The sequence below is a fragment of the Lithobates pipiens genome, unplaced genomic scaffold (genome assembly GCF_037356315.1).
Source record: "Lithobates pipiens isolate NorthernLeopardFrog02 unplaced genomic scaffold, aLitPip1_a1.2 Scaffold_30, whole genome shotgun sequence".
NCBI lineage: Eukaryota > Metazoa > Chordata > Amphibia > Anura > Ranidae > Lithobates > Lithobates pipiens.
Window position 1 is genome coordinate 11,823,891 of NW_027507791.1, and position 144,179 is coordinate 11,968,069.

At 45.0% G+C, this 144,179-nt stretch overlaps 2 protein-coding genes and 1 long non-coding RNA gene across 5 annotated transcripts in view; 1 reads left to right on the forward strand and 2 right to left on the reverse strand.

Annotated features, from left to right (window-relative positions):
* Nucleotides 1-3,462: 3,462 nt before the first annotated feature.
* On the forward strand, nucleotides 3,463-97,694 carry AMN (amnion associated transmembrane protein). Of its 2 annotated transcripts, XM_077463710.1 has the most exons (12): nucleotides 3,463-3,585; nucleotides 17,852-17,973; nucleotides 22,309-22,353; nucleotides 51,614-51,698; nucleotides 63,849-64,081; nucleotides 75,450-75,587; nucleotides 75,707-75,815; nucleotides 79,732-79,814; nucleotides 85,237-85,423; nucleotides 91,495-91,666; nucleotides 93,046-93,163; nucleotides 96,767-97,694. In XM_077463710.1, exons 1-12 carry the CDS (start codon nucleotides 3,546-3,548, stop codon nucleotides 96,860-96,862), a joined length of 1,428 nt encoding a protein of 475 aa, XP_077319836.1. In that variant the 5' UTR covers nucleotides 3,463-3,545; the 3' UTR covers nucleotides 96,863-97,694. The 2 variants fall into 2 exon arrangements, with proteins under 2 accessions (XP_077319836.1, XP_077319837.1); XM_077463711.1 differs by lacking the exons at nucleotides 79,732-79,814; nucleotides 85,237-85,423.
* LOC143942421 (uncharacterized) lies at nucleotides 29,934-34,707 on the reverse strand. The gene is made up of 2 exons (XR_013264770.1): nucleotides 34,428-34,707; nucleotides 29,934-31,073 (listed from the first exon to the last, which is right to left on the reverse strand). It is a non-coding gene; the product is annotated as an uncharacterized LOC143942421 (long non-coding RNA).
* A 6,889-nt stretch (nucleotides 97,695-104,583) lies between the features above and the next one.
* CDC42BPB (CDC42 binding protein kinase beta) overlaps nucleotides 104,584-144,179 on the reverse strand; it is a 188,209-nt gene continuing 148,613 nt past the window's right edge. For both annotated transcript variants that reach the window (XM_077463713.1, XM_077463712.1), the window contains 14 exons: nucleotides 141,919-142,024; nucleotides 139,315-139,451; nucleotides 137,462-137,601; nucleotides 137,260-137,341; nucleotides 136,015-136,234; nucleotides 135,612-135,674; nucleotides 131,028-131,624; nucleotides 124,656-124,753; nucleotides 124,484-124,568; nucleotides 121,591-121,711; nucleotides 119,546-119,663; nucleotides 117,908-118,025; nucleotides 113,837-113,892; nucleotides 104,584-112,368 (listed from right to left, as the gene is read on the reverse strand). In XM_077463713.1, coding sequence (XP_077319839.1) covers nucleotides 112,237-112,368; nucleotides 113,837-113,892; nucleotides 117,908-118,025; nucleotides 119,546-119,663; nucleotides 121,591-121,711; nucleotides 124,484-124,568; nucleotides 124,656-124,753; nucleotides 131,028-131,624; nucleotides 135,612-135,674; nucleotides 136,015-136,234; nucleotides 137,260-137,341; nucleotides 137,462-137,601; nucleotides 139,315-139,451; nucleotides 141,919-142,024 — 2,073 coding nt within the window. In that variant the 3' untranslated portion in view covers nucleotides 104,584-112,236. The remainder of the gene's footprint in view (nucleotides 112,369-113,836; nucleotides 113,893-117,907; nucleotides 118,026-119,545; nucleotides 119,664-121,590; nucleotides 121,712-124,483; nucleotides 124,569-124,655; nucleotides 124,754-131,027; nucleotides 131,625-135,611; nucleotides 135,675-136,014; nucleotides 136,235-137,259; nucleotides 137,342-137,461; nucleotides 137,602-139,314; nucleotides 139,452-141,918; nucleotides 142,025-144,179) is intronic.

Here is a 144,179-nt window from a genome sequence, read left to right on the forward strand (position 1 = left end):
ACCACCAGAGAGAGCCACACTGTACCCGCACCACCATAGAGAGCCACGCTGTACCCGCACCACCATAGAGAGCCACGCTGTACCCGCACCACCATAGAGAGCCACACTGTACCCGCACCACCAGAGAGAGCCACACTGTACCCGCACCACCAGAGAGAGCCACACTGTACCCGCACCACCATAGAGAGCCACACTGTACCCGCACCACCATAGAGAGCCACACTGTACCCGCACCACCATAGAGAGCCACACTGTACCCGCACCACCAGAGAGAGCCACACTGTACCCGCACCACCAGAGAGAGCCACACTGTACCCGCACCACCAGAGAGAGCCACACTGTACCCGCACCACCAGAGAGAGCCACACTGTACCCGCACCACCAGAGACAGCCACACTGTACCCGCACCACCAGAGACAGCCACACTGTACCCGCACCACCAGAGAGAGAGCCACGCTGTACCCGAATCACCAGAGAGAGAGTCACGCTGTATCTGCACCACCAAAGAGAGCCACGCTTTACCTGCACCACCAGAAAGAGAGCCACGCTGTACCTGCACCACCACAGAGCCACACTGTACCCGCACCACCAGAGAGAGAGCCACACTGTACCCACACCACCAGAGAGAGAGCCACGCTATACCCGCACCACCAGAGAGAGCCACACTGTACCTGCACCATCAGAGAGAGCCATGCTGTACCTGTACCACCAGAGAGAGAGACACGCTGTATCCGCACCACCAGAGAGAGCCACGCTGTATCCGCACCACCAGACAGAGCCATGCTGTACCGGCACCACCAGTGAGAGCTACCCTGTACCGGCACCACCAGTGAGAGCCATGCTGTACCCACCCACCAGAGAGAGAGAGCCACGCTGTACCCGCACCACCAGAGAGAGCCATGCTCTCCAGCACCACCAGAGAGAGAGTGCCATGCTGTCCAGCACCACCAGAGAGAAAGGTCAGTGTCACTGGGCAATGTGGGCACAATAGGAGACAGACAGTACAAGCATTGTATGGCCACAATAGGAATGGGACATCGTAAAATAAAAGGGGACTGCGTTGTAATCATTGCAATGCCCCTTTACAGTGCAGTCCCCTTTATATCACAGTGTTCTTGCACATTACAGGTGGAGGAACAATACCAGCCACCCTGCGAATGTCTACTGACGTCCAAACCCCACCCAGTCTCTCTGGGGAAGTTGGCTGCTCAACGTAAAATGCCCGGGCCTATTTTTTGTCCCAGTCCGGGCCTGTGGGTCACCGTCAGAGATCACCAGACCGGGCATGTTAGCTATATGCTATTTCGTTACCAGATGTGTGTTATTGGTTCATTGGTTATTGGTTATATGTTTATGTTTATAAGTATATTTTATATTGTACATTCTTTCGGTTATATATATATATTTATGGAGATATATATTTATATATTTTTGGTTGGAGTATTTTGAGGATTGTAATAAAGGCTGTTATGGCCATTTTACTCCAAAGCAAGGTGTGGTCTCTTACTTATGGGTAAAACATGGGGGGTGGAGGTTGGAGTGTAATGGGTAACAGGTAATAGTGGGGGCCTTTAGACTACCCTGGTCAAGTAGAGAGCAAAACGGGGAGACCATTCAAAATTCACAGAAGGTCATGCTTGCTCTACCAGATTTCCTCCTCAGTAGGTGGAAAACCCCTTAAATGTCACTTATCTGCTCTTCTCTTATCTCGTCTTTTTTGTAATGACTCTGCAGAGGAAATAAGATATGAGACTGAATGAAGAGTATCAGTTGGGGACTAACCAAAGATATTATTAGCTCAGCTGACATTTTCAGTCTTCTCAAGGGGGTTGGTGGTAGTTTTAAGCCCCTTCCACACCTTTACCATAATGTGCATCTATACAGTAGAACTACAGGAAGATCTAATGCCCTTTGTTTAATTGAAACAGTTTAATCAAATTTAAATCCCATCCCATCAACAAATCCCATCTGCCAATCCATCCTCCCTATAGCAGAGGAACCCCATAACCTAAGCCTGACCCGCCGTACAGACCTGGGGCTGGGGTTATAGTGGTTCTAAAGTCTAAAGTTTTTTGTTGTTTTTTTTTTTTTACCCTAACCTAAAATTCTCCCTAGCTGGTCCCCCCATCCCTAAACACTTACCCCCCTCCTCTTACCAGTCCAGCCCTGTCCTAGCTGCAGCACCGCTCCTCCTCTCCTGGAGAGCTTCTTCTTCTCCTGGAGATGTGATTTGGGGCCGTCCTGCGTGGGGGGGATGTGGGGGCAAAGGTATACGCAGCCTATTGCATTAGGTTGTGCATTTGGAAGCTCAAAATACATGCATATGTATAATACTGTATACTAATGGTGTTAGTAGTTTAGATTTTTATTATTTTATTTTTTTATTTTTACAATTTAATTTATTTTACAAACATTTTTTAGGAGACGTTGAGTAGCTTTGCTGAAAATATCAGGGATAATCTTCACCACACAGGGTGATTAGGGTGTGCCAGGCACACCTGACACACCCTGTGCACACACCTATGAGTGGGGGCCATAGGTCCTGGCTTTTTTCAGTCAAATTCTGTGAGGAGGGAATGGGGGCAGGGGGCTTACCGGTACTGTGTATGTCTGTGGGCGCACACAGCCCATCTCGGCAACAGGTTCCCCCCCCCCGGTAGCGCACAGCTTGTTAAGTGGACAGTGCTAACCGGGGGAAGGTGGTAAGGTGACACTCTGTACAATATTGCTGCACAGAGCAGGTAGTGTAAGTATAACATCTTTTTTTAATTAATTAAAATTTTTATGTAAAATGTAATTATTTCTAGAAGCCTTTCCTCCCAGCAGCAGCGTTTTGGCGGTTAAAAAAAAAAATCTCAACGCTTGTAAAAGTGTCTAAAGATTTCACAAGAGCTTGAGTGTTAATTTGTTTCAACGGCCAGAATAATAATTTATATTAATAAATATTAATAAAAAGTAAATAATAATGACAATTATAAAATAATAATTTATAATAAATAAATATAATTTATAATTAATAATAATAATAAATAATAATAAAAATAATGAATTATAAAATAATTTAGAATAATAAATAATATAATAATAAATTATAAAATAACTTGGAATAATAATAAAAAAATAATTATAAAAAGAAATAATAATGAATTATAAAATACTAATAATTTATTCTGACCATTGAAATGAATTTGCGCTCAAGTGCTAAATGCGTCAAGCATTTTTTCCGCCAAAACTCTACTCCTCCTGGACGCACTGGCAGCGTTTTTAATTTTTTTTCCTGCCACTGATCATGGGCACAATGCTCTGCAGGCCTGAATGCAAAAATGGAACAAATGCACATTTTTTTTACTTTACCATTGTTGGCGCATTTATTTGCGTTTTTTCCAAAAGGCTGGATGGACTGTGCCTTTAAAATAACATTGCAGGGCAATCAGACCGTTAAAAACCAAAGGAAACGGCGACTTGTGCTTAAGCAGCAGAATTCTTGGCTGTTCAGTTGTCTTGTCACCTGGGTGAAGGTCAAAGTGCGAGACACCGATTGAAGAATGAACACCATGCAAATGTTGCTTTTGGTTCTTTTCCTCAGTAAGTAGAGTTTTTTTTTTTATATACTGAATATATATATATATATATCGATCAACCACTTTATTAGGTACACCTTGCTAGTACCGGGTTGGACCCCCTTTTGCCTTCATTCTTCATGGCGGAGGTTCAACAAGGTGTTGGAAATGTTCCTCAGAGATTTTGCTCCATAGTGATATGATAACATCACGCAGTTGTTGCAGATTTGTCAGCTGCACATCCATGATGCCAATCTCCCATTCCACCACATCCCAAAGGTGGTCTATTGGGTGAGATGTGGTGAGCGTGGAGGCCATTGGAGGACAGGGACCTCATTGTCCAGTGGTGAGATGATTGGAGCTTTGTGACATGGTGCATTATCCTGCTGGAAGGAGCCATCAGAAGATGGGGACACTGTAGTCATAAAGGGATGGACATGGTCAGCAACAATACTCAGGTAGGCCATGGGGTTTAAACGATGCTCAATTGGTACTAAGGGGCCCAAAGTGTGCCAAGAAAATACCCCCCACACCATTTTATCACCTCCACCAGCCTGAACCGGTGATACGAGGCAGGATGGATCCATTTCATGTTTAAGCCAAATTATGACCCGACCATCTGAATGTTGCAGCTGAAATCCAGACTCCTCAGACCAGGCAACGTTTTTCCAATCTTCTATTGTCCAATTTTGGTGGTCCTGTGTGAATTGTAGCCTCAGTTTCCTGTTCTTAGCTGACAGGATTGGCACCCGGTGTGGTCTTCTGCTGCTGTAGCCCATCTGCTTTAAGGTTGGATATGTTTAGCATTCAGAGATGATATTCCGCATACCTTGTATGTAGCAAGTGGTTATTTGAGTTATTGTAACCTTTCTATCATCTGGAACCAGTCTGTCCATTCTCCTCTGACATTAACAAGGCATTTTCCTCCACACAACTGCCGCTCACTGGACATTTTCTCTTTTCCCCACCATTCTCTGTAAACCCAAGAGATGGTTGTGTGTGAAAATCCCAGTAGATCAGCCGCTGTGGAAATGCTCAGACCAGCCCGTCTGGCACCAACAACCATGCCACGTTCAAATTCACTTAAATCCCCTTTCTTCCCCATTCTGATGCTCGGTTTGAACTTCAGCAAGTCGTCTTCACCACGTCTAGATGCCTAAATGCATTGAGTTGCTGCAATGTGATTGGCGGAGAAGCAATTTGTGTTACCAAGCAATTGAACAGGTGCACCTAATAAAGTGGCTGGTGTGTGTGTGTGTGTGTGTGTGTGTATATATATATATATATATATATATATATATATATATATATATATATATATATATATGATTATAAAGATTCTGTAGACAGAGATAAGATCTGTCCGCATTCCGTCCTGATGCCAATCGTACATAATGTATGTGCGCCTGTCATGAGAAAATTTCTGTGGCTGGTTTTCTACTGTGATGGTCATTTGGCTGGGTCTGCTTTCATTACAAGCATGCAGCAAGTGAAAGTTGGAGAAATGTCCATGTACTTTATACTTGTTCCAGGCCAAGGACTCAAAGCATCAATCTGAAAGCCAGGAAAATGGCATTTTCAGAAGGAGAGTTCAGCAACGGCAGTTGGATATTTTTTTTTTTTTTTTTTTTTTTTAGTTGGAGGACTCCTTTTTGCAATGTATCAGATTATCATAGGAAAAGGGGCACTATGCCCAAACTGAGTATGAGGGATGCTGCCTGTTTAAATTATTTTTTTTTTAACATCTTCAGCCTCGGAAGTTTTTACCCCCTTCCTGACCAGAGCACTTTTTGCGATTCGGCACTGCGTCGCTTTAACTGACAATTGCGTGGTTGTGCGACGTGACTACCAAACAAAAGTGACGTCCTTTTTTTCCCACAAATAGAGCTTTCTTTTGGTGGTATTTGATCACCTCTGCAGTTTTTATTTTTTGCGCTATAAACAAAAAAAGACCGACAATTTTGAAAAAAAAGCATTATTTTTTACTATATTAAATATCCCTCAAAAATATCTAAAAAAAAACGTTTTTTCCCCTCAGTTTAGGCCGATACGTATTCTTCTACATATTTTTGGTAATAAAAATTGCAATAAGCGTTTATTAATTGGTTTGTGTAAAAGTTATAGCGTCTACAAAATAGGAGATAGTTTTATGGCATTTTTATTATTAGTATTTCTTTATTAGTAATGGCGGCGGTCTGCGATTTTTATTATGATTGCGACATTATGGTGGACAGATCGGACACTTTTGACACGTTTTTGGGACCATTGGCATTTATACAGTGATCAGTGCTATAAAAACGCACTGATTACTGTGTAAATGACACTGGCAGGGAAGGATTTAAACACTAGGGGGGGATCAAGAGGCTAAGTGTGTCCTAGGGAGTGATTCTAACTGCGTGAGGGATGGGCTTCCACTCACATGACAGTGATCACTGCTCCCGATGACAGGGAGCGGTGATCTCTGTCATGTCACAAGGCAGAACGGGGGAAATGCCTTGTTTACATAGGCCTCTCCCCTGTTCTGCCACTCCGTGACACGATCGCGGGACACTGGCGGACATCGAGTCTGTGGGTCCCACGGGCACTGTTGCGCTGTACGCGGCGCGCATGCGCGCTCGCTAGCCCCGCCAGTTAAAGAGGGTGTACAGGTACGCCCATTTGCCCACCGCTGCCATTGTGCCAACATATATTGGCGTGCAGCGGTCGGCAAGTGATTAAAAAAGGACTGTGGAATTTTTAGGACCAATTCACACCATTGAAACTCATCACCATGCATTGCCTTAAGGCAGCCTATTCACTATTCACCTTGTTCTGTTTCAAATGCTGCTTTTTGCATTGACATACCTCCTTAGACCTGGTCTGTTCAGAGAGTGTGGTCACCTGCTGACTTGGCATCACCCACAGGCAGCTTAACTCTTGACTATGACATTATTTCTCTTCACTCTGCTGTAAAAAAAAAAGCCACCGGCGGCTGAGAGAGGGACATCAGTCCTGATCGTGGTGAGCCTCTGCAGAGGCTTCTGTGCCACCTACCAGTGCCCACCAGCGCCACCTACCAGTGCCCACAGTACCACCCATCAGTGACCACAGTGTCAGCTATCTGCCCACAGTGCCACCTATAAATTTCACCAATCAGTGCCTCATCTAGGGTTGCCACTTGTCCAGGATTCACCCGGACAGTCCTGGTTTTGAATCATGTGTCAGGGTTTCGGACAGACTGATACCCGGACACAATATTCAGACTGGACTGTGGAGCTGCGGGGTGGCTGTCTGGGGGTAGGTTCGACATCGCTTGGGGCAAGGTGATGATGTCGGCAAGAACTATTTGGCCACACCCACTGTTCGCTGCGGGGCTCTATGTGCACCCCATTACTACTCTCCTAGGGGTGTCCCAGGCCGCTAAAGTGTTCGGGTTTGGCTTGTGAAAAAGGTGGCAACCCTAGTCTCTTCACCAGTGCTGCCCATCAGTGACATGGATCAGTGCCCATCAGTGACATCGATCAGTTCCCATCAGTGAAATCTATCAGTGCCCAACCTCACCTTCTATGTAACTATGTAACCCTACCTTGGGCTATAAAGGTCAACAGCAGGAAATGTCATATGGAAGCCTGGGGCACGGAGTGGGCACGGAGTGGGCACGGAGTGGGCACAATGTGGCGGTGGGTTTCAGCCTCAGCAGGAGGGACGGCGTTCTAGCATAGGTTTCTGCCCAGCTCCTGACTTTGCTAGAACACCATCCCTCCTGCTGAGGCTGAAACCCACCACCACATTGTGCCCACTCCGTGCTCTTGGCGCCAATTCTAGCCAATCATAAAGCCCCCTTACACGTTTGCTTATGTCTGTTACCTCTACAGCACATCACACTATGGATATCCGCGTACAACGTATGCAAATACTGACTTGGCACCAAAGTCAGAGGTCAGGCTCCTCCCACAGAGTATTACACACTCCTTTCTGACAGCGGCCATTCGCCTCCCTTCCACATCAGGGAAGCAGTTACTATGGCAACAAGAACACTTCCCTTTTAGACTGCTTTTCCCGCATGGGACCCTCTACGACAGATTTCAGAGGGGACTACATAATGTGAGCATTTAAGATTTCAGGGGTTCCGGACCGCGTACCACACATTTCCAGAGCGGATGGTTAACCGAAGTGAAGAGCCATATCATTCCAATCATCTAAAATATGCAGCCATTCAATTTCTATTAATAAAAAGAAAAAAAGCTCCCCCCCTCCCCCCCTCGTCCTTTTCAATGAATGAAATTTCCATCTGAAAATAGCTACGAAGCTACGGGAAGGGAAATCGTACCGCAGCACATTGTATTGTCAGCGGCCAAATATAGAAACACTTACTGCTGCGAGACGACAGAATACAAGTTCTTTCCTGCAGCACTCGACCATTTACAACATTGGATCTCTGAAAACTATTTTCTATGTACTGGCTATATATATATATATATATAATTATATATTATTTTATTATTATTTTTTCCCCTTGTTCATCAGTTTAGGGGTGTATTTGGGAAAAAAAATAAAAATTGGCATTCATTCTGTGCAAATTGGGGCAAAATTGAATGTCATTAGGCTCTTTTCTTTCCAGGTTGGATGTTGCAATTCATAAAGAATTGAGTGAATCAGGAAAATGTCTCGTTATGGCCACTGGATGGAGCTGACGATCATGGAAAAAATACGTATTTCCGATGATATTCATCTCCATCTAGTGGCCATAATGTATTTTTTATTTTTTTTTCCTCTATCACAATATTATGTACAAGAGGAAAAAAAAAAAGTCAGCCGGCAGAGAAAATAGCCCAGATGACATTTAGTTTTGGCAATTTGGCACAGAACCAATGCTAGATGTAGTTTCATTGGGAGGAATAGCTCTGCAAAAAATGTTTTACACCTTAAAAGTTGTATCAGACACAAAAACGTGTCTTTAACCCTTTCTCTGCCAGAGCCTTTTTTTTAAAAAAATTTTTTTTATTTTTTTAGAGCAATGTTAAAATTCACTTTTTTTTTTTTTTTACATAATAAGGTGCTTAACCACTTACCTACAGGGCACTTACGCCCCCTTCCTGCCCAGGCCATTTTTCAGCTTTCAGCGCTGTCACATTTTGAATGACAATTGCGCGGTCATGCTACACTGTTCCCAAACTATTTTTTTTTATCATTTTCTTCACACAAATATAGCTTTCTTTAGGTGGTATTTAATCACTGCTGGCATTTTATTTTTTACAAAAAAAATAAAAAATTAAAAACAAAAAAATTTTGAAAATGTTTTTTACTTTTTCTGTCCATACATTTTTGTAACTAAGTAATTTTTCTCCTTCAGTGATGTGCACTGATGAGGCGGCATTGATGGGCACTAATAGGCTGAACTGGTGGGCATTGATGAGTGGCACTTATGGGCATTGATTAGGTGGCACTGATGAGGAGGCACTGATATGGGGCACTGTTAGGTGGCACTGATAGGTGGCACTGGTGGGCACTGATAGACGGTACTGATGAGCATTGAGTGACAGCAGTAATGGCCAGCACAGATAGGCAGCACTGATAGCCAGCACTGACTGGCATCGCTAATGGGCACTGATTGTTGGCACTTTTGGATAGTGGTGGGCAAAAAAACAAGTTTGGTTAAACCCACAAGTGTTTTTTTTTTTTTTTACCACTGCTATTCCTTTATATTGGCTTTTGGAATTTACAAATGCAGCAATTTAGAAATCAGATGAAAGGTTTAGTGCTGGAAAACGCTTTTTGATAGATAAAAAGTGCATTTTATATACAACTATATATATCAGACCAAAATGAGGGACAGAGGGACATGTAATCAGTGCATTTTTATAGCACTGATCGCTGTATAAATGTCAATGGTCCCAAAAAAAATTCAAAATTTGTCAGATCTGTCCACCGCAATGTCAGTCCCACTAAGAATCGCAGATCGCCGCCATTACTAGTAAAAAAATAAAATTATATTAAAAAATGTCATAAATCTACCCCCTATTTTGTAGACCCTATAACTTTTGCGCAAACCAATCCAATATACGCTTATTGCGATTTTTTTTTTTTTACCAAAAATATGTAGAAGAATATATGGCGGCCTAAACTGATGAAGAAATTTAATTTCTTTTTCAAATTTATTTGGATATTTATTATAGCAAAAAGTAAAAAATATTTTTTCAAAATTGTCGCTCCTTTTTTTTTTTTTTTTTTTATAGCACAAAAAATAAAAACCGCAGAGATGATCAAAAACCACCAAAATAAAACTCTATTTGTGGGGGGGAAAAAAATAAGTCAATTTTGTTTGGGTACAGCATCGCAAAAAATGGCCTGGTCATTCAGGGGGGAAAATCCTCCGGTCTTTAAGTGGTTAATCGGCCACAGAACCTGTGTAAGTCATATGTGTTTGAGTTTAAAGGGATGAGGTGGCAACCTCATGTGGCAGTGATGTGTAAATTGCAAAACCGGCCACCCAGAATAACAAAACTAATTTTAGTAGGCAAAGCCATAAATGTGAGATGCTTGACGGATCTGCTCAGCCCTTGCCTGTTCAGAGCACATTTCATGATGTCTTCCAATTGTACTGAGCTGGGTTTTAAAAGGCCTTGTGATTGGCTGTAATAGACAACGAGACATTTCCGCACTCATCGTATATGATATACGCCTCTGTGTTTAGGAACATGCAAAATGCTCAAGTCTTAACCTAGTCTGATCCTGGTGCACAGTGCAGCTCACAGTGGATTCAGAGAGGCCGGGGCTGCATTGATCTTTTTTGAAACCCGATGAGAGGAATTCTAGATAGAGAATACTAGAAGGACTGTGTAATCCTTTGGTATGTAATGGTGGAATTTCATTCTGCAGCGAGTTCCCATCTGAATGCCGGAATAGTTTTGTAAAGGAAGCTGGACAGTGCGGGCCTGTGTGTGATTCATGCATTGTTCTGTGCGGGGAAGTGACTGTATGAAATAATTGTTAGTACAGTAAGAATCAAAAGAGTCGGTCATGTGAGTCACATTGTATCCTGCACAGTCATATCTGAACACATCGATTCCTTTATTGGCAATGCGGATTTCCTAACTGCCCTCTGCCTCTAGGGCCCTGTGCATTACTTTGTTATACCCCATCAATATAGCATTAGTATGGATGGTAGTAAGGGCTTTTTTTCTCAGAAAATAAGTGCAGGAACTTCCCCTGAATATACCCTTGTCTCCGCCCCCTACCGACCTCCGAGAATCGTTCCTTGGTTCCACCCCCTACCCACCTCCGAGAATCATTCCTTGGTTCCACCCCCCACCCACCTCTGAGAATCGTTCCTTGGATCCACCCCCTACCCTCTTCCGAGAATCCTTCCTTGGTTCCACCCCCTACCCACCTCTGAGAATCCTTCCTTGGTTCCAACCCCTACCCACCTCCGAGAATCCTTCCTTGGTTCCACCCCCTACCCACCTCCGAGAATCTTTCCTTGGTTCCACCCCCTAGCCACCTCCGAGAATCCTTCCTTGGTTCCACCCCCCTTCCCACCTCTGAGAATCCTTCCTTGGTTCCAACCCCTACCCACCTCCGAGAATCCTTCCTTGGTTCCACCCCCTACCCACCTCCGAGAATCCTTCCTTGGTTCCACCCCCTACCCACCTCCGAGAATCCTTCCTTGGTTCCACCCCCTACCCACCTCCGAGAATCCTTCCTTGGTTCCACCCCCTAGCCACCTCCGAGAATCCTTCCTTGGTTCCACCCCCTAGCCACCTCCGAGAATCCTTCCTTGGTTCCACCCCCTACCCTCCTCCGAGAATCCTTCCTTGGTTCCACCCCCTACCCTCCTCCGAGAATCCTTCCTTGGTTCCACCCCCTAGCCACCTCCGAGAATCCTTCCTTGGTTCCACCCCCTTCCCACCTCAGAGAATCCTTCCTTGGTTCCACCCCCTACCCACCTCAGAGAATCCTTCCTTGGTTCCACCCCCTACCCACTTCCATTTGTGGTATTAAGTAATTTGTATGGAATTTTTAACTGCTTCAGCCCCCCGGAAGAATTTACCCCCTTCCTGACCAGAGCACTTTTTGCGATTCGGCACTGCGTCGCTTTAACTGACAATTGCGCAGTGGTGTGACGCTGTACCCGAATAAAACTGACGTCCTTTTTTTCCCACAATTAGAGATTCCTTTTAGTGGTATTTGATCGCCTCTGCGGTTTTTATTTTTTTGTACTATAAACAAAAAAAAGAGCGTCAATTTTGAAAATGCTATGATAAATATCCCCCAAAAATATATAAAAAACAACTCAGTTTAGGCCGATATGTATTCTTCTACATATTTTTAGTAAAAAAAATAAAATAAGCATATCTGGATTGGTTTGCGCAAAAACTTATAGCGTCTACAAAAAAGGGGATAGTTTTATGGCTTTTTTATATTTCATTTTTTTAGTAATGGTGGCGGTCTGCGATTTTTTTTTTTTTTATCGGGACTGCGACATTATGGCAGACACATCGGACACTTTTGACACTATTTTGGGACCATTGTCATTTATACAGCGATCAGTGCTATAAAAATGCACTGCTTACTGTGTAAATGACACTGGCAGGGAAGGAGTTAACCACTAGGGGGGCGACCAAGGGATTAAATGTGTCCTAGGGAGTGATTCTAACTGGGGGGAAGGGGGGTGTGTTACACTTCACATGACAGCGATCACTGCTCATGATGACATGGAGCAGTGATCTCTGTCATGACACTAGGCAGAATGGGGAAATGCTTTGTTTACAAAAGCATCTCCCCATTCTACTTCTCTGTAACATGATCGCGGGCACCCGGCCGACATAGAGTCCCCGGGACCCACGGTCATGGAGACCGTGGCAGGCATGCACAGGCACCAGCAGCACCGCTTCTTAAAGGGGATGTACCTGTACGCCCTTTTGCCCACCAGTGCCATTCTGCCAACGTAAATCGGCGAGTGCTGGTCGGCAAGCGGTTAATGATCGATAACAAAAAAAGCAGTAAAATGGATCACCCCAGAAACAATTGTTGCCGTGGGAAACTATGGACCACCTGAATTCGCTATTGTCACACAATTGGCTTGGAGTGCAGTGCTCTGCGCCCTCAGACCACCCTTTGTTGAAGCCTATTTCAGCCTCTGACTCTAATCACGTGCTTAATCCCCCCACCCACCCCCATTGGTATCCATGTATCCGGCGCCCTGTATGTAGATTAGGGGGGCGTCCAGATGCATGTATTGGGGGCAGCCAGGGCAGGACTTAGGGTGGTCGGGGCCCCTGGGCTTGAGTCACTTTCGGGCCCTACCTTCTATACATTACCGTATAACACGCGTCGGCGTATAACACGCATCCAAAGTTTAGGTGGGAAGTTTGAGGAAAAAAAACCTTTACATTTAAATGCCCATCAATGCAGCCTTGTCAGTGTCATTTGCAGCCTTGTTGTCATTGCAGTCTTGAAGTTTAAAAATGGCACCGCAGAGATAGAGTCCTGTGTATCTTTGCGGCTCTCGGGTCTGCTCGCAGTCTCACAGACATCCCAACTAGGGATGAGCTCAAGCGTATTCGCACACTCCACGTGCAGAGCCCGCCAGGAAGTCGGCGCAGCGCTGCGCGAATCACAGGCAGTGAGACATTGCCTCGATGCGTGCTACGTTGCGCTGACTTCCTGGTGGGCTCTGCACATAGAGTGTGTGAACACGCCGGAGCTCATCCCTAATTCCAACCTGCAAAAACTAATTTCAGGGTGGTGACGCAACAAGACCCCCCACATGACACATTAATATATGTGTAAACATTTTCTGTGTATGTGTGTATAATGTCACTCATATGCAGCCTATATCACATATATACCGTACACCTCATATCACTCACATACAGCCTATGTAGGCTGTGTGTGTGAGTGATGCGAGTTGTATATGTGTAAGACACGGTACAAGAGAGGATCAGAGACTGCAGACACGGTACAAGAGAGGGTCAGAGACTGCAGACACGGTACAAGAGAGGATCAGAGACTGCAGACACGGTACAAGAGAGGGTCAGAGATTGCAGACACGGTACAAGAGATGGTCAGAGACTGCAGACAGGGTACAAGAGAGGGTCAGAGACTGCAGACACGGTACAAGAGAGGGTCAGAGACTGCAGACACGGTACAAGAGAGGGTCAGAGACTGCAGACACGGTACAAGAGAGGGTCAGAGGCTGCAGACACAGTGCATGGGATGGTCAGAGACTGCAGACACGGTACATGGGATGGTCAGAGACTGCAGACACGGTACATGGGATGGTCAGAGACTGCAGACACGGTACATGGGATGGTCAGAGACTGCAGACACGGTACATGGGATGGTCAGAGACTGCAGACACGGTACAAGGGATGGTCAGAGACTGCAGACACGGTACAAGGGATGGTCAGAGACTGCAGACACGGTACAAGGGATGGTCAGAGACTGCAGACACGGTACAAGGGATGGTCAGAGATTGCAGACACTGTACATGGGATGGTCAGAGACTGCAGACACGGTACAAGGGATGGCCAGAGACTTCAGACACGGTACATTGGATGGCCAGAGACTGCAGACACTGTACATGGGATGGTCAGAGACTGCAGACACTGTACAAGGGATGGTCAGAGACTTCAGACATGGTACAAGGGATGGTCAGAGACTTCAGACACGGTACAAGGGATGGTCAGAGACTTCAGACACGGTACAAGGGATGGTCAGAGACTTCAGACACGGTACAAGGGATGGTTAGAGACTTCAGACACGGTACAAGGGATGGTCAGAGACTTCAGACACGGTACAAGAGATGGTCAGAGACTGCAGACACGGTACAAGGGATGGCCAGAGACTTCAGACACGGTACAAGGGATGGTCAGAGACTGCAGACACGGTACAAGAGATGGTCAGAGACTGCAGACACGGTACAAGGGATGGCCAGAGACTTCAGCCACGGTACATTGGATGGCCAGAGACTGCAGACACTGTACATGGGATGGTCAGAGACTGCAGACACTGTACAAGGGATGGTCAGAGACTTCAGACACGGTACAAGGGATGGTCAGAGACTTCAGACACTGTACAAGGGATGGTCAGAGACTTCAGACACGGTACAAGGGATGGTCAGAGACTTCAGACACGGTACAAGGGATGGTCAGAGACTGCAGACACGGTACAAGGGATGGTCAGAGACTTCAGACACGGTACAAGGGATGGTCAGAGACTGCAGATATGGTTGAACTCAGTGTATATATATATCGTATTGCAGGACTGTGACACTCTATTTAAACTGGTTCTGCAAGATCAAGTCAGTAATTCTTCTTTGAAAAGTGCAACCACGTGACAAGACAGCAGCACATTTAATTTCCAAAATAACATTTTTCTTACAAACAGTGATCTGGTCAGGGTTAGTGGAGGACAGTAAACAGTTAATGGGTCTGTGAAACTTCTAGCCTGAATCAGCAGGAAATCCTTCACAAAAACATCAAACTGCAGCACACACAGAGCTCTGGCTAAATAGCTGAGCTGAAATGGTTAACAATCAACCAAGTGTGACCTCACTGGACACAGAATGCTGGGGGGCTGCCTGTCCTCCAGAGATCTGATCACAGTGCAGCTATAAAGAAAAAACAAAGATTACAGAGGGAGGAGGGGGAGGCTGATCAGTAACTTTGCACTATCTAAAGACACATTTCTGGACACTGACCAGCCAGTATTACATGTGCCTGTGCAGGGCTCCCCATCATCTTCTTCCCATTCAGCCAGAATGCTGTGTGTGCTCAGTGCTGCAGGGATCTTCCCATAGTCATACCTTCCTCTGCTATATCCTCCTGGGGCTTCAGGTACAGTGCATCTCCCTCCCAGCTCCCCCATTCACCACCTGTGTAGTCCAATGTGGCGGGCTGAAGAGGGGGAGGGGAGTTACACTCTGCTGCAAAATACACTGACTTGCTCCTCCAGCCCTCGCTGTTTTCCTCAGCCCCGCCCACTGTTCACAGCACAGCCCCGCCCCCGCTTCTCTCGCTGTTCCAAATCTCCTAGGCTAGCAGCTGACAGTGTCCCTCTGAGTGACAGGTTCAGCTATGTATCTTGGCAGGGCTGCGGGGCCCCCTATTGGGCGGGGCCCCTGGGCTTGAGCCCAGTCAAGCCCAATAGTAAGTCCGGCCCTGGGGGCAGCGCCCCTAATGGAAGCGCCACCGCTGGCTGATCTGTATACTTGAGGGAACTTAGGCAATCCCCAGGCAAAATGTCCTGGCAGTGTGGCTCTTAAGCAAGCAAGGGAGCCATGCTAGCAAGGGGAGTCTGGTGGAAGATTGAGTGCTGAGGAGACTGTTATGTTTCGTTTCCATTGAGGATTGATTTGGTTCGGTACGGTGCGCTATTTTGAGTGTTTCCATTATGAAAGTGGCCCATACAACCGAACCATACCACACCATTCAGGGTCCTGCTTAAGATGTGGGGCCATAGAAAATGGTACGGTACTGTTAGGGCGGAGCTACTGGCATCCACTGATTGGCGGACAGAAAAAACGTCAGTGCTCACGTCTAAGGCATTTTTTCTATACCCTGTATGGCCCCTGGTGGTCCGACTTGCAGTGGAAATGCTCAGCTGAATAGACCGGACCATTCCAACACTTCCAAACTGTACTGACCTGAACCGATCCGCTCAGTGGAAACGAGGCATTAGTGACCCAGGTGTGGACTGACCATTGGGCCACTCGGGCACATGCCACTAGGGGGTCCAGCCTCAGTAAACCAGGGACAGTATGTAAAAAATTGTGTTTTTTTTGTTTTGTTTTTACATCTGTCTCTGAAATCATTTTGGTCTAAAAATCCTGAGATTATAGCTGCCCCACCTCTCCAGTACCTTCTCAGCCAATAGAAACATGTCTGTGTATACTGTGTGATTGTATACTGTGTGTGTTTGTGTATACTGTGTGGCCCCATAATCTCTGATTTCCTGGGGGCCCCATAATCTCCTATTGCCCAGGGGCCCCATGAGTTGTCAGTCCACCCCTGCCCAGGAGGGATCCCTGGGTTAGGGGAGGGGGGGCTCTGCCTCCAGGCTGGAGCCTGGGCAGGCTTGGGAAGATGGTGGTATATTTCTTGAGGCAGAAGACCAGGGCTTTTTTTCAGCGGGAACATGGGGGAACGCAGTTCCGGCACCTCTTGGACTGACTGTATATAATGGCAAAGGGTGCTGGGGTGTGCTGCAGGGTATTGATGCTCACTGCTGGGGGTCTATTTTTGCAAGGGGAGTCTATAGTTGCTGGGGGGGACCTATTGTTGCTGGGGGAGTCAGTTGCTGAAAGATCTACTGTTGTGGGAGGTGTCTATTGTTGATGACAGACTATTAATGCTGGCTGTGCATAGATCTGTTGATGCTGCAGGGAGTCTATTGTTGCTGGTGGGGAAATTTTGTTGTGGTTGGTCCATTGTTGTTAGGGGGATCTATTGTTCCTGGTGGCGGGGGATCTATTTTACTGCTTTTCTTGATTTCATTACCAAATTCCATACAAATTACTTGGCACCTCAAAATGATACTTGGTTCTATATTGTCTAAAAGGGACAGTACTGGGAGGTGGGTTTGGGGTGGAGAAAAGGGGTGACTCGGGAAAAGGGGAGTTGTCTGAAAAAAAAAGCTCTGCAGAAGATAAACCAAGTCCCCACAGCCCCCCTCCCCCAGTCAGTTGGGTCACCCGCCCCTGGCGCTAATCATGTGCTTCGTTAAAAAAAGCCCATTGGAATCCATGCGTCCGGCACCCTGCATGTAGATTAGGGGGCTGGACGCATGGATAGGGGGGCGCCCTTCATTACCAGCCACCACTGGTGGCAAGACTTGAAAATTGCTGTTCACAGACGCTCTCCATCTAATCTGACAGAGCTTGAGATATTTTACAAAGAAGAATGGGCAAAAATGTCTCTAGATGTGCAAAGCTGGTAGAGACATCCCCAAAAAGACTTGCAGCTTTAATTGCAGTGAAAGGCAGTTCTACAAAGTATTGACTCCGGGGGGCGCCATACAAATGTACCCCACACTTTTCACATATTTATTTGTAAAAAAAATCTAGAATATCATTTTCCTTCCACTTCACAATTGTGTGCCACTTTGTGTTGGTCTATCACATAAAATCCCAATAAAATACATTTACATTTTTTTTGGTTGTAACATGACAAAATATGGAAAATCCCAAGAGGTATGAATACTTTTTCAAGGCACTGTGCGTGGTATACTATTATATATAGTAGGTGTTCAATCCTCCTCCTGACTTGTTCTGGGTCACAGAAGTTTATTAGGCACTTTGTCTTTTCCAGGCGGGTGGGTGGATGCCATCTACAAGCGCTGGATCCCCAACACAAATTTTGAGAACGCTTCAAACTGGGCTGAACAGAGGCTCCCCTGCTCTCAGGATAAAGCCGTATTTGCAAGTAAAAAGGTAAATGATCCTTTTCTTTTTCTTTCCGGAGGTGCACTGATGATGGAACAATCGGGTTAATGGATGCAAGAAATATGCTGAATGTGATTTATTATAACAACTCGCTGTGAGCTCAAGTTAAGATGGGCAGACAATATAGGCCATGCCCCATTTTCTATGAAGGTTGAACAAGCTTACAGTTCTACTTCACAAATTCCCCTGGCTGCATGCTTGTTTCAGGTTTGTAACATACTAGACCAGTAATGGTGAACCTTGGCACCCCGGATGTTTTGGAACTACATTTCACATGATGCTCGACTACACTGCAGAGTACATGAGCATCATGGGAAATGTAGTTCCAAAACATCTGGGGTGCCAAGGTTCGCCATCACTGTACTAGATAGTGAAACTGGGATCAGGATGGCAGCCCTGGAGCATGCACCTTTACAACCAAGTCAGCAGTGGCAGCCCCCATGTTACTGTCCTTGGGTATTTCCTTAAGTATTGTGCTTGCTCCTAGTGAATTGATTGGGTAAATAGAGGATAGACTACACCTGTGAGCGGGAACGCCCTCAATTCTTACCATAAATGGGCGAAGTTGGGAACTCCAGTACAGCGATTGTGTCCACAGAGTCCCCAGAATATATATATATATATATATATATATATATATATATATATATATATATATATATATATATATATTACAGGGCTTTTTTTCAGGGGGAACGCAGTTTCGGCACCTCCAGCACTGAATGTATGTAATAGCATGGAGTGTGGGGTGTGCTGGAGGGTCTATTGATGTTGGCTGCTGGGGGATCTGTTGTCACTGGTGGGGATCCGATTTTGTGTGAGGGTCTATTGTTGCAGGAAGGGATCTACTGTTGAGGGAGAGGTTTACTGGCTGATGGAGGATCTATTGATGCTGTCTGCTGGGAGATCTGTTGTTGCTGCTGGGGGGGGGGGTCTTCTAACGTTGCTTGCATGGATATTTTGTTACTGGGTGTGTTATTTTGTTGTGGGTGGTTCACTGTTGCTGCAGGGAATCTATTGTTGTTGGGAGGGGGGGGGGGGGGGGAGAGTCCATTGTTGCTGGGGGAGTCTATTGTTGTTTGGGGATCTATTGCTGGGATTCTATTGTTGCTGGCTGCAGGGGATCTATTTTACTGCTTTTCTTCTTTATCATTAACATGTTCCATACACGTGATTTAGCACCACAACATTTTATATATATATATATATATATATATATATATATATATATGTATGTATGTATGTATGTATATATGTATATATATATATATATATATATATATATATATATATATATATATATATATATATATATATATATAAAGGGCCGCTGATAGGCCAAAGTGCAAAGATAGCCAGAACTGCAAAGTAAATTTTTATGTATAAAAAAGAAAAAAAAAAGATTCTCCTCCACCGATCATCGTATGCCATCATCATTTACCGTTCTGTAAAGTTTTTTTTTTTTTTTAAAGATGTGCTTTAATCGTTTCAGGATGCGGCTGCAGGGGAGGGACTATTTGCTGTATTTCGGGCGCGGAAGAATATGTCTTCTGCACCCGCTCCTAATGCTCCGCACACCGCACAAGTCCCGGCCAGCATATCATATTATGGTGTTGCGGAGTGATATTCCTCTCTCTCTCCGCATGGTAAGAAAGAGCAGAGTGAGAGGCGAGCAGAGAGAGCAGGGGGCGGGCGATCGAGATATTGTGGACAATTACACAGGTGAGGTGTATGCTTGTTGGGGTGGGGGGGGGGCAGGGGGGGCTTGAAGTTCAACATCTGCAATACATACTCTGCAATATATACCCTGCCAATACTCTGCAATACTTACCCTGCCAATACCCTGCAATACTTACCCTGCCAATACCCTGCAATACTTACCCTGCCAATACTCTGCAATAAATACCCTGCCAATACTCTGCAATACATACCCCGCCAATACTCTGCAATACATACCCCGCCAATACTCTGCAATACATACCCCGCCAATACTCTGCAATACATACCCCGCCAATACTCTGCAATACTTACCCCGCCAATACCCTGCCAATACTCTGCAATACTTACCAATTAATGGCACGCGTGGCCTAGGACGTGCACCTCATATTGGTATACAAGCAGCAACGCTGGCGCAGTTACCATTAAGGCGATCTGTTTTTACTGGATATTGTGAGTAACCTGATTTTTAAACAAATAAATCGTTCAAAAACAGTATTGCACTATGGTTGTACTTCTGTTTCCTCCTATGTGTATTTGCTAAACGGACTATTTGTGGAAGGAAAAGTGCAAAGCATTCCCCCAGCATAGCAGAAGCAGAGCCCAAGGAAAGCTGCACAGTGGCTCATACTGTGACTGCTCGGTTAACCCATTGAGGGTTTTTGGTCTGGTGAGCGCATATATATATCTTTTTCCTAACACAGAGTGGCGCACCGGAGAGGAATGACTTTAACCCTTCTGCACTAGTCACCTTGCTCTATCCCCCTCACTTGACAAAAATTCCATGCGTTTTTCAGCAACTGAATGATGCGACTTTGAAAAAATTTCCGTTGGACATTGAAAGATTTTTTTGTTATTTTTTCTTGGTACTTTTACAAACGCTTTGGACTGTCATTTTTGAGGATTCTGAACATAGAGCATAATTTATAGATATTGGTTTATGGATTGCATATGATTTCTTTACTAAGCACATATGTATTATTATTTTTAATTATTTATTTTCATGCGATTTATTCACTATTTTCTTGCAACACATGTGCATTTCTGAGTTGCAAGTCAACAGACACACATTTTTTTTTAATTTTCCCTTTTTTTCCTTTCTCAATTTTATTTTAATATCCACTTAGATATACCAACACGTATTTTGGTAGATATCACGTATATAGTGGATTTTAGGAGATTTCCACATTAGTTCACATCAATTGTTTAGATCATCAGCAGAGATAATAGATCACCACACACATATACATAATTTTGGCACCCACAGTGCACGTTAAAAAAGGTTTTAGCGCCATAGCTTAATTTACACTTCAGATTTCTGGCCTACTCCTATATTTAGGGGCAGGTTTCAAGCACAGGCAGCTTCAACCTCTGGAGTTCATCTCACCATTATTAGTTTCATTCACTTGATTTCACTTGATTTTATAGTTTTTTTCTTGACCCGTGTAGTGAATAGGTAGAAGTTGTCCATAGCGCAATCTTATTTATTTTATTATTATTAATATTCTGCAATACCCTAAAAACTATCTACAGTAAACTATCTTTAACGAGACCTGGCTTATTGTTTTTTTCAACCTTTGTCATTTGTTTAATCTCCTTAATTTTTTCAAAATACCATTTTATTTATTCATTAATGGTTTGTATTACATATAGATATTAACGAGGTCTGTTCTCATCTGAAAACAGTATTTCTTTTGGATAATCAAACCTATAACTGGCTGGAGAAAAACAAATATCACTTGTAGACAAACCTACACTTTGTTTCAAGGCGGGGTCTGGGGAGGGGCAATGGGTGGGGCCAGGTGTGGGGCTGAAGAAGGGACTAGGGGCGGGGCCAGGGTGGAGCTGAAGGGGGCCCATCAGGTAGGCTGTACGGGGCCCCATGATTTCTATCAGCAGCCCTGTATATATAGATAGATAGATAGATATACACACACACAAAAATGGGATGACCCTGTGTGACATCTCTGTCCTAACAAACAAGTGCAATGCTCCCATTGGGTTGGCACCTTATAAAGAAACATATTACTTCCTAATTGGCCCATGCACTTCAGAGGAGGATTTCTGCTCCATAACGTCCCATAATATTGAAAAGGTGTTGTGCCGTTTGCAATATGCTGAGAGACCTGCAGGGGCTGGGCGAGTGTAAGGGGTCCTTTAAAACTATTGGATTTGATTGAAAACCAACAGGATTTGTTCATCCCTAGTAGTACACATCAACCAATCAGCACAGAATCCTGACCTCAACCCGATAGAACACCGTTGGGATGAATTCATCAGTGCCTGACCACGCAAATGCACTTCTGGAAGAATGGTCAAACATATAGACACACTCCTAAACCTTGTGGACGGCCTTTTCAGAAGAGTTGAAGCTGTTATAGCTGCAAAGGGTGGACAACTCAATATTGAACCCTACGGACTAAGACTGGGATGTCATTAAATTTAATGTGCGTGTAAAGGCAGGTGTCCCAATACTTTTGACAACACATGCACTTTTTTTTTTTTGCTGTGATGAATCTCTAGCCCAGGTTTCATCTCTGATGTAGTGAGATGCTGAGTTTCTCCATTTACTGTTTAAATAGTAACCTGATCTTTGTCTCTTTGCAGAAAGTCTCGGTCTTTGTTCAGTCGGCGCACTCCCTGAAGAGTCTGGTAAGAAACCGAACCTGGAAAATGTATTACTTGGGCCACATACACACGCACAGTGGATCGCTTTTCAGAGGTAGCTTAGAGCTGATTTACTTGTGCAGGGCTTTTTTTTATAGAGCATAAGTACAGGAACTCTTTTAAGCCACCCCTTGTCTCTGCCCCTACCCACCTCCGAGTACTGTCTCTTGGTTCTACCTGCTATCCACCCATCAATAACACCCCTTTTAGAGAATACAGAACCTAGTGCTATATTCTGATGTTAGGTAATTACAAAGTATCTTGTATGCAATTTGTTAATGATAACGAAAAAAGCAGTAAAATTGATCTCCTGCAGCCAGCAATAATAGATCCCCATTCCAGGCAAACTAGATCCCCCCCAGCAATAATAGATCCACCCAGCAATAATAGATCCTGCCCAGCAATAATAGATCCTGCCCAGCAATAATAGATCCCCCGGCAATAATAGATCCCCCAGCAATAATAGATCCACCCAGCAATAATAGATCCCCACCCCAGGCAAAATAGATCCCCCAGCAATAATAGATCTACCCAGCAATAATAGATCCTCCCCACCAATAACAGATCCTCCCCAGCAATAATAGATCCTCCCCAGCAATAATAGATCCTCCCCAGCAATAATAGGTCCCACAGCAATAATAGATCCCACAGCAATAATAGATCCACCCAGCAATAATAGATCCACCCAGCAATAATAGATCCCCCCAGCAATAACAGATCCCCAGCAATAATAGACCCCCCCAGCAACAATATATCCCCCCAGCAATATTAGATCCCCCCCCAACAACATTATACCCCCCCCAGCAGCCAGCATCACAGACCCTCCAGCACCCCTTTCCAATACATACACTCAGTGCTGGAGGTGCCGGAAATGCATTCCCCCTGAACAAAAGCCCTGTGTTCGGGAGTCTCTTTTTTTTTTTGCAGAGCCCAAATGGATTTAGAATTGCTATACCATGGCCCAAACACGTGGCACACACTTATGGCACAGTCTCTTTTGACTTTACATACTTTTTGCTACAGGTAAGCCTATAATAAGGCTTACCTGTAGCTACCCCGGATATCTCCTAAACCTCCATGGCTTAGGAGATATCCCTGTATTTGTGCGTGCCAATGTCATCAGCGCATGCGCACTGAAGCAATGGCACGTACTTGCCGTTGCTTCAGTCAGACTGTGCCATTACCGGTGGCTCCCGCACGCATGCGTGGGAGTGACGTCATCGCAGCTCCGGCCAATCACAGCGCCGGAGCCCGCAACACCCGGAAGTAACTCTGGGAGCGATGTCGCCGGCTGGAGCGGTGAACGAAGGTTGCTGCGGGGGCTTCGATCTCAGGTAAGTAATACATAATGAGCTAGTATGCTATTCATACTAGCTCATTATGCCTTTGTCTTGCACGTTTTTTATTTTTTATTTTTTACTTGGCACCTTTAACATTGGCAGAAAAAAATGCTGCTTTTAGATGCATCTTCCATTTATGCCTCTGAATGCATTTCTATTTCAGCCGATGTGTCCCTGCACATTGTGGCGTTTTAGATTTGTATTTTAGAGCATAAAAAAATGCTTCAAACCTGCGTTCAGAGAGGCCCAGACTATACCATAATGTATGCATATACGGGCATAAAGGTGCCTAAATTAATTACAGAAAAATAAAAGAATATTCTAGCCAAGAGAATTCGTTTACACGCACACATACTTTTTAAACGCCATAAAACACCCGTAAACGCACAGAATTTAGCTCTAAAATTAGCATTTTTTTATTTTTCTGCCAGCTCCTGTATACAAACATCATGGCTGAGGCAGTATAGACAGAGCTGAGCGGCTGGCATTTTACTTTTTAGGTGGGTGGTAAAATTGCAGATGAACCGCCAATTTTTAGCACCCCTTTGCGGCCTGCGTTAACTTATCTTATAGCTTAAGGCCAGATTCACTCCTTGTTGTTTTTGTATTGAATCAATGGAAAGGAATCAAATGCATAAGAATGGACAATGTATTAGATGTCAACTGAGGTGAACATATCATGATGCACATTACGCAATGGTAATGTGTGTACAATAGACATGCATTATAGCAAACAATGCTGGGGGGTTGGCGCTGCGTAACTCCCCTCCCCCCCTTGCTAACTAATAAGAGGCTAAGCATGTTGGGAGAATTTTTTTTTTTAACACTTTTTCTTGAGACATCAAAGCTCACTGGGGGTTGCATAGCTTTAAATACTACCTGTTGAATACTCTCTCCCTTCAAATAAATGCCTCCGACAATCTGCGCATGCGCTGTGTTGATGCCACGCCAACTGGTCAACATATCAGCTGGAGTGACGTTTGGTACTGCGCATGCGCAGATCCATCGGGGGGGGGCATTTTTCAGCGGAGGGCATTTCTCGAAAAGAAGACCGGTACAACTGTGCAAGACTGAAAGGAAGGCTAGAGTTCTGCTTTAACATGATAAATATGTCTGATCGGCATGTGATGTCACATGCCAAGCCACGCCCCCCACAGTAAAAAAAAAAAACACTCACACTTAACTCCTACACTGCCCCCTAGTGGTTAACCCCTTCACTGCCAGTGCCATTTTTACAGTAATCAGTGCATTTTTAATCGCACTGATCGCTGTATTAATGCCAGTGGTCCCAAAAATGTGTCAAAATTGTCCGACGTGTCCGCCATAATGTCACAGTCACAATAAAAATCGCTGATCGCCGCCATTATTAGTCAAAAAAAAAAATATTAATAAAAATGCCATAAAACTATCCTCTATTTTGTAGACACTATAACTTTTGCGCAAACCAATCAATAAACGCTTATTGCGTTTTTTTTTACCAAAAATATGTAAAAGAATACGTATCGGCCTAAACTGAGGGGAAAAAATTTTTTTATATATTTTTTGGGGGATATTTATTATGGCAAAAAGTAAAAAAATGCATTGTTTCAAAATTGTCGCTCTATTTTTGTTAATAGCGCAAAAAAAAAAAAAAAAAAAAAAAAAAGTGATCAAATACCACCAAAAGAAAGCTCTATTTGTGGGAAAAAAAAGGATGCCAAGAATCGCAAAAAGGGGCCTGGTCCTTTAGCTGGAAAATGGACCGGGGCTTAAAGTGGTTGTATGCTCAATTTTTAAACTTTTACCTACAGGAAAGCTTATAATAAGGCTTACCTGTAGGTAAAAAAAATATCTCCTAAACCTGTACGGTTTAGGAGATATTCCCCTCGATATGCGCCGCTGACTGCAGCGGCGCATGCGCACAGGGGGGTTCTCGCCGTGAAAATCCGTCAGCGGCCGACCGGCCGGACTGAAATCTCCGGCGCGCATGCGCGGGAGTGACGATATCGCGGCTCCGGCCACTCACAGCGCCGGAGCCGCAATACCCAGAAGAAACGCCGAGGGAGCATGTCAGCTCCCTCGGCGTGGATCGGGCCAGATGTCGGGGCCTCGTTCTAAGGTAAGTATTTCATAATGAGCTAGTATGCGGTGCATACTAGCTCATTATGCCTTTTGCTTTGCAGGTTTAAAAAATAAAAATAAAAAATTTGCAGGTTTACTACCGCTTTAAGTGGATAATGTGAAAAAACTTCTGTTCTGCAGCTGCCCACCAGAGCCCCCTTTTTCTTACCTGAACCCGATCGCTCCAGCAACGAGCACGAGCCCAGGTCCTCATTGGACAGATTGACAGCAGCGATAGCCATTTGCTTTTGCTGCTGTCAATCAAATCCAGTGACACGGGAGCCCAGGGGCGGGTCCGAGTCCTGCTGTCTGTCAATGGATGTAGCAGCAGGACTCGGGACCACACCCACATGGGTTCCCCCTTGGAAATTAGCTCTCCGAGGGGGAACTCGTGGAAGAGGAGGAGCCAGGAGCGCCACAAAACCCTTGCACAGAGGAGGTAAGTATAACATATTTTTTTTATATATCAAACCTTTACAATGACTTTAAGGAACCAACTGTTGTTAAGGATGTGAACTACTGCTTGTACATAACCGCCCCCTATGGGAGCCCAGACAGGGGTCCAGAGGTATGGACTTATGCTTTGGACCTAAGGACCAAAAGGGACTTTCTCAACTGTTTAAAAGTGAATTTAATCAGCGCTGCCTATCAGTGCCCAGCATTGTACTGTTGGAAGGAGATATCCTAACCAATTATGTAACATAGAAACCTGGCGTTTTTAAAGCTTACTGCTGGTGAGTGGGGACCCAGGTGGGGAGCACAGAGTGGCACTGGAATCCTCACAAGCAGGAATTGAACATGTGTTGGCATTTTATTTCCATGGATGGACTTTATCTTTGTTTGCACTTTTTGAATTATATGTTTGCACTGCACTTTAATTCATTCACATTTATTTATTTATTGATTATTTATGGCAGGGATCTGCAATTAGTGGACCTCCAGGTGTTGCAAAACTACAAGTCCCATCATGCTTCTGCCTCTGGGTGTCATGCTTGTGGCTGTCAGTGTCTTGCTATGCCTCATGGGACTTGTAGTTCTGCAACAGCTGGAGGTCCGCTAATTGAATATCCCTGATTTATGGTATTGGAGCAGCGCTAAGTATAGTTTTTTTTTTACCTTACATGATAGCAGCAGCTCGTTGATTCAATTGAATCTATTATTTGTACACACCATAGAGAGTATTTATATCGGTTTTATTCATCATTGCCACCAATCAGTGCTGCATATAAGTGCAGCCTCATGAGTGCCCATGAGTACCGCCTATCAGTGCAGCCTATCTGTGCCACGTACCAGTGCAGCCTAATCCATGCCCAACACTGCAGCCTAATCCCTGTCTATCAGTGCAGTCTAACCCCTGCCTATTAGTGCAGTCTAACCACTGCCTATCAGTGCAGCCTAATCTGTGCCCATCAGTGCAGCCTAATCTGTGCCCATCAGTGCAGCCTAATCTGTGCCCATCAGTGTTGCTTCATCAGTGCCCATCAGTGTTGCCTCATCTGTGCCCATCAGTGCTGCAAATCAGTGCCCATCAGTGAAGGAGAAAACACTTGTAACAGAAACTAAGGAAAACTTTTATTTGTTTTTCAAAATTTTCAGTCTTTTTTCCTTTGTTCAGCAAAAAAGAAAAAACCCAGTAGCAACTAAATACCACCAAAAGAAAGCTCTGTCTCAAAAAAAAAAATGATAAAAATGTCATATGGGTACAGTGTTCCATGACCACACAATTGTCAAAGTGCGACATAGCTGAAAGCTGAAAATTGGCCTGGGCAGAAAGGGGGTGAATGTGCCCAGTAGGCAAGTGGTTAACGCCAACATTGCATTTAAATGGCAGCCTCATCCCACCTTTTGGGGGGGCCCTAGCGATTGCTCTCTTCGGATCCCCAGTTGGGTGCAGTAAGCCCCGCCCACATGTCAGCAGACCAGAGAAGCACAGGATTGTAAATCCTCATAGCTTCGAAACGTCTTTCTAAATAGGCAAGAATGATTCACGAGCGCGTCCCGTGCCAGGCCCCCCCTGCAAGGCCCAAGTCTCTAAGTTTAGAGCGAGTTTCACTAAATAAAGTTGGATGAGGTTTGCTGGAGACGGCTGGGAGACCACAAAGCATGCACTTGTTCCCCGTCATTTTGTGGGCAGGGATTTCCCTAGGATTCTAAGCATGTGCGGCTTATAAACGGGCGCTGTGCTCACAGCCATATCGCATTTCATACCAGAGGAGTCAAAACAAGGCAATGAACTTCAAAAAAATCTGGAAAACCCCTTTCCAAAAACAGGATGAAAAAAAAAAATCCAGATTGTGTATAGTCAAAAGAGGAAAACATCTGTGAGGGCGGCGTTCCAACGCCGCAACGCCGCCATAAATAACGTGCAATTTTAAAGAGCAGCCAGACCAAGCCAAATGTGACCATGTAAAGAAGCCCACAATACTGATGTCTAATCTGTTTATATTTAGCTTTTCCTAGTTCTTCCCTCCCCAGTCAATATGCTAATGCAGGCACCTCATTGCTGGTGGCAGGGCTGGTGGAAGGATTTTTGACACCCTAGGCGAAACCTCATTTTGCCACCCCCAATTGGCTCCACCCCCTTGTGACGGGAGGTGGCGCTATACAGGAAGCATCGTCTCTGCTTCCTCTAGCGCTGGCTTCAGTGCTGCGCTGCGCCTCTAATTGCACTACCGGTCCGACGGAGCAGCTGCCTCAGACTGAGTTAGTTTCATGCTGCAGCCATGGAGGGAAACCAGTGGCACGGGCGCCCCTAGGCAGCTGTGCACCCTAGGCGGTTGCCTAGATTGCCTAGTGGTAGCACCGACCCTGGCTGGTGGGAGGTGACAGTGTTCTGTCGATTACAGATTGTCGGATAATGCCTCGAGTGATCTGCACATGTGCAGTAGTGACATCACGCCAGCTGATCGAGCCCACATCATGGCTTCCTTCGAAGAACGCATGGCTTTTTTTTTTCTCTGAGGATAAGTGCAGGAACTCGCTTCTTGTCCCTGCCCGGTACTCACCTCTGAGCACCGTTCCTTGGTTCCACCTCCACCCCACCCCCCAGTACCGCCCATTTTAGAGAATACAGAGCCAAGAATCATTTTGTGGTGCTAAGTTACATAGTAAGGTTGAATAAAGACACCAGTCCATCCAGTTCAACCTGAGCGAGTGTGGGTGCATGTCTACAATTATCCCTATTTATTTAAGGTACCCATATGGCACTGTCAATTTATGCAACGCTCCACATATACATCGCACACTCACATTGGTCCTCACCCTCAAGGAGTCCACAATCCGAGGTCCCCAACTCACATTCATATACTAGGGTCAATTTAGACAGAAGCCAATTAACCTACCAGCATGTCTTTGGAGTGTGGGAGGAAACCGGAGTACCCGGAGGAAACCCACGCAGGCACAGGGAGAACATGCAAACTCCAGGCAGGTAGTGTAATGGTTGGGATTCGAACCAGCAAACCTTTTTACTGCTAAACGAGAGTGCTAACCACTACACCACTGTGCCACCCGTAAGTAATTTGTTAATGACAGTAAGAAAGACCGTAAAATAGATTCCCTGTAGCCAGCAACAATGGACCTTCCAGCTACAATAGATCCTACCCTAGCAATGTTAGACTCCCAACAGCCAGCAACAATAGACCCCCGTCTCAACAGTAGATACCTCCCAGCAACGACTAACTGCCCCCAGCAAAATAAGACCCACCCCAGCAGCAATAGATCCTTCCCCAGCAACAATAGACCCCCCTCCCCCCACCTGCAAATAAATATCCTGCAGCAACAATTGGTTCCCCAGCAGCGAGCATCAATAGGCACACCCCCAGCACCACTTGCCATTACATACATTCAGTGCTGGAGGTGCGTTCCCCCGCTGAAAAAAAAGCCTCTGCCAAGAGGCTTTGCAGGACTTTCAACTGTCCGCAATGCAAAGGTGTCCTCTTCTGATATAGATCTGTATTAACCAATATAGTCTTTGAATACGTCGATTTTGGTCATAGCTGCCAGAAAACACCCATATACAATAGGCACCTCATCCCAGTTACAAAGTTAATTTATAAATGGAGAGAACAAAGATGGGATTTTTGCGGTGCTTATATGCGATTGATACAAAAAAGAATATATAAAGAATATAATAAAAACACTTGTGTGTTATTTTAATTGTATTTAAATAAACAATTAGTGCATTGTCAGACAGTATATTTGAACAATGTACACATGTTTAGGGGTCCTGTAGGCAGAAAATTGGGGTACTTGCAACAATTCATCCCGACATGTTTCGCAATAGCTTCTTCAGGGGATGTACAAGCCCCTGCCAGATCAACCCTCAAATGCACGGGACATCAGCCTCAGTGTGTTGGAAAGTGTGTATGACCTTGCACCCAACGCCGGCCGCTCAACCTAGGGGGGCACAGATGGAGGTAAGTTAATAGACAGCGTTGTATCAAACTGAACTGTAGCAAAAGATGTTGAAAGCAGTTAGAGCGCTTTTTCAACTGATCTATAGATGTACTGCTCAAGGAATCAGTGTCTCCACCAGTGAACCAGAGACACATTCAACATTCACCAAGATCCGCTCTGCCGCCAAGTATACACACAATCCCTCCGTATCGGTATACAGAGGGATTGTGTGATTGTGTGTAAATAGTCTTTGAATACATTTGGATCCTCCTTCCTTCAGAGTAAATAACTGATGAAAGCCCAACATCTCTTGACTATCTTCACTTTTGGGTTATCCTTCACACATCTGACTTCCCATTCGGTAATCCAATGGATGGGCACTGCAGGTTGGGTGACCTCTCTGGCTGATGGCATGAAGCAGCAGACTCTTGAGTTGGGCTTTGAAGATCTATTCTACGCTTCAACTTGGGGATTTCCTAGCATGGGAAAGTAAAATAGTCTATGGAAGGGTTAGAAATATTGAAGCCATTTCCTCTTATGTGTTTACTGGCAGGAAACGAATACCTGGAGCTCACATCATGGTTTCCAAGTACGGATCTGCCAGGAGGCTGTGCAGGACTTTCAACTGTCTGCAATGCAAACGTGTCCTTTTCTGATATACTGTATACAGGAGATCTGTATTGCACAATGTCGTTTTTGCATAAATATGGTTCCTCCATCCTTCGGAGTGAATAATCAACAAAAGCCCAACATCTCTTGACGATCTCCCTTTTTGGGTTATCCTTCACACATCTGACTTCCCATTCGATAATCCCATGGATGGGCACTGCTGGCTGGTACTAAAATAATTGCATTTCCATCTTCTTTGTACTGTGGGAGACAAGATATAGTGAATGCTGAATCCTGGGTTTAGTAACACTTTAAGCCTAGGCAGCTTAGATCACATGGTCTCTGACTACCCTTGTGGGCATTGCACTTTATTAGAGACTGTAAAGTCTTCCCTTTTTTCTTTTAGTTAGATACTTTGTTCTGCTATTAAAGCAAACAGAACCCCAAAGTAATTTCAGTCGACTTGCTACCATGTAACAGCCCTGGTGCTGCTCAGAAACCCAGCGCTGTCACATGGGGGAGGGGAGAAGTTCTTAACCACTTGACAACTGGGCACTTAAACATCCCTCGTGACCAGACCAATTTTCAGCTTTCGGTGCTCTCACACTTTGAATGACAATTACTCAGTCATGCAACACTGTACCCAAATGAATTTTTTGTAATTTTTTCCCCACAAATAGAGCTTTCTTTTGGTGGTATTTGATCACCTCTGGGTTTTTTATTTTTTTGCGCTATAAATGAAAAAATACAGATTTAAAAAAACAAAAAAAAAACGCATTTTCTTTGTTTCTGTGATAAAATTTAGCAAATTATTTTTATTTTTTCATAAATTTTGGCCACAATTTATACTGCTACATATCTTTGGTAAAAAATAACCCAAATTAGTGGATATTATTTGGTCATTGTGAAAGTTAGAGAGTCTACAAGCTGTGGTGCGAATCGCACAAAATTGATCACATCTGATGTACTGGTGGCCTATCTCATTTCTTGTGACCCGAACAAGTCAGGAAAGTACAAATACCACCCAAATTACCCCTTTTTGGAAAGTAGACATTCCAAGGTATTTAGTGAGAGGAATGATGAGCTTTTTGGTGTTGTCATTTCTTTCCCACAATTCTTTGCAAAATGAAGATTTTATTTTTATTTTTTTATTTTTCACAAAATTGTCATTGTAATAGGTTATTTCTCTCACATGGCATGTGTATACCACAGATGACACCCCAAAATAAATTCTGCTACTTCCCCTGAGTATTACGATACCACATGTGTGGGACTTTTCCACAGCCTAGCCACATAGAGAGGCCCAACATGCAGGGAGCGCCATCACGTGTTCTAGGAGCATAAATTACACATCTAACTTGTTGACTACCTATTACACTTTTGAAGGCCCAGGAGCACCAGGACAATGACACGTGACACTGACATGGCACTGATGACAGATGCCACTAATACATGGCACTGATGACACGTGACACTGATGACACGTGGCACTAATATGTGGCACTGACAGATGGCACTAATACGTGGCACTGATGACAGATGGCACTAATACGTTGCACTGATGACAGATGGCACTAATATGTGGCACTGACAAGTGACACTGATGACAGATAGCACTGATGCGTGGCATTGATGACACGTGACACTGATAACAGATGGCACGTGACACTGACAGGTGGCACTGATGACAGATGGCACTGATACATGGCACTGATGACAGATGGCACTAATATGTGGCACTGATGACAGTGATTTGGCACTGATGACAGATGGCACTATGGGGCACTGATGACGCGTGGCACTGATGTGGCACTGATCACAGATGGCATTATACGTGGCACTGATGACAGATGGCACTTATATGTGGCACTGGGGACAGGTGGCACTGACAGGTGGCATTGGGGCAAATGGCACTGAGGCAAATGGAACTGGGGACAGATGGCACTGACAGGTGGCACACTGGGGACAGATGGCACTGACAGGTGGCACACTGGGGACAGATTGCACTGACAGGTGGCACACTTGGGACAGGTGACACACTGGGGACATATTACGTACGGTCGCTGCAGCCGCTAATCTCTCCCTCCTCACACACTGTCTGTGTGAGGAGGGAGAGCCGGTGATGAGAGATGATCTCATATGTTTACATATGAGATCATCTCTCATTGGGCACGCCGATCGCGCTGTAAATGGCCGCTGTGATTGGCCGTTTACAGCGATCTGTGACTGGCTGTGTCCGGGAGAGACATGGCCAGCACAGAACTTCCCTGATGCGCGCTCGCGGGAGCGCGCGTTGCAGAAGTAAACAGGAGGACGTCCAGGGACGGCCTCCCAGCAATTGGCGTCCGCTCTGCAGCCGTCTTTTGGCTATAGAGCGGACGCCTAGTGGTTAAAGTGATTGTAAAGGATCGCCCCATTCAGTTTACAATAGAAATGAAAGGAAAAACATGTTCGTATAGATAAAAAAAAAACATTATAAATACCTTCCCCCCCCCCCCTTTTTTTTATAAGTAATCACATTCCCACTGTTCTCAGCTGTATAAGAGCTGGGGGAGGAAAAGCAGCAGCACACTGAGCTGCCCAGTGAATGGCTCTGCAAAGGGGGGGGGGGGGTTGTCAGGACAAATCCGATCACTGGAGGAGAGCAGGCTGTGCTCCCAGCATAACTAGAGAACTGACCACAGTGTGCTCTCCTGCTTAATGTGGTCAGTTTTTAATGGGAATGCAAGGGGACTGGCAAGAACCCCCTGGGGATTTCAAACAAAGGAAGCAATATAAAGAGAACTTGAGACTTTCTCATACAAGTACATGGTACGGCAGACGCATATCAGGAATAGGAAGTGTTGGGGTAAAAAACATTTTAAACCCTGCATAAGCCCTAAGGGCACAGTTACACCTTTCCAGCGTGTTGCATTAATGCATTAATTTTGAGTGGCCCCTGAACACACAAAAACAATGCTGCTGCAACGCACTTGTGTTGCCCGTCATGCACCATTGTGCGTTATAGTGTGCATTGCCAAAAATGGTGCATGTTTATTTATTGGACATTTCAATGCATTACCCACCAATTCATTTAATGCCACACATGTCAATACATGAAAAAAAATAAAAAAATAAAAGCACACACATTAATGCATCGTGCCAGGACACCAAAGTCTGAATGAGCCCTGGTTGTGACCACACACAGTGTCTACACAAATAAATCCCTGACAGGTCACAATATACAGCCTGAGCCTCAGATTCAGAATTATCATTGAAGAGTCATCCTTTAGCTTCAGTCTGGGGACTCTTGCCTAGGCTCAGATGATGTCATCAGTCTGCAGTAGGCAGGAAGACGTATTTCCTTCGTCTCCTCCCCCTCACTGATCAGACTGCAGCATTGCAACTTTGTAGCAAGTCCCAGGGTGAGGGGCTGATTTGTGTCAGACATCTTTGTCCTCCCAAAGGATGGAAGAGAGGACCCCCAAAAGCACGGCAGGCTCCTTTCACAGCCAATGAGGAGACAGGTGACACAAGATGCGTCAGATCTGCAGTCAGATAAATCGTGATCGCCCCTGCTGGCATTGCATGGTGTGTGGCCTGTGAGTCACCGGTTATTAAATCTTACAGATTCACCTGTATTTGTGTTGCTTTTTCTCTCGATGAGAAGTACAGAAACGTTCTGTGCCATCAGGGAAGATAGTGACAGGCACATGGAATTCCCTGACCCAGAAAAGTGAAACACGAGACCGCACGAGGTGGAGATGAGTGGTAGGTACTTGTCTCAGCCTGTGTGCCACCAGCGATGACAGGCCGTGCTCGTCTCCCAAATTTCCAATATGGTGAAAAGGGCTTCGCCTGAGGCAAGAGAATTGTGCAACATTCCGGGCCGTCTGCCATCAAATCATTCGAAATACAACCGACAGACAACAACAGTGTGTTCATGTCCAAGGAAGTCGAGGGAATAAATCAGAGTCTCTACAGTTCCCCGTCCCTTCCTTCACCTTCTCCGAATAGGATTCTCATACACTTCTAAAAAAGCTGGAGGATCTCCACATATAACATTCCATCTTTAGATAGGAAAATCCACCCAGCAAATGAGTTACAAATAAATACCACCAATGTAAGCCCCTGTACACACGGTCGGACATTCTGCCAACCAAATCCGTTGGATTTTGTCCGACGGATTGTGTGCCAAACTGTTGCATACACACGGTCGGACTAAGTTGTCGGAAAATCCGATCATTCGGAACGTGATGACGTTATTTCGTTACGACGGGACTACGTTCAGGCTAGTAGCCAATAGCTTTGGTGTAGGAATTTGATCTGAGCATGCGTGGTACTTTGTCCAATCGGAATTCTCTACACATGATCGGAGTATGTCCTATCGGACCAGTTTGTCGGAAAATATTTCCAACAAGTTGGAAAATTGGGTCCGACGAATATTCCAACGGAATCAGTCCGATGCATACCACACGCAGTCGGATTATCCGACGACACGGTCCGATAGGACACATTCCGACGGATTCTCCGACCGTGTGTACAAGGGCTAAGAGACATTCTTCCCACTGATCACCAATGTAAGAGACATTCTTCCCATTGACCACCAATGTAAGGAGCATTCTTCCCACTGACCGCCAATGTAAGGAGCATTCTTCCCACTGACCACCAATGTAAGAGACATTCTTCCCACTGACCACCAATGTAAGGAGCATTCTTTCCCCTGACCACCAATGTAAGGAGCATTCTTCTCACTGACCACCAATGTAAGGAGCATTCTTCCCACTGACCACCAATATAAGTAGCATTCTACCCACTGACCAGCAATGTAAGAGACATTCTTCCCACTGACCGCCAATGTAAGGAGCATTCTACCCACTGACCAGCAATGTAAGAGACATTCTTCCCATTGACCACCAATGTAAGGAGCATTCTTCCCACTGACCGGCAATGTAAGGAGCATTCTTCCCACTGACCGCCAATGTAAGGAGCATTCTTCCCACTGACCACCAATGTAAGAGACATTCTTCCCACTGACCACCAATGTAAGGAACATTCTTCCCACTGACCACCAATGTAAGAGACATTCTTCCCACTGACCACCAATGTAAGAGGCATTCTTCTCACTGACCACCAATGTAGGAGACATTATTCCCATTGACCACCAATGTAAGGACCATTCTTCCCACTGACCCCCAATGTAAGGACCATTCTTCCCACTGACCACCAATGTAAGGACCATTCTTCCCACTGACCACCAATGTAAGGACCATTCTTCCCACTGACCACCAATGTAAGGACCATTCTTCCCTATGATCACCAATGTAAGGGACATTCTTCTCACTGACCACCAATGTAAGGAGCATTTTTCCCACTGATCACTACAGGTGAAAGCTTTTAGGAGGAGTTTTCATTCTACTCTGGCTGTTCTATGAGGCAGCAAGACCCCTGACCCTCTGTCTGGATGGTGCTGATTGGCCCTGTGCTGATCACATGCACCCTCCCCCCTCCTCTAAAATAAAAACCTCTCTAGCAATACACACCAAACTGAGCATGTGCAGCCTGACTCCATAGACTGTGTGTTATCCGGAAATGTTAGGGGACAGTAGAAGAAGGGGAGGATCAGAGAAGACTGGATCAAACTGCCTTTTTACACAATGCTTTAGGTTGCACAGGGAGTGTAACAAGCACGCTTTACTGTATATACAGAATGATTTTACTGTTGTGGGTTTAGTAACACTTTAAGTCACATGATGGATGGTTGGGAGAAGTGTTTTTTCTTTTTTTGTCATGGCAAGCAAAATATGTGACAAGAGCGTTCATATGAAATGGGAGTTGCGATGTAGTCTGGTATGATGATGACGCCGCCACGCGAACAAACAACTGTTTGGTCAGCGAATCATTGGCAGAAGATGGATCCCTCATCCCGCCGCCGATACATTGAGCCTTTGTGGTTGCTGCGCAGATCCGCCATGTATCACCCCGACGTCTCCGCTCGGAGGAGCCGCGCTCGCTGAAATGTGGAAAGCGTCTCATTAACTTGTACCGGCTGCAGACGCATCTGCAAATCACGGCTGTCTGCTGACACAAGCACTGCGTTTCCGTGGCAACCGTCACCTTGAAATTCCATCTTCCTTTAGATCGGTATCAGCCTTTTAAACAGCTCCTGTACAGAAGGGCGCAAACTTCACTCGCCGCCTCCGTGGCGGCCTCCGCCTGGCCGCAGAATGATTTATTCAGGCAGCAGCAGGAGCTGGGAAATAATTGGGGGAAAAAAATTAATAGGTAGGCCTGCGCGGGCAACTTCGCGATTTAAAAAAAAAAAAAGATGTCCTCAAAGGAACTCGTGGAGGGAATCGCACAAGGTTCACTTTAATGGCAGCCTGCGTACTCGCCTTCCATTTCTACCACTTTGTTCAGCCATGGCAGGGTAGAGACCCTCTGATTCATGATGTGGGCTCCATTAGGACTGTGGCATCCTGGTACGTTGCATTAACGCAAGTTTTTTCTTTTTTCTTTTTTTTTCACGCGTTAATGTGTGTAGCATTAAATGAAGGAGCAATGCAATGCACCGAAATGTCCAATAAACAATATTGTGTATAAAATAAACATAAAAGTGCTGCGCTAAATAATCCATACAATAGGTGGTGATTCCATAAATACATCAAAAACAACATGAAAAAAGTAGAATAAAGCCCCATACACACTATCAGATTATCTGCTGAGTTTTTCCTTCAGATTTACCAAAACCATATAGTAGAAGGGCCTGCCTGATTGCATACACATTGAAACTCCTAAGGTTTGTCCTCATATTATATGGTTTTGGTAAATCTAAAGGAAAAACTCAGCAGATAATCTGATAGTGTGTATGGGGCTTTAAGAGTCCCGAAGACTAAGTGGCCCCAATAGAGATCAGTGTGTAATGCAGAGTTCAGGGGTCAGGAAGGCTTAAAGTGTTACTAAACACACAACAGTAGAATCAGTTTGTATATGCAGTTAAGTTTGTTATACTCACTGTGGAACCTAAGGGGCAGTGGCGGAACTAGCGCCATAGAGACCCACGCGGGCGCTATGGGGCCCGCAGCTGAATAGGGCCCGGTGAGCGGGCGGTGGGTGAGCTACCGAGCTGCCCGTCCGATTGGCGCTCGTACAGTCACACTGATGACTGTAAGAGCAGAAGCAGCTGGGTGGCTCAACGGGAACAGACGGACGGGAAGCTGCTGGGAGGCTTGGTGGGCGGACTGACCAATCAGCAGGTGGCGGAGCAGAGAGATGACATCATCTCTCACAGCCTGGCGCCCGCCCTGCGTCCTGGCAATTCCGCCCTCACTCACTGTGCAGGCAGCAGAGAGATAACATCATCTCTCTACTGCCTGACTCAGACTGGGACACAGGAAGTGACAATCCCCATTCCCCACCTTAGCAGGAAAGTGACAATCTGCAACTTGTGGCAGGTGACGTGGCAAGTGGACAATTTGCAACATGTGGAAATTGACAATCCGCAATGGGTGGCAGATGATAGTGGACAATTTGCAACGTGTGGCAGGTGATATGGTAAGTGCCTGTCTTCTTTGATCCTCCCTTGGGGGCACTCTGCACATGCTTGGTGTGTATTGCTAGAGAGTTGTTGTGTTTTTTGTTTTTTTAGGAGGGTGCATGTGATCGGCACAGGGCCAATCGGCCCTGTCCAGACAGAGGGTCAGGGGTTCTGCACCTTCACCTTCATAGGGCCGTGAGAGGAGAATGAAAACTCCTCCTACAAGCTTTAACCAGACACTGATAGAAGTCACAAGACTGCTATATACTGCTGATGAGAAAAGGTATTTAGCAATTTATATTTACTAAAACTATTGCATTTCCATGTTCTGTGTACAGGGGGAGACCTAGGGTTGCCACTTTTTTTTTTCAAGCCAAAGCCAAACAGTTTAGTGGCGCACAGTAAAAAAATATCATTTTAGTATACACTATAGCATATACACTATATACACTATAGGAGTGTAACAGACCTGGGACACCTTTGGGCACTCCAAAGAGAATAATAATGTGGGGCGCATAGTACCCCCGCACCTTTCTGTCAAACCCTGTTCCAAGCCACATTCTTGTCTGAATAATGTGTCTGGGTTTCAGGTGGACTGAAACCCGGACACGTGATTTAAAACCTGGACTGTCCGGGTGAATCCTAGGGAGACCAGATATAGTGAATGCAGGCTCCTGGATTTAGTTGGACTTTAATGTACAAGTCTGTAAACACAGTACAGCAAAATATTTTCTCCCTCCCCAAAGCTCGCCTCCTCCAGTGTAGCTACCCCGTATAGATGGTACCACACTCCCCCCCCCCCTCCCCCAGTACACAGCCCCCAGTACAGATGCCAGCCACTCCCCCCCAGTACACATGCCAGCCACCCCCTCCCCAGTACATTCCCCCCAGTACAGATGCAGCCCACCCCAACCCCCCCTACTCCCCCCCCCCCTAGTACAGTTCCTCCCAGTATAGATGACACCCACCCCAACCCCCCTGCTAGTCCAAGTGGTGTCCATTCATACCAGAATCGAGGGGATATGAGAGATCCATATGGATCTCTTGTGTCCTGTGGACACTTTATTTCTATTTTTGAAACACTTACGGTAGTCTTTGGGACTTAATTCTTCTTTTTTCGTGTTGTTTTTGATGTATTTATGGAATCACAACTTATTGTATGGATTATTTAGCGCAGCACTTTTATGTTTGATTTTTGACACAATATTTGTCGATTGTGATGCTAGCGGCTCTGCACAAGTTTACTAATGCGGTAATTCTCTCTATTTTTTCCTGAAAAATTACAGAACTCCTAATAAAATCTAAGACAATTGATATTTAAACACTATAAACACAATATGGAAACACTGACAATACCCATAATGCCCTGTACACGCGGTCGGATTTTCTGATGGAAAATTTTCGATGGGAGCTTGTTGTTGGAAATTTCGACCGTGTGTGGGCTCAATCGGACATTTTCCATTGGAATTTCTGACACACAAAATTTGAGGTCTGGATCTCAAACTTTCCGACAACAAAATCTGTTGTCGTAAATTCCGATCGCGTGTTCACAATTCTGACGCACAAAGTTCCACGCATGCTCGGAATCAAGCAGAAGAGCCGCACTAGATATTGAACTTAATTTTTTCTCGGCTTGTTGTACGTGTTGTACATCACTGCGTTCTTGGCGGTCACAATTTCCGACCAACTTTGTGGGACCGTGTGTATGCAAGACAAGTTGAGCCAACATCCGTCAGGAAAAATCCAAGGATTTTGTTGTTGGAATGTCTGATCAATGTCCGATCGTGTGTACGGGGCGTAACAAGTAATTTGCTGGTTTACACTTAAAAAATCAACAGCATGATAAATTATCAGCCCCCCGATATTAACAAAGAGTTGATTGATTTTTACAAACTGTCCGTAAGCTTACTGATGGTCGGCAACCCTGATAGGGACCTTCGATTGTCAGCTCCTTGAGGGCAGAGACTGATGCGAATGTACAGAATGTAAATTCTCGGCTTCAAATAAATATCTGTAATAATAGGAATTGTTTAACGGACACTCGGTGAGCTGGAATTTTATCAACAGCTTTTTTTTTTTTTTTTCGATCTTTCACAACCCTGTACAAAAAAATAATTTCCTTTTACAAAGTTTCTCGGTTGCATTATTGGACATTTAAAAGAACCTGGAAATGAGATGGAAAAAGCAGAATAGATGGGGAGGAAGGGTAATTTTTGACACAGACGGATGATCTTCACGTAGACCTGGCGAGATCTGATTTGGTTACAGTCAAGGAATTTTCTATATTGAAAAGTCTGGGTAGTTTCCGCTCAGGTCATGAAAGGTTAGCGATAAGCTTCCTTGTTAATAATAAAAAAAAGAAAATCTGCCTGCACTTCAAGAGAGCCATCTAGTGGTGAACAGAGCAAATGCGCTCAATGCTGAGTGAAGGGTATGTGCACATTTTAATTTGTATGCAACAATACAATATATTCTGGATTGCTTTAAAGAGAAACGGTTATGATTGAGCTTACAAAATGCATTGCAGGATATCACACTTTTTTCTGCAACGAGTGAAAAACCTACTACTTTCTGGCATGTGTACGCTGTGGTGTCATTCATTCTTAATGGCACCCCAAACGTGTCTGTGCTAAATCGCACCAGAATGCAACGTAATACCATTGTGATTCAATGGAAAGAAAGAAAAAAATGATATATATCCCTATGGCAGACAATTGAAAGAAATGGGCTGCCCTACACATAATGCGCCTAGATGAGGAAAATACGCGTGTGCTGTCTCACATGCATTGTTGCATCTCTGTGTACATTCAGCTGCAGGGCGGGGAATACCCAGGCTAACAGCTGATTGGGCCGGACTAAGCAGGGTACCTTGTCTCCTACCTGGCGGGTTGCCTTGTTTTCTACCTGGCCGGTCTCCTACCTGGCCTGTTTCCCGGTCTCCTACCTGGCCTGTTTTCCAGTCTCCAACCTGGCCTGTTTTCCAGTCTCCAACCTGGCCTGTTTCCCGGTCTCCAACCTGGCCTGTTTCCTGGTCTCCAACCTGGCCTGTTTCCTGGTCTCCAACCTGGCCTGTTTCCCGGTCTCCTACCTGGCCTGTTTCCCAGTCTTCAACCTGTCCGGTCGCCCTGTCTTCAACCTGTCCGGTCACCCTGTCTTCAACCTGTCCGGTCACCCTGTCTTCAACCTGTCCGGTCGCCCTGTCTTCAGCGTGGCCGTTCGCCCTGTCTTCAGCGTGGCCACTTGCCCTGCCTTGAACCTGGCCGGTTGCGGTGTCTTCTACCTGTCTGGTCGCCCTGTCTTCAACCTGTCCGGTCGCCCTGACTTCAACCTGTCCGGTCGCCCTGTCTTCAGCATGGCCGTTTGCCCTGCCTTGAACCTGGCCGGTTGCGATGTCTCCTACCTGGCCGGTTGCTTTGTCTCCTACACAGTGGCTTTGCTATGGTGGTGCGGACCACACCCAGGTGACAGCCACCAGAGAGATGACACCCAGAGCTGGCCAGCGGATTGCCCCCACCACTGTCCCTAACACAAACAGTGGGAGACACAGCATCTCCTACATGGCTAGTTGTCTTGTGTCTTACCCAGTGGCTTTGCTATGGGGTGTGGACAACACCCAGGTGACACATGCCAGAGTGGTGACACACAGGGCTGCCTCTCAGACTGCCTCCACCACTGCCATCAACACAGACAGTGGGAGACACAACAGCGCCCTGTGTTCTACCTGGCCGTTTTCCCTGTCTTCTTCCTGGCTGTTTGCCCTGTCTTCTTCCTGGCCACTTGCCTTGTCTTCTTTCTGGCCGCTTGCCCTGTCTTCTACCTGGCCGCTTGCCCTGTCTTCTACCTGGCCGCTTGCCCTGTGTTCTACCTGGCCGCTTGCCCTGTGTTCTACCTGGCCGCTTGCCCTGTGTTCTACTTGGCCGTTTGCCCTGTCTTCTACCTGGCTGCTTGCCCTGTGTTCTACCTGGCCGTTTGCCCTATCTTCTACCTGGCCATTTGCGCTGTCTTCTACCTGGCCACTTGCCCCGTCTTCTACCTGGCCGCTTGCCTCGTCTTCTACCTGGCCGTTTGCCCCACCTTCTACCTGGCCATTTGCCCCACCTACTACCTGCCTGTTTACCCTGATTTCTACCTGCCCAGTTGCCTTGTCTCCTACCGCGCCAGTTGCCTTGTGTCCTATCCAGTGGTGTAGCTATGGAGGTGCAGACCGCACCCCAGTGACACCCACCAAAGGGGTGACACCCAAGCCCAGCCACCGGATTGCCTCCAGAGCTGTCACTAACACAAACAGTGGGAGACACATTAGTGTTGATTAGAGGATGGGACCTGACAGAGTTAAATTTCCAAGTTAACCAGCTTGTTAATATGAAAAATGAACTCCAGCAGATCCCACCCTCTGTTCAGCACTGCTGTGTCTCCTGCTCTGTGTGGCCAAGTAAGGTCATGTGAAGGAGGGGGGATAGCTGCAAGGGGCTGTGTAATGTAAAGGGGCTGTGTAATGTAATGTAAAGGGAGCCAGAGGTGCAGGGGCTGTGTAATGTATAGGGGGGAGGGCCAGAGGTGCAGGGGGATGTGTACTGTAAGGGGGGTCAGAGGTGCAGGGACTGTGCAATGTAAAGGGGGGGGGCAGAGGTGCAGGGACTGTGTAATGTAAAGGGGGGGCAGAGGTGCAGGGACTGTGTAATGTAAAGGGGGGGCAGAGGTGCAGGGACTGTGTAATGTAAAGGGGGGGGGGCAGAGGTGCAGGGACTGTGTAATGTAAAGGGGGGGGGAAGAGGTGCAGGGACTGTGTAATATAAAGGGTGGGCAGAGGTGCAGGGACTGTGTAATGTAAAGGGGGGGGGCAGAGGTGCAGGGACTGTGTAATGTAAAGGGGGGGCAGAGGTGCAGGGACTGTGTAATGTAAAGGGGGGGCAGAGGTGCAGGGACTGTGTAATGTAAAGGGGGGGCAGAGGTGCAGGGACTGTGTAATGTAAAGGGGGGGCAGAGGTGCAGGGACTGTGTAATGTAAAGGGGGGTCAGAATTGCAGGAGCTATGTAATGTAAAGGGGTTTGTCTTGCACTTTACCCACAGTTATAGCCTTTTAGACTGTGCTTTTCTTCCTGAATTATCTGAAAGGGCACCAAAAGTCCCGTACGCTGCATTTTTGGAGCACTTTCAGAAAACAGGAAAAAAATTATTGGGGGGGGGGGGGGGTGACCACACCAGATGACACCAACCCTAGTGATGCCACTGCTCCTACCTGGCCTCTCACATACTTGGCTGGTTGCCTAGTCTCGGGAGTCGAGATCCACCCACATGCCTGGACTGGCACCCAGCTCAGCCTCTCAGCAAGTCGCTGAGAGCCTGACCCGGCTGCTCCCACCCCCTCCATAGCCCAGCGCTTCAGTGAGGGGCGGGGGTATGGAGAGCAGAAAGCAAAGGCTAACAGTGCTTGGGGAGCTTTGACAACCAAACGATCAGTGATGTTTGATCGCTCGCTTATCAGTGTCCTTTACACACGGTCGGACATTCCGACCACAAAATCCATCAGATTTTTTCCGACGGATTTTGGCCGAAACTTGTGTTGCATACACACGGTCCCACAAAGTTGTCAGAAAATCCGATCGTTCTGAACAAGTTGACGTCAAACACCTACGTCGGGACTATAAACGTGCCAGTAGCCAATAGCTTTCGTCTCTTAGTTTATTCTGAGCATGCATGGCACTTTGTCCATCGGAATTTATGCGATCGGATTTTGTTGTCGGAAAATTTTAGATCCTGCTCTCAAACTTTGTGTGTCGGAAAATCCGACGGAAAAAATCCGATGGAGCCCACACATGGTAGGAATTTCCGACAACATGATCCCATAGCACATTTTCTGTCCGAAAATCCGACCGTGTGTACAGGGCATTAGAGGAGCAAGAGGAGCCAGGGGACAGATGCTGCATCCACCTAGATAAGTATGATCCTGGAAAAAAATTACCCATAGTTCTCTTAAATTAAGGGCGCACGGGCATCGCCCCCCCTTATCCATGCGTCTGGCCCCTTTTGGGACGCCGGATGCATGGATTCCAATGGGGGAGGAGTTTTTTCTTTAAGCACCTGATTAGAGCCAGAGGCTCCAATAGGCTGCAAAATAGCGTGGGCTCTAGGAGTAGAGAATGCGAATGGGCCCACCCAGGTGTGTTACCAGTGAATAAATATTCGCTATAGAAACATTTATCCTCCTCCCAGCCAATCAAGAAGCGAGTTCTGAGACCCATCACCCAATTGGCTGAAAAGACAGGCGATCCAATTGGACGCCTAGGAGGAGGGGAGGAGATGCAGGGCCCCTGAGATGGAGGAGCTGCCCGCTGCCAATGCCCGCTCCCGCTCCCCCAGGGCCTACTTCAGAGGCCCGATCCCAATGCAGATGCCCACTGCCTGATGCCTGATCCCCCTGCTGATGCCCACTGACCGATGCCCGCCTCCTATATGGGATAAGACAGCGGAAAAAGAAACCACCAGCCCCCCATTGTTCTCTTCTGAGCAATTTATTTAATGGACATGCAAAGTGCTGAAAGATGGGAAAGGGAGATGGGGAACCTATTATAGCCTATGGGGATGAAGGTTTAGCAAATAAAAGGATTTGAAATGTTTTTCATGTTGCTATGCAATCCCGATCACTGCTGCAATATAATCAATGTTTGTTTTTATTGCTTTTAACTGTATCATTGTTATCTGTGAATGAAGGTGAAATTTAAATATTAAAGGGCCGGGACACATAGGGGATTCCTGGTGAGAAATGGATGTAGTAGGCGGGACGGTTGGCGGTGAATGGAAGGCGTGGGGAGGACAGAAGTGAAACTTCTTTAAATATAAAAAGGAATTTCCAAAAACAAACATGACTGTATATGAAGTCAGCGGAGGGCGTCTGTTTAGAGGAATGGGAAGTGTCATGGCTCTTCCAGGAAAGGAAAACCTGTCCTCAGAGATACCTGCTGAACATGCTAGCTGCCTGGCTGCCTGCCGTTCTCTGTTACTTACCTGGAACAAGCAGGTGGACTGGAAAATCAGAGCGGCTGACTTGTTTTTGGTCCCTACGTCTGAGAATAATGAAGCTGATGGATAAGCATGACAGCGTGATGGGATGGCCCTGGTAACGGATCGTACCCGGGCCAGCACTTATGGGCCCATTTACATGGTAGCACATAACCACAATGTATCATAAATAAATTAGTGCGTCGCACTACCATCCACTTTAAGTGGCAGCCCAATGCACGAAGGAATCTTCGGAGGCTACGGGGTGGTAAAAACTGGTGGTTGAGACACTGCTTTACTAACCTCCCATTTGAAACATAACACGGCAGGAGACTGGACACATGGCGCGGGCTCAGCAAATTTAACTCCGCATGCTCTCGGTTTGACAGGTGGCACTGCTTGACTTACCTATGGAAGTCAATGTGGCTGCACTGCAACTGTGAGCCAAACCTTTCCTGGAGCCTCCTGTGCTTACTGCCCTCTGGCTTCTTTCACGCAGATGGTTGAGCCACAGTTTTGCCACCCCCAACCACTCGCTTAAAACGTAACGTGGCACCCAGAGGGGAGTATATATGCGTCACAGCAAATTTAAGGTGGTTGTAAACTCTTATGCCGCGTACACACGTCCGGTCTTCCCGACGGACTTTCGGCGAAGGTCTGACGGACTTTCTGAACGAATGGACTTGGCCACACACGACCGGACTAAGTTAGTTTTGAACGTGATGACGTAAACTGGACAAAACAAGGAAGTTCAATAGCTAGTAGCCAATAGCTGCCCATGCGTCGTATTTGGTCCAGCACACAGATGAACGGTTTTCCCGATTTTTAGTCCGTCGGAATAGATTTGAAACATGTTTTATTTCTAGGTCCATTGGACTTTTGGGGAATAAAAGTCGGCTGGAGTCCACACACGATCGAATTGTCCGACGGATTCCGGTCCGCCAGACCAGGTCTGACGGAAAGTCTGATTGTGTGTACGTGGCATTACATATACCCAGTGAAGTGACAGACCTCAAGGTGATACAAAGAGATGAAACAAATCCTCCTGCATAAGTTGTACCTGTTTATCTGCAGTCTTCTCTTATCTACAGCTGTTGAAAGTCCTGAATTTATACAGCTTATCTGAGCTTTCAGAAAGCAGAGGGCAGAGAGCTGAGGTAGCACTCTGCAGAGCTCAGAGAGAGACGATTCGAGGGAAGAGACCTACCCCCATTCACACAGCACATGGGAACGGAGCTGAGGCTGTCAATCACAGGCTGTGTGCAGGAGCTCCCTCCCCTGTCACCTTTTTTCTCTTGGTGTCAGAAAAACCTATCAGTAGTGATTCATGCTGATAGCAGAGGAAGGAGACAACAGACAGAAGTCAGAGGACAGAAGACATGTAGTGCTCTGGATTGAGACAGGTACACACTTGCAGGGGTGTCAAACTGGCAACCCTCCAGCTGTTGCAGAACCTAAAGTCCCATCATGCCTCTGCCTGTGGGAGTCACGCTTGTAACTGTCAGCCTTGCAATGCCTCATGGGACTTGTAGTTTGGCAACAGCTGGAGGATTTCATGTCTGAGGTTTACAACCTTTTTTAACTCGGCATGCTGAGTTTGCCAGACAGTGCTGCCTGCCAGACTTGCCCATTGAAGTTGATGGGGGTCGCACCGCAAGAGCAAGCCAAACATTTGGCGCAGTGTTTCTATTAGAAATCTCCTTTTGTCTAGAAAGGGAAAAAACATGCATTCAGGAGACAGCAGTATCACCTCCGGAATGCATACAGTGCCTTGAAAAAGTATTCATACCTCTTGAAATTTTCCACATTTTGTCATGTTACAACCAAAAACATAAATGTATTTTATTGGGATTTTATGTGATAGACCAACACAAAGTGGAATGAAAATGATAAATGGTTTTGATTTTTTTTTACAAATAAATATGTGAAAAGTGTGGGGTACATTTGTATGGCGCCCCCCGGAGTCAATACTTTGTAGAACCGCCTTTCACTGCAATTGCAGCTGCAAGTCTTTTTGGGGATGTCTCTACCAGCTTTGCACATCTAGAGAGTGACCATTTTTTCCCATTCTTCTTCTTTGCAAAATATATCAAGCTCTGACAGATTGGATGGAGAGCGTCTGTGAACAGCAATTCTCAAGTCTTACCACAGATTCTCAATTGGATTTAGGTCTGGACTTTGGTCCATTCTAAAGCCCCGTACACACGATCAGATTTTCCAACGGGAATTGTATGATGACAGGCTGTTGGTGGAAAATCCGACTGTGTGTTTGCTCCATCGGACAATTGTTGTCGGATTATCCGTGGACAAATATTGGATGGCAGGCTTTAAAATTTTCTGCAGACAAATGTCTGTTGTCAGATTTTCTGAGCGTGTGTACACAAGTCCGTCAGACAAAAGTCCAAAGTACAAACATGCATGCTCGGAATTAAGGATGAGCCGAAAGCGGTCGGTCTTGTAAATTAGCGTTCGTAATGGAGAATTAACATTCGCGACGTGGCAAATTTTGAGATCTCAAAATGCAGCGCACAATTCTCTTCTTCTTTAATGGGATAATAATGAAGCTGCTTTGCTGGTGATACTGATGGAGTTATTGCAAACACATTTTCAAAGTGATATCAAGAATAATATTATTATGTTTTTTTTTTTTATTTGGGCAAGTTACCACAACCCCATCCAGTCGTTTTTAAGATCAAATATACAACTATGTTGGTGTTGTACAATAATCCTTAACTAAACAATAGAATAAGCAGCGCTGAATATAATATAAATCCACACCAGTGAATTCAAAAATATTGAATACTATAGATCCACTCCAGTGATCATGAATTACTAAATGTTACTACACTGTGCAAACCCTGCCCTGTGCATACAAAAATAGAAAAGAAAAATAAATAAATAAATAAATAAATAACTTGTATCAAAATCAATTAACACAAATTATTATATATACTGCATGTCACCAGATGAATAGTGATGGCAAATACATACAATCTATTGAAACAAATCATCCTGTGACTAAATATTGTTCAACACTGAAAATAAATAAGCAAAGAACGAGAATCAAGTGAATTGTTTCAAGTTCTTTCAGACAATGTCCACTATCTAAAAATTAGATTGTATGTATTTGTGCCCCTGGATTGTATGTATTAGATTGTATGTATTAGTGCCCCTGGATGACGCAATTTTGTTGCGAAACGCGTAGGGCTGAGCGGTACGCTCCAGGTAATCCAGGTAACTGCACCCACTTCCGGCCAGACCGCCGCAGACCCCCGCAGACGCCCCGCCCCCCTCCCCCCCCCGTTGTGTTCTGGGAAACACACAGTTTCCCAGAGACACAGCGGGGGACCATAAGAGATGCACAGCGCGACTCACGCATGCGCAGTAGGGAACCGGGCAGTGAAGCTGTAATGCTTCACTTCCCGATTCCCTGACAGAGGATGGCGGCGGGGGCAGCAGCGAGACGAGCGATTGCTCGTCATCTGCCGCCGACATCGCTGGACCCTGGGACAGGTAAGTGTGAGTTTATAAAAAGTCAGCAGCTGCAATATTAGTAGCTGCTGGCTTTTAATATTTTTATTTTAGGTGCAGAACCGCTTTAAAGTTTGTGTTTAGCGCAGTGGTGATACACAGTAGATGGGGAAATAGTGAGTGTATCTTTGTTTAACTATGTTGGTGTCCCTTGTCAATTTTACTTTGTATTTTTTTAAATGTAACTGCCTACTCCCAAACTGTCATTTGAAGTAGATCACATAGCCAAGTATTATTCTACACAATTTTTTTTATTATGCATTAAAAAAGAAAACAAATAAAATGAGACATGCTACCTGCCAATAGAACTTAAAGCGGAGGTCCACCCTAAAATGGACCTCCGCTCATCGGAATCCCCCCCCCCTCCGGCGCCACAATCGGCACCTTTCAGGGGGGAGGGGGGTGCAGTTACCTGGATAATCCAGGTAACTGCACCCACTTCCGGGCTAGCTCTCTGCGGAAAGGGGCGTACGTTACGCCCCTTTCCGCAAGCGCCCGCCCCCTTCAGCAAGTGCCCTGCTGCCTGCTGGGAAACACACAGCTCCCAGAGGCAGCGGGGACCGTCCGGATTGCGCCGCTCGCGCATGCGCAGTAGGGAACCGGGAAATGAAGCCGAAAGGCTCCATTTCCTGATTCCCATACCCAAGATGGCGGCGGCACGAGCGAGCGATCGGCTTCAGGTGCCGACATCGCGGGCGCGCTGGACAGGTAAGTGTCACTATTTAAAAGTCAGCAGCTGCAGTATTTGTAGCTGCTGGCTTTTAAAAAAAAAAAAAAAACGCGGAGTCCCGGTGGACTCCCGCTTTAACCAAAAGTACATTCTATGCATCCAAAAATATAGAACATATAACAAATCAAATCATTATTATTCAACCAAAAAAATAAAATAAAAGCCTCATGGATGTGTCCTGCTTCTTAATATAGGGGGTCAACAATGCCAAGAGTTAGTGAAAGCAGGGGTCCGTCATCCGGAGATAATTCCAAAAAACATTTGGATTATTCTCCTGGAGCTTCCGCAGCAAGGGCATATGACATAATTGGTCACAATTATTAAAGCAACCAATTTTTGGTCCAAGAAGCCTTCTCCTCCTGTTCCTCGACTAGACTTGGGTCAAAGCAATAACTCCAAGGCCAATAATAAATAATAATATATAATAAATAACACGTTATCTCCTCCGATTCCGCAAAATGTCTGGTTGATGAACTTCCGTTCGGAAACAAAATGAAAAGTGTGAATCAATACTCACCAAACTTCTACTAACATGAAATTAGCTGAAAAACCACGTAGTACGTCACTACGTTTGTGTTTGTTGGCCGACAATTCCTTGCCGTTTGTATGCAAGACAAAATCCAGGCACACACCTTTGGACAAAAGTCTGAGGTTTTGTCTGTGGAAAATCTGATCATGTGTATGAGGCATTCCATTGTGGCTCTAGCTGTATGTTTAGGGTCGTTGTCCTGCTGGAAGGTGAACCTCCACCCCACTCTCAAGTCTTTTGCAGACTCTAACAGGTTTTCTTCCAAGATTGCCCTGTATTTGGCTCCATCCATCTTCCTATCAACTCTGACCAGCTTCCCTGTCCCTGCTGAAGAAAAGCGTCCCCACCACATGATGCTGACACCACCATGTTTCACGGTGGGGATGGTATGTTCAGGGTGATGTGCAGTGTTAGTTTTCTGCCACACATAGCAATTTGCTTTTAGGCCAAAAATTTAAATTGTTTGCTGTGTCCCCCACATGGCTTCTCGCAAACTGCAAACAGGAATACTTATGGTTTTCTTTCATCAATGGCTTTCTTCTTGCCTCTCTTCCATAAAGGGCAGATTTGTGGAGAGCACGACTAATAGTTGTCCTGTGGACAGATTCTCCCACCTGAGCTGTGGATCTCTGCAGCTCCTCCAGAGTTACCATGGGCCTCTTGGCTTCTTCTCTGATGAATGCTCTCCTTGCCCGACCTGTCAGTTTAGGTGGAAAGTCATGTCTTGGTAGGTTGCCAGTTGTGCCATACTCTTTCCATTTTTGGATGATGGATTGAACAGAGTTCCATGAGATGTTCAAATCTTGGGATATTTTCTTTATAACCTAACCCTGCCTTATACTTCTCCACAACTTTATCCCTGACCTGCTTGGTGTGTTCCTTGGCCTTCCTGATGCTGTTTGTTCACTAAGGTTCTCTAATAAACTTCTGAGGAAATTGAAAACCATTTATCATTTTGCTTCCACTTCACAATTATGTGCCACTTTGCGTTGGCCTATCACGTAAAATCTCAATAAAATAAATTTACATTTTTGGTTGTAACATGACAAAATGTGGAAAATTACAAGGGGTATGAATACTTTTTCAAGGCACTTTAGACACTGCTGCTCTGACACCCTCTGAAAAGCGATCCTCAGTGGGTGGTAGAAACTGCTATTTGTGTGAGAGAAGCCTAAGGGAACACGCCTGCGTTGCAGTATAACACAACCCACACTAAAGCGCTACTGTTCATTACATTAAAAAAACAGAATAATGCACATAAAATGTTCAGTCCATTGTGATGCATTGATGCCCTATTAAAATCAACGAGCTGCCATAATGCAACGCATGTTAACGTTATTTTAACACACTGGAAAAGCTCTGTCTAGGTGTGAATGGGCCCTAAACCCTCAGATCCCTTGTATTTGGATTATATGTCTGGTTGTGCCGAGGTTAGCAGTGGTGTGTGATGTGATCTCCATCATTCTGACCTTGTCGCCATGTTTTCTCTCTACAGTATTTGCCTCTGGATGGAGAGTTCATCCTGTCACCCGGTGCCGGGTTTATGGCGGCTCCTGCTGAGGATCCAACATGTGGTGAAGGTGAGGATGATGCATGTTATGTTCTATGAGTGTCTAGACCAGCCTTTCTCAACCTTTTCAACACAGAGGAACCCTTAAAAAAAAAATTCTGGAGGGAACTCTACTAAAATGACTATGCAGTGGAACCTTGGTTAATGAGTAATGCGGTTAACGAGCGTTTTGAAAGACGAGCAACTTTTTTTTTTTTTTTTAATTCTGACTAGGTTTGCAAAATGAGCAGAATTCAAGCTAATGGGGAGTGTAATACTGCATTTGGCCAGAGGTGTGGGGGCGCCGGAGGCACTAGGAATGGTTCAGAGCCTTCATAAATACTCAGAGCCTTTCCGAGTTCATCCGAGCTGTTTCTCGAGTATTTCTGAGGCTCTCCGGCGCCCCCCACCCCACCGCTGGCCACATGCGGTATTGCATGCAATAGAAGTCAATGCGGAACAAATTATCTTCGTTTCCATTGACTTCTATGGGGAAACTCACTTTGATATGCGAGTCCTTTGGATTACAAGCATTGTTCCTGGAATGGATTATGCTCGTAATCCAAGGTTCCACTGTATCTACAACACATGATACATTAGAGTGATGGAAAGTGGGAAGAATGCTCCTTACACTTGAGGTCAATGGGAAGAATGTACCCCTTACAGATAGCTAAAAAGATCAATGGAGTCGGTGGGAACTCATCTGTGAAGCAGTAATTGCTCACTGCTCAAGGAACCCCTAGCAACCTATAGAGCAGTGATGGTGAACCTTGGCACCCCAGATGTTTTGGAACTACATTTCCCATGATGCTCATGCACTCTGCAATGTAGTTGAGCATCATGGGAAATGTAGTTCCAAAACATCTGGAGTGCCAAGGTTCGCCATCACTGTTCTAGAGGAACCCTAGGATTCCTTGGAACCCTGGTCTAAAGCCTACCCTTTATAATGAGGGTGCTGGCATATCAATTCCTTCGAGCTCTTCTTACTCCATGGGCCAAGGCTATGCACAGCATTCCTTATTTCTAGTGGCGATCCTTCAAAGTTTTTGGACAAAAATCTTCAAGAGCCCACCAAACCCTGAGGATTCTGGCGGGGAACCTGCAATTCAACATGAACCCAGCAAACCACTGGGATTTGGCGTGAGCCCATGGTTGTGGTGATACTAAAATTCATCCATACCTGTAAGGATATTAATATGAGAGCACAGATATGATAACTCCCCACCGCTGAGAATCAATGCGTTGCGATCCTCCAGAAATTTGGACACCTTTGCTCCTGTAGAGGTGAATTACCAGAACTCTGCTGGTGCACAGTGGTTTCCTTATCTTGCACTGCCAAGGGCTAACAAGCTTTGAACAGCTGTATAAATGTAGGATGAAATGCTCGGCTATTGTTGGCTGTGTCTGTGCTTTAAACTGATGGTTTGGGATGGCACAGACCAAGGTAAGCATGATTTGAAAAAAAAAACCCTAGCTTCGCTTCCAATGTGGCCAACAGTACGTTGACCACATTGAAAGAGAAGCTAGGGTTTTTTTTTTTTAAAGCGGAGGTCCACCCTAAAATGGACCTTCCGCTCATCGGAACCCTCCCCCCCTCCGGCGCCACAATTGGCACCTTTCAGGGGGGAGGGGGGTGCAGATACCTGTACAGTACAGGTATCTGCACCCACTTCCGGGATAGCTCTCTGCGGAAAGGGGCGTAGATTACGCCCCTTTCCGAAAGTCCCCCGCTGCCTGCTGGGAAACACACAGATCCCAGAGGCAGCGGGTCCATCCTTATTGCGCAGCACGACTCGCGCATGCACAGTAGGGAACCGGGAAATGAAGCCGAAAGGCTCCACTTCCTGATTCCCATACCCAAGATGGCGGCGGCAGCACCCGAGAGACGATCAAGAGATCGGCTTCGGGTGCCGACATCGCGGGCGCGCTGGACAGGTAAGTATTTGTAGCTGCTGGCTTTAAAAAAAAAAACAAAAAAACGCGGAGTCCCGGCGGACTCCCGGCGGACTCCCGCTTTAAATCATATTTACCTAGTCTAATTACTATGTGCGGTGCTGATTCCCCCTACTGCTTGAGCTTCCCACCCATGTTGGGCCCCCCCATCCTTCTCCCCCAGCTGCTGCGGGGGATGTTTCAGGAGGAAGAGTGGTGGAAGGGGCTATTAAATATGTCATTTACCAGTGTCTCCTTCTTCTAAATGAACACTGAAACATAGTAAACTGTGTTTACTATGCTTCAGAGTGTGAATGAATAGGAAGCTACACAGAGCACTTGCCATTCATTCCTCTCTTTTGAAGCTTCATTGCAAAAAACTTAAACTTGGATGGTTGCAGGGTAACTGTGGGATACTCCAGCGACGTTAAGTAGTAACTTAAGGACACCTATCTGCTTCCTAAAGAACCTGAGCATCATTTGCAGCAGCAAATGATGGGCTGAGCTACACCGGGACACCATGACCAATGTCCACTTTGAGCACCGGTTCACACTGATGTGGTGTGGGAAACACATCGACTCCTGAACGCTATAGTGCCTGCAAAATTCCCTCGGTGTGAAAGGGGTCTTACATTTACCAAAAAACATCTTGATTAGTGATGGACGAACTTCCGACGGGACGTTTCGCGAACGCGGACCACAAACGCGGCCGATAGTTTGCGAATCGGAACGTTCGCGGCGGGCCCCATTGATTTCAATGGGAGGCGAACTTCGCAAACCTACAGGTCAAACTTGCAGCCACAAAATAATTAATAGCATAGTCCCACCACATGGCCAATGACATAACACATGTATGAGGTGAATCTGGGATCGACAACTACAAGCATTCTTTTTTTATATGGGAAATTGTTAAGACAATTCAGGACTGTGGAGCGCATGAAGGCAATGGAGGAGAGGGAAGGTCAGGGACCAGGGTAGGCAAAGAAGAGGGTGCAGGAGATGATCACCAGCAGCGTGACATACAGCAATGACACCTGCACCGTGATAGAGTCATCTGACAACAGCACTGTGATAGAGAGCACTGACATCAGCAGCGTGACATACAGCAATGACACCTGCACCGTAATAGAGTGATCTGACAACAGCACCGTGATAGAGAGCACTGACATCAGCAGCGTGACATAAAGCACTAACACCAGCACCGTGATATACAGCACTGACAGCAGCACCGTGATAGAGAGTACTGACATCAGCACCGTGATATACAGCACTGACACCTGCACCGTAAGCAGCCCCAGGAGGAAGTCAGCATAGCACAGGGATGGTGGGAGCCCCTCATAATGAGCATAGCACAGGGATGGTGGGAGCACCTCAAAATATGCACAGCAGAGGTACAGCCCCAGGAGGAAGTCAGCACAGCACAGGGATGGTGGGAGCCCCTCATAATAAGCAGCCCCAGTAGAAATATGACACCGCTCAACCTATTCAAAGAGGAGGGTACGGGCATATAGTACGGTGTGCTTTTTTTGGACAAGGAAGTGAGCCAAATGAAGAAAGAAGGTCTGTGTGCTCATTTAAAAAAATTGTTTATAGTAATATACATGGTCTACTGGTCACATGTGTTGAATTCCTCCGAGATCCATGCCTCATTCATTTTTAGAAATGTGAGGTAGTTAACACTGTCGTGAGCTAGGCGAGTACGCTTATCAGTCACGATCCCCCCTGCTGCGCTGAACGTCCTTTCGGACAGGACACTGGACGAGGGGCAAGCCAACAGTTCGATTGCAAATTGGGCAAGCTCTGGCCAGAGGTCAAGCCTGCCCACCCAGTAGTCCAGGGGTTCATCACTCCTCAGAGCGTCCACATCGGCCGTTAACCCGACGTAGTCGGACACCTGACGGTCTAGGCGTTCCCTGATGCTGGATCCGGATGACACCTGTCGATGGGTCGGCTGAAAGAATGACCTCATATCCGAAGTCACCAACACATCTTCAAACCGGCCTCTTCTTGCAGGCGCTGTTGGATTGGTACCCGCAACTCCTTCTCTGGGAGTGGGAATTGCTCCTCTGCCAGGGCACGCAAAAGCAGAATGCAGCATTTCTCGAAGCAAGGCCTGGAAGTGCTCCATTCTGCCAGCCCTCTGTGACGGCGGTAACATTTCCGCCATTTTGTGTTTGTACCGGGGGTCTAAGTATGTTGCCACCCAGTACTGGTCCTTGACCCTTATGCTTTTTATACGGGGGTCCCTATTAAAACACTGGAGTATGAAGGCACCCATTTTCACTAAACTGGAAGCGGTGTGGTGGCCTGGCTCCTGCTCATCATCCAGGATAATGTCGCCCTCTTCATTCTCCTCTCCCCATCCACGCACAACAGGGATCCCAGAAAGGTTTAAAGCATGCTCTTCTTGCTCCTCCTCATCCGCCCCGGCACCATCCTCCTCTGACTCCTCTTCAGACTCCTGTTGTTGACTTGTCTCAGATAGAGTAGCCCCCCCTGGGAATTCATCCAGCATTGCGACTTCCTCATCTTCCTGCTCCTGCTCCTCCACAGCTTGATCAATGACACGCCGCAATGCACGCTCCATAAAGAAGGCATAAGGTACCATGTCACTGATGGCGCCATGGCTGCGACTGACCAGTTTGGTGATCTCCTTAAATGGGCGCAGAAGTCTGCATGCGTCGCGCATGAGCAGCCACTGGCGCGGTGAAAAAAACCTCAGCTTCCCAGAACCTGTTCTGCAGGTAGACGTTAACTGCACGTTTCTGCTGGAGCAGCCTATCAAGCATATAGAAGGTTGAGTTCCATCGCGTCGGGCAATTGCAAATAAGACGTCTGACCGGCAGATTGTGTCGCCGCTGAATGTCAGCAAGGCGAGCCATGGCCGTGTAAGATCTTCTGAAATGGGCCGAGATTTTCCTTGCCTGCCGCAAGATGTCCTGGACCCCAGGGTATTTGACAACGAATCGCTGCACGACCAAGTTTAAGATGTGTGCCATGCATGGCACGTGCGTGATTTTGCCCTGTTTCAATGCGCTAAGCGGATTGGCACCGTTGTCACACACCACTTTACCAACTGTCAAATTGAGCGGTGTTAGCCACTGATCTGCCTGTGAACGTAAAGCTGTAAGGAGTGCCGGGCCAGTGTGGCTCTTGGCTTCCAGGCACAACAGACGCAGTACGGCATGGCAACGTCTCACCTGGCATGTCGAATAGGTTCTGGGGAGCTTGGGCGGTGCAGTGGAAGAGACGCTAGCAGCGGAAAAGGAGGAGTCAGCCGAGGAGGAGAGGGAGGAGGATGGAGTAGGAGGAGGAGAAGAGTCAGGCCTGCATGCAATCCGTGGCGGTAAAACCAAATCTAAACGGGTGCCACGGGTTACATGCTTGACGGCCGTCAGAAGGTTCACCCAGTGGGCAATAAAAGTGATATACCTTCCCTGCCCGTGTTTGCTAGACCACGTGTCTGTGGTCAGATGTATCTTGGCACTGTGTGCCAGAGATACATTTACTTGCCGCTGAACATGGCCATATAGCTCTGGGATGCCCTTCTCTGAGAAATACTTCCTTCCTGGGACCTTCCATTGTGGTGTTCCAATGGCCACAAATTTGCGAAAGGCCTCCGAGTCCACCAGTTTATATGGCAGTAGTTGGCGGGCTATGAGTTCTGACAAGCCAGCCGTCAACCGTTGGGCAAGAGGGTTATCCGGCGTCATTTTTTTACGCTCGAACATTAGGCCCACGGAAGCCTGCCTTTTTGCAGAAAAACGTGAGCTTGGCGTGATGGAAGGTGGAGTGGAGGACAATTGTGAGGAGAGAGGAGAAGGAGAAGTAGAAGACAAGGCTGGACAGTGAGAGCCTGGAGTGTGGCATTGTGTGTTCCGTTGCTCCCACTGGGCTCGGTGATGGCTGCTCATGTGCCTTCTTAAGGCGGTCGTCCCTAGGTGAGTGTTGGGCTTACCGCGGCTAATGCGTTGACTGCAAAGATTGCAGATGGCAACGCTATTGTCAGCAGCGGGCACGTTAAAAAAAGCCCACACTGCGGAGCCATGTGCCGGTGTCCTGGGAGCGCCAGATGTGACCGTACATGGTCGATGACTCGCTCCTGATACATTTGCAGTCTGCTTTGTCCCTCCTGTGCAATGTAAGTTATTCCTGCTTCTCCTCCCTATCTGTTGGTCCATATCTCCCTCTGAACTCCCCTCCTCTTCCTCTCTTGTGGGCACCCACGTGACATCACTAGACACGTCATCATCGACGTCACCTTCCCCACCGCTATAAGTAGAGATCTCGGAGTAGGCAGCAACACCGGGGACCAACCTCCTCCTTGGGCTGATCTGGGTACTGTCGTCAGACTGCGGAGTAGCGGTTGTTGCTACCTCCTCTTCCTGATCCAATACCAAGAGTGGCTGCGCATCAGAAATGTCTTGATATGGATCGGAAAATAATTCCTGTGACTCAAGCGGAAGGTATGTGGTGGTGGTGGTGGTATTGTTGGTGGTAGTGTCTTTTGGGGTGCACATAGCAAAGAGTGAAGAAGAGGGTGCAGATCGAGAGGATGAGGAGGGTGCAGAAGAGTAAGGCTGAGTGAGCCACTCAACCAAGTCTGGTGCATCCTTTAAAGTAATTGAACGCACCTTCTGCAACTTCCCAATTTGGCTCAAGCCTGTTGCTCCTGCCCTACCCCTACCACCCCTGCGGAAGGGCCTGCCTCTTCCTCTGCCTGTCATTTTTTAAATGACCCTGTGACAAAACTCTCAGTCCCTATACCGATGAAGGACTGCTGCAGTATAGGGCAGCGGTCAGCAGTAGTGCACCTCAACCCTATGTATTGTGGACCTATACCAGTCCTTATAGAATAGCAGACTGTACCTCACTCAACCCTATGTACTATAGCACCATACACCAGGTTATTACCTTACCAGTCCTTATAAGGACCTTTGTGGAGCAAGTAGGTTGTGACTGATTAGCAGACTGTATGTCAGTCCCTATACTGATGAAGGACTGCTGCAGTATAGGGCAGCGGTCAGCAGTAGTGCACCTCAACCCTATGTATTGTGGACCTATACCAGTCCTTATAGAATAGCAGACTGTACCTCACTCAACCCTATGTACTATAGCACCCTACACCAGGTTATTACCAGTCCTTATAAGGACCTTTGTGGAACAAGTAGGTTGTGACTGATTAGCAGGCTGTACGTCAGTCCCTATACCGATGAAGGACTGCTGCAGTATAGGGCAGCGGTCAGCAGTAGTGCACCTCAACCCTATGTATTGTGGACCTATACCAGTCCTTATAGAATAGCAGACTGTACCTCACTCAACCCTATGTACTATAGCACCCTACACCAGGTTATTACCTTACCAGTCCTTATAAGGACCTTTGTGGAACAAGTAGGTTGTGAATGATTAGCAGACTGCAGCAGAAGGGCAGCAGTCAAGTATAATATTCTTTCTATATTTGGAAGAAAGAATATTATACGTGTACAAGCCTATTACCATACCACTGATACCAGTCCTGAAAACAACCTTTGTGGACCTAATATAGTAACAGCTACTGATTAAACTGACCCTCACTGCCTCACACACTGCTTCCTGCCTGTCCCTATATAAACTGACAAAACAGAGGCTACTGGAACAATAACTGGAATAGCACTTTTGTGGACCTGATAGTAACAGCTAATGACTAAACTGACTGTCCCTACAGCAGACACACCGTCCTGTCCCTTTCTCTAAACTGACAAAAGACACTCAGGCTGCTGCAACAATCAGTAGCACAGCACTGCCTCAAACCTATATCCCGAACTACACCTAACACCTATACCAGTCCTGAAAAGAACTTTTGTGGACCAAATAGCTAGCAATTTGGGTCACTGCAGTCTCTCCCTGCTCCACACAGCAACCTCTCCCTATAGTGACAGAAGAAAGAATGTAAAATGGCCACCGGATCGGGTGTATTTATAAGTTAGGGGGAATGTCCAAGTGTCCATGTGCTGTAATGTCTCAATTGGCTGTCCTGTACCCCATGATGGATGTGTCATCATAGGTCAAAGTTCTTTTACACAGAAAACACGGAAGTCCGCCGGGCGAACGGCGGCAATAGTCCGCCGATCGGGCGAATCGCGAACAGCCGAAATTCGCCATGAAACGACCGCCGGGCGAACCGTTCGACCATCACTAACCTTGATTATCCCCAAGGCATTTAGGTAAATTTTCTGTGGACTGATGAGACAAAAATGTAAGTTTTTGGAAGGTGTGCGTCCCGTTACATCTGGCATAAAACTAATACAGCATTTCATAAAAAGAACATCATACCAACAGTCAGACATGGACTGACAACTCATGGGGCCCCCGGGCACTAAGGGATCATAGGGCTCCCTTTGTCCCCACCCACACACAAGCCACACCCTCACAAATCCCCATGTATATATTGCACTGCTACATTACATCCATTGGTCACAGAATTTCTCTACTGTATGTTCAAAATAAATGTTAAAAGAGTTAAGAAAATGAAGAAAAATAAACTCACATTAACCACGTACATTTACTGCGGGGCTGCGTCTCATGTAAGCAGAATCACGTACAGATACTTGATTCTGCACTTGCGGGTCTGCGTGCTGTTTGACCCGCTGCCGCTGTGATTGGACACACCGAGAGCTAATCAGCGGGTTTGCAAAGAAGAGTGGGACAAAATTGCTTCACAGCAATGTGAAAGACTCATTGCCAGTTATCGCAAACACTTGATTGCAGTTGTTGGCGCCAAGGGTGGCACAACCAGTTATTAGGTTTAGGGGGCAATTACTTTTTCACATAAAGCCAGGCAGGTTTGGACAGCTTTTTTTGCCTTAATAAATGAAACCTTCAATTAATAACTGCATTTTGTATTTACTCGGGTTATCTTTGTGTAATAATAAAATGTGTAATTTAAGTGTGACAAATATACAAAAAAAAAAAAAGTCAGAAAGGGGGAAAATACTTTTTCACAGCATTGTATATGAAGTGATGGAAATGTTGGGTGCCGGGTGGTCTTCTCTCTCGTTCATTGACGGACACAGCATCTTCTAACCTCGACCATAGAGTAATTGTGCCACCTACAGGAGTAGGACACTGGGCAGAAAAAATAAACTCGGCACTACCTATGGGCATTCCTGGCTGATATAAACCCCCTCTCTGCGTAGGCACTCCAGTTCTTTCTGCCTAATGCCAGTGCCGAGGAAGGGGTTGGCGGCTTCTTCTGCCACCATTTCTAAATGGATTAGACAGATGGTAATTCAAGTCTATACCATTAAGGTTCCTCGCTTTCCTGTAAAGGCGGGCTTTACTTGGGCGCATAGTGCCCCCTGGGCTTTCGGTCATCAGGCGTCTGTGTCTCAAATCTGCAAGGCGGCTACCTGGTCGTCTGTGCACACCAAAGGTGGATGTCCTGGGGTCTTCAGACACGTGTTTTTGCCGTTTGCTTTCTTTGGGGGGGCGTCTGTTCTGTTTGGGCTCATCTGTTCCCGTTGAGCTCCTTGTTTTGTCTTTCCATGTTTTGGCCTTTTTGTTTTTTCTTCTCCCACCTCCCACTTATTGGGCACTGCTTTTGGGACATCCCTATGCAGGGGTGTATCTACCGTGAAGCCAGCAAGGTGTTTGGCTTTGGGGCGCCATTTTTCAGGGGGTACAGCACCGTCCTCAGGCAGAAGGGCAGAGGCGACTCTCTAACCTCTTTCTGTCCTTTTGGTGTTTGTACCGTGGTGATGGGTGCAGCTGCAGGCATGGCCCTGGTATCTTTTTTTTAATTTTATTTTTTACTAGCCACTCGATTGCTATTAAAAACCTTCTGCAGCTCTCTCGGGGTGCTCCTGTCCCGCCAAGAGACCCGAGTGACCAACTGGAGCAGCCGCTGGCTGGTTGGACAGCCAAGCAAATCTGGCATTGGCTTTGATCGGTTATAACAGTAAACCGAAAGCGATGACATGACATCACTTCCGCTTTACTCGGAAACCATCGGCACCAGTTTTAAAAAAATCGAAAGAATTCAAAAAACCTTGATCTTGGTGTTTTGAGTGATTTTAACTGCAGAGTAGGGATTTGGGGTGTTATAGACCCCAGATCTCGCCATAAAGAGTACCTGTCACCGCCTATTACTTTCACAAGGGATTCCTTGTGACAGCAATAAAGGAGATGAAAAAAAAAATTCAAGCAACAGTGTGAAAATAAAATAAATGAATAAAAATAAAAGTAAAGTGCCCCTGTCCTCCCCACGCACGTGTCAGTCCTGCACGCACACAAACAGTGATTGTCCCACACGTGAGGTATCACTGCGAATGTCAGATCACGGGCAGTAATTCTATATATGGCACTTGGAATCACGTCTCAGGGTCTGATAAGGAAGACACAGCTGCTCACTATGAACGGCTGCAGCTTCCTCATCAGACCCTGAGATGAGAACAGTATACTGCGGCTGGGGTGGGACAAATTTAGATTGGGGGGCAATTTTAGTCTTGCCTAGGGCAGCACAAAACCAAAATACACCACTGTCCCTATGGTCGAGAATAGAAGACGTGGTGCCCTTCAATGAATAAAAGCGAAAACTGGATTTTTTTTTTCTGTTACCGCAAAATCCCTTTCTTATTTTTTCCTTTGACACTAACTGGAGTACCAGTATGCAGAGATGGGGTTTATATCAGCCAGGACTGTCCATAGGCGGTGCAGAGTTTATTTTTTCTGCCTAGTGTTCTACTCCTGTAGGTGGCGCTATAACCCTATGGTCAGAGCTTAGAAGACACTGGGGTTGATTTACTCAAACTGGAGCACTTGGAATCCTGTGCAGCCGTGCATGGTAGCCAATCGGCTTCTAACTGTCAGAAACCATGAATCAGACTGAGACAGAAGTACAGTTAAATCACACTTGTTTAATAATAAAAAAAGGTAAATGTAACCATAACATGGCTCCATGATTTTCATAGACCTTTTCTCCTCAAGCCTGGTGGTCCTCTGAGGGGGAGGGGTCATTGAGGAGGGGGTACTGTCAGGGCTGGGCTCAGCCCTTCCCTCTCAAAGCTGGCCGCTCAGCTGTCGGCTAATTGCCAGCTCCTTTCTCTCCACAGTGATTCACCTGTTGATGATATCCTGCTCGTCAGTCCTGCCTACTTGAGCCGCCCAGTCCAGATGATCTCTGCCTTCGCCTTGGTCACATCTCTAGAGACGCTCCCCTGTGTTCCTGTTAAAGACTTGCTTGGCTGACATTCCTTCTGGCTTCAGATCCTGCTTGCTGTTCTACTACGCTCATCTCTGGCTCCCTGACGTTTTGGCTTCTCTGACTATCCGTTCTGGTTCCTGAACTCTGGACTATGTTTTGACTACGTTTACTCTGTTTGTTTACCTTTTTATTATTATTAAACGAGTGTGATTTAACTGTACTTCTGTCTCAGTCTGATTTCATGGTTTCTGACACTCGGACACGCAGAGCAGGAGACACAGCATTGCTGAACAGAGGACGGGAGCTGCTGGAGTTAATCTTTAATATTAATAAGCTGGTTAACTTGGAAAGTTAATGCCGTCAGCTCCCATCCTCTAATCAGCACTGATGTGTCTCCCACTGTGTGCATTAGCGACAGTGGTGGAGGCTGGCACTGGGTGTCACTGGGGTGCTCCCCCATAGTGTCAGGAACCATGAATCAGACTGAGACCAAAGTACAGTTAAATTTCACTTGTTTAATAATAATAATAAAAAGCGTAGTAGAACAGCAAGCAGGATCTGGAGCCAGAAGGAATGTCAGCCAAGCAAGTCTTTAACAGGAACACAGGAGATAGTCTCTAGAGATGTGACCAAGGCGAAAGCAGAGGCTTAAGTAGGCAGGACCGTCGAGCAGGATATCATCAACAGGTGAGTGACTGTGGAGAGATAGGAGCTGTCAATTACCTGACAGCTGAGCAGCCAGCTCAGAGAAGGAAGGGCTGAGCCCAGCCCTGACACTAACTTCAGCTTGTTCAATTAAACTTTGGCAATAAAACCTCATAGCTGATTGGTTTCTATGCAGCTTGGCACCAGATTTTGCACTCCCCAGTTTTAGTAAATAACCTCCACTGTGTACGTCAATAAACTCAGGGAAAATGATTTTTCTGTAACAAAAAAAATCCAGTTTTTGCCTAAAATTTGGTGCCATTGCTGTTTTTTCCATTTGGGGAGTGGGGGGAGAAACTCTCTCTCCCCCTGGTGGACACAGGTGGTAATGTCTGGTCTCACTCTGTGTCTCTTCTTGTCCAGGCTCCCTTGTAAACTTCGGTGATGTTGATCACTATCAATGGTTCGATCCAACCCTCTGGCAGTCCGTCTCCATCGATGCTCTGGAAAATGGAAATATGCTCTTTAATGTGGACTCTGAGCGCGTCCCATGCCAACATGACGATGTGATGTTTTCCTCCGATACATCCTTCCGGGTCCAAGTTCAGGAGACGGAGTCCGAAATCCAGCTGAAGAGCATTTCTGTCCTGGGGCGGGTAAGTTCATACACATTAACGGATATTTTTCTTAGACAATACTGAACTGAAACTCACCACACATTGTACAATTTACTTCAGATGCTGTGTCGGGAACGCACTCAAAATTGTGTCCTTTGCTGATGCGCAGAAACGCGTAGCTCTTTTGCATTAAAGCCTAGATTCATAGATTTTCAGTGCATTACGCGTTTCCTGCATTGCAATTGCACTGTGTTTGCAATCCGCTGTGGGTGTAAATACAAAGTTAACAAACGCCCCAAAAGGATCGCAAATGCAGTACAGGTTGCGATGTGATGCGGTTGCGGTGCAGCTCCAAAAAAAAAGTGGCTGCACTTTTTTGGTGCGATACAGTGAAATCTGAGCCCCTTCAAAATGAATGGGATCAAATCGCAGTTGCATGTGAATTGCACAGGAATGTGGTGCGGGCCTTGCAATTTGAAAGCGAGATATAGTGTGAATTCCTAATTGCACCCCAACGCATCAGCAAATGTGATAGCCAAACCACAGGGTGCCGCAGCACTGTGTTGTTCAGCACGGCTCCTTTTCCGGGTCGGGGGGACTTTTTCCCCACATTTCTCACATTGAAATTAATATACTTCCCTATTCGTGACATGGGGGAATGCACAAAAATCGTGTGGAATCGTGCACGTGCGCTAGGTCGCACCACACTGGTGTGAACCTAGCCTAAAGTTGTTGATACAGAGATTGTACGATGAGTAGACATGTGGCATTCCTTTTTATTCCGAATTTGTTTTTTTAACTAATTTTGGACAAAATCGTTAATTCAAAAACATCCAAATTAACGAATTTGTTGAAATTCGTTAAAAAACCCGTTTAACAAATTTTTTCGAATATTTCGGAAAGTCTAAAGTTCGAAATTTCGGAAGTTTGAAAATTCTGTAATGCGGAAATGCCATTACAGTTCATGTGCGTGTAAAGGCAGGTGTCCCAATACTTTTGACAATACCGTGTAGGTGAATGGTGCTGATGACCTTCACGTGATTTTTAGATGCAGATTTTTCCGTGCCATTCTGTTGCGCAGCAATTGCGGCAAAATAGCCCTGTGTTTCGGATGCCGTTAAGAATTAATGCCACCCAAAAGTGTGTCGCACATTTTGCTGCAATTTGAAATTGTGGTCAGAATCGCAACAATTCTGCCCCCGGGGGGGGGTCCAAACTGCCAAGTGTGAATGGGGCTTTAGGGGAAGATAGTTGTTGAATTGGTCTGTGATGGGGTCTCTTTAAATGCCTCATTCAAACCTCAGCGTAGCTTGAAGCTCAAAAACGCTGGAGAAGAAAAAATCAATGATTCTCTATGGAGACGGTCCACATCTCCACTCCAAGTCGCATGAAGCTCACAAAAGTTCTGGAGCTTTTTTTGTAGCTCGAATCGGGCAGATTTCAGCATTTGTGGTGTGTTTTTAATCCCATAGAAATTAATGGAAACGCACCATTTGCATGTTATTGTGCGCATTCCTGCATTTTGTTGCGTGTTTTTGCACGCTTTTCTGCTCAAATGAAAAAAATGTAAAACGTTAAGTAATCCTATATGAATGAATAAATACACAAATAGCTAAAAATCATCATACATAAATACAATAAATTAATAATGTGTAATAATACATAAATAATAATTAACCCCTAACCTTAAAAAAAAAATATTATTAATAATAATACAAATAATAATAATAAAATCATAATAATGATGAACACCCAAACCAGAAAAAAAAAGTATTTATTTATTTTGTGTTAGGGTGTTTAGTGATTTATTATTATTATTTTATTTGTTTTTTTAAGGTTAGGGGTTATTTATTTATTATTTATTACCTAGTATTCATTTATTGAATTTATTTATTATTTATGTATGATTATTATTATTTATTTGTGTATTTATTTGACATATTTTTATCTATTATTATTATTATTAGTAGTAGTAGTAGTAGTAGTAGTAGTAGTAACACCCTAACACTAACTCCTAATCCTAACTCTAACCTAACCTTAACTCTAACCCCTTACTCAAATGAAAAAACAAATGAAAAAAACAAATGAGTAATAAAAATAAAAAAATAAATAAAAGCTAAAAAAGCTGAAATTCCTAGCATCGAATGACGCAACAGATGTATTCATTTATTTTTTGTGTTAGGGTGTTTAGTTATTTATTATTAACTATTATTCATTTATTGAATTTATTTATGATTATTATTTGTGTATTTTACATGTTTTTATTTATTATTATTATTATTATTAGTAGTAGTATTAACACCCTAACAAAAATAAATAAATAACCTAAACGCCAACTCCTAATCTTAGCCCTAACCCAACCTTAACTCTAACCCCTTACTTTAACGAAAAAAATGTATAAAATAAATGAATAATAAAAAAATAAAAATAAAAGCTAAAAAAGCTGAAATGCCTAGCAACAAATGACGCAACAGATGATAGTTTTCTTTACTGGCTAATAAAAAAAATTGTCAAAGGACAAAATTGCGTATCAAAAAAAATGTGCAGGTCGCGCACAAAAAAATCGCGCCTAAAAACACCGGAAAAAAGCTCAAAGACGCTCGCTCCGCTCAGGTGTGAGTGCAGCTTCAAGGTCTTAGGCACATCTATGCCATGTAAAGGCAAATCTTTCAGACAGAGGACATCATCGAGAGAAAATCTGCTGCTGACTGCTTTTAGAAAATGCTAGCTGCCTGGCTGTCATACTCTGTTACTGATTTAAAAAAAAAAAAGAGAAACTTTGCCTCGTCTCTTTGTTTCCTAATCAGATTTTTTGCTGGGGGGGTCGCAAAATAGTCACACTGGAGACATTTTCAGAAGAGGACAGCAGCAGCATCCGGGGTTGATTTCCTAAAGGCAAATAGACTGTGTACTTTGCAAAGTGCAGTATTCCACAGAGCTTAGTAAATGAGGTAAAGCTTCACTTTGCAAAGAATACCAAATTACATGCAAGGGAAAAAAAAAACAGCATTTTTGCTTGCACATGATTGGATGATGAAAGTCAGCAGAGCTTCTGCTCATTTACTAAGCTGTGGATCAGCTGCATTTTGTAAAGTGCACAGTCTATTTGCCTTTTAGTGAATCAGCCCTTATGAGTCTACTTTATCAAGAACCTACCATTAAGCTCCAGTAGAGGGCGCACAGACACCACACTGAACACTGAGCAGCTTGGATTGAGTGAAAGCTTTTAATTCATTGACTTGGAACAAGCATGCAGCAAGTGAGGTCAGAGCTCATGATATATGCTGGTTCCAGGTCAGCGACTTGGAACGTATTGAGGTTATGGGACCAGTCAGGCAACCAGACACTTTCAGATGGTTTAGCAATGGGCACCTTTCAACAATTAATTTGATAAAAAAAAAAAAAAAAAAAAAAAAAAAAAAAAGTTTAACCTGTAAAGAAGACTGCCTGTCCTTTTGCCTGCTCCAGCAATAGCAAAACTTCCAGGAGCGTGGGATTGCCCAGTCCCTCTTCTGTGCACATGCGCAGCTCAGTTTACATGAATGCAAGCCAAGAAGCTTGACCTCCTGCGCATGCGCGGCAGCAGGGCTTTTTTTTTCTCAGATAAAAGGTGCAGGAACTCCCCCTTTCGGAGTTACCTCTTCCTTGGTTCCGCCCCTGCCCACCTCCCAGTACTGCCCCTTTAAGAGAACACAGGACCAAGTAACATTTGTAGTGATAAGTCATTTGTATGGAATTTGTTAATAACAAGAAAATAAGTAAAATAGATCCCCTGCAGCCAAAAACAATAGCCCCCCCCCCCCCCCCCAGCAAGAATGGGCCACCCACAACAAGAGGAGAAGCAGGAAGTCAATAGCGAATATTATTGGCACGCAACTGGGTGGGCTTGGGGCACAGTTCTCTGTACCCTGAGCCCAACCCTGCATGTAGATTAGGGGCCGGGCGCATAGATTAGGGGGGCGGAGCCCGTGCCCCCTGTATGGAGCGGCTGCCACTGATACAGACTGATTTTACTGTTGTGGGTTTAGTAACACTGTAACCTAACATGATGTCCAGAGTGGGTGGCAAATATTATACCCGAGGTCACCACCAAACATGACGCATTCAAGTAAAAGGGGGCCGCTCCGCAACTGCATTTTTTAAGGGTTAAATTGGGCACTTAGAGGTAACCTATCATCAATGAGCCACGTGTCAAATGCCTTTAAGAGCGATCCACCGCGGATTACTTTTCAGAGGAGCAGTAATGACAGCCTCAAGTGTAAGCGAGCTCTAGGACAATGCGCCTCCTCTGCAATGTGCCGCAACACATACGCTTTTTAGTACATTTTGGTGTGTCGGAAACCCTTTGATTTCAATAGGCTGTTTTAAAGCTTCACATACTGTGTATTATGCCCTTAGTGTTTCTGGATAGATTTGCTAATAGGTAACCTTTAAAGACCTGACAAGCTCTATTATTGGACACCGCCATTTTTGTTAAAGGGTCCATCATCCAAAACTGATATTTAATTTTTTATTTTAACAACCGTCATACCTGTTGTGTCCACTAGGTGGAGCTGTCACCATCCCTGCTGGATTTTACATGTATTTTTTTTTTTATTGATTATGAGAATGTAATGGGAGGAACTGAGACACATAAAGGTGGGTGGGAACACCCAAAACTTTCCAGATGGATGGGAGCAGAGTTGGGATTTGCGGCAGGGAGATCTCCCTGCTGGGGTATCCAAGACCAGGGGGCTGACTCAGACCACCAGGCTCCACTGGTAATCAAAAAGTTGCTTTTGGGTGGACTGACCCTTTAAGAGTGCAATTCTTTCCTTATACAAGTGTGAATAATCTGCACGGCTTTGTGTGACGACATGCTGGATTCCATCCATCTCACTTTTCCGCCTGGTAGCCATTGATGTCACATGACAACCTGCGCTGACTTGTCCGCTCGCTGTCTGGTGACTCACAATAAGCGGCGTCCCAGCACACCTCTCAGGTTTCTGGGTGTTCCCCTCGTCATGTAGGATTTAATTAAGTATCTGATTTCTTCTGCTGATACAATAACACATTCTTGTTTGTTTCACAGTATTTTTCCCGGAGGTAGGCACACGTGCCATCATGGTTCCCAGGCTGTGATGCCAACCACCTACCTCCAGTGCCATTTGCAGGGGATTAGGTCCAACTTCAAGCTCTCCCCCCCCTCCCCCATTGTATGTTTTTACACATTAGAAGACTGAGGACATCTCATGATGAAAAAGTAATGCAGGGACAGCTCTGTATTGAACAAAAGTATTACAGCCTTACAACTGCAATTTTTTATTTTTAAATTTACACCTGTTGGGGGGTCTATTTTTATTTTACAAAGTTTAGCTTGTAGTTGGGCATTTAGGCAGTTCACTCGTGCCAAGGCACCCCAACAAAAACCATACTTGCAGAATTTTTTCATAGTTACATACAGTAGTAGGTGAGGTTGAAAAAAGACACAAGTCCATCAAGTCCAACCTATGTGTGTGATTATATGTCAGTATTACATTGTATATCCATGCAGGGGCAGACTGACAACTCATGGGGCCTCCGGGCAATAGGAGATTATGGGGCCCCTAGGCAATCAGGGGCCACACAGTATACACAAACACACAGTATACAATCACAAAGTATATACAGACATGTTTCTATTGGCTGATAAGGTACTGAAGAGGTGGGGCAGCTATAATCTCAGGATTTTTAGACCAAAAGGATGTCGGTAAGGGACATTTCAGAGACAGATATAAAAAAAACACAGATTTTTACATACTGTCCCTGGTTTTACTGAGGCTGGCAACCCTGATGGGGCCCCCTAGCGGCCCGGGGCCCTCGGGCAGTGGCAGAGTGGCCGAATGGTCAGTCCGCCCCTGTATCCCTGTATGTTGCGGTCGTGCTTTCAACACAGCGCACCGCAATGTGCAACATGTATCTAGTTGTGAGCTGCAGCGTGGGTGCATTGCCAGCTATTGTGCACTAGGGTGCCATTTTTGGGTCTACACTGCACACAGAGGGGGGTGTAAAAAAACAAAAAAACAGCTGTTCATCCATCGAAACTGCACTTAAATGTGTTCTGTGTAAATGATGCAGATTGAATGTTCTTTGGCTTTATTCCCTACAGATCGAATGTGTGAATGGGAGGAAATACTGCATTATGGCCGCTAGATGGCGGTATCATAGAAAGTCATTATGCTCATCGAGTGTCTAAAATCATTATCAGCTCCATCTAGTGGTCATAATGTCACTATTTTTCCCGCTTTTCACACATTCGATTTGCAGAGTATAGAACCGAAAATGTTTGATTTTTTTTTTTGATCGCACAGAACGTGCAGTTTTGATAGATGAACCGTTATGTGGATTTTTGATTGATATGCATTTTATTGTGTGTTACCATCAGTGCTCGAGAAATCCCAGGCACCAGGTTGCCGTGGCGACTAGAAATTGCGTCCTGGCGCCTGCCATTTGGTCAGCCCATTCGGTGTTGTAGGGGTGCACAATTTGTATCACCCAACGCCCAGGACATGCAATTCTGGGCGCCGGGCAGGTCGTTTCTTTTTCCATATTTAGCCCTGCTGCGCGGAAGGAGCAGGGGGCTCATTTGTCAGCCGGAAGCATTCGGGCGGTTTCGGCTGATTACCCGCATGTGTGGAAGCAAAGTGCCCCCTGTGCCACCCCCCTGTGCATGCACCCGATATGCATCTCCGCTTGCCCATCTGCGGGCACGGGACCAGCGTGACAAGTGCAGCCAGGTAGAGGGGTAAAGTTACACCCAAGCACATAAAATCCCCCTTGTTAGAAGCGTCTTACCTGGGCTAAGGAGAAAAAAGGACTGGACTGTCGCTCAGTGGCCCAAAGTCCTCTTCAGATGAAAGTAAATTTTGCATTTCATTTGGAAATCAAGGTCCCAGAGTCTAGAGGAAGAGTTGAGAGGCGGAGAATCCAAGTTGCATGAGACTCAGTGTGAATTTTCCACAGTCGGTGATAATTTGGGGAGTCGTGTCATCTGCTGGGGTTGGGTCACTGTGTTTTATCACTGTATCAGTCACATCTTTTTTCATTAATTTCTTCATTGTTTGTTGTTCATTTATGAGCTAAAATTGTTGACTGTATATACTACAAAAAATGTATATTTTTCTATATTTATCATTTCTATTAGTTTTTGGTGTTATATCACTACTAGGGCCTTTAAAATCCCACAAACCTTGCTCTCTGTATACCGGCTGATTATAGAGCCTAACCAAGACCAGATCAGCTTTGTTGGGCTCTATGATTTAGTAACCTGGAAGCGATGATGTCACATCTCTTCCGAGTTACCCAGCAGTAAACGTCGCCATTTTTATAAATTAAAAGCATTGGAACTAACTGATCGATTTTGGTGTGATAATATTCTTTTAAAGTGGTTGTAAACCCTTACAAACCACTTTGACCTACAGGTAAGCCTAGATTAAGGCTTACCTGTAGGTCCAAGCAATATCTCCTAAACCTATATGGTTTAGGAGATATTTGCCCGAAAACGGGCACCGCTGTTTACGGCGCATGCTCCGTAGACAGCGGCGCGCAGGCGCACTGAGCGCGGCATTCTCAGCGACGGAGCTGCCGCGCGTGTCGGCTCCCGTGCGCATGCGCGGGAGTGACGTCATCGCGGCTTCGCCGAATGACAGCAGCGGAGCTGCGAGACCCCACCAACAAGATGGATGCGGCGGACTACAGGGAACAGCGGTGACTTCGCTGGCTCCTGTGTCAGGTAAGTGACACATAATGGGCTACTATGCGATGCATAGTAGCCCATTATGCTTTGCCTTTGCAGGGAATGAAAGAGGAAGTAAACTCATCAGGGTTTACTTCCTCTTTAAGTGCAGAGGAGAGATTTGGGGTCTTATTGACCCCAGACCTCTCCATAAAGAGGACCTGTCACATGCTTATCGCTGTTTTTTGTGACAGCAATAAAAGTGATCTAAAAAATCAATTTTACGTGTCCATGTAAAAATCAAAGTAAATAGATACATTAAAAAAAATTAAAGTGCCTCCGTCCCCCTGTGCTTGTGCGAAAAGGCAAAAGCACACACCAATCGCGCATGCAAACAGCAAACGGCCCACACATGTGAAGTATCATTGCGAATGTCTGTCAGATCATGGGCAGTAATTCTTTTACCAGACCTCCTGTGTAAATCTGAAGTGGTAACCTGTAAAGGCTTTTAAAGCGTCACCTATGGATAGAAAAATGGACGTTGTTTGTAACTGTTGCATGGTCGTGCACAATTGTAAAGTGTGACATGTTTTGGTATCCATCTGCTCAGTACTAATGCCTATAAAGTCCAAAAAGTTCCCCTTTTTTCTTTTTTTGCATTATATGTTTTGGTATCCATTTATTCCATTTACTACTTTATATTTTACCAAAAAATTGGGTTATGTGTTGCGTTCTTCTTGAGTTTTTCCTAAAAAATTGTGTTTGAAAAACCACTGCGCAAATACTGTGTGACAAAAACAATTGCAAAATCCATTAGTTTATTCTCTAGGGCCTCTGCTTTAAAAAAATATATATATAATGTTTGGGGATTCTATACATTTTTTCTAGCAAAAAATACTGATTGTTACAAAAAAGTGGCAAAAAAAGCCTGGTCTTCAAGTGGATATGCCACCCACTTTCAGGTGCCATTGTAACAGGATCATCAATGTTATTCACTTTACTTGTCAGCGGTCATAAAGTTATGACTGATTGGTGTATAAATGGCATATGCACCAAAATACAGTGGGGGAAAATAATTATTTGATCCCTTGCAGATTTTGTAAGTTTGCCCGCTTACAAAGAAACAAAGGGTCTATAATTTTTTTTTTAAATGTGTATGTGTATAAAAGACATCTTTCCACAGAATCTCTTTATTGCATTCAGACCTCACCATCACGGGCAAGACCAAAGAGCTGTCAAAGGAACGTCGGGGACAAGATTGTAGACCTACACAAGGCTGGAATGGGCTACAAGACCATCAACAAGAAGCTGGGTGAGAAGGAGACAACTGTTGGCGGTTATTCTCAAATGGAAGAAATACAAAATAACCATCAATCACCCTCGGTTTGGTGCTCCATGCAAGATTCATGTGAGATTCATGGGATTCGCCTCATGGGGTAAGGATGATCATGAGAAAAGTGAGGGATCAGCCCAGAACTACACGGGAGGAGCTTGTGAATGATCTCAAGGCATTTGGTACCACCGCCATGGATTGAAATCCTGCAGTGCCAGCAAGGTCCTCCTTCTCAAGAAGACACATGTATAGGCCCGTCTGAATTTCGCCAATGAACATCCAAATGATTCAGAGAAGGATTGGGAGAAAGTGCTGTGGTCAGATGATACCAAAATTTTGCTTTTTGGCATTAACTTGATTAGCCGTGTTTTACGAGGAAGAAAAATGCTGACTATGACCCTAAGAACACCATCCCTACAGTCCAGCAAGGAGGCGGAAACAGGAGGTGGAGCTGTTTCTATGCTAAAGGTACAGGCCGACTTTGCGACATTGAGGGACCAATGGACGGGGCCATGTATTGTAAAATCTTGGATGAGAACCTTCTTCCCTCAGCCAGAACACTGAAGATGGGTCATGGATGGGTCTTCCAGCATGACAATGACCCAGAACATACCACCAAGGCAACAAAGGAGTGGCCCAAGAAGAACCACAATAAGGTCATGGAGTGGCCTAGTCAGTCTCCCGACCTTAATTTTATAGAAAGTTTATGGAGGGAGCGCAAACTTTAGGTTGCCAAGTGACAGCCAAGAAACCTGAAGGATTTAGAGAAGATTTGTAAAGAAGAGTGGACCAAAATCCCTCCTGAGATGTGTGCAAACCAGGTCACCAATGAAAAGAAACGTCTAAGCCCTTGTACACACGGTCGGACATTCCGATGGACAATGTCCGATAGGACCGTGTTGTCGGATAATCCGACAGTGTGTGGGCTCCATCGGACTGTTTCCGTCGGAGTATCTGACGGACCAAGTTTTCCAGCTGGGCTATAAAATTTTCCGATAACATGGACTTTGTCCGATCATGTGTAGAGAATTCCAATCAGACAAAGTGGCACGCATGCTCATATCAAATTCCTAGACCAAAGCTATTGGCTACTAGCCTGAACGTAGTCACGTCCTAACGAAATAACGTCATCACGTTAAGTACGATCGGATTTTCTGACAACTTTGTCCAACTGTGTGTATGCAACAGTTTCGGACAAAATCCGACGGATTTGGTTGTCTGAATGTCCGACCGTGTGTACAAGGGCTTAGACCTGTGCTTGCCAACAAGGGTTTCTACACCAAGCCCTAAATTAAATTTTTGCTTGGGGATGAAATACGTATTTTGCTCACTGAGCTGCAACTTAATTTATAACATTTTGTATTTTTGGTTGATATTCTGTCTCTATCATTTAATATACACCTAAGATAAAAATTGTAGACCCTTCATTTCTTCAAACTTACAGAATCTGCAGGGGATCGAATAATTTTTCCCCAATCAGTGGGGCCCATCGCTTATATATTTAAACTGCGTTTGTCCATTCAGAAGGCCAATGGCTTATATCTATGAATTGTTTTATTTTTTCAGTAAGTATTAGACAATCAGAGTTCAGGTGGTTAAAGCGGAGGTCCACCCTAAAGTGGACCTTCCGCTCATCGGAACCCTCCCCCCCTCCGGTGCCACAATCGGCACCTTTCAGGGGGGAGGGGGTGCAGTTACCTGGATAATCCAGGTAACTGCACCCACTTCCGGGACAGCTCTCTGCGGAAAGGGGCGTAACTTACGCCCCTTTCCGCAAGTGCCCGCCCCTTCCCGCAAGTGCCCCGCTGCCTGCTGGGAAACACACAGCTCCCAGAGGCAGCGGGGAGCGGCCTTATTGCGCAGCGCAATTCGCGCATGCGCAGTAGGGAACCGGGAAATGAAGCCGAAAGGCTCCATTTCCTGATTCCCATACCCAAGATGGCGGCGGCAGGACCCGACAGACGACCTAGTGATCGGCTTCGGGTGCCGACATCGCGGGCGCGCTGGACAGGTAAGTGTCACTATTTTAAAAGTCAGCGGCTGCAGTATTTGTAGCTGCTGGCTTTAAAAAAAAAAAAAAAAAAAACGGTGGACTCCCGCTTTAAAGGCCAACGCCACCCAAAGCATACATAAAATTCTAAATATTTCAGTGTTTTTTTTTTCCCCTGCTGTGAAGTCGTTTTTGGCACATAATCCAACCCTCAGATGCCAACCCTCCATGTACGTTGTCTGTTTTGAATGGAGCTGGCATGTAAATGTATTTTTCTTTTTATATAAAAAATATAATAAATATCAATATAATTTTTTTTCTTTCCTTCAGGTTACTTTCAGACTATTTGGTATAATAATAACCATACAAATTTCTATTTATACAAATGTAGAAATTCAGCAGCGGGGCGGAGTTTGGCGAATACCTGGCGTCACACACAGGGAGGCTGCAGTTCCCGGGTCCGGCGCAGCCGCAAGTCACCAACATAAACTGCATGGACAAAACTGGCTGCTTGTGTGGCAATGATAGGGTGAGGAAAACCGTTCATGACTTAAACTTTGTGTGCCTGAGAAGACCCTTTAATTCCTGTTATTGGGCTCATGCCAGAAAAATACAAGCTTCCATTTTTTTTTTCCTTTTATTTCAAAGGTGCAGCAAGAAATATGTTCAGCTTTGCTGCAGAACTTGGGGAACAAATGTCCCGAGGTGTCCTGTACCAAGCCTCTCAAGCCGATTGGACATTGCTGCGGTATTTGCGGTAGGTGGTCCTACAGCATCTTAATGGAAACTGTAAAGTAAATCTGCAGTTATGTATATTATTTTAAAGCGTGGATATAATATCTTCTCTCTCGCTATATCTACAGTGGATATAAAAAGTCTACACATCCCTGTTAAAATGTCAGCTTTCTGTAGAAAAAATGAGACAAAGGTAAATAATTTCAGAACTTTTTCCACTTTTAATGTGACCAATAAATTGTACAACTCAATTGAACAACAAACTGAAGTCTTTTAGGTGAAGGGAACTAAAAAAAAAAAAAAAAAAAAAAATATTTGTTACATAAGTGTGCACACCCTTACACTAATACTTTGTTAAAGCACCTTTTGTTTTTATTACAGCCCTCAGACTTTTTGGGTATGAGTCTATCAGCATGACACATCTTGACTTGGCAATTTTTGCCCACTCTTCTTTGCAAAAACACTCCAAATCTTTCAGATTGCCGAGGGCATCTCCCGTGCACAGTCCTCTTCAGATCACCCCACAGATTTTCAATGGGATTCAGGTCTGGGCCATTCCAAAACTTGAATCTTCTTCTGGTGAAGCCATTCCTTTGTTGATTTGAATGTATACTTTGGGTCGTTATTCTGAAAGCAGAAGCCTGAAGGTTTTGTTCTAATATGTACTGGTATTTGGAACTGTTTATAATTCCCTCTACCTTGACTAAGGCCCCTGTTCCAGCTGAAGAAAAACAGCCCCAAAGCATGAAGCTGCCACCACCATGCTTCACAGTTGGTATGGTGTTCTTTTGGTGATGTGTAGTGTTGTTTTTGTGCCAAACATATCTTTTAGAATTATGGCCAAAAAGTTCAACGCTTTATTAGACCATAACACATTTTGCCACATGCTTTTGGGAGACTTCAGATGTATTTTTACAAAATTTATCCAGGCTTGAATGTTTTTCTTGGTAAGAAAAGTCTTCCATCTTGACACTCTACCCCATAGCCCAGACAAATGAAGAACACGGGAGATTGGTGTACCACACAGCTAGTACTTGCCAGATATTCCTGGTATGTTGTGCCGTATTTTCTCCACTTGATGATGACTGTCTTCACTGTGTTTTATGGTATATCCAATGCCTTGGAAAATCTTTTGTACCCTCCTCCTGACTGATACCTTTTAACAACAAGGTCCCTCTGATGCTTTGGAAGCTCTCTGCGGACCATGGCTTTTTCCCTCTGCTGTAGGATGCGACTAAGAAAATGTCAGGAAAGACCTACTAGAACAGCCCCCCCCCCCCCAAAAAAAATAATAATAATTCAGTTTGTTGTTTAACTGAGTTGTACAGTTTGTAGGGCATATTAAAGGTGGAAAAAGTTCTGAAATGATTTATCTTTGTAACATTATTTTACATCACAAAAACCTGACATTTTAACAGGGGTGTGTAGACTTTTTATATCTTTATTATATATCTTTTTTATATCTTTAATATTTTTATAGTGTGTGTGTATGTGTATGAACACACACATATATATATATATATATATATATATATATATATATATATATAATATTTTTTTTTTATTTATTTTTTAAAGGATAAGTTCACCTTTTATAAAAAAAAAATAGGGAGCATCAATGATCACAGGTAGTTTATTAAGAAATACAAGATGACCGCCACAATGGGCAGTCAGTACTTTTAGTTTTCCATGCACAGAACTGAATGACACGTTCTTTGCAGATTGTGACAAAGAGCGGGAGAGAAGATCACCCCTCTGCTGGTCACAACAGGGAGCTGGGGGGTGTGGGGCCAGTGGATTTGTAACATGTTACACCCTGACTATAGGTATAATGTGTAACGTGTTACAAAAGGTGAACTTATCTTTTAACCATTCCGGGAAGGTTTTACCCCCTTCATGACCAGGCCATTTTGTGCTACTTTAGCTGCCAATTGTGCGGTCATGCAACACTATGCACAAACAACTTTTATAAAAAAAAAAAAAAAAATCACACAAATAGAGCTTTCTTTTGGTGGTATTTTATCACAACTGTATTTTTTATTTTCTATTACATGAACATAAAAAATATAAAAACAATATTTTTTACTTTCGGTTATAAAACACAATAAAAAAAAAGAAAAGAAAAACATTTCTTCATACATTTTGGCCATAATGTATTCTGCTACAAGTCATTGTTTAAAAAAAAATCCCATTAAGTGTATATTGATTGGTTTGTGTGAATGTTATAACATCTACAAACTATGGTACATACAGTATACTGGAATTTTTTTTGGTATACTAATGGTGATGATCGGGGACTTATAATGGGACTGCATTAGTGTGGCAGGCAATCTGACACTAACTGATGCCAGGGGGACTGACTAACTGCCACTGACCTCACCAGTGACACTAATACAGTGATCAGCGCTAATAATATGCACTGTCACTGTACTAATGACATTGGCTGGGAAGTCGTTAACATCTCAGGTAATTAAGGGGTTAAACGTATGCCTACCTAATCTGTAATGCATGTAAAGTGTGCTGACTTTTACTAAAGATCTCTTTGTTTCTTATCCCTGCTTTTCACAGAGATTGTTCCTCTGTACAGAGTCCTTTATGGTTTGTCAACACAGGGCTCTGGGCTGTCATTGCACACAGCTATACAATTACAACGGGTGTCAAGGGCGGGTGGGGGGGACGATTCTTTGGCCATGTCTGTTGACCTGCGTTGATCTGTAGTTAGCAATGCAGGCTCAAAGCAAGGGCACATTGGGGTTAATCTTATAAATGCAAATAGGCTGTTCACTTTGCAAGTAAGTTGCAAGAAAATTTCCTCAGAGCTTAGTAATGTGGTGCAATGTCATTTTGCAAAGAAAAACCGATCACATACCAGGAATGAAAAAAAAAGAAAGAAAAAAAAAAAAAGCCCTTTTTGCTTGTACAGGACGTCATTTGATGATGGAATATTCCCTTACAAAGTGCAACTCTACTTGCAAAGTGAACAGTCTATTTTCTTTTAAGTAAATCAACCACATAAATTGTTTGTTTTCTATGTGCCCTGTTAGCACCATAATGCTGGCTTGAGGTGTGTTGCTGCAATTATGCACATCATTATCCCTATTGAAGTGTATTGTGTTGCATAGAGTTGAATAAAGTGTCATTTTGTGACACCTAAAGTTCTAAAAAAACGGAAACCATGCGACACATTGCACCATGCCTACACAACGCACACCAGTGAGCATGTGTTATATGAAGCATAACACATACCAGCTGGTGTCAGCGAGCCCTTAAAGATCAACTAGAGCCCAGGGAAAATATGCCCCCTTTATGTATGTGTCAGCAAACCTCCCCCCCCCCCCAAAAAAAAAAATCGATAGCTAATCTGCATGCTCACCCCCTAACCACCCAGCTCAAATCCTGTCTCTCCCCCTCCAAGCACAACCCCCCCCCCCCCCCCACACTCACTCTAAACCCCCTTTCCAGTACAATTTCCCCTCCCCAATCCCCTGTCCTAGCACAAATTCCCCCTGTCCTAGCACAAATACCCCCCAATCACTCCTACTAACAGAACCCCCCACCCCCCCACAAAAAAAGCATTCCTAGCACACCTTCCCAAATCTGCCCTACTAGAACAATTCTTAACCCCTGCCAGCCCCCCCCCCCCCCCCCCCCAAATGCCCTGGGTGCAAAATCAAACAACTGCTGTAGCCTGTCTCCAGAGACCCAACAACAGTGCAGAGGAGGTGAAGCCAGGCTGTACACCACATGACACCTCGGCCTGATAGTCACTGCTCTCTGCATGTCGGCAATCAGGAAAAAGAAATGAAAATTGGAATTTGCATATTAACAGAAGCAATGTTTAGTCTGCTTAGTCTGCTGTAATTTGGGGGAAAAGAATAGGTTTTAAAACAGTAATTTTCATACTTTATAAGTAAAATCCTTTATTCTGTTGGCTCCAGGTGCCATTATTGCGCTGGAATACACGTCAGAATTTGACTTGGAGACGTACCGCAGCCGACTCATTCACAGCTTCCTCAGCCTGGTATAGTGTACTTGTAACTAATTTCTTTTAGCCTCTTTTAGTGTGCTTAGTTTAGAAAAAAAAATCTCTCTAGGGTGACCATATACAGGTCAATGTATTGCTATTTGTGACCAAGGACAGGGCAACAATGTCTTGCTATTGGTGACCATAGACAGAGCAAGATTTCACTCTGGGTGACCATACACAGGATAAGGTCTCACTATCAATGACTACACACAAGGTAACGTCTCTGTATGGGTGGCCAAAGACAGGGCAACAATGTGCCGCTATAGGTGACCATAGACAGAGCAAGATTTCACTATATGAGACCATACACAGGACAAGGTCTCGCTATTGGTGACCAAGGACAGTTTTTGCTATAGGTGACCAAAGTCTGGGCAACAACATCCTACTATGGGTGACTATAGACAGGACAATGTCTCACTATGGGAAACCATAGACAGGACAATGTCCCGCTATGGGTGACCAAGGACAGGGCAATAACGTCCTGCTATGGGTGACCATAGACAGCACAGGGTCTCGCTATGGATGAATATAGACAGGACAATGTCTCCCTATGGGTGACCAAGGACAGGAAAACAGAATTCCGCTATGGGTGACCATAGACAGGACAAGGTCTCGCTATGGGTGACCATAGACAGGACAAGGTCTCGCTATGGGTGACCATAGACAGGACAAGGTCTCGCTATGGGTGACCATAGACAGGACAAGGTCTCGCTATGGGTGACCATAGACAGGACAAGGTCTCGCTATGGATGACCATAGACAGGACAAGGTCTCGCTATGGGTGACCATAGACAGGACAAGGTCTCGCTATGGGTGACCATAGACAGGACAAGGTCTCGCTATAGGTGACCATAGACAGGACAAGGTCTTGCTATGGATGACTGCACATAGGAAAAGGTCCCGCTATGGGTGACCTTAGACAAGGCATGGTTTTGCTATGGGTGACCAAAGACAGGGCAATGTCTCGTTATGGGTGACCAAGGAAGGCAACAACATCTCATTATGGGTGACCAATAACAGAGCACCAACATCCTGCTGTGGGTGACCATAGATGAGACAAGGACTTGCTATGGATGACCATAGACTGGGCATTGTCTTGCTATGAGTGGCCATAAAAAGGAGGAGGTCTCGCTATGGGCAACTAGAGGAGAGGGCAAGGTAGCCAATCGCTTCTTATTTCAGATTGCTCAATTAAGCTCTGGCAAAAAAAAAAAAAAACCTGGAAGCTGGTTTCTATGCAGAGCTGCACCAGATTCTGCACTCTCCAGTTTTAGTAAATCAACTCCAATGTCCCTTCATGGGCGACCATAGACAATGCTTCAAGGCAATGTCCTGCTATGGATGACCATAGACAGGGCCATGTTTCACAGTGGGTGACCATAGACAAGGCAACATCTTAGCATGGTTGATCATAGAGAGGGCAATGTCACACTGTGAATTATATGAAGTGAGACCTCTGCTGGTTGTTACAATTGTAACAGAGGTCTGTAACTTGTGGCTTGTAGTTTTTTTAATGTAAAGGGCTGTTGAAACGACCCATTGAAATTGAATCCAATCAAATAGGCCCTTGCACCTCATAGTCATTGGTAAACTTAAGGGTGGTTGTTCAGCATGTGACCAGTTTCCCCACCAAAACAGCTGTACTTGCTCCACACGATACTGGGCGAAGTGTTGCACAGCATCCTGTGAATCATATGAGAGAACTAAAGCCTGATGAAATATGGAAGAAAACAATGAGATTCTTTATTTTCTGGGTTGTGTGGGTAAATGGATGTAGGTGGAAAAATAAGCAAGGTACACTTAAGCCCCTATTTACTTCCTCCTCTCCCACAGTATTGTAAACCTTGTAAGAAGTGAAGCACGCAAGATGGAGAATTGAGGAGATTCACTATCTGGTATAACTTCTGTGTATTCTGCTGGGAAAACTTTTGAGAAATTTCAGTTACCGTATATACCGTATATACTCGAGTATAGGCCGACCCGAATATAAGCCGAGGCCCCCAATTTACCCCCAAAAAAACTGGCAAACTTATTGACTCGTGTATAAGCCGAGGGTGAGACATGCCTGTCCATCCCTGTGTGTGTGTCCGTCCATCCCTGTGTGTCCGTCCATCCCTGTGTGTCCGTCCATCCCTGTGTGTCCGTCCATCCCTGTGTGTCCGTCCATCCCTGTGTGTCCGTCCATCCATCCCTGTGTGTGTGTGTGTCCATCCATCCATCCATCCCTGTGTGTGTGTGTCTCCATCCATCCATCCATCCATCCCTGTGTGTGTGTGTCTCCATCCATCCATCCATCCATGTGTGTGTGTCTCCATCCATCCATCCATCCATCCCTGTGTGTGTCTCCATCCATGTGTGTGTGTGTGTGTGTGTGTGTGTGTGTGTGTGTGTGTGTGTCCAGCCTACCTTTGTCCCGAGCCTCCGTCCCGTGCCTTGCCTCCGTCCCGTGCCGTGCCTTGCCTCCTTGCATCCGTCCCGTGTCGTGCCTTGCCTTGCCCCCGTCCCGTCCCGTCCCGTGCCGTGCCGTCCCGTGCCCTCTTCGTCGGCGGCCATTGTAAAGTTCAAAAGCTGCGCCGCCGCCTTCGCCTGTGATAGGCGGAACACTGAATTTCCCAGCAGCCTGTGTTCCGCCTATCACAGACGTCGTATCATCCTCGTCCGTAGTACGAGGATGATACGATGTCCGTGATAGGCGGAACACAGGCTGCTGGGAAATTCAGTGTTCCGCCTATCACAGGCGAAGGCGGAGCCGGAGGCGCGGCTTTTGAATAGAATGGCCGCTGTCTGTCTGCTCGACACGCTGATCGAGCGGGCAGACAGCGATGACTCGAGTATAAGCCGAGGGGGGCACTTTCAGCCTCAAAAAAGAGGCTGAAAATCTCGGCTTATACTCGAGTATATACGGTACTCGAGTATAGGCCGACCCGAATATAAGCCGAGGCCCCCAATTTACCCCCAAAAAAACTGGCAAACTTATTGACTCGTGTATAAGCCGAGGGTAAGACATGCCTGTCCATCCCTGTGTGTGTGTCCGTCCATCCCTGTGTGTCCGTCCATTCCTGTGTGTCCGTCCATCCATCCCTGTGTGTGTGTGTGTCCATCCATCCATCCATCCCTGTGTGTGTGTGTCTCCATCCATCCATCCATCCATCCCTGTGTGTGTGTGTCTCCATCCATCCATCCATCCCTGTGTGTGTGTGTATCCATCCGTGTGTGTGTGTGTGTGTGTGTGTGTGTGTGTGTGTGTGTGTGTGTGTGTGTCCAGCCTACCTGTGTCCCGAGCCTTTGTCCCGAGCCTCCGTCCCGTGCCGAGCCTCCTTGCCTCCGTGCCTCGCCGCCGTGCCTTGCCTCCGTCCCGTCCCGTCCCGTCCCGTGCCTTGCCTTGCCTCCGTCCCGTGCCCTCTTCGTTCGTCGGCGCCTCGGCGGCCATTGTAAAATTCAAAAGCTGCGCCGCCGCCTTCGCCTGTGATAGGCGGAACACTGAATTTCCCAGCAGCCTGTGTTCCGCCTATCACGTACATCGTATCATCCTCGTCCGTAGTACGAGGATGATACGAAGTCCGTGATAGGCGGAACACAGGCTGCTGGGAAATTCAGTGTTCCGCCTATCACAGGCGAAGGCGGAGCCGGAGGCGCGGCTTTTGAACTATAGAATGGCCGCTGTCTGTCTGCTCGACACGCTGATCGAGCGGGCAGACAGCGATGACTCGAGTATAAGCCGAGGGGGGGCACTTTCAGCCTCAAAAAAGAGGCTGAAAATCTCGGCTTATACTCGAGTATATACGGTACCTGGTTATCACATCTCTGTGCTGTGTAGAGTTCTAGGAGTATAGAAATGTCAACGGCCATTGATAAGCCATCAGTGAACATTGGCAAAGTAATGTATAGCTAACCCTAAAAAATTAATCTACTGTAGCTCAGGGGTGTCCAAACTTTTTTCATAGAGGGCCAGATTTGATGAAGTGAACATGCGTGAGGGCCGACCATTCTGCCCGACATTCTTTGAACCATTAAAATTCAGTCTGAGGGTGTCCATCCGAGGACCAATACACTGCCCAGCAACAATTCTCTTGCCTTTGTCACGCTCGTTCCCGACACACAGACGAATGCTCTGCTCTTTAGGGGTACAGTTAATTCTTAATGGTACCCCACACATTGGAAAACGTGGGGTGCTTTTGGTGCAGTGCAATTTAAAAAGAAAAAAGCTTGGGGACTTCTTTCCCTGCATTTTTGTGGGTAGAGAAGCCCTTTGAAATGAATGGGCTGCCCTACACGCAGCCACACAGTTGTGAACCAAGGGCTTGTTCACATGTCAGGTTGGAGGGGCAGTAAAACTACATAGTTAAGCTGTTTTTACCACCCCCAACTTCTCCCCCTTTAGCTGCAGAGGGAGCAGCTGGGGGTGTACACATGCTGTGGCTGCAGCTGGAGGTATACCTAGGGTGAATAGGCCTGCACTGCAACTACCCTGCAACTGTGTGGATTGCACAGTTGAGGTATAGTGATGCTGCATTTACGGGTTTAAAACAGGTGGTGAGGAGGCAACATAATGCCTCTTTACTACCTTTCAAATGCCTCTCAAAAGCGATCTGTGCATAGATTGCTTTGCAGAGGAGCAGCAGTCCTGGCTGCTATCACACACAAGCCCTACAAAAGCAGTTCTGATGGTACAAGAATATGGGGGGGGGGGGGGGGTCTGGATTAAAAAGTAGCATACACACAGACACATGCACACACACACATACAGACACATGCATGCACACACATACATACAGACACATGCATACATGCACACACATACAGACACATGCACACACATACATACAGACACATGCATACACATACATACAGACACATACATACAAACACACACATACAGACACATGCACACGCATATACATTCATACAGACATACATACAGACACATGCATACACATACATACATACACATACATGCATATCACCCTAGGGCAACACTACAAAATGCCCAACCATTTTCTGAGTCTTCCTATGGTGAATAAGAGTTCTTAGCCATTGCACCACAGGCCAAAATGAAAAATAAAAAACGTGGGTAGGTTTAGGACTTCTGTCTTGATTGCAGTTTGTGGACCTGTTGGGAGATGGTCACTTGGACAGGGAAGTGAGAGAGTGGGTTACTCCACTAGGTGCTCTACCCAAAACCTTCCCATCCACGTACACCTTCCTCTTCTCATTATACCTTGGCTGATCTTCTGCCATTTTTGAGGCACGCATCTGCCCTTATTAACTGATGAGCATCCATTAATCATTAGGGTAGATCTCAAGACAGGGTTGAGAATGAAAACAATCTGTTTCATTCTTGCACATCTACAGGGGCATTGTGTAAAAAAAATTAAAATAAAATAAAACTAAAGAGGTTCCGATGTTTTATCCACAGGCTAAATATTCTGAGGTGAAATTGGCAATTTCTAAAGTGCAGCCTTTAGTATCAGTGATGGGTGGAAAGTCTCTTAGCTCTGAGCCAAGGATTCAGGTTGTGTGCATTGATGAGAAGACGGGGTCGAATGCTGGAATGGATGCCTTGCAGCTGGGAAATGACATCATGGAAGATATTCAAAGTCATGGTAAGTGTATAAGAAATGTTGACTAAATTACATATAGGGGGCGCTATTTATCAGAAAAATTATTAACGTGATTAATTCCACTATCGCTAATAATCAGTAATGTTTTACCACTAATCAAAAAATACCATTTGTACAGTGATCCATGATAAACGCCACTAAATATTAATATTTAAAAGAACACACAAAAAAAAAAAAACTCGTGCAACGACACCCTGGTGACAGCAATTGTTACCAAAAATAATAATCATAAAGCCCTTGTAATCCAGTGTCCCAGTTTATAAATCCTTTAAACGTGTTGTGATTGCCACACACGAAACAATGACAGATATTGATATAAGAAATGTTGCCTTAGAGTAGGACTCAACATGAAACTCTACCTAACACAGGCCCTCCAAAATGCTCCACTCCATAAGGTACATCATACTCCACTTCTAGCTCTGAAGTATGGGGACTGTCATAGATGATCTCTTTAGAATGCTAGCTCATTGGCTGTCAGAAAAATACAGAGGGCATGACCAACTAAGTGTAGCTGTTTTTTAAAAATAAAGGGTTGAAAGTAATCATGCACTCACATGTAGGCGTATCAACATGGTGGTAAGCATAGGCTTCTGGGTTAATCCAATGGGGATACACTGATATGTTTACCACCACATGCAGATGTACAGTGAATCTGGAAAGTATTCACAGCTCTTCACTTTTTCCACATTTTGTTATGTTACAGCCTTATTCCAAAATTGATTACCTTCAATATTTTCCTCCAGATTCTACAAACAATACCCCATATTGACCATGTGAAAGAAGTTTGAAATCTTTTCAAATTTATTAAAAATAAAAAACGAAAAAAAAATCCCATGTACATAAGTATTCACAGCCTTTGCTCAATACTTTGTTAAAGTGCCTTTGGCACCAATTTCAGCCTCAAGTCTTTTTGAATCTGAGGCTACAAGCTTGGCACACCTATTTTTGGGCAGTTTCTCTCATTCTTCTTTGCAAGACCTCTCAAGCTCCATAAGGTTGGATGGGGAGTCTCTGTGCGCAGCCATTTTCAGATCTCTCTGATTCAATCGGGTTCAAGTCTGGGCTCTAGCACTCAAGGACATTCAATGAGTTGTCCTGTAGCCACTCCTTTGTTATCTTGGCTGTGTGCTTAGGGTCGTTGTTCTGTTTGAAGATGAACCTTCACCACAGTCTGAGCTCCAGAGCGCACTTGAGCAGGTTTTCATCAAGGATGTCTCTACATTGCTGCATTAATCCTGACAAGTCTCCCAGTTCCTGCCACTGAAAAACATCCCCACAGCATGATGCTGCCACCACCATGCTTCACTGTAGGGATGGTATTGGCCAGGTGATGAGCGGTGCCTGGTTTCCTCCAAACATGACACTTGCCATTCATGACAAAAAGTTCAATCTTTGTTTCATCAGACCAGCAAATTTTGTTTCTCTTGGTATGAGAGTCCTTCCGGTGCCTTTTGACAAACTCCAGGCAGGCTGCCATGTGCCCATGGCTCCTAGTCACTCTACCATACAGGCCTGATTGGTGGAGTGCTACAGAGATAGTTGTTTTGGAAGGTTCTCCTCTCTGCACAGAGAAATGCTGGAGCTGTCAGAGTGAACATCAGGTTCTTGGTCACCTCCCTGACTAAGGCCCTTCACCCCTAATCACTCAGTTTGGCCAGGAGGCCCGCTCTAGGAAGAGTCCTGGTGGTTCCAAACTTCTTCCATTTACAGATGATGGAGGCCACTGTGCTCATTGGGACCTCCAATGCTGCAGAAATGTTTCTGTACCCTTCCCCAGATCTGTGCCGCCATACAATCCTGTCTCGGAGGTCTCCAGACAATTCATTGGACTTCATGGCTTGGTTTTAGCTCTGAAATTCCCTGTTAACTGTGGGACCTTATATAGACAGGTGTGTGCCTTTCCAAATCATGTCCAATCAACTTAGTTTACCACAAGTCCAATCAAGTTGTAGAGACAGCTCAAAGATGATCAGTGGAAACAGGATGCACCTGAGCTCAATTTTGAGTGTCACGGCAAATTCTGTGAATACTTAGGCCCCTTTCACACTGGGGCGGTGCGGGCGTCGGCGGTAAAGCTCAGCTCAGCTTTTTTTTACTTGCAGTATGCGACCGCTAGCAGGGTGGTTTTAACCCATGCCGAAAAAGGGTTAAAACCGCCCACAAAGTGCCCCTGCAGCGCCGCTTTGCCAGCAGTATAGCCGTGCTGCCCCATTAATTTCAATGGGTAGGAGCGGTTTAGGAGCAGTGAATACACCGCTCCAAAGATGTGGCTAGCAGGACTTTTTTCACCGTCCTGCTAGAGCACCGCTCCAGTGTGAAGGCCCTCCAGCTTTCACACTGGAGTGAAAGGGGGCAGATTTTTTCAGGCATTATACAGGCGCTATTTTTAGTGCGGTAGCGCCTGAAAAAGCCCCAGTGTGAAAGGGGCCTTATGTACATGTGATTTGTTTCGAATTTGCAAAGCTTTCAAACCAACTTCTTTCACGTTGCCATTATGGGGTATTGATTTTAGAATGTTGGGAAAAATAAAATCTATTTTGGAATAAGGCTGTAACATAACAAAATGTGGAAAGAGTGAAGCGCTGTCAATACTTTCCTGGAATCACTGTACCTACCCTTACAGAGGCACATATGAGTGCATGATTTAACCCATTATTTTTGATAAATATCTACACTTAGGTGGTCAGCCCTCTGTATTTTTCTTTCTTCTGCGTACATGATTCCAGAGGTTAATCTCAACTCAGCATAAGGGGGAGCTGCAAGCCAGCTCACCAGTTACTGTTCATTTACATTGGACTTTTTTTTAGAGGCCCCTTGCTTAAGTGGTCCCCAGCTGATTGCACCATATGCGCATGCACATGTTCAGCGTGCATACCTGACACACTGCAGCCCCCACCTGCAGGATGTTGTTCCCTGCTAGCCACTTACAAGGCTGAAAACCCAGCACCCGCCGAAGCATACTGGGGAGTAATGATGAGCTCCGGCGCGTTTGCATACCCCACGTGCAGAGCCCGCCAGGAGGTCGACACTGCGCTGCGCTAATCACAGGCAGTGAGACATTGTCCGATGCGCAGCTGCCGAGATCGGGAAATGTCTCACTGCCTGTGATTAGCGCAGCACAGTGCTGACATCCTGGCGGGCTCTGCACGTGCCGTATGCGAATACGCCGGAGCTCATCCTTATTGGGGAGAAGATAGCAGCAGGCTATGGAGTAGGTCAGTCATGTTGGAGTGTCTGAAAACACATCTCCAATTTGGTTGGAGATGGGTTAGGGTCCCCATTCCCCTTCTCTCCGGGACTCTTAGAAAGGTCTCTTATCACCAGTATATAGATGTTACAGGTAGATGGCCATGTGACTGAGTTGCTGGTGTCATGATATAAGTGATGTGTCACTTGATATAGTCCTATAGCTCAGCCTTTCTCAAACTTTTTTATTCAAGAGGAACCCTTCAAGTAAATTTCAGACTTTGGGGAATCCCTTCTAAAGCCAATTCCTTAAAGATCAGAAGCAAAAATTCACCTTTTGTCGTGGTGGGCACAATGCCTCCCTTATAGACCACTAGTGTCATGCAGTTGGCTCTGCCAATTGGCATAGGCTCCAGACCTATGCAGGCACCATCACATGGGAAGTCAATCGGCCACAGCTCAAGGAACCCTTAACAAACTTTGGCGGAACCCTAGGATTCCACAGAACCCCAGTTGAGAAAGGCTGCTATAGATTGTCAACAGCTAGAAAAAGAAATGTGTTTTTTCTCTGCAAACAGCAATTTTCAAGTCTCGCCACAGATTCCCAATTTGATTTAGGTCTGGACTTTGACTTGGCCATTCTAATACATGAATATGCTTTGATCTAAACCATTCCATTGTAACTCTGGCTGTATATTTAGGGTCGTTGTCCTGCTGGGAGGTGAACCTCCACCCCAGTCTCAAGTCTTTTGCAGACTCTTAACAGGTTTCTTCTAAGATTGCCCTGTATTTGGCTCCGTCCATCTTCCCATGAACTCTGACTAGCTCTCCTGTCCCTGCTGAAGAAAAGCATTCCCACAACATGATGCTGCCACCACCATGTTTCATAGTGGGGGTGGTGTGTTCAGGGTGATGCGCTCTGTTTTCCGCCACACATAGCACTTTGGTTTTAGGCTGAAAAGTTCCATTTTGGTCTCATCTGACCAGAGCACCTTCTTCCACCTGTTTGCTGTGTCCCCCACATGGCTTCTCACAAACTGCAAACGGGACTTCTTATGGCTTACATTCAACAATAGCTTTCTTCTTGCCACTCTTCCATAAAGGGCAGATTTGTGGAGAACACGACTATTAGTTGTCCTGTGGACAGATTCTCCCCCCTGAGCTGTGGATCTCTGCAGCTCCTCCAGAGTTACCATGGGGCTCTTGGCTGTTTCTCTGATGAATGCTCTCCTGGCCCGGCCTGTCAGTTTAGGTGGACGGCCATGTCTTGGTAGGTTTTCAGTTGTGCCATACTCTTTCCATTTTCAGATGATGGATTGAACAGATCTCTGTGAGATGTTCAAAGCTTGAGATATTTATTTTTTTTTTTGAGTATTTTGTATAACCTAAACCTGCTTTAACCACTGGAGATCCGCGCTATAGCCGAATGACGGCTACAGCGTGGACCTGCTTTGCCGGGACTACGTCTATTGACGTTGTCCCGTGAGTGAGCGGTCAGCGCGCTCTGTGATCAGCGAGTCTGAGACTCGCCTGATAACGGATCGGAGCAAGGGGTCGATCCCGACCCCTTACCACACGTGATCAGCTGTCAGCCAATGACAGCTGATCATGTGACACAACAGAGCCGGTAATCGGCTATTTTTCCTTACAGCGCGAGGAGAAAAAAAAAGCCGATCACTGGCGGCCGTGAGAGGGACTTCAGTCCCGATCACGGCCAGCTCATCAGTGCCCACCTGCCCCCTGCCAGTGCCACCTAAATATTAAAAAAGTGCCACCTATCAGTGCCCACAATCTGCCTCAACAGTGCTACATATCTGTGCCCATCAGTGTCATCTACCAGTGCCGCCCATCAGTCCCATCTATCAGTGCCACCTATCAGTGCCCATCAGTCCCATCTATCAGTGGTACCTATCAGTGCCCCTTAGTGCCACCCATCCGTGCCACCTATCAGTGCCATCTTATCTGTGCCCATCTTTGCCCATCAGTACTGCCTTATCTGTGCCGCCTTAGCTGTGCCTATCAGTGCCCACCAGTGCCACCTCATCAGCGCATTTCAATGAAGGAGAAAAATGACCTGTTTGCAAAATTTTATAACAAACTATTAAACGTGATTTTTTATTTTGCATCTTTTTTTGTTTGTTTAGCAAAAAATAAAACTCCCAGCTGTAATTATATACCATCAAAAGAAAGCTCTAATTGTGGGAAAAAAATGATAAAAATTTCATTTGGGTACAGTGTTATATGGCCGCGCAATTGTCATTCAAAGTGCATCAGCGCTGAAAGCTGAAAATTGGTCTGGGCAGGAGGGGGGTTTAGGTGCCCAGTAAGCAAGTGGTTAAACTTCTCCACAACTTTATCCTTGACCTGTCAGGTGTGTTCCTTGGTCTTCATGATGCTGTTTTTTCTCTAACAAACCTCTGAGAGCTTCACAGAACAGCTGTATTTATACTGAGATTAAATGACACACAGGTGGATTCTATTTATGAATTATGTGACTTCTGAAGGCAATTGGTTCCATTAGATTTTAGTCAGGGATATCAGAGTAAAGGGGGCCGAATACAAATGCATGCCGCATTCAGATATTTATTAGTACATTATTAAGAAAACCACTTATTTTCCTTCCACTTCACAATTATGGGCCACTTTGTGTTGGTCTATCACATAAAATCACCATAAGATACATTTATAATTTTTGGTTGTAACATGACAAAATGTGGAAAATTTGAGTTGCTTGAGTGAGTTGCCTCTGTGAGAAACAGATCTTTACCAGAAAATAGTGAACTGATAAATAAGATAAAGTGGCCCGTAGTAATAAGTTAAATGTATGTTTGAATTTTATGATGGCATAAGTTTATTCTTCAATACAGGCCAATCATTTGGCATTACAAAGGCAGAAATTGACTTTTCCATTGGCGCCTCTACCAGCACCCAGAAAGGATCTCTGTCTGCTCTCGGCATCACTGGAATAATCCTGGGTATTGTGCTTTTAGTGTCACTGCTTGGCCTGGCCTACTACCTGCACAGGATGGATGCCTTCAGGTAAATGGAGGGAATTTGGGATGTAGAGTTGGTTAGTCACGGTCTCCAATATTGCTCAATATTTCTCTTTGTGGCGTTTCATTTGAAAGCAAGTACTCAAAGCTTCCCCCCGTAACGCATATATCAGTCAGGTTGGCTTTAAAGTACTAGGGCAAAATTTTTTCCCCCACAAGGTAGGAATATAACCCCGTCAGAGAGAAATATTATATATATATATATATATATATATATATATATATATATATATTTCTATCTGCATCCCGTTGTGGAGATTTACCTTCACTTCCTGCCCCATAGCAAAAACAGGAAGTGAAAGGAGATCCCCGCAAACTATGGGAATTCCTTGGGGCCCCCCAAATAGTGACCCCATTGGTAGACTTCCCCTCATTTTTTTTTTTGGGGGGGGGGGGGGGGGGGGACAGCCCAAAATTTGAGATTTTCTTTTACTTTCAAAGATGGTAAACAGGAATATAAAATAAGGTGCACCACCCTAACGGGGACACAGACAGCAATAAACACCTGACAGGTGTTCTAATCCCTTTCCACTCTATTTAAAACAGATAAAAATATGTTTTGGCTTTAGTTATACTTTAACCACCTGCGGACCGCAATAAGTATATATACATTGTGGTTTGCAAGTGGTTTACCGGGGTAATAGCTGAAGCAATCAGCAACCAGAGCAACGTCATGACATCACTTCTGATCTAGGGTGGAAGCAAACATTTTTATTTTAAAGGTAGAGGAGAGATTTGGGATCTTATTGACCCCAGATCTCTCCATGTTTACATTCCTTGTAATAGGAATAAAAGGAGAGGGGGGGGGGGGGGGGTGCTGGAGGAGAGGGAATGACCCCTCCCTCTGCTTCTAAGGCCTGATTCACACCTATGCATTTTTAGTACTTTTTTGCAGATTTGGACTACAGTCCATTTAACATAGTTTCCTATGGAACACGTTCTGTAGTGCAAATCTGTAAAATAAGCCTAAAAGCGATTCAGCGGCTAATTAGCCGATCTGATTGCTTTTATGAAAAAGCAAATCACTAGTTGAGAAAAAATAATAATTTATGCTGGGGTTATGGCTGATGGCTTCAGTCATAACCCCGGTAAACCACTTCAAAGCCACGTGCGTGTGTATGTATGTATGTATGTGTGTGTATGTGTATGTATATGTATATGTATATATATATATGTATATATATATATATATATATATATATATATATATATATATATATATATATATATATATATATATATATATATATATATATATATATATATTGCGATCTTGGAGTAGTAACTCATAGTGCGAGTGTGCAAGACCTCATCTCTCTCTCTCTCTCTCTCTCTCTCTCTCTTTTTTTAAATTTTTTTTTATAGATTAGCTGATACTCGATTCTTTTGGTTCCGTCGGAATATATCTCGTTTGGAGGAGGATGTGTCAGTGGAGGACGGGGGGTTTAGTAACCCAGTTTTCGAGCCCACAGCAGAAAATGAGGTGAGATGTGCGATATTGGTAGATAGGAGAATAATGTTAAATATTATTTATTATAGAACTTGTTTCTTCATGCCTGCGCAGTATGTTTGAGCCACGTGACCCAAATAGAAACCTTTCAAATGTTGCACTTGGGCCGGGGGGGGGAGGAACGGACTGCTGACATATGGAATGCCTCGTTTATGTAAGCATTCCGTAGACGTGTATACAGACTCCATGGCCCTATGTACATTTTGAATATTTTCAAAAGAAAAGAGATTTCAAACTTCTTTCTAGGCTTAGGTCTGATTCACTCTTATGCAGTTTGCTTTTGATCCGTTTCTGCTGTGCTTTTTTTTTTTAAGCTCAATTTGTTGTTGGGCAGATTACCACTTCCTGCCCGCACTATAACCGAAAGACTGCTACAATGCAGGCTTAGTTTGCCAGGATGGCATCCATGGATGCCCTCCCACGATCACACGGCACGCTCTGATCCTTTGGACTCAGCTTATCGCATATCTTGTGTTAAACTCAGGCAAACTACGGCCCTCCAGCTGTTACGGAGCTACGCATCCCATGAGCCATTGTAAAACTCTGACATTCACAGACATGACTAGGCATGATGGGAATTGTAGTTTCTGCACAACTGGATGGCCATAGTTTGAAGACCCCTTTGTTAAAGGGACCTTGGCACTAATTACTAGTATCCTGTTAACAGTGCTACCTATCAGTGGAGGAGGAAAAATTACCAGTTTGCAAAATTTTCTAACATACTATGAAAATGTATATATTTATTTTTCAAAATTTTTGGTCTTCTTTAGTTTGTTTAGCAAAAAATAAATGACCCAGTGGTGCTTAACCTCCCTGGCGGTATGATTATTTCAGATTTTAGGTGCTGAAAGCGGTACAGTTATTTTGCATGGAAATTTGGCGTTTTATATTGTAGGCCTGTAATTCTTAGAAATAATTCACTTAAATCCGTCCAAACCAGAGACTAGCAGACATCCCGGGTATGATAAAATTTGAACTATGAAATCATAAATTATAATATATAGATATATAATAAAATAAATAACTATAAAAAATAATATAATAAAAATTATTCAATAATGTAATCAAATCAAAAACACTGAAATATGCTGAGTTGCAGAATTGTCGCTGTCATTACTTTTAGTGTTTGATGACGAATTTCCCCACGAATTACTATTGCTCAATTCTGTGAGTGATTCTAATTTATTATGTTTTCTAGCTGGTCTATAACCACTTTTGATGTAAACAGACACTTTTTGGTTGCTATGGACAAGCTCCAGTTTCCAGGCATAAAGAACAGTATTTATAATATAAAAAACTGTATGCAGGACACTGGACAAACCGGATGTGTAATTATTTGATACAGTACTGTAATCTGTAAGATTATAGTATACTGTGTATTTAACTTTTTGAATTTGGCGCCGAACTCCGTCCCTGTGCGTTGCAACGCTCGCGGGGAACGGAGCTCGGCCCTGTGACAGATCGAGCGGAGGACAGCTCGCAGATCACAGCGGGGGGACATCGCTGGGTCCAGGGGACAAGGTAAGTAAACCTCTCCATGGATACGGCGATGCGGTCCCGAGTCTGGCTCGGGAATACCGCTTATGGTATTTAAATCTTACCCCGAGCCAGACAGGCTACAAACCACATACAGAAAGCTATTGTTGTGTGAACTAAATGATTTAAAAAAAAAAAATCTGGGTACAGTGTTGCATGAAGGTGCAATTGTAATTCAAACTGTGACAGCGCTGAAAATTGGTTTGGGAAGGGGGTAGACGTGCGCAGTAGGCAAGTAGTGTTTAAAAAAAAAAAAAAAAAAACAACAACATGCTTTTCTGCAGCATCTCCATTGAAGCCTTTTCACCTTTTCATCCAAGAACGCACTGTTTTGCATAAAAAAAAAAAGTCCATTACAGTTTACAAATATACAGCGACTGGAGGAAGGGGGGGGAAGCATATATGTAAACGTGTTCCATAGGAAACCACGTTAAATGGACTGTAATGCGTTTCAACAAAAAGCACCAAAACACATAGGTGGGAACCCAGGCCTTAGAGTTGTCCTGGCTATGTTTGAACATCTATCAGGTTTTCTTTTTGGCTGTTTGTGCCCCATTGGGGAGATTTCTGTTCTGGAGACACAACAGGAAGTAAGAGGAAATCATCTCTGCCAGTTGTCACCGAAACAGGTCTTCCCATTGGAAGGTTTCCTCAGGTCCTGTTGTGGCTACGGCTGTAAAATGTTGGATTCCCCCCACGTCACCGACAAAGGAAAAGGCATAATGGGCTAGTATGCACCGCATACTAGCTCATTATGAAATACTTACTTTAGAACGAGGCCCCGACATCTGGCCCGATCCACATCGAGGGGGCCGACATGTTACCTCTGCGTTTCTTCCGGGTATCGCGGCTCCGGTGCTGTGAGTGGCCGGAGCCACGATAGCGTCACTCCTGCGCATGCGCGCGGGAGATTTCTCGCTGGCAGGGTCCGACGTCTGCCAGACTTTCAGCCAAGAATCCCCTGTGCGTATGCGCCGCTGCAGTCAGCGGTGCATTGCGAGGGAAATATCTCCTAAACCGTACAGGTTTAGGAGATATTTTTTTACCTACAGGTAAGCCTTATTATAGGCTTTCCTGTAGGTAAAAGTCCCAAAATTGATTATACAACCACTTTAAGAAATAAAAATTGAGGGCAGCAACTTGTTTAAAAAAAAATTGGGACAGGGACCCGTTTAGCATCCCCTTTTCTTTTAACAACACTCTGTATACGTCTGGGGACTGAGACCAGCTGCTGGAGTTTTGGGAGAGCACTGTTGTCCCATTCTTGCCTGATATAGGATTCTAGCTCCACAGTCCTGGGTCGTCTTTGTCGTATTTTTTGCAAAAGGTTTTATTAACATGCAATCCGACAGATAAAGAACAATATCTAGAAGGTTACAGTACATAATAGGTCAAATGAGACCAAACACGAAAGAAAAATGAAATCGCTCTAGTCACATATACAGCGTCCCTAGATAGGGAATGGTCAATTGACATTGTGCAAAAAATAAAAAATACAGGAGGTACATTGTTCATTTCAGGGAACAAAAGTGCCCAACATAGGATTGGGCTTGCCTTCTTTGTCGTATTTTTCATTTCATGATGCACCAAATATTTTCAGTTGGTGAAAGGTCTGGACTGGAGGCAGGTCAGTTATGCACCCGGCCTCTCCTACTACAAAGCCATGCTGTCATGTCATAGATGCAGTATGTAGTTTAGCACAGTCTTATTGAAATATGGAAAGCCTTCTGAAATTATTTGCCAATTTTTAGACAGATTGGCAAACCCTCTGACTCTTTAAGATGCTCATTTTACCCAATGATGTTACGGATCCGTTTCCAATTTAGTTGCAAAATATTCTTTTAGCTCTTCTTTGCTACCAACTTTTTTTTTTTTTTTAAGGTGTACTGCTGCTGCCCTCCATGTCAAAATTACTTGATTTTATTCACAGTTAAACCTAAAATGATTGCATTCTGTTGTGTACACAGCATCCCAACTTTTTTGGAAGTGGGGTTGTACTTCAGTTTGAACTTTGTCTCAGTTTTTTTTTTTTTCTTGTAGGCTAACCCAAGACTGCAAACTAAATTTAAGGAAGGTTCCTCCGAAAGTGCATTCCAGTTCTCCAATCCTTTATATGATGGCAACATCGAAGCGTGAGGCTGGGTTCACACTACCTTCACATGCGGCACACAGCAGGGGTCTGGCGCGTCCTCGTTCACAGTTTCAGGTCTGATTTCAGCCAGAATGTTTGGCTGAATTCAGACCTGAAATGGAACAAGACAGACACACACACACACGGCTCCTGTGCAAATTTGCAGCGGAGATATGTAAACCCGCTCTATAGAGAGCCGATCAGTCTCCTGCTATTGCAAATTGGATGCAGAGGAATCCATAACCAATTCGCAATAGTGTGAACCCAGCCTAAAGCATTGGTTAAAAAGAGATTTACCAAGACAAGTCTGTACAAGATAATTCTTACCAAGAAAACTTTGGACTGCTAAAGACAATGGCCACTGTGATGCTGTTGCTGTACTTGGAGAGCGGAGACCTTTCTGTGACTACAAGGAGATATGTCGGGGGACATGGAGTGTGTGCTGTAATAGTTTAGCTCTCACACCTCGTACACCCCCCCCCCCCCCCTCCCCTATGGACTAGAGCAGTTCATACATTTCTCCTATGTGCCCCTACTTATTATGCAATAACTTTGTCATGGCTAAAGATAAAATACACAAATCTTTTTTCCATTGCAAAAAGCATCCTTTTGGTGATACGGTCTTGCAAAAATGAATCTTCTATTCTATAGCTAAAAAAAGAACCAAAAATGCATGTTTTTATCTCTTTTGATCAGTGTTTAAAAACAAAAAAAAACTCTATATAAAAAGTGTACATTTTATTCTTTAATTTATCTTAAGATAACACTACAATTATGATTTCAATACAAAGCATTGCAAATATATTTACAAACGAAATAAATATTTTTTTAATGCAACACTTTAGGTATTTGCCTATAATTCAGGGTCTATGAATATCAAGCCTATGTCCTGTACTGTACAGGTAAAATAAAAAACGTTTAAACATTAATGGTTAGGGAAAACGAACAAAAAAATAAGGTAACAGTTGATGAAAAAAGGGGCAGCTGGAGTGGATTAGGATTAAGAGGGGTTTAAAAAAAAAAAAAAAAAAAAAGTATTTTTGATTTACGGTAAAATCCATTTGTATGAGTTCATTGACAGACACAGCGCTCCATTATTCAGAACCATAGGGTTATATTGCCCCCTACAGGAGTAAGAAACTAGGCAGAAAAAAAAAGACTAGGCTACGCCTATGAGCAGTCCTTGCTGATATACACCCACCTCTCTGCTATACGCCTTCCGTTTAGTAACAAGCTGTTTCAGAAACATCAAAACTCTTTAGGGGGGTGTCTGTCAATGAACGCAGAGAAATGGATTTTTACGGAAAGTCAAAAATCCCATTTTCTCTTTCATTGACAGACACAGCGCTCCATTATTCAGAACCACAGGGACGTCCCAAAGCAGTGCAATACATGAGGGGCGGGAGCCAATCAGGTAACAGGAGCTTAATGCAGCACAACTGGAGCCCAACCTGGACAATACACCCCCAAGAGAGATTAGGCCACCTAAACAGCAGCCCTTGCGGCCAAAAGAAGCCTCCCCAGATGCCAGCACATCCAGGTTGTAGAATTTTGGGAAAGTGTACACCGACGACCGAGTGGCCGCCTTGCAAACCAGCGCAGCTGACGCCCGATGATGGAAGGCCCAAGAAGCAGTAAGCAGCCAAGTAGAATGCGCCGTAACAGGGAAAGGAGGAAACCAACCCCTGATAGAATAGGCCAGAGTCATCATCTGTCTGATCCATCTAGAAAGGTTGCAGAAGGAGCAGACAGCCCCTTATTTGGCCCGTCTGTGATAACAAACAGTAAGTCTGATCTCCAAAAAGACCCTGTGACTGCGAAATACACCTGATTCGCCCGAACACATCCAGGGCATGTAAGGTAAAACTCTTAGGACATTTTGACCTGGAACACAGGGAAGGTATTACAATGTCCTTAGTCAAAAGAAATTAGAGGGAACCACAGACAAGGGTGAAGAACCACTTCATCTTTGTGACTCACCAGGTAAGATGTATGACATGGTAATGCCTACAGTTCCGACGCTCTGAGAGCAGAGTTGATGGCAATCAAAAAAGCCACACAGAGCAAGCAGAGGAACTGCCTGAATATTTTCAAAGGGAGGCTCCTGTATAACTGAATGCACCAAGAGCATATCCCATGGCGGTAAAAGAGACCGCACTGCCTGAGGCAGATGTCAAACCCCTTGATTAAGAGTACGCACCAGGGAGTGCGAGACCAGGGGAAGCCGAAGAAAACCGCCAAGGCCGACACCTGGCCCTTGATGGTACTCGAGGCCAAGTTCTGCTCAAGCCCCCGCCCTGTGAAGGAAAATCGAAATCTGAGCCACTAAGAACGAGGGTAAAATGCCAAGCTCCTCACACCAGGCTATGTATGCCATCCATGTCCAGTGGTAAATCTTCCTAAGAAGGCTTCCTAGCCTACAGCACTGAAGCCCTATAGCAGAGAGGGGTGTGTATATCACCTAGGACTGCCCATAGGCATAGCCAAGTCTCTTTTCTGACCAGTGTGTGTGAGGTAGTGAGGCAGAGCCGTCTCTCTGTGAGGTTCTCCACCCCGCTTCTCCAGTCAGCACTTTACGAAGATCAAAGAGATGCAGAGCAGGCTGTGTGTGCATTCTTCTTCCTCACCCTTCTATCAGCAGTGGGGGTGGGGATTAATAAAGCAGTGGCAGGACTGAACAACTTGCAGAGGGGGGCACCCAGTTGCAGGCAGGGTGTAGTAACCGCATGGCGAGTGGTAACATGCAGTAACCTCTAGCAAGCAATCACTAAGCGTTAATCTGTAGTAACCTCTAGCAACCAAATGTTGAGCCGTAATGTGTACTAACCCCTAGCGCACGTCTTGGCGCACCAACAGCATTATTTACAGAAGCCAGCTTGGGGTGCACTGCCAGCCCGAAACTAGCCTGTACCAGCCTCTGCTATATGGGGGGGGGGGGGGGAATATTCAGATTGCTTTTCAAAGAGCACTTGGCAGGTGATAAAGAGGTGTTGTATCACCACTTCAATCCCACATTGGCATGCTGCAACCGTACATTGCACACCATTGTGGGGGTACTTGCAGAGCAGCACCATTAACTTGAATGGGTGATGTTAATCAGAGGGTATAATTAATGCTGCAGCTGTGAAGCAAAGCGGATTCAGTATGTATACACCCGCAGGTGCCACCTCTGTAGCTATAGGAGATCGTGGTAGAGGCGCACAGGGGACGCCAGATTATCCCTCCCCAGCCAGCATAATTTAAGCACACCCACTTTGTCACGGTACACTACGCTAGTCAAAGGTCAATCTCCTCCCCTAAAGGTCCCTCATTCTCAACTTCAGAAGTTGGGTGGGGAGGTATGGTGCAAGTAACCCCCCTTATCGTTTTCAGGCAAGGAAGTTACCAAAAATGATCAGTCTATAATTTTAATAGTTGGTTTATTTTAACAGTGAGAGACAGAACAAAAAAAAAATATCCAGAAATACGCATTTCAAAAAAGTAAAAAATTGATTTGCATTTTAATGAGTGAAATAAGTATTTCCCATCAGCAAGATTTTGGTCTCCCAGGTGTCTTCTATACAGGTAACAAGCTGAGATTAGGAGCACGTTTTTTTTTTTTTTTTTTTAAAGGGAGTGCTCCTAATCTCACCTTCTTACCTGTGTAAAAGACATCTCTCCACAGAAGCAACCAATCAGATTTCAATCTCGCCACCGTGGCCAAGACCAAAGAGTTGTCCAAGGATATAAGGGACAAGATTGTAGACCTACACAAGGCTGGAATGGGCTACAAGACCATCACCAAGCAGTTTGGTGAGAGGGTGACAACAGTTGGTGCGATTTTTCACAAACGGAAGAAAAACAAAATAACTGTCGATTTCCCTCGGTCTGGGGCTCCATGCAAGATCTCACCTCAGAGTTTCAATGATCATGAGAACAGTGAGGAATCAGCCCAGAACTACACGGGAGAATCCGGTAAATGAGTTCAAGGAAGCTGGGACCATAGTCAACAATAAAACAATTGGTAACACTACGCTGTGAAGGACTGAAATCCTGCAGTGCCCTCAAGGACCCCTGTTTAAGAAAGCACATGAACAGGCCCGTCTGAAGTTTGCTTATGAACATCTGAATGATTCAGAGGAGAACTTGGTGAAAGTGTTGTGGACAGATGAGACCAAAATCGAGGTGTTTGGCATCAACTCAACTCTCCGTGTTTGGAGGAGGATGAATTCTGCTTATGACCCAAAGAACACCATCCCCACAGCCAAACATGGAGGTGGAATTATTATGCTTTGGGGGTGTTTTTCTGCTAAGGGGACAGGACAACATCACCGCATCAAAGAGACAATGGACGGGACCATGTGCTGTCAAATCCTGGGTGAGAATTTCCTTAGCCAGGGTATTGAAAATGGGTCGTGGATGGGTATTCCACTATGACGGTGACCCAAGGCAACAAAGGAATGGATCAAGAAAAAGCGCATTAAGGTCCTGGAGTGGCCTAGCCAGTCTCCAGCCCTTAATCCCATAGAAAATATGTGGAGGAAGCTGAAGGTTCAAGTTACCAAACATCCCGAAACCTTAATGACTTGGATAGAATCTGCAGAGGAGTGGGACAAAATCCCTCCTGAGATGTGTGCAAACCTGGTGGCCAACTACAAGAAACGTCTGACCTCTGTGATTGCCAACAAGTTCCAAGTCACGTTTTGCGAAGGGGTCAAATACTTATTTCACTCATTAAAATGCAAATCAATTTATAACTTTTTTGAAATGCATTTATCTGGATATTTTTGTTGTTGTTCTGTCTCTCACTGTTAAAATAAACCCACCATTAAAATTACAGACTTTGAAAATTAGACTTTGTCAGTGGGAAAGCGTACAAAATCAGCAGGGGATCAAATACACCCCCCAACTGTAGTATTAGGACTGGTAAAAAGGAAGGAAACTGGAATTCAGAGAACTTTGTGATGTCATGCCTTCTGGCTGAATTTCAGACACACAAACTTGCTTTTCACAGCTAAATGAGGCAAGACAGATAAAATGACAACGGGGTTGTGATTCATTTACATGCACAATGCATCTTCTGTTTTGGGGGGAGGAAAAGCTGGAGTTCTGCTTTAACTGATATCATATACAGACATCCCTTTGATCTGCAGATGAATGAAAGAGTACATACAAATGATGTTACTTTGTATCTCCTGAATTTAAACCCCGTCTTTTTCTGAAATAAGCAGTCTCTTAAACTGCTGTACTTTCGCAGTATTTTCTGGCTGTCATTTTGACAGCAGGGAACAGGAAAATCTGCAAACGGTAAATCACACTTCCTGTGTACTTTCACGTTTTTGATGCGTTGGAGCACACCCAGTGATGACAACTGGCCAGATTGTGTAAAAAAAAAAACGTGCAGGGAGTTGAACAGTGCAGTGAATTGCAGTTATTGATCGTATTTATATTTATCAATCATCCCACTCCCCGAAGACTCTTCAGAAACCAAACCCTTCTGGAGGTTTCAAATTCCCCAACTTCACCCTGTGGTTCCTCTTGACATCTGGTATATCCCCCTCTGTGTCTTGTAGTGCTGTAGGGATCAGCAGGAGAACAATACTGCTGGAATTGTAAGTTTCAGGGGAGATTTATCTTTATAGCACAAGTAATTCTCTTAAAAGGAGAGGAGAGTGTTAGTCATTCATTTCAGGTGAAGCTAGGGTCTCTTTAACCGCTTGCCCACTGGGCACCTTTAACCCCCTCCTGCCCTGTCACATTTTGAATGACAATTGTGCGGTCATGAAACGCTGTACCCATATATTTTTCTTCTTTTTTTTTTTGGACACAGATAGAACTTTCTTTTGGTGGTATTTAGCAAAAGCTGAAAAACCCAGTGGTGATTAAATAAGAGGACCAAAAAAAATATATAGTTTTTATTCAACCTTACTAACTATAACTATGAATGCAGATAACCGGCAAGTGTTTTTACATTGTGATTGGACACAACTGATCACATGGTGATGGCCCCTTTAACCCGATATGTGATCAGCTGTATCCAAAGGACAAAGTGGTCATCGTGTGCTGCAGGAGGCGTGGATCTGGGAAGGACAGCCATGGACGCCCATCCAGAACTGGACAACCACACTGTAGCCGTCTCTTGGCTATAGTGCAGTCAAATAAGATTAAAACACTTGTACCTACAGGTAAGCCTATAATAAGGCTTACCTTTGTGTACTGTAAATATCTCTTAAACCTACACGGTTTAGGAGATCTTTATCATATAAGCCTGCGCTGTGAAGAAATGGCCCTTCATGTAATTTCTTCACTAGCAAGTGCCGTGACTGATGGCTCCTTCACAGGAGTGACTTCAGACAAGTCCAGCCAATCACAGAGCCGGAGTCTGCAGCCCCAGAAGGAAGAGGGGCGAAGATGGATGTGGCCACCAGCAGGGACAACGCGGGATTCGTTTGCAGGTGAGTGCCACATAATGAGCTAGTATGTGATGCATAGTAGCTCATTATGCTTTTACTTTGCTCTGTTCAGGGAAAAGGTTGCCAACCTCCCTAGTCTCATAGTTTTGTTTCTGGAAACCCTCTGGGATATTTTCAGCCAGCAAACCAAGAATTACTCCTTATATAAAATAAAAAACTTCTTACAAAAATATTAAAGTTACATAACTTCGTCTTCGAGAAAGAGAGCACATGGCTGGACTGGGAGGGGAATGCCTCATCTGCAGTGAGATCCTCTGTATGGTAGATGCGCACAATTAATAGTCGAGAATCGTTACTGCAATCTTGACTAAAGTGTTTCACAATTCTTTCTATGCAAAGAATTCTCTCTGCGCTTCTGAAGCCACAGCCATCAAAAGAAAGGAAGAGAAAAACTGGGCAGTCTGAATGCCAAGAATCAAAACCTTCTTTATCAGTTGAACTTAAGTATAAACATTGTAACAATATGTCAATGGAATAGAAGACTGTGTGTGTAAGTGAAAAAAGTTTAAGCACATTTGTTGGTTTCAAGTTCATTTTTTTTTGATAGAAAATTACTTAGAACCCCCAAATGTATACACAATATATATATATATATATATATATATATATATATATATATATATATATATTTAGTAGACCCCTTAGAGAGTAAAATGGTGGTTGTTGCAATATTTTATGTCACACTGTATTTGCGGAGCGGTCTTGCAAATGTGGTTAAATAAGGTTATGTAATTTTAATTCTTCCTGGTTTGCTGACCAAATCCCATAGAGCAGGGATATACAATTAGCGGACCTCCAGCTGTTGCAAAACTACAAGTCCCATCATGCCTCTGCCTCTGGGTGTCATGCTTGTGGCTGTCAGAGTCTTGCTATGCCTCATGGGACTTGTTCTGCAGCAGCTGAAGGTCCGCTAATTGCATATCCCTGCCATAGAGGGTTTCAAAAAAACCTTAAATAAAATACGAGGTTAAAAGCATCGGTCATAAAAAGACAACAAACTTGTGCCTGATAGTGAGTGCAGCACCTGCAGGTTCCTACAAACAAAAAAGACACAACACATCCTACTGCTACCGTCACATGACAAGCAGAGATCGGGGCACTTCCTGTAGTGTCATTTCTTACCTGCTCATTCCTGTAGTCCCATGATCTGCCACCACAAAGGTGTGGGGAGCGAGCAGTACATCACAGCAATCAGGTGCCAGTGTTTGGTAGAGACAAATTAGAAATTTAAAACACATTCTGTAGGAAAAATAATACAGCATTCAAAAGGACACTTGTGCCTCCACGTAAAATGTTTTAATATGTCAAGACAGACCATTATGAATTTCAGAACTGCCCAAATGCTGATTTATTAACAGGTCACATAGTTTAAAATAATAAAAAAAAAAATTCTTACAATTTATAATTACAAAGACAACTTACATAAAAACAAGAAGAAAAAAAACCAAAACAATAAAAAAAAAAAAAAAAAAAAAAAAAAAAAAAACATAATTTCAGACCCTCCCCCAAAACAGTAGTTTGGGGCCCATCACAGGAGCCTTCTCACTCAGTCCAAAGCACAGGGGCCGACTATCACACAACAGGAGTCATCAGAGATCGCTTCTTGTTTAAAAACTAAAAATAAGTGCAAGTCCTATACAGTGTCTCAGAAAAAAAAAAAAAATACAAAAAAAAAAAATACAAGTTACTAATCAGGTTTACATCATTAGCCCAATAAAAACAGAAAATTAAATTAAATGACAATCCAACTGTCAGGAGATTGGCACAAAAGGCACGCTAGTGTGACGGTGACAATGTGTATATGACAGCCGCGAGAAAAAAAAAAAAAAGTAATAAAAATAAAATAATTACAAGCTCTTAATGGTCAAATCCTCCCCAAAAGTGCGCTCTCAGTTTTTGGTGGCTGCTGGTAAGTTGAATCACACGCTGGGCCTCAGGTGTCCCCCGAAAAAGACTCCAGAGGTAAGGTGTCCCTCAGTTCCGCTCAAACGCCACTCACAAACCCAAATTATGGTGTCACTCACCTGCTCTGTAATGTAGAAAGGAAAATAACCTAGAATAGTGATGGAGAACCTTGGCATCCTAGATGTTTTGAAACTACATTTCCCATGATCCTCAGCTACACGGCAGAGTGCATGAGCATCGTGGTAAATGTAGTTACAAAACATCTGGAGTGCCAAGGTTCACCATCACTGACTTAGGAGGTCCAGCTGGTGGAGAGTGACACCTTCAATAAGGCCTTGGTGGAGGGCCGGGGACAAACACCTGGAGAGACATTTCGCTTGGAGAGATACCGTAAACCAAGGTTTGACCCAATATACCAGTCCCTGTCCAAAACTGAACTTCAATTCCAGGTGGAGATGGCCTGCAATGGAAAACGGGGTCATGGTTGGTGGATTGTAAAATGTATTATACATGGAAGCATGGAGATTAAATATACAAGCAGAGCCAGCGGGCGTGGCACAGACCGAAGCAAAATATACACGTGTTGTGAATCCAATTTGGATATGATCAGACGGCTAATATTTGTGTTCCTCGTACAAGCGTAGATTTGATTTACCACCCGTGTGGGCAGTGTTACTTCTGGCTTTTACAAAAGAGGGTGGAGACGGCATTTAAAAAATAAACACGCAAAAAAAGCAGCGCATATCTATACATTTAACCCATTGCCCTTAAGGGGGGAAAAAAATGCCAAGGTGCACTTTTATTTCTTTGACTTATTCTGGCAGTGAGGAAAAAAAAATAAAAAATTAAAAAGCTGCTTTGGCCATCAATAAATGGGGACTTCCCCCTTCCACGTGGCAGCTGCAGTGACACCTACTGGTGAAATCTGTAACAGCCACGTGACCACATATATATATACAAAGTAGGAAGTAGTGTTTTTAAAAGGAGTTAAAGACCAACTGATTTCCATTTAAAAGGTAAATTCTGTATAAAAGAACTAGACAATCGTTATGTTTTCATATTCTGCCCTACGTGGGTATTTTACAATTGGTCAAATACAAAAAAAGTGGCTGACTTGGCATGTAGTGCTAAAAACAAAGACATAGTGACCACCAGTGGAACAAATAAAAAATACAGCCATCTTTTTAATATCTTAAAATGTGGCAAACCACATCAACCAATCTCGATTGACCAACCTTCACTGCCCTGGCTGTGTCAAGTTGCTGAATACTGATCAGTTGCTAGCCATTTGTGTGTTATTAAACAAAGGCTGGGAGGTGTAGGGGAGGACAGATGAACTTACATATGAGTATTTGACATAAAAAGTTGTCAGTGAATACAGTATAGATACCTGTATTAAAAAAAAAAAAAAAAAAAAAAAAGGAGTGTAATGGTTAAAAAAAAAACAAATGGTACAGGCAAAGTATGGTCCCCATGGTGCTCATAACATTTATAATTATTAAAAATCAAGATGAACAGGGAGGATTCAGGGACTAGCAGTGCCTGTAATGCACTATGGAAGGAGTGCGGGGCAGGTATTAAATCTGACTAATATTCCTAGTATACCTGCCCGTAAACCTAGATCAGAAATCCCCGACCAACAGCTTGTGAACCACAGACAACATTTACAGAAGCGGGGTCTCTAGCCTATATCAAAGTGCCAATTATATTAATCTGCATACTAACTGGAGTTCTAAGAAGATGGTATCACATGCCAGGGTCCTACTGGTTATTGTTACACACAGGCTTGCACCTTCCCTTGGCTGCTGCAGTATCCGGCTCTGTTGCTGCTCATCTCTGCTGTCCGAGACAAAGAAAGTCAGACCCGGACCGCAATATATCAATTGGTATTCTGTGGGGCGAGGGCACAGAGGCAATAAAATTCTATACATCTTTGCTCGCTACAAACTGAGTTTTCAGTGTTTTAACTAATCAAAGCTAGAACTGTTCAAGCAGTGTAGAACATGAGCCTTGTTGATTGCAGAGCGATGGGGTCTGACTAAGCAGGAGGCATGTCAGACCTCTGCAGAGAGACCACTGCTTTCAAAACAGAGCAAGGGTTCTTCTTTAAAGCGTGGCAGCAGGAGGCCGGCTGTGGTTGCTTTAAGAAAACCAATCTTTTGTTCTGCTGCACCTGGAATGCATTTATTGGATTTAAACTGGGAAGTGCAATTGGGCTTTATTCCATTAACATGGGCTGTACACAATATATGTGACAGCACAGAGTCGAGCTTTAATGCCATGTGGTTACATATATGCATACACCCGTCATTGCTGGCTCACTCGGCATGGCCTAGTCATCATCAGCTACTCGTCACCTAGCCCATAGGATGAGCTGATGATCACTGAGACAACCAATCACATAATTAGGAAGCTCACGCAATGCCTCCGGCATTATGATGTCCACCAGTGGGCAGGTGCTAAGAAAGGTTTTCTGGGTGCTCTATCTTTATATGGATCCGTGGTCCAAATCTTTATATCAATACAAGTGCATTGCAGAAGAAAGAAAAAAATACAAGTGCAACTCTTTGTGACATATAAAAACAGTAATACAAGTGAACAAGATGTCGAAAATCTATAATAAATCCTAAATGAAAGTCCAAATCGCATTACTGTGAATTTCTTGACATAATACGTGTCCACCATGCGTCAAAAATTCTGTTCAGTGCTTAAACTGTGATCCGCTTTAGACACTGAACCGACGGCTTGACACGTGGGGGACACTGGTTTTATGTCAACATTTTATTCACATTAATGTGACTTACATTTATTTATTTTTTGACACCTTGTTTTACTTGCACTTGTATTGACTTGATTTGTCTATAATAGTTGTACAGTCACCTTGTGTGCTAGCAGCTATACAGTATAGGGAACTCACTATATTATTCTTGAGGTTATTAACTGATGTTGCTGGCAGAGCCGCCGACCCTGCGCCTCCCGACGGAGCCGCCCGACCCTGCGCCTCCCGACGGAGCCGCCCGACCCTGCGCCGCCCGACCCTGCGCCGCCCGACCCTGCGCCGCCCGACCCTGCGCCGCCCGACCCTGCATCTCTATCTAGATCGTAGTGGCTCACAAGCTGCTAAAGGTTAGACACATCTGATCTAGATTGGATTCCATGACACTGGTAAATCTTTTTTTTTATTTTTACTTAGGCATTTTAGTGTTCACTCTCTGTCTAAATATATCTACTGCTATCTTTTTTTTTTTCTGTCAGAGCTTACATTTTTTTTTTTTTTTTTTTTTTTAACACTGGGATGCTAGCATGCGGTTGTGCTGAGGTTTTGGCTGAACATGAAACATGATTTTGCTTTGCACTGGGCAGTTGTAGGTCACCCAACAATTGCAGGTTCTCAAAGCAAATCTAGCACAGAATGGCAGGCCCCCCACCTCTGTTCATGGCATCTGTATACGCCACATTAAGAACAACGAGCTACATTAACGACACGTAATTTCCTTGCGTTTAAAGTAGGACTCAACTTTTCTGATCATTTAAATACTGAAAGGTAGGGCAGCAAAATAACGGACTTTGTAAACAGTATAAAACCCATTTTGGATCCTTGCAGTATCCACTATTCCCAAAAGGAAAGTATAAAATGTTATCTGCTACCATGTGGCACCGCAGACACAAAGAATACTGTGCGGTTGATATACTAAAACTGGAGCATGCAAAATCTGGTGCAGCTGTACATTGTAACCAATCAGCTTCTATCTTCAGCTTGTTCAATTAAAGTGGTTGTATGGTCAATATTTTAACTTTTACCTACAGGAAAGCCTATAATAAGGCTTACCTGTAGGTAAAAAAAATATCTCCTAAACCTGTACGGTTTAGGAGATATTCCCCTCGGTATGCGCCGCTGACTGCAGCGGCGCATGCGCACAAGGGGGTTCTCTCCGTGAAAATCCGGCAGCGCTCGTGCGGCCGGACTGAAATCTCCCGCGCGCATGCGCGGGAGTGACGATATCGCGGCTCCGGCCACTCACAGCGCCGGAGCCGCGATACCCGGAAGAGACGCCGAGGGAGCATGTCGGCTCCCTCGGCGTGGATCGGGCCAGATGTCGGGGCCTCGTTCTAAGGTAAGTATTTCATAATGACCTAGTATGCGGTGCATACTAGCTCATTATGCCTTTTGCTTTGCAGGTTTAAAAAAATAAATAAATAATTGCGGGTTTACTACCGCTTTAAGCTTTGACAAAAAAACAACACATGGAAGATAATTGGTTTCTATGCAGAGCTGCACCAATTTTTGGCACTACCCAGTTTTACTAAATCGACCCCAATGTCTATTTGACCAATGCATCAAACCATTTTCAAGGAACACCTTGGACACTTTAGTGGCCTATATAGGTCCAACATAACAAGGTAGACAAAAAATAATACTACTTACAAGATTACCTCACTGCCCAGTCCACAGAATTTTGACAGAAATTGTGGATTTACCCTTTAAGCAAAAATGTGCTAAACTTCATGATTGTATCATTATGCCCTGTACAAACGGTCGGACTTTCCAACGATAAAATCGGTCGGATTTTTTCAGACGGATTTTGGCCAAAACTTGTCTTGCATACGCACGATCGCACAAAGTTGCCAGAAAATCTGATCGTTCTGAACGCAGTGATGTAGACTATAAACGGGCCAGTAGCCAATAGCTTTCGTCTCGTAATTTATTCTGAGCATGCGTGGCACTTCCGATGGAGCCCACACACGATCAGAATTTCCGACAACACGATCCGATCGCACATTTTCTGTCAGAAAGTCCGACCGTATGTACAGGGCATAAAAGTGAGCATAATTTATATTTTTGTTTAAAACACTGATACATGGTTACAAGCTTCCCATAATACCAGACCATGCTTGTACTTCCTAATTTTAAAGGCCAACGCCATAGAAAACTGATATTTTCCTTTTGAGTGGGCAGTGGTGACTTGAAGCATATGCTGGCTTTTTATATCTTTGGAGGACTCTGGGGCGTAAGACTACCTTCCTACCCCCTTGCAGAATTCTGTAAAAACGACTTTAGTCATTAGCCGATGATGGTGTCACCCTGCCCCAAACCCCCTCCCCAGCATTATTAAATAAAATATTGTAAGGGTTGCAAAGTTTTTGGATAGGAGGGGCACACAAGTGACTTGGGTAAAGCCTGTGTCACACTAGCAACTTGCCAGTGTCAGGATAGCTACAGGATAACATTCAACTGCCCATGGCAGTGTCCCTTTTCTGGCCAAACCAAATAGGTGTCACTTCCTTGCCCCTCTGTCGCACCAGATTCTGCAGCTTTTCCGCCAGCAACGGAGCGGGTTAGAGACTCCCTCTCATGGCTACCTTTAGTCTCCAGCCTTCTTGGAGTGAAAAAGCTTCAAGCCATAGGAACTGGTCCAAATATAAATGTATATCCCACTTAATGCAGGAGTAACCACACATACAGATCACAAAATACTACTAGGCCTTCATGAACGGTGATTTGGGCATAAATCCAAAAACGTGTTGGCTGACAACTCTTGAAAAGATCTTTTTGGAACCAAGGAATAAAAATGTATATCTGGATCAATCCCTAGGACTTGGTGCTCTCATCCTTTCACGCCATACAAGCAGAATTTTCTGGGGACCCCATCGGACAATAGAGAGCTGCCACATTCCATATTTTACTCATTTACAGGAGCAAAAAAGAAAAAAAAAAGAAAGAATTCTGGCCTACAGGTTAAAATTAAAATGCCTGAACTTGAAAATTTGGAATTGAACCCCTTTGGTTTTTCTCTCTCATTACTGCCTGTCAGCTACTCCCCTGTCAGCTGCCCAATTTGTGGGCATTCCTATTGCTGCCAACAGTTCTCTGCATGTGTTTCACTGGGAAACAGAGAAAAGCACTGACAGTCCCTCCCTGTGCATGACTGTTGGCTGTGTGTGCCTAATGTGGCACTCAGACCAAGCCAGTCGCTCTGACCACCTCCTCCTTGTGCATGTGTTGTGATAGCGCTGTACTCCTTCCCAAGCATACGTTGAGACTGTACTCGGGCAAGTGTCTGCTCCTGAGACAAGCTCTGTCAATTAGTTACTGGTTTCCTACAGAGCAGAATAGTTGAATGGTGGAGGTGGGGCATGCTGTCAACCATGCTCTTGATCAAAACACCTATAAAAATGGGACAAAGTACTACATGGACTTTGCACCATGAGGGACAAATTAAGAAGGTGAAACTTCTTTATGCTTGGAGTCCAGCAATCTCAATTCCAGAGCTGCCTCTAGCGACAGGATTGCTAGTGTGACATGGGCCTTAATGTCACAACGTATCCTCAGAGACTAGCTTATCAGTTCTGCATGCTGCTGGCCAGGAGAAAGCATAACCAGCCTCGTGAAGCCCAAGTTGTGTTATAATCGATCTATATAACACTGTTTGTTGTATATCAGAACTAGTCCAGCTATACATTCCTATATTTAAAAAAAAATAAAAAATAACAATTCCTAGCTAGGTATTGAGTTTAAAAACAATTCTTTTTTCCTAATGAAACTTTCCATCACTGATACCACGTAATAATTCTGGTAGCAGCTTTATGTGTTTCCTGTTTTATTCTTTTGTCCCAGAAACTAGCAGCATCATACAAAATGGAAGCCTTTTGCCGCTTCTGGCTAGGACACAAGGCATTCCTGCTTAGCGCGGTGGAACAGTGGCATAGCCACAAGCTGCAAAAGGCCACAAAAGGGTGAAATTGTAAAAAAAAACAAAAACAAAAAAAAACATAACATCCTATTATGATGTCTCTTGTAGTGTGACACAAAAGAGCGAAACGGCTAATTAGAAACAGTGAACTAATTTTGCATATAAAAGCTTGATCACATATATTAAACCCTTTTTTTTTTTTTTCTTTTTTAACGTTAAAGATATCTACAATAATGGGTCTTTTTTTAGACTTTGTGCAACACGTCTTGGCACTATCGTGTGGAAACGGTGTACTAGCTCACGTCTCGGTGCGGAGGGAGAGATTGTGTGCTATGCGTCACAGGCCGACTGGTCCACGCCGTCTAGCGTCAGCTGGTTCCTATGCGGGGAGTTGGGGCTTGGAGGGCCGCTTGGGTTGGAGCTATTGGATGGAGTGGAATGCTTTGTGGAATCTGAATCCGGCTGTGGGAGTAGAAGACAGAAAAAGTTAAATAAAGCGTATATAAAACCTTAAACTTCTTAAAGAAGCTTCCATTTGGAGTGTTAAAGCCAAACTGAACCTTCAGTTTAAAATCCGCTAAATGCATTTCAGGTGCATCAAAATAAAAGGTGTACAAAGTCTTGGTTTCTATCTAAAGCAGACACAACCCAAGTACAAAAGCCTGTTGTCTGCCAACATTTCCCAGGCACCTTGCTGTCTGTATGGAAGCAGCAGTCTGTCTGCAGTGGTCCGACACACCCCCCCGAGTCAGACCTAATTATTCTTTAACTTCTTTATTGATTTTTACACATAAAAACTACATTACAAACAATCCGGATACAGTTACCCATAAAAACACCCACAAAAAAATAAAAGCCTGTCTTCTGCCAACATTCTCCAGGCACCTTGCTGTCTCTATGGAAGCAGTGGTCTGTCTGCAGTGGTCTGAAACACGTCCACCGAGTCAGACCTAATTCTTAGCAATTAAATCATGCTCCCTGCTGATTGGGGCGTTCTGGGTCAGCCTGGTAGGTGTTGCACCACTGTTTTCACACAGAGCAAGGAATCCAACTCTGCAGCATGCTGGCAGAGAACAGGCTTTTCTACTCAACCTATGGCTACATTTTTTAAGAAAATCTGTAAGACTTTGCACACCTTTTGTTGTGATGTGCCTGAACTCAATTTAAATTGAAAGCTCAAGTGGAAAACCGCTTATGTTAAATCTTTTCCATAGTTGAAAAAAAAAAAAAAAAAAAACCTAATGATCTTGCCCGTTCTTTCTTTGGACTAAAGAATACCTATCATTTGAAGAAGTACTGATTGCTTACTGTGTTCATTTAGGAAAGGAAAGGGCCAGTAAATGACATCTCCTCCGTGTGCCCACAGCTGCTGCAGCGGGACAGGGGGCAAGCCGGCAGCAGCTGCCAGCAGGATGGGGCAAGCTGGCAGCAGCTGCCAGCGGAACAGGGGGGAAACCGGCAGCAGCTGCCAGCGGAACAGGGGGGGAATCGGGGGAGAACTGGCAGCGCTGCAGGAGAAACTGGTACACAGGAGGTCCTGGCCAGCAGATTAAAGGGACGCATGCAATACAACCAATCCCCTCCTCGTGCAGTACAGCTGGAGGGAAAGCTGACAGAGTTGCAGTGCAAGACAGAAAAGGAGCTGTGTCTGCAATAAAACGGTACAGCTGGTCCTGGCTGGGCGCCCCATTTGAAATGATGGGCTGCAGCCACAACATCTAAGGACTGGTATGCTGAAATATAGTTAGAGATAGATATATATATATATATATATATATATATATACACCAGATGAAAAGCACTATGCTATGCTCTCATCTGTTTTCTAAATCTGTGTACAGTTTTTTTTTTTGGGGTAAAAGAGGAAGGAGTCCTGAAGGTGAGCACTATATCCTTATAACAGTACATAAAATGTGTAGGTTTTCTTTACCTCTCTATCCAGATCTTGATCAACGTCTGATATACTCCGCGATGAATCTCCGCCACCTAAAGATGAAAGAGGATTTTGCAGCACATTAGTTACTGCAGGTTTTCTTGGCCTAGGCATGCAGCTGCTGAGATGAAATATTTTGCAGCCTATTTACAAAGATGATGGAAAGTTTCTTTTTTTTTCCTCTGTGAAAATGTGATAATGTTGACCACATCACAGGTTTTCAAAACCTTTTTCATGGTTTTGTGCAAGGTTAAAAGAAAAAAAAAAAAAAAGGAGAAGAAGCCGGTCTTTCATAGTGTCCACTCTTTAAATAGTAAAAGGTAATAAATTCAATACAGAAACTTCCCACTCAGCCTGTAGCAAAATGACGACTGGGCAGACTTTTGCTGTTCCAGGTGGATGTCATATGGAGTTCTCCTCGAAAGCAGCTGCAATCTCTCACCAATGCGTCCACCGCTGACGACAGATCACTTGGCAGTTGTAAACAATAAATGGCTTCCTTTCAGGTTATCCATTGTGTACAATTGAATTGCTGGCTGGGATTGGTCAGTGATCACATGGTACAGAAAGGGCCAATCACAGCTAATCACAATAGTAAACACTGAATAAATCAGTTGTGTAAAAATGGTTGCTTATAGAAATGAAATGAATTGCTATAAGCAATTAGTGTGTTAAAAAAAAATCATTAAAATAAAAATGTATGTATGTTAAAAAAAGAAATAAAAAAGAAATAAAATGTTTTTTTGAATTTCTTATTTTCCCGCCCCCCCCAAATAAATCACAACTTTAAAAAACTTGTCTCTTGCTAAATACCTCACACTGTCCACTTTCCAAAAAGGGGTCATCTGGGGGATATTTGTACTGTCCTGAAATTGTCGGGCCTCAAGAAATGAGATCCGTACATCAGGATTGATCGATTTCCATATTATATATATATATATATATATATATATATATATATAAATCTCAAAGTTTGTGGACTGTATAACTTTCCTACAGACTAAAAATATATATATGAAGAATGAATTTTGAAGAAAGATTCACAAAATTTTATTTAGCAAAAAGATGAAAACCCCAGCAGTGATTAAATACCACCAAAACAAAAGAAAAACCTCTTTCTTTAGCTTAAAGGCTGAACATCTGCACTGGGCAATCATCTAAATTAGGGCCGAAACAACTAATCTTTTAAACAACTAGTCGATTACTATTTTCAAAATCGATTAATCGAACACTAACATAAAGGGGTTTAAAAAAAAAAAAAAACGCCCTTTATAGTACAAAAAGAGCAAATCGCTACTGTAAATATTACTTTCACTGTCCGAAAGTAAAAAATGAACCCCTTACAGTAGCAATTATTTGCTCTTTTTGTACAATTTTTTTTTTTTTTAACCCTATTATGTTATTAAAAAACTTCCCAGACCTAGGTCACACCTCAAAACCTGTTTTTTTTGCAGAAACACACTACAGTTCATTTACATGGTTTCCTATGGGACACGTTCACATCCATGATTTTTTCAGCTGCTGCATATTTGGAAAAGACTAGGACTTTTTTTTAACGCAAAACAGTGCCATTTTGTTTTTTTGGTTCAATATACTTCAATCGAGAAGCTGCAAAAAAGCACGTAATAATGCTTTTTTGGGGCAATTTGCATTTTTTAATCCGCCCAAAAACAAATTGGCCAAAAAAATATGTAAAAATGCAAATCGCAGCATAATTACCTTTTTTTTTTTAAAAAAAAGGTTATTAACCGATTAATCGAAAACAATCGGCCAACTAATCGATTATGAAAATAATCGTTAGTTGCAGCCCAAATCTAAATATGTTGCTTCCTCAGCAGAACTGGAAGGAGATTGGACGATATAGCTACAGTTATTATCACTGTTCATCTTGCCGGAGAGAAAGCTTTACCTGAGGACCTGTAGTGCAAGGATCTCCCTAGTTCTCCTTTATTCATTTGGAGGATCTGGGCTTCCTGCACCTCTGCCTTTTAAATATTTCTCAACAGTCGTCAGAGGGGCAGCTCTGACAAGAGGAAGCAAAGCTCTGCTTTTACAAAGATGGCTGCATTCAGAGGCAGAATAAAAAAAGAAAACAGTATGGAAATCAATGGTGAAAATATCAGGGAGGCTCTACAGAGGGCGATTAGTCCTTCGGCCCTTTGCTTGTCTTTTTTGAGCACAGGTTCAAAAGTTCACGTTCCCGTTAAATACAGTGGATTGAAAAAGTATTTTTACACCTCAAAATGTTCCACATTTTGTCATGATACAACCAAAAAGGTAAATGTATTTTATTGGGATTTTATGTGATAGACCAACACAAAGTGGCACATAATTGTGAGGAGGAAGGAAAATAAGTGTGGGGTACATTTGTATTCAGCCCCCTTTACTCTGATACCCCTAACTAAAATCCAGTGGAATCAATTGCCTTCAGAAGTTACCCAATTAGTAAATAGAGTCCACCCGTGTGCAATTTAATCTCAGTATAAATACAGCTGTTCTGTGAAGCCCTCAGAGGTTTGTTAGAGAACCTTAGTGAACAAACAGCATCATGAAGGCCAAGGAACACACCAGACAGGTCAGGGATAAAGTTGTGGAGAAGTTTAAAGCAGGGTTAGGTTATAAAAGTATCCCAAACTTTGAACATCTCACGGAGCACTGTTCAATCCATCATCCAAAAATGGAAAGAGTATGGCACAACTGCAAACCTACCAAGACCTAAACTGACAGGCCGGGCAAGGATAACATTAATCAGAGAAGCTTCCAAGAGGCCCATGGTAACTGTGGAGGAGCTGCAGAGATCCACAGCTCAGGTGGGAGAATCTGTCCACAGGACAACTATTAGTTGTGCTCTCCACAAATCTGCCCTTTATGGAAGAGTGGCAAGAAGACAGCCATTTTGAAAGAAAGCCATAAGAAGTCCCGTTTGTAGTTTGTGAGAAGCAATGTGGGGCACACAGCAAACGTGGAAGAAGAAGGTGCTCTGGGCAGACGAGTCCAAAATGTAACTTTTTACCTAAAAGCAAAACACTATGTGTGGTGGAAAACTAACACTGCACATCACCCTGAACACACCATCCCCACCGTGAAACATGGTGGTGGCAGCATCATGTTGTGGGGAGTCTTTTCTTCAACAGGAACAGGACAGCTGGTCAGAGTTAATGGGAAGATGGATGGAGCCAAATACAGGGAAATCCTAGAAGAAAACCTGTTAAGAGTCTGCAAAAGACTGGAGACTGGGTCGGAGGTTCACCTTCCAGCAGGACAACGACCCTAAACATACAACCAGAGCTACAATGGAATGGTTAAGATCAAAGCATATTCATGTGTTAGAATGGTCCAGTCAAAGTCCAGACCTAAACCCAATTGAGAATCTCTGGCAAGACTTGAAAATTGCTGTTTACAGACGCTCTCCATCCAATCTGACAGAGCTTGAGATATTTTGCAAAGAAGAATGTGCAAAAGTGTCCCTCTCTAGATGTGCAAAGCTGGTAGAGACCTCCCCAAAAAGACTTGCAGATGTAATTGCAGTGAAAGGCGGTTCTACAAAGTATCGACTCCGGGGGGCTGAATACAAATGTACCCCACACTAAAAATTTGGAAAACCATTTAACATTTTCCTTCCACTTCACAATTATGTGCCACTTTGTGTTGGTCCATCATATAAAATCCCAATAAAAGACAGTTATGTGTTTGGTTGTAACATGACAAAATTTGGAACATTTCAAGGGGTGTGAATACTTTTTCAAGGTACTGTATACTTTTATAAATAAGTGGCTGCAAAATAGCTGCAAACTAACCCTCTCCAAGCCCTTTACAAATAGACTACCATATTGGACACAGGATATTGTAGCCCCTCACACGTTCTCTCCATCTCATCCATTTAATAAAAGCCTTACATTGAACCCAAACAACTCTACAATTTTTTTTTTTATCTTTGTGCTTTCATTCTTACTGCAAGTGCTTCAAGCTTTATGCTGCCTGGTATTTGTATTATACAGCTTGCCCAGTCCTAAAGGAATGTAAGAAGGGAGATCGGATAATACAGTATATGCGAATGTCATACGTTACCTGAAGACGGCCATGAGATATAGGATCTGCTCCTCAGCTGCTGCTGTCGGGCCAAGTTGGTGGAAGGTGGGCGTGTCCTCTCACGTGTATTTTCCTCCTGGGGTGGCGGAACTACACTCTGTGTATGGAACAGATAGACATCTTATAGTGCTGCCAAAGAAAATGGGTATGTACCCAGGAACATCAGAACAATGTATAGTTTAATGCACTTATGAAAAGGAAATGAAAAGTTAATCAGTATGCCACATTCTGTAGCTGCTGACTTTTAATATTAGGACACTTACCTGTCCTGCAATCCAGTGTTGGCGACACCCTAGCCGATGTTTCCATTGGCTCTCAGGTGCTGCCGCCACGATTGCCTGTAGGGGAAACCGGCAGTGAAGCCTTGCGACTTCACAGCTGGTTACTACTGCCTGCTGCGCTTTCTGAATGGCCTGGCGGGGGGGGGGGGGGGGGGGGGGAGGAGGGGGCCAAACTTCTAAGGTATCTCGCTGCGGCGAGATCTTTCGGAAGTGGGGATGGGTACTTGTCAAAAACAGGCACCTGCTGCATGCTGCCCCCCCCCGCCCCCCGACCCAAAAGATACCAAATGTGGCATCGGAGGGGGGGTGGGAGAGGATGTAGATAAGTGGAGATTCCACTTTTGGGTGGAACTCTACTAAGGTTTAACATGCTGGGCAACCTTATTTTACCAAAAATGTGGGTAGTTTATTGCATTTGTTTGCCCCAAAATTCCCTTTAGTGTGCTTTTACTGAAATTTTGCGGTTCCTAGACCTTTTTGGTAATATCAAGTGACATAAAACTACCATTATTTTATTCTCTAGGACAAGGATCCTCAAACTACGGCCCTCCAGCTGTTGCGGAACTACATAGCCCACGAGGCATTGTAAAATTCAGAAATTCACAGACATGACTAGGCATGATGGGAATTGTAGTTCCTGAACAACTGGTGGGCCGTAGTTTGAAGACCCCTGTCTGGTTTAAGAAAATATATGTTTAGGGTTTTTATGTAATCTTCAGGCCTAAAATGTTTTTTTTTTTTTTTTTTTTAAACATATGTGCAAAAAAAATATGCCTTGGCAGTGAAAAGGTTAAGACAGATAACAGTCATAAAAAAATCCAACACAAAAAGACATAAAGGTGATTAAAGCTGGAAAAATCAGTTAAAGCCTTGCCTGGTTAATAGAAGGCACACAGGCAATAGATCATCCTTCAGAAACATAAGCGTGTTGTGAAAATGTTATGCAGCTTTCAGTAGTTTGCAAAAACAAAAGCATTGCAGCCAAGCTTGGGGGATTAGCAGAGGTTATAAAAGGGGCGAAAATCGTACACCGCTGCGGTCCCACTCGGAGCGGTCACTCCTACCCTCGGTAAGGAGGTGGATGAGGGACAGGAAGAGGAAGAAGTCGGGGAGTTGCGCTCGTTCTGGAGGAAGATGGTGGCAGAGACAGAGCTCATGTGATAGACGTGCTCAAAGTTTGCAGGAGGTGAGATCAGAAGAGAGTGACGAGAGGATGACAGGGGAGGAAATTCTCTCTGTTATGTTTGCAGGAAACAAGAAAACGAGCCATCATCAAGACACTGAGGAGAATGGAATGCAGCATCCGACGTACAGACAGAACAAAACTACACTTTACCAGAGGCAGGTCCATGAGAACTTGCATCCCGTCTCCTGGTCCCATGTGGGCTACGTGGTTGAAATTGATTGGGTTTGAGATCATCTTTGACCTTAATTCCGGATCTCTGAGCATTTCCCTGCAATAGAAAAGGACATTTGGTGGCAGTCTCTAAACAAGACAGTACTATCATAAACACAAAGCTATCTCAGGACAACATGACGCTTGATGTGTTGCCCATGGGACTTTAAATGAGTTGCTCATACAGGTCATAACAGAGTAGAATAAATTAATAAGAATTTATTGAAATTCAAACAATCATAAATGAGCATAAAAATGCCATGAACCATATAGCTTACAGCCCATGTTTGTTACAATACTGGAGATACATGATATCCATCTTTTGAACTTGACGCGTTTCACAAGCTCTGCTCGCTTCTTCAGGAGTTGATAAATGTGCAAGATATATTATGGTCAATTGGTCCAAAGGACTGTTCTCCAAGGATGACAACGGAAAATGCTCCAACCGGGAGCTGAAGAGGCGTGACCCGCAGCAACCAAATGAGAGACTGGTGGAGGGCAGACAAATGGCGAAGAGGGAGGATGAAACAAATGTGTATCCTGAAATTCCCCATTGGCTATATATATATCACGACAGCCCTATGTAGGACCTTACACATGTGTGAGGATGATCCAAATGAGGGATTGTTCTCACACATGCGAGAGGCCCTACATAGGGCTGTCATGATATATATAGCATTTCAGGATACACATTTGTTTCTCTTCGCCATGTTCGCCCTCCACCAGGCACTCGTTTGGTTGCTGCGAGTCACGCCTCTTCACCTCCCGGTTGGAGCATTTTCCATAGTCATCCTTGGGAGGGAACAGTCCTTTGGACCAATTGACCATAATATATCTTACACATGCATCAACTCTTGAGGAAGTGAGCAGAGTTTGCGAAACGTGTCAAGTAAAAAAGATGTATATGTATATCATGTATCACCAGTATTGTAACAAACATTCTTAAGGCTGTAAGCGATATGCTTCATGATGTTTTTATGCTCATTTATGGGGTTCAGGTTTATGTAAACTCAAATAAAAACCACCCCTGCCTGCCTAAAGTGTGTTATAAATATACCATATTATACATAAAAAAAAAATCTCAGCCCAACTTCCAAGGGTCTTCTGACTGGTCCACTGACCTCACTGCTACTTCGGTGCACTGAATGGCACACGTAATGACATGTGAGTTCTGCCCGGTGCACTAGTACTTTGAACCTTGGCTGTGAGATGATTGGTCCATGACAGCCCAGGTTTAGAGCAGCCCTTTTCCCACCATGGTGCCTAGGCACCCTGGGGTGCCTTGAGGTTTCTTCAGGGGTGCCTTGGCAAAATGCCTAAAGACAGTATACAAGCCAGCAGCTGGATCAAGCCTGCCTTTTAGTGACACAATGCCTCTGGTTTTCATTATGCACCATTAGGACTTTGTAGACACTGATACCCCAACAACCAATGATTTTGTTAATAAGGAGGATGTCTGTTGCCTCCACAGCATCCTTGTTTGACCCTCTTCTGCTTCTCTCCCTCAGCACTGGGGTGAATTTAGCTGACTGATGGAGAGAAATTAAGGGAGAGGAGAAACACTGCAATACTAGCCAGTACCAGTGTGCAAAAGTATTTGCTTTGGAAGAATGAATCGCCTCTAACGTTGGGTGTCCTATGTGTGGATGTTTTTTACATTTCAGAAAGGGGTGCCTCGAGACTGTCCATCATTTTAAAGGGTGCCTTGACTGGAAAAAGGTTGAGAAACACTGGTGTAGAGCACAAGGCTGAACAAAGCTGGGTGTCATGAACATGGAAGACTGGGGCATCTAGTGGCGGAGAAGAGGTACTGCAAGGGACAGCTCGGGATCAAAGGCTAGTATTGTATCAAAAGTTAGCTGCTTTTTTATTAATTATAGTATAGGGCTATTACGTTTTATTCATTTTTTTTTTTGGCCTGGGCTCAATAAAAATGTGCAGGTTAGCAACACACTAAAATGTCCCAAAAAATCCAACATTTTTACCTGCGTTGCAGTATCCTCTCCTCTTCGGGCACTTTGAATTCGAATCTCCGCTTACTCCTGGTCCTAACCATCTGCTTCTTACTGTTGTCAGAAGTCTCTGGCACACTAAGAATGGCCCCTTCTGAAAGAGGAAGTTTAATAAATGGGCAGGAATGATATATTAATTTACAAGCAATACTAATCTGGAGGGTTAGTGGCTTCATCTTGGGGGGGGAGAGGCTTCATCGGGGGGGGGGGGGGGGGGGGGGGGGAGAGGCTTCATGGGGGGGGGAGAGAGGCTTCATTGGGGGGGGGGGGGGGGGGGGGAGAAGAGAGGCTTCATTGGGGGGGGGGGGGGAGAAGAGAGGCTTCATTGGGGGGGGGGGGGGAAGAGAGGCTTCATTGGGGGGGGGAGAGAGGCTTCATTGGGGGGGGGAGAGAGGCTTCATTGGGGGGGGGAGGGAGAGAGGCTTCATTGGGGGGGGGGAGAGAGGCTTCATGGGGGGGGGAGAGAGAGGCTTCATGGGGGGGGGGGAGAGAGAGGCTTCATGGGGGGGGGGAGAGAGAGGCTTCATGGGGGGGGGGGGAAGAGAGGCTTCATGGGGGGGGGGGGGGGAAAGAGAGGCTTCATGGGGGGGGGAAAGAGAGGCTTCATGGGGGGGGGAAAGAGAGGCTTCATGGGGGGGGGGGGAAGAGAGGCTTCATGGGGGGGGGGGAAAGAGAGGCTTCATGGGGGGGGGGGGAGAGAGGCTTCATCGGGGGGGGGGGGAAGAGAGGCTTCATCTTGGGGGGGGCTTCATCTTGGGGGGGGGCTTCATCTTGGGGGGGGCTTCATCTTGGGGGGGGCTTCATCTTGGGGGGGGGGCTTCATCTTGGGGGGAGGGAGAGAGGCTTCATCTTGGGGGGAGGGAGAGAGGCTTCATCTTGGGGGGAGGGAGAGAGGCTTCATCTTGGGGGGAGGGAGAGAGGCTTCATCTTGGGGGGAGAGAGGCTTCATCTTGGGGGGGGAGAGAGGCTTCATCTTGGGGGGGGAGAGAGGCTTCATCTTGGGGGGGGAGAGAGGCTTCATCTTGGGGGGGGGGAGGCTTCATCTGGGGGGAGGCTTCATCGGGGGGGGGGGGGGGAAGGGCAGAGGCTCCAACTTGGGGGGGAGGGCAGAGGCTCCAACTGGGGGGGGGGGAGGGCAGAGGCTCCAACTGGGGGGGGGAGGGCAGAGGCTCCAACTGGGGGGGGGAGGGCAGAGGCTCCAACTGGGGGGGGGAGGGCAGAGGCTCCAACTGGGGGGGGGGAGGGCAGAGGCTCCAACTGGGGGGGGGGGAGGGCAGAGGCTCCAACTGGGGGGGGGGAGGGCAGAGGCTCCAACTGGGGGGGGGGGGGAGGGCAGAGGCTCCAACTGGGGGGGGGGGAGGGCAGAGGCTCCAACTGGGGGGGGGGGGGCAGAGGCTCCAACTGGGGGGGGGGGGGCAGAGGCTCCAACTGGGGGGGGGAGGGCAGAGGCTCCAACTGGGGGGGGGGGGGGGGGGAGGGCAGAGGCTCCAACTGGGGGGGGGAGGGCAGAGGCTCCAACTGGGGGGGGGGGGGGAGGGCAGAGGCTCCAACTGGGGGGGGGGGGGGAGGGCAGAGGCTCCAACTGGGGGGGGGGGGAGGGCAGAGGCTCCAACTGGGGGGGGGGAGGAGGGCAGAGGCTCCAACTGGGGGGGGGGAGGGCAGAGGCTCCAACTGGGGGGGGGAGGGCAGAGGCTCCAACTGGGGGGGGGGAGGGCAGAGGCTCCAACTGGGGGGGGGGGGAGGGCAGAGGCTCCAACTGGGGGGGGGGGGGCAGAGGCTCCAACTGGGGGGGGGGAGGGCAGAGGCTCCAACTGGGGGGGGGGAGGGCAGAGGCTCCAACTGGGGGGGGGGAGGGCAGAGGCTCCAACTGGGGGGGGGGGGAGGGCAGAGGCTCCAACTGGGGGGGGGGGAGGGCAGAGGCTCCAACTGGGGGGGGGGAGGGCAGAGGCTCCAACTGGGGGGGGGGAGGGCAGAGGCTCCAACTGGGGGGGGGGAGGGCAGAGGCTCCAACTGGGGGGGGGGGAGGGCAGAGGCTCCAACTGGGGGGGGGGAGGGCAGAGGCTCCAACTGGGGGGGGGGGAGAGGGCAGAGGCTCCAACTGGGGGGGAGGGCAGAGGCTCCAACTGGGGGGGAGGGCAGAGGCTCCAACTGGGGGGGAGGGCAGAGGCTCCAACTGGGGGGGAGGGCAGAGGCTCCAACTGGGGGGGGGGGAGAGCAGAGGCTCCAACTGGGGGGGGGGAGAGCAGAGGCTCCAACTGGGGGGGGGGGGGGAGAGCAGAGGCTCCAACTGGGGGGGGGGGAGGAGGGTAGAGGCTCCAACTGGGGGGGGGGAGGAGGGTAGAGGCTCCAACTGGGGGGGGGGAGGAGGGTAGAGGCTCCAACTGGGGGGGGGGGGAGGAGGGTAGAGGCTCCAACTGGGGGGGGGGGGGGAGGAGGGTAGAGGCTCCAACTGGGGGGGGGGAGGAGGGTAGAGGCTCCAACTGGGGGGGGGGAGGAGGGTAGAGGCTCCAACTGGGGGGGGGGGAGGAGGGTAGAGGCTCCAACTGGGGGGGGAGGAGGGTAGAGGCTCCAACTGGGGGGGGAGGAGGGTAGAGGCTCCAACTGGGGGGGGGGGGGGGAGGAGGAGGGTAGAGGCTCCAACTGGGGGGGGGGGGGAGGAGGAGGGTAGAGGCTCCAACTGGGGGGGGAGGCTTCATCTGGGGGGGAAGAGGCTTGCTCTAGGGGGGGGTAGGGGCTAACTTTTGTGGATGGTGCATTAGCATTTATTTGAGCCACAATTTCAATTATTGTTGAAGTCATTCAAAGCCAACATTATAATTTATGAGGGAATACTGCCCACCCAAATAAATTGCAGAACACAACAAACCTGAATATACACTCTTCAAATACAGGAGGCGGGCTGGCTCGGAATTCAGCAGATTCAAAGAACCTTTCAAGTTTAATGGCTTGATCTGTCAAACACAAAAAAAATTAAAAAATCAGAAGAGAAAATACAGACGGGATGCTGGGAAGGCCAAAGTATCAAACACTGAACTCACCCTCCTTAGTCCGATGGTCTGTACCCAATCCATGGTGTGGACATCAAACACATCGATTCCATATTCACTGTACACGGTGACATAAGAGGAGCTGCAGCCTGTAGCAAACAGACATCAGGTTGTCATTGACTTATTTTTATACATAGGATTAAACAAGTAGAACTGGAATACTACATACAGTCTAAGGTGGTCATTGTTGCTCCCTATTAGAGCTGAACTCATCCCTATCTAAAAACTTCTACTTCACACTCTTTTCAAGTTCATCCGGCGGCCAGCCTGTTCATTCCTCGCCCCACAGCAAATGTAAACAAAGGGCCGTGACACCAGTGACGTCAGTGCCCTCATATGGACACAATCACATTTAGTCAATGTCATTGGCTAAATACAGACCAATGACATTGACAAAAATATGGCCATGTGTCCACATGAGGGCACTTATGTCACCAGCATCCTGCCCCTTCGTTTAATTGTGCTGCTGCAGGCCAGGAAATGATCACGGGTGGAAGGAAAATAAAATAAATAAATAAAATAAAATCGCTAGATTTCCCTATCGACACAGTTAGCATTGATGGGGGAATCCCTCCCACTGGGCTATTGTGTTCTGCCAGCAGGGAAAAGGGGATGGGAGTAAGGGGGTTGCAGGGAAACTTCTCTGCTGGCAGAACACATTACTAGCTGCTGGCAGTAATCAAATGTATTAAATCCAACATGGCCATTTGAACATAAAACGATTGATGTGGGTACAATCGGCCTGCCCATGCATGCATCAAATCTCAGCAGGTTCAGCAAGGACTGATTTTGATCCCTATATGGCTGGCTTCAGAATTAAAGACCAACCTATTTTTGTTTTATCCCTGTCAGTTTTTTTTTTTTTTGCCATCTGTGTTCCAATGTGGATCTTTCCCTTCACTTCCTGTCCCATTGCCAAACAGGAAGTCAGAGGAGATCCCTCCAAAGTGAGGGAATCCCTGGTCGTCACCTGGTGTTACCAGAATTAGTGTTTCCAATGGAATATTTCCTCACAATTACAGTCCCCGGGACAGCCCAAAATTTGTGATTTTCTTTTAACTTTCAATAATGGTAAATATGACAAATAAAGAGGGTGAATCTCCACAACAGGGCCACAGACAGCAAAAAAATAAAAAAAATAATTGCCTTTAGTTATATTTTAAAAAGAGCTCAAAAAGGAATTTTAGATAAAGAGGAGTTCAGGGGATGGCCAAGCTCATTTCACCAAGGATCCCTCAAGAGGGCACTTCTTCCTGTTCAGATTGGACACAATTCTTGTAAAGATCTGATTGTGTATAGACACCCTACAGAGAACTGTATTTACTTATTGTAAGGCTCCATTCACACTTGTATGACTTGTCATGCAACTTTGCACATCAAAGTTGCATGACAAAGTCGTTCCCATGTTTTCCAATGATAACTATTCATATATGTGCGACTTAAAGTTGCAGCAAATTCAAAGTAGTTCATGCACTACTTTGGTTTCATGCAACCTGAGGGCCATAGACTTCAATGTTTACCCTCAAAAGTTGCATGAAAGTCATACCTGAATGTTATGTAGCACACTCTAGTGTGCTAGACGTGTAAATATTATTATTGTTTTGTTTAGCGTAGGTAAATTTGTGCAGGCTTGGCTGGTAGCCAAGCCTGTTTGTGTTTTTCCTGGGTCTGGCAGAGATCCAGGGAGAGCTGGATGACTCACAGACTGCATCACCGAGACCTCCCCCCTATTCCTAGGATGTACTGGAACCTTCTACAAAGATGGGAGGGGAAGTAAGGTGGAGCTGCCTGGAGTATTCTGAGGGCCCTGACCAATCCCAAACTTGGGTTGGCAGGGGGCAGGCTCCCTTAAAAACTGCGGGTCAGCCCAGCTGGGGAGGAGAGTTCGGTTGGAAGCCTTTAGATGGAGTGTTAGGCTGTTGTGGACTTTGAGGGAGCTCCCCAGTCTGGTGGGGGGGATGGGGGTGACCTTGAGCCTGAGTGCAGACAGGACCTTTCTCAAAACCCACAGAAGTGTCCTAGCCTAAATGCACTGGGAGCAAGGAGAGGACAGTGGGAGAACACTGCCAGGCGAGAGGACAGTGGGAGAACACTGCCAGGCAAGTCTTCAGGAGAAACAGGTCACAGCCAGGAGGGCTGATGAGTGACACACAGTCAGGGGAACTGGGAGGAATGCCTGAGAGGACTGGCATGGAGCAGTCTGGGATGGGTGCAGAGCCAGTCAGGAGGACTGTGGTTGGACAGGCAGTGGAAAGGGCAGCTGCAGCCAAGAGGGTCGGCAGTGCCTTAAGGGGTGGTACTGGGAGCGGTAGCCACAGATAGGACAGCTAGCACCAAAGACTTCCATTTTTGCTTCACCATAGGGGCCTGCCGTCCCCTTGCCTGCAAAGGGCATTCAACCAGACCCAGCTGAGTTTGTGCTGGGCATGAAACCTGTGCTAGCTGGTCCTGAGAATGATCGCCTGCAAGCATAAGCTGGAGGTAGTAGAGGAGAGAATCTATATACTGGAGTGTATATAGTTCAAGTCCCTACAGAGTTCTTTGATCAAATGGTCCCATATCATCCCTTTCCTATGCAAGTCCAATTCCCCCAATAAAAAAAAAAGCTACAAGGACTGTTTCTTGACTTGGAGCAATTGAAAAACCTGTGTGCCTGGCTGTGCAGGGTGAGACACAACCACATTCACCAGCGGCCCTCACGGGGGAGCTATTGTTATACAATGCAACAGCTGTCTATTATCACTGGTCAAAGCTAAGGCCGTATCCAAGTTACACCGCTCCATAGGTGCGCTTCAAAGTTGGCGCTACTTTGGAGTCCTACAAGTGTGAATGGAGCCTTAAACAGAGATCATCATGGTCCTCAAAGACTGACATAAGCTGCAGCGTTATCATAATGGTGGTTGTTTCCAAAAGCTGGACATATATCGAAATTCAGCTGGTTCAGCAGGAACTGGGAGCGATTTCAATCCACGAGTGGCTTTCCTCAAATCAACTTCTGTCAAACTGACATGTTGAAAAAGTCACACAGCCGGGGTCTGCGAAACCGAAAGGAAGACCGGGTGAAGATGGGAGAAACTGCAGCGGCGACAGCTCAGTGCTGGAAGGGCTTCGTTTTAAGGCAAGTGTAACAATGTGCTAGTATGCAATGCATACTAGCACATTATGGCTTTACCTTTCAGGGAACAAAAAAGAAAAAAAAACCCAGTGGTTTAATACCGCTTTAACCACTTAAGGACCAGGCCCCATTTTTTACACTTGGTGTTTAAACGTTATAAATCTAAGTAATTTTCTAGCAAAAAAACCTGAACTCCCAAACACATTTTTTTCCCAGACACACTAGAGAATAAAACGGCAGTCGTTGCAATACTTTTTGTCACATCGTATTTGGGCAGTGGTCTTACAAACTTTTTTTTGGAAAAAATAAACCTTTTTGATTTAAAAAAAAAAAAAAAAAAAAAAAAATCAGTAGTTAGCCCAGTATTTTTTTATATTGTGAAAAATAATGTTATGCTGAGTAAAGTGATACCCAACATGTCGTGCTTCAAAATTGTGCCCGCTCGTGTAATAGTGGCAAACATTGACACTTAAAAATTTCCATAAGTGAAGTTAAAAATGTCTACAGGTTACCAGTTTTGAGTTACAGAGATCTTATTGCTAGAATTATTGCTCTTGCTCTAGCGATCACAGCGATACCTCACATGTGTGCTTTGAACACCGTTTACATATGCGTTCGCTTCTGCGCACGAGCATGGCGGAACAGGGCACATTAAACATTTGATTTCCTGATAATTGACAGTCACTGGCTCTCTGTAGGCTAAAGACAGAGAACTGAGCAATCAGCGGTGTTTGATCCCTCAGTTCTCAACCTGGAGCCAAGCAGATTTTTTTCCAGGAATCCCAAACTTCTCTTTTAACAATCTTATTTGTGAGAGTTTCACACAGTTTTTCAAGTGCTTTTGCCTTAAAAAAAAGCACCTGAAAAGCTCAAGAAAAATGCTTCCCTTTAATATCAATTAGAGGTCGACCGATATGGGTTTTTCTCTGGCCGATGCCAATGCCGATATTTAGAAATCATGGCGGCCGATAGCCGATATGTGATGCCGATTTTTTTTGGGCCGATATGTTAGGCCGATTTTATTTTATTTATTTATTTTTAATCCCCCTTGATCTAACACACCTTTCCCACTGGGGCGTTTTTTAAGGCGCTTTTGGGCTAAAAATAGCGCCTGTAAAGTGCCTGCAAAATGGCTCCCCTGCAGTCTATGTGAAAGACAGAGTGCTTTCACACTGAGGCGATGCGCTGGCAGGATCTTAAAAAAAAAAGTCCTGCAAGCAGCACGTTTGGAGTGGTGTATACCGCTCCGCCACTCCTGCCCATTGATATGAATGGGCACCACTGCCGAAGCGCATGCAATGCGATTTGGCAGCGGTGCTTCATGGGCGCATTTAACCTCTTCCTTGGCCGCTAGCTGGGTTATATGTGCCCCACTAGCAGCCAAATAGCACCGCTAAAATGATGGTAAAGAGCCGCTAAAACTTGCGTTTTACCATCAACGTCTGCCCGCTCCAGTGTGAAAGCAGTCTTCATAAGTGATACAGAAAATTTCTTACACTTAAAGCGGAGGTCCACCCTAAAATGGACCTTCCGCTCATCGGATTCCTCCCCCCCTCCCGCGCCACAATTGGCACCTTTCAGGGGGGAGGGGGGTGCAGTTACCTGGATAATCCAGGTAACTACACCCACTTCCGGGCTAGCTCTCTGCGGAAAGGGGCGTAGATTACGCCCCTTTCCGCAAGTGCCCGCCCCCTTCCGCAAGTGCCCCGCTGCCTGCTGGGAAACACACAGATCCCAGAGGCAGCGGGGACCGTCCTCATTTCGCAGCGCGGCTCGCGCATGCGCAGTAGGGAACCGGGAAATGAAGCCGAAAGGCTCCATTTCCTGATTCCCATACCCAAGATGGCGGCGGCAGCACTCGAGTGTCGATCTAGAGATCGGCTTCGGGTGCCGACATCGCGGGCGCGCTGGACAGGTAAGTGTCACTATTTTAAAAGTCAGCAGCTGCAGTATTTGTAGCTGCTGACTTTAAAAAAAAAAAAAAAAACGCGGAGTCTCGGCGGACTCCCGCTTTAAACATTTATTAAACAAAACAAACCTCCAATCAGTTTCCTTGTATGTATGATCTAGATTAAAAAAAAACAAAAAAAAACTATATATTAAATAAAAACGGGTAGCCAAACTTTTGGACAAAAAAAATAAAAATAAAGTGTAAACATTGTATCATTTAGTTCTTTTCTTGGCAGTCTGCCCAGAGAGGAGGAAAGACGTTTCTATGACGACTCAGGCAACTCACACTGACTTCTTACAGAAGTCATTTCAAAGTCCCGCTGTAGAATCGGCTTTTTATCAGCAGAATCGGCCGATGCCGATTATTTAAAAAACGGCAAATATCGGCCGATATATCAGCCGGCCTCTAATATCAATGAATGTATTCACACTGGGGCAATGAGCTTTTGTCGTGGTGAAAAAAAATCCTGCTTGCAGCATCTTTGGAGCTTGTTTGGGGAGCTAAAAAAATAAAAATAAAAAAACGGCACCAAAAAAGCTCCTCCCCATTACAATGAATATGAATCACATCAAACGCACCTCAAAAAGCCTCCACTAAGCACTTTAGGTGCAGTTTTTGAGTTACGTCCTTTAAAAACCACACCAAAAACGCTCCATAAGGGCCAGTCCACACCATAGAAACGCAGTGTGGATGCGTTCCGGGTAATTTCTGCACACGCATTTTTGACAAGTTTGACCAGCTTCACCTTAAACAAGGACGTGTATGTTCCAGTGCATTTTTGGTGCCGTTAGGTGTGGCCCTTTGCATTTTTGATGCATTTTACCATGTCCCAGTGCACAAACAAAAGCAGCACGTTCTACTTTCTTTTCAGGAACTGAAACGCACTGGTGTGAACTAGGCCATTGAAAATCATGTAGCCTACTATCCATGCGTTTTGATGCAGAAAAAAAACCCAACACACTGGACTGCATGTGGCATGGACTGGCCCTTAATGCATAGGCGTTTTACTGGCAGTTTTGAAGCGAACAAGTATGAAAGTGCCCTTAGGGAGGAAGACCAAGTATGTTCCTTGCTGGACTTTTGCCTTAAGAGAATAAGTTCACCTTTTGTAACATGTTGCACCCATATTCCACAGATTAGAATGTACAGAGACCTCAAGATCAGCGCCCCTAGGAGAATACAGGCACATCTGTACCTATGGCTGAACAGAGACTAAAGAGTAGCATAAAGAAAGTTGCTCAAGTGCAGAAACTGAAGCCGATCTACTGCAAAGTTAAGACGCTGATTTTGTACGTACTGCAACCAACAGGAGTGGCTGGCCACATCAGTTCCTGCAAACGTGACCTTCGACCTTGTGAGTCCACATACACCCCCGTCTGACTGAAGCAAAGCAGGTACTCGTCCTTCCCGAGCTCCACAGCGCACAGAGCATCCATAGGTTGCTGGGAAAGGAAAGCCAAGGAGGGGTCATTGGGGTTGACCAGGTTTATCGGCTGTCCGTCTCCATGGATGTTTAGCAGGCAGAACCCAGACTGGTAGCCGACGCAAAGCTTGTCCTTAAAAACGGCCATCCACTGGACGTTGCCCGGGGCCAGGATTTCATTGAACTTTTTATGGAATGGTTTAGTTCTCTGGATTTCATAGCAAAGGATCTGGCGCTTGACAGCGACAAACAAACAAGACGAGGGAGATTTCTTTAGTGTCCCAGTAATGATGAGCTGGCAGCCTTTGGACTCCGGTAATTTCATGTCGAAGCTGCCCTCGGAGCCATCCAGAGAAGCCCAGGGGAACAAGTGAACGTGCCGATTCCGACCGCATACCAGGACAACAATCTTTTCTTTGGGGGCCAATTCTATCTGGTATACTTTCTTACAGTCCGCCGCTCGAACAATCACTAGAAAGAAAGAAAACACAGTGTTATACTAGCAACATAAAAATAAAAACGATAAAGGAATAAATAAATGTGTGTTTTTTTTTATTTTAAGGGCTGGCATTGCTGATTGACCCATCTGAAAATATTCTTTCCTGTTTTTTTGTTGATCAAATAGCTTCCTTAAAGAGGACTTCCAGTCAACTGTGAAAGAAATAAAAGTCAGCAGCTACAAAACCTGTGCCTGCTGACTTTAAAAAAAGAACAGCCACGCCCCTGTCCCGCGTTCCAGCGGTGTGCTCACCCCTGCCGGTTTCACTTCGGCGCCGGCATCTCTACTATCGCTACAGCTCTTGGCTTTCACAGCCGGGTGCCCACTGTGCATGTGCGAGCACAGTGGGGAGGGGGGGTTGTAGGCAGGAAGAATTTCCACTTCCGATCAGAGCGGATACCTGTCAAAGTCAGGTACCGGCTTCCCCCCAGCTCCTCAAAAGTGCCAATTCTTCAAGAGGAGTGTAAACTGTTTGCGCTATATAAATCCTGTATAATAAAAAATGCTATAGTATCCTAAATGCAGACCCCCCCCCCCCCTTGCCTCCAAGGCGCATTATTACTCGGCAAATTGTAGGTCACGTGATCGTGCTAGCTTACTGAGCGATTCACGGACCTGCTGGTGGGTGTGCCAAGAGAGCGTGGCATGACAACATTGCAGGAAATTACAATGCCGCCGAGCGGCCGCGTTTCTATAGCAATGAAAAGCAATCAGACCCAACGTCAAGGTCACTTCCCCCTGGTCCTCCGCTGATTGCGAAGAAGGGAGTAACGGCTGGAGGGGGGGTGTGGCTTTCCACAGACACAGAAGATACAGGCACGCTGTGTTCCAGCACAGAATGCCTGTATTAGTAGCAGCATGACACAGGAAGTAAACTGACCATGCTAGCACGGATCGTCAGCCATGCTAGCATGGTCAGCTTACTCTCAGGGGGAAGTGCACAGGCTGGGTCAACCAGGTATTGCAAAACACAGTCAGGGCTCATTAAAATACAGAAAAACCTTGGTTTAAGAGTAACTTGGTTTGAGAGTGTTTTGCAAGACAAGCAAAATGTTTAAATACATTTTTACTTGATATACAACAGATGTCTTGATATACAAGTAGCGTCATGCCACAACTTAGCATAAAAAAGAGAAGAGAGGTGCCTCTAAGTGTAGCAATATGGTTACATTAATTGAAGGTACAACATTTAGAAACTCACATGTTTGATGATTAAAACAGACACATCTAAGTATGCAGGCATCCGGGGTAAAGCTGTCCACATAGACCATCCCACACACCGCCAATCAACGTCGTCCCTTCCACACTGCGCTCCACAAGTGCTTCAAGCCTCGCTTTCAGATCGCTCCACTGCAGGGTAGTCTTCCCGGTCACGATTGCAGACTGACAACAGTGAAAGCCGGCGGTGCAGAGGGCGGTCTATGTGGAAAGCTTTACCCCAGATGCCTGCATACTTCGTTTAATCATCAACTATGTGAGTTGCTAAATATTGTACCTTCATTAAATGTAACCATATTACTACACTTAGAGGTACCTCTCTTGTCTACACTGTAGCTCCTACTAGATTTTGCTTCTAATCATAGTTACATAGTAGGTGAGGTTGAAAAAAAGACACAAGGCCAACCTGTGTGTGATTATATGTCAGTATTACATTGTATATCTCTGTATGTTACGGTCGTTCAGGTGCTTAATAGTTTCTTGAAACTATCAATGCCCCCACCGGTGGAAGGGAATTCCACATCCTTGCCGCTCTTACAGTAAAGAACCCTCTAAGTAGTTTAAGGTTAATTCTCTTTTCTTCTAATTTTAATGAGTGGCCACAAGTCTTGTTAAACTCCCTTCTGTGAAAAAGTTTCATCTCTATTGTGGGGTCACCAGTACGATATTTATATATTGAAATCATATCCCCTCTCAAGCGTCTGTTCCCAGAGAGAATAAGTTCAGTGCTCACAACCTTTCCTCATAACTAATATCCTCCATAATCCCCTTGTGGAGGCTTCCATTTGTAGATGGACGTTTAATGGTAACATAACCCATCACATTGCTATATTCTTTTTAAATGGACTATACTGAAAGACCTATGAATAAATGGTTATGGAAGGAATCATCTGAGTTTCCATTATTTCTTATGGGGAAATTCGCTTTGGATTACAAGCATGTTTCCAGAACGAATTATGCCCGCAATCCAAGGTTTTACTGTAGCAATATTGGAAAATGTATTAAATTGTGTTAAAGAGGCAGTAGCATTATTTTTATTTTTTTTAGAGTTACAAATACTTTAATTTCCGAGTCACTGACCTGCTAATACAAATATGGCATTTTAACTTTACTTGCTGCATTCTTCCTCCAGGGTCAGTGCCTCAGAAAATACTAAAGTATGAGAAAAAGCCAGACAAGTGGCATTTTTAGGGGAGCAACCAATGGCAGCATATTTCTTGAAATGCAGGATTCCTTTAAACTGAATCCATGTTTTGGTGAATATAGAAAAAAGTAACCAGCACACTTTAAGGCCGCCCTTTCAGAATCTTAAACTACATTAGGAGAGTATTGATTTGGCTGCCAGGAATGAAAAGAAAAAGGAAAAAAAAAAACTGTTAGTCCTGAGTCAATCCAAGCTAAAGTTTACACAGGGCTGAAGACTTTCCCAACCCTCATGCGACTATTTTGGTTCTGGCAGGACCAGTTACCAAGCACTAGCGTTGTCACGTTGGAGAAAAAGGAGCAAGTCACGTGATTCATTACAGCAAGTATATACTTCTGAAAGGAAATCGGTGGAGGGGCACAGGGTAGGCGAGTATGTTGAACAGTGGTCAAACATTAAAGTGTCACCAAACCCACATCATAAAATAAACTCTCAATAAATGTTGTATTACATGCTGTTCATACTCGGTCACTATGAGATTCATTTTCTGTATACTGCAAAAAAAACCTAGTTGATCCTGCTGCTTTCTACCTTCCCCTTCTGTCCAAGTCCCCAATTAAATTAGGGAATTTTGCAAAGCAGTGTTGGCTCTTTGCTCCCATAGGGACTGGGTATGCAAGGGGAAATGTCCCAGAAGTAGAATATATAAAGCTGTTTCAGTTTTATTCAGAATCATATCATATAAAAATCCAACACATTTTGAAGGTTCAAATGGTCTCCCCTTCATCCTGATTAGTCTGATAAACACTCCAGATGCTGGACCTTACAATCAAGTTTTCCACCATTTGGTACGGCCATCATACTAAATACCTCTCGATTTTTATGAGTCCAGACACGCTTTGTTCAACAGAACCACCCAAATCAGTGTATTTCACTGTTATAAGCAAAACTTTTAGCCAATCACATAATGCAGACAGGCGGTGATTGGCTTGTCTGTACCATGTGATCACTGTGACCAATCACAGCTAGCAACACAACTGTACACAATGAATGGCATGAAAGGAAGCCATTCATTATTTACAATTGTCGGGGATCTGTTGCAATTGGTCACAGTGATCACAGGGTACCAGCAGCGGCCTGGTACAGCAATCAGTCATCCGCTGTGTCCGGGAGACGCAGCGGGTGACAGATCACTCCGGAGCATGACCCGGCAGGGCTGCGATCAACGGAGGATGTCCCAGAACAATGGGGTTCCTGCCTGGCCATCATTTTACGATGACCTGGGCGAGAAGCAGTTAAAGTGACTAGAAACCAATTTTGAGTATGGAGGTTGAAAATGAAGACCTCATCTCCGCTGCATTGACTGTAGCGCTCCTAAAGGATTTCAAAGAGGGAGGCATCACAGCAACTTCATATCCTGCAGGTTAAAGCAGTTTTCTACAAACCCACATCTGACTTTGATTCGCTATTTTCTAGTGGCACATCACTCCTGGAAAATACTGTTAGCAAGAACTGATGGGTGTGCCTTGACTAAAAATCAGTTTAAGATCTAAGGGAATTGTATTGTTACGTGGGAGCAGCAGAATGCTAAACTCACCATCTCTTGTAACCTCTATTACATACAGTCCTTCTTCTGTCCCAACAGCTATCCGGTCCCGATCTACCAGAGAAAAAAAATAGCGCATTAACTTTTTTCAAGGTGAATTTCAGACAACCCTCTGCTTTCAGGGCACTGGTAAATGAGATGAAAGTTGTAAACCACCAACTATTCTTTTTTCTTAACTAGAAAGGATAAAACAGTTATAGAAAATCACTAAGGGGGAGACTTACTAAAACTGGTGCAGCTGTGCATGATAGCCAAACCTTGTAGCTGATTGGTTTTAATGCAGAAATGCACCAGATTTTGCACACTCCAGCATTAGCAAATCTTCCCCTAACACATAACTTAGCATGACCAATAGTGCACATCTAATACGATCTAAATACATATCTGAATGTACCTATAATAGCTGCTGCCACAATGGTTTTGATGAGAGGCAAAGTGCTATCGTAGGCTTCTTGTGGACAATGTATTACTTTGTTCCGTAGATTGTTCTTCTGTAAGATAGCTTGCAGCCCCTCTAGGATGCCGACCCACTTCCTCTTCTCATGCTCGCTCTCTGTCAGGATGAGTAGGGAGGCTGTGGTCTTGGAGGGAGCACCTAGAAGAGATGCCGTCACCTGGACAGACAAAATCAAAAACTTTTTTAAATTAAACTTTTACTGTGCCTCCAAAAGAGCATCTATTATGTCATTCTGGATACTACAGGCCATGCCTTGATAAACCCAGTATAACCTGTGTGTAGAAATAGACTGCTTGGTACCAAAAGGTGTAAGCTTATATAAATGAATTTGTATAAATAAATTATATATATATATATATATATATATATATATATATATATATATATATATATATATATATATATATATATATATATATTACACACATACATACACTCGCGCGCACACACGCGCACACGCACACACGCGCGCACACACACGCGCGCACACACACGCGCGCACACACGCGCGCACACACGCGCGCACACACGCGCACACACACGCGCACACACACACGCGCACACACACACACACACGCGCGCACACGTAATGCACATCACACTGCATTACATTCATGCTGGCCGGGCACTTTACCCAGATGTATGGAAGCAAAGGAGTGGCAGCGAAGCCACCCGAATGTGTCCACATGACAAGTGAGCCCTGCTGCTTGCCCACAAGCAGGGCTAAATGTAAAAAAACAAAAAAAACAAACAAAAAAAAAAAAAGTTACCTGCCCAGTACTGCGGGCATTGGGAGATACAAATTGTACATCCTTGCAACAGTGAATGGGCTCACAAAATCCCAGGTACCAGGATGCAATTTTTTTTAATCGCCATGGGTACTGGGAATTTGTCGAGCCCGATATGGCTTTTACTGACTATTTCTGTACTCGACAATTCAGTCAGCAGACATATCTGTTGCCAATCAGCTTTCCACTCAGATGATCCAACAGGTAAAACTTGACTTAATTAATCTGTCAAAATGCAAGATAAACACGGCTCGCACGTCAGCCCTGCCAACTAAACAAAGCAGAACTAATTCTTTAATTACAAATTAGATGCAACTCTTCGCGCTTCTGTCACGAACACTACACACCACTGTTGTACTTTTAAGAGTAATGAAAGATTCCACATTACACGTACCCTAAATATGCAGGGAATGTCCTTGCGGGTTGCATGTATGACATCCGATGCCAAGACTGAGCTCACAGAAAACTCTTCATCTCTGATTAAAGCAAACAAACAGAAGAATGTGAATTTGGGAGGGAGGGTTTGGATGTTAATTTGGGTCATCCCTGGAGATCACCTACTAAGCTGTTCTATGAAGTGCGGAGAAACCGCCCACCTTAGATCCACAACCTGGCTGGCGACCACCCCGGGCTGCATGGACTTCCCTTCTGGAACGTCGTACAAGAAGAGCTTACAATCGCACACCACTGCGTACGCTCTCTGCCAACCCTTCTTCACTCCAGTGGGCTTTGGGATCTGTGAGATGAAAGGATTCATTTCAGAAACAGCTTTACAAATGCTATTGTTATTTATATGAATTAGGATTAAGGCAAATGAATACAATCTCACAAAGTATAAGAAGCTTATGCTATTTAAAGTGATTTTAAAGTGTATTTTTTTTCCCCAATAAAAATAACAAACATGTTATACTAGCCTGCTCTGCGCAGTAGATTTTTACAGAGCAGCCCAGATGCTTTTTTTTCAGGTCCCTCTTCTGTGCTCCTGGCCCCTCCCCTCCTGTTGAGTGCCACCAAAGCAAGCAGCTTGCTATGGGGGCACCTGAGCCACAGCTCCCTGTGTCCATTCAGACACAGAGCTGAAGCCCGTTCCCACCCCCTCTCTCCCCTGATTGCAGGACTGACAGCAGCGGAAGCCAATGGCGCAGCTGCTGTGTCTTAGCCAATCAGGAGGGATGACCGAGACACTCATGGACATCGCTGGAGAGAGATGGGGCTCGGGTAAGTAAGAGAGGGAGAATATGCATTAAGAAAAAAAATGCTTCTGACTTTAAAACTCCTTTAAATTATTTGTGGCTGCCCACAGCGAGTCCACATCATAAAAACACTTATGTTTCTGCTGGAGAGACCAATACGTCACTACTTAGGCTTAATGTACACGGGATGGTTTTACAATCTTTCCTGAACGATTTAACTTGACAGTAACCCACGTTTAAAAAATTTTTTTCAAAATAGCCAAAAATGAAAAAAAAAGCCTGTAAACGAAACGTGGCTAAACGTGAATTACCGTGTTTAGCCGCATTTGGCGTCTGAAATTTTGGCGTACGAATTCATTTTTTGCCTACAAAGAAAAGCCTCTAAACTCAACTGCCTAATAACTACATTAAAGGAACCTGTGTACATGTACCATAAGATGACATTGGATGAGTTCAAAAAAATCATCCAACTGCCTCTGAATGTCCGTTTACCAGCAGCAGTGTACACGAGGCCTTAACATTACCCATTTAATACCAAGCCACCTATTGTTTGTTTGTTAGCAGTGACAATAAAATATATGCTTTATCGGGTCCTGCTGGCATTGGGGCCTAAATTCTCTAAAGCACCATTAAATCCTTGGTTGTTTAAAAATAAACAAACATGTTATTCTTACCTGCTCTGTATAGTGGCTTTGCACAGAGCATCCCAGGTCCTCCTCTTCTCGGGTCCCATGCATACTAGCTCATTATGGCTTTGTCTTGCAGGTCTTTTTTTTTTTTCGATGTTGGTTTACAACCACTTTAATGAATAATTAGACTTGCCTTAAATTCTTGTTAATTAGGATTTTGTTGTCTAAAATTTGCTCTTAAGACTTTCATTGGGGGGGGGGGGGGGTGTATTCATTTTTACAACATAGTCTTGAATGAGTTAAGAAAAATACTTTGAGTGCAAATGAACAAATCTTGGTCGCAATCAATGGCCCGTATTTGTGGGAGTATTTTGTAGTATAGCGTCCCATAGAGCTTATGTATCTATAGGCAACACTATCAGTAATATTTTATTCAATAAATTGAGTGCTGCAACCATCGACTTTACTTATTTGTATAAAAGGACTGTTGAGGTCAGCCGTGTTGCTTGTGCTACGGTAATATTTACACATATTAGAGGGATCAAAGTTTTTATTACATAATAAAGCCACTGGGCATTTACTAAAAACAGTGGGATGCTGCATATATCACCCATTGAGGTTGCTTACTCTGACATAGCCCTTGTAGGCAGTCCCAATACCACGCTGTACATCCACTCCAAGTGGTCTCTTGGACTGTTCTGCTGGGATTGGACACACTTGAGGAGAACTGTCTTTACATGACACGTGACAAGAAAAGGGACACACTGGATAAAAAACAAAACAAAAAAACATACATTAAATTTAATTCACATCAATAGGAATCTCCCCTCTCCATGTTGCATTCTCATCATATATAACAATAGAATCAATACTGTGTACTCTTCTCTTGCAGAGCTTGAGTCCTGAGTTCAGACACAAGTATAGCCAAAGCTCTTTTGGCCATAATTGTCATGCGGGTCACAGGAGGGCACTTATTTCTGCTCTACTGTGACCCAGATTCAGCCGCCAGTGGGCTAAAGCCCGTTAGCAGCTGACATCACCAAGCCACTCCAGACTCGGGAGGGATCCCGACAATGTCAGGATCCACCCAGATGCCCAACAGGCAGCTGGCTCAACCTCTCAGCATGCCACTGAAAGCCTGAGCCAGCCACCCCCCCCCCGCCCCTCCTCCTGCCTGGCACTCCAGTGCATGCTGAATGGGCAGAACAAAGAGTGGTGACCGACTGTCGCTGCTCTGAGAGAACCAGAGAACTGAGCGATTAGCGGTTACGTGACTGCTAAGTTCTTAAGATTAGAGCAAGCGCGTAACAGCTTGCAGCACTGGACTGATGCTGTAGCAGGTATGTACCAAATTTTTTTTCCTTAATAAGCACACCCCCCTCCCCCCCAAAAAATGGGGGGAAATGTCCCTGTGTCTTATGATGCAAATACTGACCAGCCCCCCCCCCCCCGTCGCTGTGTCAGAATACTGGCGCTCAGCTTCTCTGTGGAGGAGAGAGGACAACAGGATGTGAGGTGCATCCTGGCAGGGGTATACCAAGGGGGAGCGGTCCACCCCAGGTGCCAAAACATGGGGGGTATCAGTGGTGTCGCTATGGGGGTGACACCAACCTGATAGCAGTGAGAGCCCTGGCTGCTCCCTTTGGTAGTGTCTTTTTTCAGCCTCAACACCCCCCCACGTTATGGCCTGGTCCAGTCTGTCACTTCTTGCCCCTCCCATCGGCAGCTAGTGCTGCAAACTGTGTCCCCAGTCCTCTGGACCCTATGAAAGCCACCCGCCTGGGTATCTGAGGCTGAGAGCCAGCCAGTCGCCCACCGGGTGAGGAGGTTGTGGATTGCAATCCTCCACCGGCTCGAACACTGAGAACTGAGCAATTAACACTGCAGATCACTCGGTTGTCACAGCTCCCTGAGCAGAGAGCTGGTGGCTGTTAGTTACCGTCGCTCTGCCCCTCCAGTGCTCACTAGAGCGTTGGGCTGTGGAGGAGGCATTAGTGGCCAGATCAAGCTCTCAGTGGCTCGCTGAGCCGGGTGCCGGTCCAGGCATATGGGCAGATCCTGACCATATGGTCGTAATCTTTCCCCAGACTGGACCGGTTCTGTGACGTCAGCCCGCTGTCTGCTGAAAACAGGTCAAAGGAGTGCAGAATGAATTGCACTCCTGTTATCCTGAGGATAACAGGAGTGCAGTTAATTCTGCATTACTTCTTTAATTTGTATTTTAAACTGAATGGGTTGCTTTACAAGGAAAGGGTTCACATATACTTTAGGTTGCAAGGTTAGACACTTGGCTATGTTTTGCAGTAGAGGCTGCAGGTTAAAGCGGAGGTCCACACAAAAATTGAACTTTTCCACTTTTCGGAACCCTCCCCCCCTCCGGGGTCACATTTGGCACCTTTTCAGGGGGGAGGGGGGTGCAGATACCTGTAGAATATAGGTATTTGCACCCACTTCTGTGCATAGATCACTGCGGTGATAGAGACAGCAGGGACCATTTGGACAGCTCAGCGCAACTCGCACATGCGCAGTAGGGAACCAGGCAATGAGGCCGCAAGGCTCCACTTCCTGATTCCCTTACCAAAGATGGCGGCAGCATCTGAGGACCGAAGGACAGTTCGGCCTTGGGTGCCCTGGACAGGTAAGTGTCTTTATTTTAAAAGTCAGCAGCTGCAGTATTTGTAGCTGCTGACCTCCGCTTTAAGAACAGGGGAGCAGAAGCAGCAATTATAGAACCTCCTCATTAAGGGCCAGTTCACACCACATGCAGTCCAGTGCATTTTTTTCTGCATTAAAATGCATGGAAAGCAGGTTATATGGTTTCCAATGGCATAGCTCACACTAGTGCTTGCAGTTCTTAAAAAAAAAAAAAAAAAAAAAAAAAAAAGTAGAACATGCTGCATTTTTCCTGCACTGGACTATACTGGAACACGGTAAAAAGCATAAAAAACACAGAGGAACGCACCTAAACGCACCAAAAACACAATGGAACGCACGTCCTTATTTAAGGTTAAGAAAAAAGGAGGGGGGGGATGCACTGAACTGCATCAAAAATGTGCATGCAGAAAATAATCTAGAATGCATCTGGACTGCGTTTCTATGGTGTGAACTGGCCCTAACAACAAAAAATATGAAAGTGCAGACCACCACTTGCAATCATTTCTAACCTTTTAGACACAGTGACATGTCTGAAATGTCCATAATTATACGGATTTCGGTGATGAAAGTACAAACCTTCGCAGGCGTAGCCTTGCCGTAAAATCCCGACCATGAGTGATGTACAGTGGGAACACTGAGTGGGGCTTGTGAAAGTCTTTATCGCTAGCTGATGAGCCTTGGGCTGGAAAGAAAAAGAACACAACACACATAATCATAGTATTTAAGTGAACCTGTTTGCTCCACCCTACATCTGCACAAATGTGATGATCGAAAGACATTCCTCTGCGCCAAAATTGTAGGTAAGGGTTTGAAGAGAGAGGCAATGCTGGGAGAGGACAAACTGCTGCAGGTTTAAAGGGCCTGCAGATACTTGCAGCAGTCCCCAAATCTTCTGGTCTTGGACAAATCTTTAGGTTTGTAGTAGGGACATCCAGAGGTGCCAACATGCGTGTCTTCATCTAGCAGGGTTGTACCTATACAGTTTCTTTTATTGGCGAGTACAAGTACTGAGAATTGTGCTCTAGTACTCACAGATACCAATTACCGGATACCTTTGTGATGCGATTTGATCCCATACAGAATAAATGGGGTCAAATTGCACTGCAAGAAATCGCATGTGATTTGAACAGGAATGCAGTGTGATTCCTGTCCAAATCGCAGGCAGTTTCCCATACTGCTCCTGTGTGTTCCCAGGCTGAAGTCTATAGGATACCATGACTGTGGTTTACAAAGGAGCGGTGGGGGGAAACCGCATGTGATTCGGACAAGAATTGCATGACATTCCGGCTCAAATCACATGCAATTCTTTGCAGTGTGATTTGAGCCCATTCATTTTGTATGGAGTCAAATTGAAGTGCAAAGGTATCTGTTTTAGGTATCGGAGCATTTGCAGTACTTGTGCAAATGCTTAGTATTGGCAGCGAATACCGATACTGGTATCGAGGAAACCCTACTGTTTAGCAAACCTCAACAATCTCCTGCAGTTATTCTGGTTTGCTCCTCTGGGTGTCTGCACTTGAAACATGCAGATTTGGAGAAGACGAGAAGATTCGGGGGTCACGGCAGGTATTTGCAGGCACTTCAAACCTGCAGCTTTTCCACTTTGCCCAGTAACAGTCTCTTTAAAGGCTACGATCGACTTTCTGAATAAGCTACACTTGCATTTAGGGTGCAATGTGTTCAGCGTGCACCCAAACCCCCAAATAGGCCAGCGGGTGGGGGATCCTCTTCCTGCACCCGCTCTCACAATTGGAAAAACAGTGCAGTCGCAGGGCTCTGCCCACACGGTCGTGCCAGTCATTCGCAGTTTCCTGTGAATAGACAGACTGCAAGTACCATCAGCCATTGCGGTGGCTTGTAGTTCTCAATGATCTGTGAGGGCCCTGGTGAGCGCTCTCGTAGTTCATTGATCTTCCTTAAAGCGGAACTTCAGTCATTTTTTTTCCATCTATTAAATCTTCTGCCCTTGTTGTTTAATCTTCAGACAGTAAAACATTTTTTTTTCTGCCAGTAAATCCCTTATACACCCACTTCCTGTTTCTTGTCTGTTCAATAGCCTAGGCTTATGACATCACCTCCCCATCATTCTGCTGAGAGTTTGCCAGGAAAGGAGGGGGAATGAATCATAAGAGGGCCAATGAGAGCTGCAGAGCTGGAGGTGCGCGTCTGTGTAAATCCAGGAAGTTAACACGCAGCAGCTTCAGCTGCCCACCATTGAAATGGTTGCAGCCAGACTCAGTGGCCTGGAGGGAGATTTCTGCAGCATACTTGGCAGGTACAGAATCACGGTATATATAAAATAATATGCAAAGTGGTTGGAGGGAAGCTTCAGAATGGCAAAGATGTTTGTATTACAAATTATGTGAGCAGACTGCAGTTCCTCTCTAACTATTTGACCACTGGGTACTTAAACCCCCTTCCTAACAAGACCAATTTTCATCTTTTGTTGCTCTCACACTTTGAATGACAATTACTCAGTCATGCAACACATTTTTCACACAAATAGAGCTTTCTTTTGGTGGTATTTAATCACCACTGTTTTTTTTTTTTTTGTTTTTTTTTTCAGCAAAAAATAAGACAGAAAATTTAGTAAAAAAAAAATTGTTTCTTTTAAAATTTATTGCAGAGTATTGGCACAGAGTACTGAAGATTATTGGCACAGAGCAGCGCTGTGGGCACTTCACATCCAGCCCATAACACTGCTGCCATCTCTCCCCCTCTCCCTGTACTGATCGGTACAGACAGGGGAGGGAGGAACTGGCGTCATGACGTGACGCTGGTTTGTTTACAAGCGATTGCTCCGTCATTTGATGGAGCGATGACGTGGTAAACGGCCG

What these genes read in the sequence shown, in the direction of transcription:
- AMN (XM_077463710.1), top strand. Translation starts at nt 3,546, where the DNA reads ATGAACACCATGCAAATGTTGCTTTTGGTTCTTTTCCTCA. An exon ending in GGATCCAACATGTGGTGAAG is followed by an intron (nt 51,699 to 63,848) that starts GTGAGGATGATG and finishes CTTCTTGTCCAG; the next exon opens with GCTCCCTTGTAAACTTCGGT. An exon ending in ACATTGCTGCGGTATTTGCG is followed by an intron (nt 75,816 to 79,731) that starts GTAGGTGGTCCT and finishes TGTTGGCTCCAG; the next exon opens with GTGCCATTATTGCGCTGGAA.